The sequence below is a fragment of the Rhinolophus ferrumequinum genome, chromosome 7 (genome assembly GCF_004115265.2).
Source record: "Rhinolophus ferrumequinum isolate MPI-CBG mRhiFer1 chromosome 7, mRhiFer1_v1.p, whole genome shotgun sequence".
In the NCBI taxonomy this organism is placed as follows: domain Eukaryota; kingdom Metazoa; phylum Chordata; class Mammalia; order Chiroptera; family Rhinolophidae; genus Rhinolophus; species Rhinolophus ferrumequinum.
This window is the reverse complement of record NC_046290.1, coordinates 33,058,500-33,202,678: the sequence shown is the minus strand read 5'-3', so window position 1 is coordinate 33,202,678 and position 144,179 is coordinate 33,058,500. Positions and strand designations below refer to the sequence as shown.

Here is a 144,179-nt window from a genome sequence, read left to right as displayed (position 1 = left end):
TCATAAATTTTTGTTGATAACTAGATACTTTTAGTAATATATTATAGCATCTCTCAGTTGTTATTCTGTATCACCACTCAAGGCTTGTTGTTGCTGTTTTTTTGTATGTTTTTTCACTGACTTGATTTGATAAACTTTGTGAAGTCTGTCTCTGTAGTATGCAGTCTCTGATGTATGTTATTGCTCAGTTGTTTTCCTTCTTTATTTTCAGGATTCCTAGGCATTGTCGATATCCAAACTATGATCACAGTAAATTTATAAATAAACTTAAGGAAACTGACATCTTCATGATGTTGAGGTGTCCTATCAAAACAACAAAGGATGTCTTCTCATTTGTTCAAGTCTATTTTTATGTCTTTCAGGAATATTTTAAAATTGTCTTCATAGAGGTTTTGGACAGTTCTTATCACATTTATTCTTAAGTATTTTATCTTTTATATTCTTTATTTTTGCTATTATAAATGAAATTCTCTCATCTTTTTTAACATCTAACTGATTCTTATTTCTGTATATGAATGCTATTGCTGTATTTGGTAAAAATAAAAACAATTTGCCAAAAAACATTTTTAATTGCCTGGTTCAGTAGTGTTAAATACATTCACATTGTTGTGAAACAGAAACAGATCCAGTACTTTTTCATTTTACAAAATTAGAAGTCTATATCCATTAGACAATAACTTCCCACCCACTAGCAACCACCATTTTACTTACTGTATCTACGAGTTTGACTAGTCTAGATACTTCAAATAAGTGGAATCATGTAGTACTTGTCTTTTTTTGTGACTGGCTTATTTCACTAAGCATAATGTCCTCAAGGTTCATCGATGCTGTAGCATGTGACAAGATTTCCTTCCTTTTTAAAGTTGAGTAATATTCCACTGTAAGTCGTGTACCACATTTTGTTTATCAGTTTAACTGTCAATGTATACGTGGGTTGCTTCCATCTCTTGGCTACTGGGGATAGTGATACTATGAACATGGATATACAAATGTCTCTTCAAGACCCTGCTTTCAATTCTCTTGGAGGTATACTCAGAAGTGAAATTGCTAGATGATATGATAGCTCTGTTTTTAACTTTTGAGGAACTTCCATACTGTTTTTCATAGCAGAAGCACAATTTTACAGTCTCACCATCAATGTCCAAGGGTTTCAATTTCTTCATCTCCCCACCAACACTTGTTATTTTCTGGTGTTTTGACAGCAGGCATTCTAACGCATGTAAGGTAACATCTCACTGTAGTTTTGATTTGCATTTCTCTGATGATTAACAATGTTGAGCATCTTTGCATATGTTTTTTTGGCATTTTTTATATCATCTTTGTCATTTTTTTAATCACATTATTTGATCGAGTTGCTAAATTTTTTAATAAAACTGTTTAGTTGTTTCCCTAGAGTTTTCAATATGCATTTTTGCTAATCTAAGTCCAACTTCAACTAACACTATACTGTTTCACATGCAGGGCAGGTACCCTATAACAGAGTACAGTATTCACAATTTCGCCCTCCTGTTCATTATAACATTGCTATCATTCATTTTTTCATCCATATGCCATGATCACCCAGTACACTGTTGCCATTACCTTAAACAGTTATATTTTAGCTCAATTAAGAAAAGACAAATATTTTACTTTAATTTGTTCCTCCTCTAATGCTCTTCCTTTCTCTCTGTAGGTAAGAGTTTCTGATCAGTATTGTTTTCCTTTTCCGAGAAGAATTTCTTTTTACAGATGTGTTGGCAACAAATTCCCTCAGGTTTTCTTTGTGTGGGAAAGTTTTTATTTCTTCTTCACCCTTTAAAGGTAATTTCACTGGATACAGAATTTTAGTTTGCTGGGTTTTTTCACTGTCAATACTTTAAATAATTCCCTTCACTTTCTTCTTGCTTGCATGGTTTCACACAAGAAGTGTGCCATCAATTTTATCCTTTTTCATCTATAGGTAAGGTGCTTTTCTTCCCTCTGGCTTCCTTCAAAATTTTCTCTGTCTTTAGTTTTCTGCAGTTAGAATGATATACTTTGGTGTAGAGTTTTCTTGGTATTTATCCTGCTCAGTGTTCTGAGCTTCCTGGATCTGTAGTTTGGTGGCTAAAATTAATTTTGGACTATTTTTCAGCCATTATTACATCAAATACGTCTTCTGCTTCATTATTCTCCTTTGGTATTCCAAGTTCACATGTTACACATTTGAAATTGTCCCATAGATCTTGGATGTTTTGTTTTGGGGTTTTGTTTGTTTTGGCATTCAGTTTTTTGTTTGCGTTTCAGGTTGGGAAGTTTCTATTGACCTATCTTCATGCTTATTGCTTCGTTCATCAGCTGTGTCAAAATGATGAGTCCGTCAAAAGCATTTTTCATTTCTGTTTTTGGTTTCTGGTATTTCTTTTTGATTCTTTATTAGGGTTTCATCTATATCGACTTATATTATCCATCTGTTCTTGCATGTTGTATTTTTTCAGTAAGAGGCCTTCACATACTAATCATAGTTATTTTAAAAATTCTTTGTGATAATATAAACATATTATCTGAGTCTGGTTCTGATGCTTCATTTGTCTCTAGATTTTTGTTGTACCATTTGGCTGGCCTTGCAATGTTTTGTTGAAACCCAGACATGTTATGTCAGGTAATAGGAACTGAAAGGCATAAGTCTTTAGTGTGAGGCTTTATGTAAATCTAAGTAGAGGTTGGGCTTTGTATAACATTTGCTGTAGCTATCTGTACCAGAAACTCAAGTTCCCCTAGTGTCCTTGCTTTGCCTCTCATTATTTTGGGGCTTGTCTAAGAACCCTTCATAAGCTAGCGTCTACATCTTTTAGCTCTTTCGGGTGTAATCCACTGTAACTATACTGAAGCTGTGCTGGTGTGGTGGTAAAGAGTCAGGAAGGGTAATTATAATCTTATGATTAAACCTCAGTTTTTTAGTGGACCTGTGTCCCAATTCTGTCACTGTCACATGTGTTTCTTAGATTTTTTTTTTTTTTCTCCTTTGCCATAGAGAGATGGGAAGTCTGGAGGGGGCTAGCGTTAGAGAAATGCCCTTACCCCAGTTCGGATAAGGCTCGCTGGGCCTCTGTTAAGGATAACATTCTAAGTGTAATGCACAATGTTTACTCTTTCCGTCTCCCTGCCAGAGACACGAGGGACTCACTCTTGGCACTTCACCATAAGAGCTTTGTGGGATTCCTAGACATAAACCTATAAAACTGTGGTGGTCCCCCATAAAACTGTGGTGTTTAGGAAGTTCCAATTCTCAAGCTAGTCCACACTCAGTCTTCAGCTGAATTTTTGAAAATTACCATTTAAGTGTTCCTACCAGTTTATGACTCCAATAGCTTTTCCAGATGAGCTGATCTCAGCCATGACTCTTTAGATTATCCCTCTTTCCAGATTCTGGTGTGGATGTTTGTTCTGTGACCTCACTTCTCTGATGAGTAGGAGGACCTCAGTTCTCTGATGGGTCCAAGAATAGCTGTTGATTTTCAGTTTGTCGAATTTTCTCTTGTAAGGATGGGATTAATAACTTAACAAGCTCTTCACATGTTGGAACCAAAACCAGAAGTCACTCATAACTTTAAAAGTGTAAAGAGGACCTGAGACCTAAACATTAGAGAACCACTGTTTGAAGCCATCATTAAGCTCTATATTGTAAGATTTTTCTTTTAATAAATAAATTCTTGAGCTCTGTACAGCACGGCACTTATACTCAGTGATGTACCAAATACTTAAAGTTTGTTCAGAAGATAGATCTCATGTTAAGTGTTCATAACAAAATAGTTTTTTAATTTATAAAAAGAGGTAAGGAATAAAACACTTCAGAACTATTACAGCAGGAAGATTCCACGATGCTAAGGCATCATTTCACATTCTGTATTTCAGACAAAGTTTTTCTGGATCAGATATATCTCTGGTGAAAGGAAAGTCAAGCCACACTTCAGGCTTACTGAGATCTGATGATGTCCCATGTGTTTCTAATAGCTGCTCTAGGACCTGCCCCATTACTTGCCCTACTGTGTTTCCCTGAAAATAAGACCTAGCCAGACAATCAGCTCTAATGCGTCTTTTGGAGCAAAAATTAACATAAAACCCGGTCTTATTTTACTACAGTGTAAGACTGGGTCTTATATAACATAATATAAGACCCAGTCTTATTTTACTATAAGACCTGGTATATAATATAATGTAATATAATATAATACTGGATCTTATATTAATTTTTGCTCCAAAAGACGATTAGAGCTGATTGTCCAGCTAGGTCTTATTTTTGGGGAAACATGATAGTTGTCATTCAATTGATTAACAACTGAGGAAATATCCTTTTTGTGTCTGAGGACAAATCTCAAATTTTCAAGGGGTGTCAATTTAATTTATATTTTATTATTTTTTTAAATTGATGTATAATTTACAACATTAGTTTCTGATGTACAACAAAATGATTCAATATTTGTATATATTGCAAAATGATCACAATAAGACTAGTTAACCATACATAGTATGTTACATAGTTCACCATACATAGCAACAAATTCTTTTTTGTCTTGTGATGAGAACTTTGAAAATGTACTCTTAGCAACTTTCAAATATGGAATACAGTATTATTAACTATAGTCACCATGCTGTACATCACATCCTCATGACTTATTTATTTTATAACTGCAAGTTTGTACCTTTTGACTCTCTTCATCCATCTCACCCACCCCTATATGAGACTGGTAACCACCAATCTGTTCAATCTATGAACTCAGTTTTTTTGTTGTTTTGTTTTTCTTTAGAATTCCATCTAAGTGAGTTCATACAGTATTTGTATTTTCTATTTGACTTATTTCACTTAGCCAGTGCACTCAAAGTCCATCCATGTTGTTGCAAATTGCAAGATTTCCTTCCTTTTTATGGCTAAATAATATTTGTGAGTGTATGAGTGTGAGTGTGTGTGTGAGACGTTTTCTTTTCTTTTTTTTTTTTTTTTTTTCTTCATGTACAAGTCATTTATTAAGGAAGTGCTCCCTGGAGAAACCAGCGAGGGAGTGGGAAGGTGGATAGGGAAGAGGAAGACCCCAGTGAGGGTCCTGTTTTGGCTGAGGTCCCTGGGTCAGGCTGATCCCTGCTGAGCACCGAAATGAAAACTACACTTCAGTGTTTGTTTGTTCCATCTTGAGGCAAAGTTGTTGGGCTTCCATTCTCCCACACCGGGCCTGCTCTTAGTTGTTGACACCCAGCAGCGATCCTCTATGAGTCGCAGATGCCAGCATTAACAGCAAGGCATTAGAAAGCTGGGGGATGAGCTGACAAAGGATCCCAGGGGACTTAGGTGCAGTGGCAGCAGCAGTGTCTTTTACAGAAGGGAATTTGTAGAGAAGAAGGTGCTTCCTCTCCCCACCCCAGCACTTCAAGCCAAAAGGGGGGCCCTAAGGGAACCACTCATGGAGACTGGGGCTACCTGCATGCAGGGAGCTTGACTTCTCTCCCATCTGGTCATAGTTTAGTGGGATGATTGCCGTGTGACTTTGGCAAATTGCTGGACCTTTCTAGATTAAAATAGTATTTCTTCTATTGAATTGTTACAGTTGGTTGAGGTAAAGTACATAGCAGAGCGCCTAGCACAGAGTAAGTACTGAATAAATTAATATTGTGTTATTTCCCAGGGCCTGATTCTTGCTCTTCTTCCTGTCGCTTAGTCATTCATTCCTCAGTTTTGGTTTTCTGTTCATGTTGAGGAGTGGCAGGCTAGGGGTGGGGAGAAGGGGGAAAAGACCAAGGCAGCAAAGCCAGGCTAAGGAGGGCATGTCTCTGTGAGAGGGTCTAAGATAAAGAAAAGAGAGAGAGGAAAAGGAATTGGCAGTGATGGAAATGTTACTATGTATTGGTGCCTTGGGACTTCAAATATTTGTCATTTGACTTTCCTTTTGTGTTTTATTTTCTACATAGCATCATCAAGCCCTGAATTAGATTGCTGTTTTTTTTTTAATTAAAGTTTATTGGGGTGACAATTGTTAGTAAAGTTACATAGATTTCAGGTGTACAATTCTGTAAATACATTATCTATATCTCACATAGTGTGTTCACCACCCAGAGTCAGTTCTCTTTCCATCACCATATATTAGACCCCGTTTACCCTCTTCTAGAATCCCCCTCCCCCCTTACCCTCTGGTAACCCCCAAACTATTGTCTGTGTCTATGAGTTTTTGTTCCTTCATTTGTTTGTCTTGACCTTTTGTTGTTTTCAGTTTTATATACCACATATAAGTGAAATCATATGGTTCTCTACTTTTTCTGTCTGACTTATTTCGCTTAGCATTATACTCTCAAGATTCATCCACATTGTCACAAATGGTACTATTTCATCTTTTCTTACCGCCGAATAGTATTCTATTGTATATATATACCACCACTTCTTTATCCATTCATCTATCGAAGGACATTTTGGTTGTTTCCATGTCTTGGCGACTGTAAATCAAGCTGCAATGAAAATTGGAGCACACGTCTGTATGGATAAATGTTTTTAGATTTTTTGGGTAGATACACAGGAGAGGGATTGCTGGGTCACATGGTAATTCTATTCTTAATTTTTTGAGGAACCTCCACACTGCTTTCCATAGCAGCTGCACCAGTCTGCATTCCCACCAATAGTGTATGAGGGTTCCTTTTTCTCCACAGCCTCTCCAACACTAGTTACTATTTGTCATGTTGATGATAGCCATTCTAACTGGGGTGAGGTGATATCTCATTGTGGTTTTTATTTGCATTTCTCTGATGATTGAGTGATGTTGAGCATTTTTTTCATATGTCTATTTGCCATTTGCATGTCCTCTTTGGAGAAATGTCTCTTCAGGTCCTCTGCCCATTTTTCAATTGGGTTGTTTTTTTGTTGTTGAGTTGTATGAGTTCCTTGTATATTTTGGATATTAGCCCCTTATCGGAGGTGTTGTTTGCAAAAATCTTCCATTCAGTGGATTGCCTCTTTATTTTGTTGATGGTTTCTTTTGCTGTGCAGAAGCTTTTAAGTTTGATATAGGTCCATTCATTTATTTTAGCTTTTACTTCCCTTGCCTTTGGAGTCAAATACACAAAATGCTCTTTGAACCCAAGGTCCATAAGTTTAGTATCTATGTTTTCTTGTATGCAGTTTATTGTTTCAAGTCTTATGCTTAGGTCTTTGATCCATTTTGGATTAATTTTGGTACAAGATGACGGATAGCAGTCCAGTTTCATTCTTTTGCACATGGCTTTCCAATTCTCCTAACATCATTTATTGAAGAAGCTGTATTTTCTGCATTGTATGTTTTTGGCTTCTTTGTCAAAGATTATCTGTCCATATTTAGGAGGGTTTATTTCTGGGTTCTCAATTCTATTCCATGGGTCTGTGTGTCTGTTTTTTCTGCCAATACCATGCTGTTTTGATTATTGTTGCCCTGCAGTACAAGCTGAAGTCAAGGAATGTGATACCTCCAGCACTGTTCTTTTTTCTTAGGATTGCTTTGGCTATTCGGGGTCTTTTGTGGTTCCAAACAAATCTGATGATTTTTAATTTCTTTAAAAAATGCCATTGGGATTCTGATGGGGATTGCATTAATCTGTATATTGCTTTGGGTAATACAGCCGTTTTAACTATGTTGATTCTTCCAATCCATAAGCACAGAATGTCTATTTCTTTGTGTCTTCTTTCTTTCTTTTAAAAATGTCTTATACTTTTCAGCATATAGGTCTTTAACAACCTTGGCTGAGTTTATTCTTAGGTATTTTATTCTTATTGTTGCAATTGAAAAAGGAAGTGTTTTTTTTTTCATTTCTTTGTCTGAGATTTCATTGTTCGTGTATAGGAATGCAATGGACTTTTGTACGTTGATTTTGTAGCTGGCAACATTACTGTATTTGTTTATTGTTTCTAATAGCTGTTTGATGGAGTCTTTAGGTTTTCTATAGATGGCATCATGTCATCTGCAAGGGATGACAATTTAACTTCTTTATTCCCAATTTGGATGCCTTTTATTTCTTTGTCTTGCCTGATTGCTCTGGCGAGGACTTCCAACACTATGTTGAAAAGCAGAGCTGATAGGGGACAGCCCTGTTGTATTCCTGAATGTAGAGCAAAGGGCTTCAATTTTTCACTATTTATTATGAGATTAGCTGAGGGTTTGTCATATATGGCCTTTATTATGTTAAGGTATTTTCCTTCTATACCTATTTTATTAAGTGTTTTAATATAAATGGATGTTGTACCTTGTCAAATGCTTTTTCTGCATCAATTGACATAATCATATGATTTTTGTCCTTTGTCTATGTGAAGAATCACATTGATGGATTTGCATATGTTGAACCATCCTTGTGCCCCTGGGATGAACCCCACTTGGTCATGATGAATAATTTTTTTAATGCATTGTTGCATTCGATTTGCTAGAATTTTTTTTTAGGATTTTTGCATCTGTATTCATCAGAGATATTGGTCTGTAGTTTTCTTTTTTGTGTGTTATCCTTACCAGGTTTTGGTATCAGGGCAATGTTGGCCTCATAAAATGAGTTAGGGAGTATTGTCTCTTCTTCAATTTTTTGGAAGAGTTTGAGTAGGACAGTATTAGATCTTCTTTGAAGGTTTGGTAGAATTCACTAGTGAAGGCATCTGGTCCCGGACTTTTGCTTTTGGGAACATTTCGGATGACTGATTCAATTTCCTGACTGGTGATCGGTCTATTTAGATTTTCCAGTTCTTCGTGATTCAGCCTAGGAAGGCTATATGCTTCTAAGAACTTGTCCATTTCTTCTAGGTTATTGAATTTTGTGGCATATAGTCCCTTCATAGTATTATTGGATGATCCTTTGTATTTCTGTGGCATCTGTGATGACTTCCCCTCTTTCATTTCTGATTTTGTTTATTAGTGTCTTTTCTCTTTTTATCTTAGGGAGTCTAGCCAAGGGTTTGTCAATTGTATTAATCTTTTCAAAGACCCAGCTCTTTGTCACATAATTTTTTCTATTGTCTTTTTGTTCTCTATTTCATTTAGTTCTGCTCTGATTTTTATTATTTCCTTTTCTTCTGCTGACCTTGAGTTTCATTTGTTCTTCTTTTTCTAGTTCTTGAAGGTATAATGTGGGATTTTTCATGTTTCTTGAGCTAGGCCTGTAATGATATAAATTTCCTTCTTAAAACTGCTTTCGCTGTATCCCAAAAATTTTGGTAGGATGTACTTTCATTCTCATTTGTTTCTATGTATCTTTTGATCTCTCCTCTTATTTCTTCTTTGACCCGGTCATTCTTTAAAAGGATGTTGTTTTATCTCCACATATTTGTGATTTGTTCTGTTTTCTTTTTGCAGTTGATATCCAATTTCAAAGTCTTGTGATCAGAGAATATGCTTGGTATGATTTCAATCTTCTTAAATTTGCTGAAGCTAGTTTTATGTCCCAATATATGGTCTATCCTTGAGAATGTTCCATGTACACTAGAAAAAAATGTATAGTCTGATGTTCTGGGATGAAGTGCTCTATAAATGTCAATTATGTCCATTTCATCTAATGTGTCATTTAGGGCTCCTATTTCATTATTTTCTGTTTGGATGATCTATCCATAGCTGTCAATGATGTATTTAGTTCCCCTACTATAATTGTGCTTTGGTTAATTTCTCCCTTTAGTTCTGTTAGTAGTTGCTTGGTATATTTTAGTGCTCCCTACTTGAGGGCATAAATATTGATGACTGTTGTCTTCTTGTTGTATAGTACCCTTTATCATTATGAAGTGTCCATCTGTGTCTCTTGTTACCTTTTTTATCCTGATCTGTTTCATCTGCTATCAGTATGGATACACCTGATTTTCTCTGGGTACCATTCACTTGGAGTGTCAATTTCCACGCTTTCTCTTTGAGTCTATGTTTGTTCGTGTAGCTGAGATGTGTCTCTTGGAGGCAGCATATGGTTGGGTTTAGTTTTTGGATCCAATCTCCTACTCTGTGCCTTTTTATTGGTGAATTCAGTCCATTTACATTTAGGGTCATTATTGATATGTATTTCCTATCATTCTATCTTTGGTTTTCTGGTAAGACTGTGTCTCCATTGTTTCTTTGTCTTTTTGTTGTTGTCTGTTATTTCTGTGTGGTGGTATTCTATGATTTTTCCCTCTGTTTCTTCTTTTATTATGTTCTATAATTCAGTTCTGGATATTTTTTGAGTGATTACCATTAAGTTTATGTAAAAGAAAGTTTCATATTTAAAGTGTTCCATTTTCTTCAGCATGCTTACTTTCTCCAGTCCCATATTCTGGTTCAGGCCTTACTCTCCCCGCTTTTATGTTTTGGTTGGTGTGTGATGTTTTCTTTATCTATTCATTCATTGATGAACATGTAGATTGTTTCCATATCTTGGCTACTGTAAATAATGCTGTAATGAACTTGGAGGTGCACATACTTTTTGAGATAGTGTTTTTGTTTAATTTGAGTAAACACCCAGAAGTGCAATAAACACCCAGAAGTGGAATTCCTGGATCATAGAGAGTTCTATTTTTAATTTATTTATGAACGTCCATAGTGTTGTCCTTAGTGGCTTTACCAATTTACATTTCCACCAACAGTAAACAATGGTACCCTTTTTGCACATCCTCACCAGCATTTATTATCTCATCTTTTCTTATGCTAGACATTCTAACAGGTATGAAGTGATATGTCATTGTGGTTTTGATTAGCATTTTCCTGATGATTGGTGTTGTTGAGCATTTTTTATGTACCTGTTGGCCATCTGTATGTCTTCTTTAGACAAATGTCTATTCAGATCGACTGTCCATTTTTAATCAAATTGCGTTTTGCAATTGAGTTGTATGAGTTCTTATATTTTGTGGATATTAACCCCTTATTAGATATATGGTTTGCAAATCTTTTCTCTCATTCAGTAGGTAGCCTTTTCATTTTGTTGAGGATTTCTTTTGCTTACAGAAGCTTTTAATTTTGATGTAGTCCCACTTGTTTGTTTTTGCTTTTACTGCCTTTGCTTTTCATATGAAATCCAAAATAACCTTGAGACCAATGTCAAGGAGCTTACAATGTTTTCTTTTGAGAATTTTATGGTTTCAGGTCTTAGATTCAAGTATCTAATCCATTTTGAGTTAATTTTTGTGTAGAATATAATGGTTCAATTTCATTCATTTGCATTTTGCTGTCCAGTTTTCCCAACATTTATTGACGAGACTGTCCTTTTCCTACTTTGGGCTCATTTGTCATATATTAATTGACCATATATACATTTCTGGTTATTTCTGGGCTCTCCATGCTTTTCCATTAACATTTGTATCTGTTTTTATGCCAATACCACATTGTTTTGATTATGACATAATTATGACATAGTAATATAGTTTGAAATCGGGAGCATGATGTCTCCAGCTTTGTTCTTCCTTCTTAAGATTGCTTTGCCTATTGATGTTCTTTTGTGATCCCATACAAATTTTACGATTGTCTGTTCTATATCTGTGAAAAATGCCATTGGAATTCTGATAGGGATGCACTGTATCTGTAAATTGCTTTGGGTAGCATGAAATAACAATATTAATTCTTCCAGTTCATGAGCACAAAATATATTTTCACTTCTTGTGTCTTCTTCAATTTCTCTCATTAATGTCTTATAGTTTTCAATATGCAGGTGTTTTACATCCTTGGTTAAATTTATTCCCAGGTATTTTATTCTTTTTTGTGTGCACTTGCAAGTGGTATTGATTTATTTTTTATTTTTTATTGGGGAATATTGGGGAACAGTGTGTTTCTCCAGGGCCCATCAGCAACAAGTTGTTGTCCCTCAATCTAGTTGTGGAGGGTACAGCTCAGCTCCAAGTCCAGTCGCTGTTTTCAATCTTAGTTGTAGGGGGCACGGCCCACCATCCCATGTGGGAATTGAACTGGCAACCTTGTTGTTAAGAGCTCACACTCTAACCAACTGAGTCATCCGGCTGCCCCTCAGGCAGCTCAGCGGCAGTTCCTTGTCTTCAACCTAGTTGTGGAAGGCGCAGCTCACTAGCCTATGTGGGAATTGAACCAGCAACCCTGCCACTCAGAGCTCACTCTCTAACCAACTGAGCCATCCGGCCACCCTGGGGTTGATTCTTAATTTATATACTTAATAGTTTGTTTTATATATATATATATATATATATATATACACACACACACACACACACACACATATGTATATATATATATACATACATGTGTGTGTGTGTGTATATGCAACAATTTTTTTTTTTTTTTTTTTGCTCAGGAAGGGAACGCTGCACTTCCTCCTCGTGGTATGCAACAAATTTTTGTATATTGATTTTGCATCCTGCAACTTTACTGAATTAATCTATTGTAACAGTTTTTTGGTGGAGTGTTGAGGGTTTCTGTATATGTCATTGCAAATAGTGACAGTTTTACTTCTTCCTTTCCAAATCAGATGCCTTTTATTTCTTGTTCTTTCCTAATTGCTCTGGCTAGGACTTCCAATAGTATGTTTAATAAAAGTGGTGAGAGTGGGCATCCTTGTCTTGTTCCCCATCTTAAAGGAAACACTTTCAGCTTTTCATCATTGAGTATGATGTTAGTCATGGCCTTTATTATATTGAAATACGCTCCTTATATGTCCACTTTGTTGAGTTGTTTTTTAAAACCATAGATCAATGTTGAATTTTGTCAACTGTGTTTACTGCCTCTATTGAGATGATCATGTGATTTTTATCCTTAATTTTGTTAATGTGTATCACATTAAAGATTTGCAGTTGTTGAACCATATTTGCATCTCTGGAATATATCCCATTTGGTCAGGGTATATGATCCTTTTAATATATTGTAGAATTCGGTTTGCTAATACTTTGTTGAGGATTTTTGCATCTATGTTCATCAGTGATGTTGGCCTGTACTTTTCTTTCCTTGTGGTGAACTTGTCTGGTTTTTGTATCAGGGTAATACTGGCCTCGTAAAATGAGTGTGGAAGTGTTCCCACCTCTTTTATTTCTTTGGAAGAGTTTGAAAAGGATTGATATTAATTTTTCTTGAATGTTTGGTAGAATTCACAAGTGAAAATGTCTGGCCCTTGACTTGTTTGTTGGAAGATTTTTGATTACTGACTCAATCTCCTTATTAACAGTCCTTCTGTTTAGATTTTCCATTTCTTCATGATTAAGTCTTGGTAGGCTATGTTTCTAGGAATTGATCCATTTCTTCCAGGTTGTCGAATTAGTTGGCATATAATTGTTCATAGTAGTCTCATAATCCTTTCTGTTTCTGTGGTATCAGTTGTAATATCTCCTCTTTCATTTTTGTTTTACATATTTGAGTGCTTTCTTGGTTTTTTTCTTGGTGAGTCCAGTGAAATTTGTCAATTTTATCTTCTCAAAAGAAGCAGCTGTTAGTTTCATTGCTCTTTTCTATTGTCTTTTTAGTCTCAACTTCATTTATTTCTGCTTTGATCTTTGCTACTTACCTCCTTCTACTAACTTTGATCTTCATTTGTTCTTCTTTTTCTAGTTCCATGAGGTGTAAAGTTAGGTTATCTGAGAATTTTCTTGTTTCTTTATGTGGGCATTTATACCTATGAACTGTCATCTTAGAACTGCTTTGCTGCATCCCATAAGTTTTGGTATGTTGTATTTCCATTTTTATTTGTCTTAAGGTATTTTTTCATTTCTCGTTTGATTTCTTCTTTGCCCATTTGTTGTTCAATAACATGTTGTTTAATATCCACATATTTGTGAATTTTCCAGTTTTCTTCTTGTAATTCATTTCTAGTTTCATAACATTATTGTTGGAAAGGATGCTTAATATGATTTCAATCTTCTTAAATGTGTTAAGACTTATTTTGTGGCATAACATATGATCTATCCTGGAAACGTTCCATTTGCACTTGTGAAGAATATGTATCCTGTTATCTTTGGATAGACTGTTCTGTGTATATTTGTTAAATACATCTGGCCTAATGTGTACTTTAAGGCAAATGTTTCATTATCGATTTTCTGTCTGTATGATCTATCCATTTATGAAAGTGGGGTATTACTCTCCCAACTATTATTTTATTGCTATCTATTTCTCCATTTACTTTTGTTAATATTTTCTTTATATATTTAGGCGCTCCTATATTGGTTGTATATTTACAAAGGATGTATTCTATTGTTGTATTGACCTGATTTACCATTGTGTAATGCCCTTGTCCTCTTATTAGTCTTTGTTTTAAAGTCTACATTGATTATAAGTATAGCTACCCCAGATTTCTTTTGGTTTACATTTGTATAGAATATCTTTATCCATCCCTTAAATTAAATTTCAGTCTGTGTGTGTCCTTAACAGTCTATTTTAAGTTGTTAAGAACTTAAGTTTTAATGCATTCTAAAGCTATTTTTACTGTCCCCCAATATTTTATGTTTATGATATCACCTTTTACATCTTTTAATCTTGTGTATCCCTTAACTAATTATTGTAGCAATAGTAGTATTTACTACTTTTGTCTTTTAATCTTCATACTAATTTTATAAGTGATTAATCTGCCACCTCTACTATATATTACCTTTACTAGTGAGGTTTATACTTTCATGTTTTCCTGTAACTAATTAGCACCCTTTCTTTTTAGCTTAAAGAACTCCCTTTAAAATTTTTGTAAGGTGATTTAGTGGTGATAAATTCTTTCAGCTTTTGCCAGTCTGGAAAACTCTCTCTCTCCTTTAATAGTTTTTTAAATTGATTTTTCAATTATAGTTGACATAAAATATTGTATTAGTTTTAGGTGTACAACATAATGATTATACAGTTATATACCTTATCAAGTGATTACCCCAATAAGTCTAGTATGCATCTGGCACCATACAGTTATTACAATATTATTGACTATATTCCCTATGATATACTTTACAACCCCATGCCTTTTTTTATAACTAACAATTTGTACTGCTTAAGTGCCTTTTTACCTTTTTCACCCATTTGCCCCAACCACCTTCCCATCTGGCTATTATCGATTTCTTCTCTATCTTTGAGTTTGTTTCTGTTTTGTTTTATATTTTAGATTCCACATATAAGTGAAATCATATGATATTTCTCTTACTCTACCCTCTAAGTCCATCCATGTTGTCACAAATGGGAAGATTTCAGTCTTTTTTATGGCTGAATATTATTCCATTGTACGTATTTACTACTTCTTTGTCTATTCATCTATTAGTGGTCACCTGCATTGCTTCCATATCTTGGCTACTGTAATTAAAGCTACAATGAACATAAAGGTGCATAACCTTTCCAAATTACTATTTTGGATTTCTTTGGATAAATACCAACAAGTGGAATTGCTGAGTCATTTGGTAGTTCTATTTTTAATTTTTGAGGAAACTCCATACTGTTTTCCATAGTGGCTGTAACAATTTACAATCCTACCAACAGTGCAGATATCTTTTCTCCATATCCTTGTCAACACTTGTTCATTGATTTATTGATGATAACCATTCTGACAGGTGAGGTGATATCAATTTTCATTTCCATGATGATTAGTGATGTTGAGCATCTTTTCATATCTACATTGACAATACGTATGTCGTCTTTGAAGAAATGTTCATTAGGTCGTCTGCCCATTTTTTAAATTGGATTGTGGATTTTTTTGTTTGTTTTGGTGTTGCGTTGTATGAGAATGACTTCCTTATATATTTTGGATATTAACCCATTATCGAATATATCATTTGCGAATGTCTTCTTCCATTCAGTAGGTTGTCTTTTCGTTTTGCTATACAAAAATCTGTTTAGTTTGATGTAGTTCCATTTGTTTATTTTTTCTTGTTTCCTTTACTCAAGGAGATATATGCAAAGAAATATTGCTAAGAGCAGTATCGAAGAGGTTACTGTCTATGTTTCTTTCTCGGAGTTTTATGATTTCAGGTCTAACATTTAAGTCTTTCATTCATTTTAAGTTTATTTTGTAGATGACGTAAAAAAGTGATCTAAATACATTTTTTTTTGCATGTATCTGTCCAGTTTTCCCAACACCATTTATTGAAGAGACTGTGTTTACCCCATTGTGTATTCTTGCCTACTTTGTCATAGATTAATTGACCATATAGGTGTGGGTTTATTTCTCAGTTCTCTATTCTGTTCTATTGATCTATGTGTCTTTTTATGCCTGTACCATGCTGTTTTGATTGCTATAACCTTGTAGTATAGTTTGATAATCAGGTAGTGTGGTAACTCCACTTTGTTCTTTCTCAAGATTTCTTTGGCTATTCATGGTCTTTTGTGGTTCCATATAAATTTTAGGATTATTTGTTCTATTTCTGTGAAAAATGCCATTGGTATTTTGATAGGGATTGCATTGAATCTAGGGACTGCTTTGCGAAGTATAGAAATTTTAATGATGTTAACTCTTCCTATCCAAGAGAATGGTGTGGCCTTCCATTTATTTTAAATTTCTTCAATTTCTTTCTTCAGTGTCTTATAGTTTTCCAAGTACAGGTCTTTTATCTCCTTGGTTAAATTTATTCCTAGGTATTTCTTTTGCTGCAATTGTAATGGGATTGTTTTCTTAATTTCTCTGATAATTTGTTATTATTGGTGTATAAAAATGCAACTGATTTCTAAATGTTAATTTAGTATGCTGATACTTTCTTGAATTTATTTATTAGTTCTAATAGTTTTTTTGGTGGATTCTTTATGGTTCTTTTGGAGGGGCTCCTGTGCAGGCCAAGGTCAGCCATTGCTTGTGCCAGTCTTGGGGCTGCTTGATAGGATCTACAAAGTTATTTGGGGTTAGTTGTCCCTTTTGCTGGGTTTGGAAGTGCTTGGGAGAGGCTATGCTGTGAACCAAGGGCAGCTGCCATGTGTGCCCTGGGCATTGTGATGTGAGCTGATGCCAACCAGGCTTGTGACCACTTACTTGGAGCTATGTCACCAGACAAGACTGGCTGCCACTTTTTCCAGGCTTGGGGCCACATGATGGGAGTTACAACAAAGTTGAGGCCAGTCTTCAATATTGCTTTGCATGGGGCCACTTGGCAGGAGCTATAATGCATGCTATTATTTCTTCAAATAAGTTTTCTTCCCCTTTCTCGTTCTTCTCCTTCTGAATCCCCATAATGCAAATGTTGGTCCACTTGATGTTGTCCCAAGTCTATGCTATCTACACATTCTTTTTCATTCTTTTTCCTTTTTGCTGCTGTGATGGGGTGAGTTTCACTGCCTTGTCTTCAGGTTCACTGATCCTTACTTCTGCTCCAACTACTGTTGAAATCCTTTAGTGTATTTTTTCATTTGAGTAACTGTACTTTTAAGCTCTGTGACTTCTATTTGTTACTTTCTTATATTTTCTTTGTTGAAGTTCTCATTTTGTTCATCCATTGTCTTCCGAGTTCAGTAAGCATTTTTATAACCATCATTTTGATACCTTTATCTGGTAATTCATTTACGTCTGTTTCATTATGGATTTTTTTATTCCTGAGGTTCTCTTGTTCATTTGGAAAATATTTTTTTGTTTCTTCATTTTCCTTGACTCTCTGAGTTGGTTTCTATGCCTTAGATAAAAGAGCCACACCTCCAGTCTTGAAGGAGTGGTCTCAGAGATAATCCTGATTGTTTAACTCTGCCCTAGCACTTGGTTGTCTCTCAACCCCTTGTCATTATCCAAGTCGTCTATTTTATTTTTAATGGTTCCCACTAACTGAGGGTATGTCAAGACTTAATTTTTTTAATATGTTAATTACCTTTTGAAATGTGGCTGTTTTCTCATCTGGAATTCTCTCTGTAGCTCTTTGAGAGGTGTAACTTAGAACAATATGCAATGAGTACTTGAAATTTTAGCTGAAGTGATTCTTCACTTATTCCAAGTAATTCTTTGTTTGATGCAAGGTGAAAGTGTATTATCTGCTCCCCATGGCCCTTTCATACTGTTACAGATTTACTCAATTCATATTCATCTTATGGTCCTCTGTGATTTTTCATCTTCTCCTTGTGAGCCATTTTCTTCCTTCTTATGTAAAGTTCAATCATTCCGTCTTGAATTTGTAAAATTTGTATTTCCCAAGTGTACTGTACTGTGTGCCCTTATGTGAATTGCCATTTGTAAGAATGAGTAAAGCATGCTTTAATTATGCCCTTTATTACTTTAAACTCACATGTACCAGGTTTCCCCAAAAATAAGACATAGCCAAAAATCAACTCTAATGCGTCTTTGGGGCAAAAATTAGTGTAAGACCCGGTCTTATTTTACTGTAAGACTGGGTATATAATACCTGGTCTTAATTTTTGCTCCAAAAGACACATTAGAGCTGATTGTCTGGCTAGATCTTATTTTCAGGGAAACATGGTAAATCCCCCTTTCTAATAATCATTTGATAGTTTTACATTTTCAAAATGTTTCTCATTTAAGAATTGTAAACTGGTATCAAGAACAATTTTTTCATATTTATAGGGCTTATTTGCAATTGTATTAACACTTTTAGATTGGTTGGCTCATGTTTCTGTCAATTACTCATAATTAAATGAAAATAATCTATTTAAGAAATGAGTCCCTCCACAGGCCCAGAATGCATGGGCACAGGAAATAGGACTGCCTCCACCTCAATTTCACAGGGTGGTAACAATGTCCAGTGGAACTGTGGGGTTGGGGCTACCTGGCAGAGCCCTGAGACCTACCAGCCACCCCACTGAGAACTATAGCATGGGCTGACTGAGGTGAACCACAGTGTAGGCAGTGCCCTTCAGAGCTGTCAGGGTAATGTTGCCACCCCAGTGGGTGCAGAAGGTGGAATATCAAGCCAAAGAGGATTACTATTGAGCCTTAAAGTTTAATGCTGTTTCTCCTGTTTTGGACTTGCTTGGGACTTGTTTCCCCTTTTCTCTGTTCTATTTCTCCCTTGTGGAATGCAAATATCTGCCCTGTGCCTGTCCCACCAGTGTATTTTGGAAGCATATAACTTGTTTGGTTTCACAGGTTCACAGCTAGAGAGGAATTTGCTTTAGGATGAATCCTATCTTGAGCTTCACCCATATGATTTAGGTATTAGATGAAACTGGATTTTAGACTTGATGCTGGAACAATTTAAGACCTTTGGGGCTGTTGGAATGGTTAATGAATGCATTTTGCATATAAGGACATGAATTTTGGGGGGTGGGGTGGAATGTTAAGGACTGAATGTTTGTGTCCTTCCCCTGCCAAAAAAAAAAACACCGCACAACTCCTAAGTTGAAATCCTAACTCCCAATGTGATATATAAGTGGGCCTTTAGGAAGTGATTAGGGGATGGCTGGTTAGCTCAGTTGGATAGAGCGTGGTGCTAATAACACCAACATGGCCGGTTCAATCCCCTCATAAGCCTCTGTGAGCTGCACCCTCCTTAACATAAAAAAAAAAATACAACAAAAAAAACCTCCCCAAAACTACTACTACTAGAGGAAGTGATTAGGTAATGAGCTATCATGAATGGGATTAGTACACTTACAACAAAGCTCAGAGAACTCTATCATCCCTTCTGTCACATGGGAACACAGTGAAAAGATGGCTACCATGTTTCCCCGAAAATAAGACCTTGCCGGACAATCAGCTCTAATGCATCTTTTGGAGCAAAAATTAATATAAGACTGGTATATTATATTATTTATATTATATTGTTATATTAATTATATTATATTATATTACATTATACCCGGTTTTATATTGATATAAGACCGGGTCTTATATTAATTTTTGCTCCAAAAGACGCATTAGAGCTGACTGTCCGGCTAGGTCTTATTTTCAGGGAAACACGATATTTATGAACTAGGAGGTTGACTCTCACCAGAACCCAACCATGCTGACACCCTGATCTCAGACTTTCAGCCTCCAGAATTGTGAGAAATAAATATTGTTTATAAGCGATCTAGCTTGTAGTAGTTTGTTACTGCAGCCCAAACTAACAAAGACAGAAACGTATAACACAAACCACTGACATCAATTATGCACACTAAAATACAACCACTCATGAATTTTATCATTGTTAAGAAAACCAAACAATAATGTATATCCTAAAGATGTAACTAAGTTATAAAGATAAACTAAGTTCCATGTTGTGACCACCTTCTTTGATTTATGTAAATTTCCTTCACTGATACATACTTTTATCATTTTGAGAATTATAAAATCTTCATTCTTAAATTTTTAGGAGCTGAATTACTGATAACTGAAAAATATCAGCAGATACACACTGTAACCTATTGTTGGCAATTTTCTCTAGATATAAAGATTTCATTTAAAGATAAATTTTAGTTAGATATTAAAAACAAAATTAATTATGTCACTCTATACCCACACATTGTTTCCGCTGCTTACCCATAAACCATTAATTAATTCAAGTATTCACAACAGACCAGTTAAGTACTATTTATCCTAAATTATAAGCACAACTTTAAAAGTTAAACTGTTCATTATTTTACCTCAGTCCTTCTCATCTGTAGGCATCCTGCTTTATCTTAATATCTCACATACCGATAAAGGTTTAAAAATTTACTTAAATGAGAAAACCTAGCAGTCATGCAGAACTTGTAGCCTAATGCCTAGCCACAAATATTTAATAAATGATGTCCATTTTCATGAAGGAAAGTGTCCAAAATTTATGAAGTATCTACTAAGGACTAATTTATGGAAAGGCATTTGATAAGGACACTAAGGCACAGAGAAGTATCAGTGGCACATCTGACATTTGATCTAAGGGTTGTCTTATTTAGGAATACTGTAATTTTGGTTCTTCTCTAAATGGGATTAAATCTGATAAATTTACTAATTTTTTATGTACTTATTTTAAACTTTTCTTGGCTCAAGCAGGCCTAACTTCATCACAGTTAGGTCAAAATGGGCACGTGACGACTCTAGGGAACTATTCAAAAGGACAGACAGTATGAAGCCTGATGAAATAAAAAGATTGGTTTTGTGAACCTTGAATAAGCTCCTCCCTGCTCCACAACTAATTTAAATTAGATCTATTATCTTTGAAGGTATCCCTAAAATGTAATCAATATTTCACAAAAATACTGATAACTGTATACCATATCAAACAAAATTGGCAAATAGACTTAAGTTTAGAGTAAGGTGCTTCTGAAGCATTTTTCATGACTATTTTTCCATTATTTTGGATTATTTGAGTGAATTGTAAATGTAGTCACAAGTGTCTTTATAAGAGAGAGGCAGAGGGAAATTTGACCTGAGGGGAGGAAAGCAACCAGACCACAAAAGCAAGATGTTTTTGGCTTTGAAAATGGAGGAAAGGACCACCAGTCCTTGAAGTCAACAAATGCAGTCTAGAATCTGAAAAAAGCAAGGATATGGATTCTCCCCAGAACCACTAGAAGGAGGACCCTGCCAACACCTTGATTTTGGTCTAGCAAAAATGATTTTGGACTTCTAATCTCCAAAGTATAGAATGTTTTAGGCCACCAAGTTTGTGGTAATATGTTACAGCCACAAATAGAAACTAATATAAAAACTAAAGAGTCTCGTATATACTAGAAGAACCATATTTTCTTTGTGAAATTACATCCAGTTTTATTCAATTTCCATTTCTGATATTCTAGTAGTCTTGATCCTAAACACTTAGCAACCTAAAATGAGATACGTGACCTTTAAGCCTAAAGATAATCTTTTTCATTTAAAACATCCTTTATTGGCTCCTTCTGTTCCTTATTTACCACCTCTTCCTCTTCATTTACTAAAAATATTTTCCCCAAGGGATTTTCCTTGACCATTCCTTTCTCTTCTCCACTGTGTTGTACTTTTTACTGTATTCATTGCCATACCTTTAATTATTACCATACTGCCCAATGCTCTTGGCCTGTAGGCTAAGTTCCAGACCCACATTTCCAATGGTCTGATGTGAATCTTCAGCTGGGCAGCTTATTGGCATCTTGCATTCAGTATAACTAGAAATGAATTCATCTTCCCATGCATAGATTTATAAACAAAAAGCCAAGTAACACCAGAAAATGAATGGTTCATCAAATAAGGTATGTTAAGAATTTTGTTTTGTTTCGTTTTACACAATAATGGAAAACTAGAGACGTATCTTATTTTTTGGTTTTCACAGATGTCAATTTTGAGTAACATTTCTTTCAACATTTCTTACTTTGTCATGTTCCACATGGACCATCCTAGTCATGGTGCAAATAACTGCAGGAATGGAAAATCTGACTTTTAGACTATCCTGTATATGAATTGTAACAACACAATCTTCCAAACCAAGTACCAAAAACATTATAGTTATTTTTCTGTTTATCCATTATAAGCCATACCAAATGCTCATTAATCATGCACATCATAAAGTGCTGCTTTGACATCAGAGGTTTGCTTAATGTTTTAAATCAATTTCATTGACGTATAATTTCCAACATTAAAATGTACAAAAGTTTTTAAAAGTTTTAAAATTTTTCAATTACAGTTGATACAGTATCATACTAGTTTGAGGTGTACAACATAGTAATTAGGCATCTATATATATCTTATGAAGTGAATACCCAGATAAGCCTAGTACCCATCTAACGCCATATGTAGTTACACTATTATTGACTATATTTCTTATGCTGTACATTACATCCCTGTGACTGTTTTTATAACTGGCCATTTGTACCTCTTAATCCCTTCACCTTTTTAACCTATATCCCCAATTGCCCTCCTATCTGGCAATTATCAATTATTTTCTTGATAATTATGAGGGTGTTTCTAATTTTCAGATTTAACATATAAGTGAAATCTTTCTCTCTCTTACTTTGTCACTATGCAAAATACCTTCTGGGTCCATCCATATTGTCACAAATGGCAAGGTTTCATTCCTTTTTACGGCTAATAGTACATTTTCTGTGTGTGTGTGTGTGCGCGCACGTGCGAGTGTGCGTGCGTGTGCCATTTCTTTATTCATTTGTCTATCAATGAACATTTAGGTTGCTTCCATAACTTGGCTATTATAAATAATGCTACTATGAACATATGGGTGCATATAGCTTTTCCAGTTGGTATTCTGGGTTTCTTTGGATAAATACTCAGAACTGAAATCTCTGGGTCATATGGCAGTTCTATTTTCAATTGTTTGAAAAACCTCCATACTGTTTTCCATAGTGGCTGCACCAGTTTACAATCCCATCAAAAATGTACAAGGGTTCCCTTTTCTCCACATCTTCACCAACACTTGTTGTTTGTTGATAAATTGATAACCATTCTGACAGGAGTAAGGTGATATCTCATTGTGGTTTTAATTTGCATATCCATGATGATAAGTGATGTTAAGCATCTTCAAGAATGTCTATTGTCCATCTGTATGTCCTCTTTGGAGAAATGTCCACTCAGGTCCTCTGCTCATTTTTTTTAAATCTAAATGAATTGTTCTTCTTTTTTTTTTTTTGGTGTTAAGTTGTATGAGTTCCTTATATGTTTTGGATATTAACCCCTTATAGGGTGTATCATTGGCAAATACCTTCTCCCATTCAGTAGGTTGTCTTTCATTTTGTTGATGGTTTCCTTCACTGTGCAAAACTGTTTTAGTTTGATGTAGTCCCATTTAGTTTTGCTTTGTTTCCCTTACTGGAGGAGTCATATCCAAAAAAATAAATTACTAAGAGTGGTCTCAAAGAGTCTACGGACTATTTTCTTCTAGGAGTTTTATAGTTTTGGGTCTTACATTTAAATCTTTAATCCATCTTATTGGAGTATAAAAATGCAACCAATTTATGAATGGTAATTTGTATCCTGCTACTTCACTGGGTTTATTTTTTAGTTATAATAGTTTTTTGGTGAATTCTTTAAGGTTCTCTCTACATAGTATAAAGTCATCTGCAAGTAATAGCAGTTTTACTTCATGCTTTCCAATTCAGATACCTTTTCTTTTTCTTGTATGCTTGCTGTGGCTAGGACTTCCAACACTATGTTGAATAAAAGCGGTAAAGGTGGACATCCATGTCTTATTCCTGATCTTAGAGAAAAGGCTCTTAGCTTATCACAGTTGAGTATGACTTTAGCTATGGGTTTCTCATATATGGCCTTCATTATTGTTGAGGTATGTTCTCTGTATCCCCACTTTGCTGAGTTTTCATCATAAATGGATGTTGGACTTTGTAAAATGCTTTTTCTGCATTTATTGATATGGTCATGTAATTTTAATCCTTCATTTTGTTTATGTGGTGTATCATGTTAATTGATTTGCAGATATTGAACCAGCCTGTATCCTGGGAAATCCCACTTAATCATGCTGTATGACCTTTTAAATGTATTGCTGATTTAGGTTTGCTAATATTCTGTTGAGGATTTTTACATCTATGTTCATCAGGGATATTGTTCTATAATTTTCTTTTTTTGTACTATCTTTGTCTAGTTTTGGTTTCAGGGTAATGCAGGCCTTGTAAAATGAGTTCAGGAGTCTTCCCTCCTCTTCAGTTTTTTGGTACTGTTTTGAGAAAGATAGGTATTAATCCTTCTTTAAATGTTTGGCAAAATTCATCTGTGAAGCCATCTGATTTAGGGTTTTTGTTTGTTAGGAGTTTTTGATTACTGATTCAATTTCATTAGTAATTATTGGTTTGTGCAGACTTTGTTTCTTCTGATTCAGTTTTGGAAGACTGTAGGAATTTATCCATTTCTTTCAGGTTGTCCAATTTGTTGGCATACAATTGCTTATAGTATCTCTGGATAATTCTTTGTATTTCTGTGGAGCTGATTGTCTTTTTTCTTCTTTCATTTCTGATTTATTTGGGCTCTCTTTTTTCCTTAATGAGTTTGGCCAAAGGTTTATCAATTTTATTTATCTTTTCAAAGAATCCGCTCTTGGTTTCACTTATCTTTTCTGTGGTTCTCTTATACTCTATTTTGTTGATTTCCACACTGATCTGTGTCATTTCCTTCTTTCTAGTCAAGTTGGGCTTTGCTTGTTCTTGTTTTTCTAGTTCCTTTAAGAGTAAGGTTCGATTGTTTATATGAAATTTTTCTTGTGTCTTGAGGTAGGCCTATATTGCTACATATTTCCTTCTTAGAACTGTGTGGGCTGTGTCCCACAGATTTTGGGTCGTGTTTTCCTTTTCATTTTTCTCAAAGTATCTTTTGATTTCTTTCTTGATCTTCTTAACCCATTCATTGCTTACTCGCATGTCATTTAGCCTCCACATGTTTTTCAGTTTTCTTCTTGTAATTGACTTCTAGTTTCATACCATTGCGATTGGAGAAGATGCTGGATATTTCAGTCTTCTTACATTTATTGTGGATTGTTTTGTGGATTAACTTGTGGTCTCTATCTTGGAAAATGTTCCATGTGTCCTTGAAAAGAACGCAGACTCTGCTTTTGAATGAAATGTTCTAAAAATATCAACTAAGTCTATTTGGTCTAAGGTTTCATTTAAGACCACTGTTTCCTTGTTGACTGTCTGTCTGGAAAATCTATCCATTGATATCAATGGGGTGCTAAAGTCCCCATCTGTATTACTGTCAACCTCTCCCTTTATGTCTGTCAGTATTTGTTTATATATTTAAGTGCTCCTACATTGGGTGTGTTAATGTTTACAAGAGTTATATCCTCTTTTTGAACTGATCCCTTTATCATTATGAAATGCCCTACTTTTCTCTTGCTTTAAAGTACTTTATCTGATCTAAGTATTGCTACCCCAGCCTCTCTTCTGGTTTCCATTTGCACGAAATGTCTGTTTCCATCTCTTTACTTTTGGTCTGTATATGTCTTTTGATCTTAAATGAGTTTCTTGTAGAGAGCACATGTGTAGGTCTTTTCTAAATCTATGTCTTTTGATTGGAGCATTTAGTTCATTTACATTTATGGTAAATGATAGACATGTAGTTACTACCTTTTTAAAAATTATTTTCTGATTATTTTTGTAGTTCTTTGTTCCTTTCTTATTCTCTTGCTCTCTTCTCTTGTATGCTGATGACTTTCTTTAGTTTCATGTCTGGATTCCTTTCTATTTCTTGTCTCTCTCTTGTAGATTCAAAGAAGCTTAGGTAATATAAAGTTCTAATTAAAAACAAGAACTTCAATAATAAGATCTGGGTTTAAGTTTATCAGAATGCAATGGCATCATGAATTTCTCTACCCATAATAAAACAAACGAATTTCGAAGACAGCATTTTGATAATGATGGCTGGTTGTTTATAAATACCATTAATTTGAGAATAGCTATAAAAAGCAAGTGCAAAACTTCAATGTTGCAGCTGATTTCAAGCATTCTTTTTTAATAGATTTTAAGTACTGAAATTTCCTAGAAGTATAATTGCCTCATCTCCTCTCTATGTAAGAAATTGTAACATGTTCAATTTGAGACATGAAAAAACATAACAGACTCCACAAAATGTATCTGTAGTTTAAAGGTCATATTTATTAGGAGATTAAGAGATGTATTATACATGGACTATAAATACTGCACAGCTGACCTTATTCAGTCAAGTACAGAGATACAGTCAGTGCCAATCTATTTTGTAGATACTCTTGTTCTTTTATTCCAAGAAAAGTTAGCGCCATAAGACTTGGACTTGGGTTTTGGAACCTTCCTCTCTTCAACGTCATAGCTCCATCCTAGAAAACAAAACACAAACAAACCCACAGGAACAGAATTAAAGAATATATCTGAAGGACATAGTAAGCAGAGAATAATATTCATAAATTTAAAGTTCATTTATCATCAGGAGTACTTGTCCACACATCTGAAATATAAATACTTACTTAGTAATTTGTTCTCTGACAATCCTGCGTGACAAGAGGGCTCAACATATTGCCTGAAGATGATTTCCTATCTCGCGAATTAAAGATGGAACCCATAATTTGATTTCGCCTGCTTGATATTCGTTGTTCAATCACTGATGGTTATATAATATAGAAAATTTTCCATTCCTCTATGTGAATATGTGACTTCTTTAAAATTGCAATCAGGAGCACTGAACAATATAATCCACCTCACTGTTTTCTAAAAGCTAGTGCCTTTATAACAGTTTGGAGCTCACTCAAAGCAATACAGAGAAACATATACATATGTATCTGTACAAATCAGAGTTGGAGTAGACCACAAGAGATCACTTGGTTCAGCTCCCTGAACTTATACAGTCTGATTAAACTCAAAAGGTTTTTCAACATTTGTATCAAGGGCTATCTACATTAGAATCCCATAGAAGTACTTCATAATGCAAATTCTTAGGCTTAACCAAAGGACCATTGAATTAGAATCTCTGGTGGGGGCCTGGGATTCTGCACTTTACTGATCCCAGGAAATTTTTATGCATCGAAGTTTGAGAATCATGGGTCTCAACTGTTCTTGTCTGACAGTTTCTATCTTCTCTCCAAAGCCTTTCACAGTGTTTTATAATTTTGGTAACTAGATTTATTTATGTCTATGTCTTCTGCTTTAAGTTTAGTTCTTCAGTTCTCTTAAGGTACAGGAAACAACCAAATCAACATCTTCCTCCTTGAAAATATAATTCAGTTACCCTTCTAATGCCCTAGTCCAAGCAACCTCTATAACTTTCACTCTTCTTCATAAGATCCATTTTCCATCCCTATAATTGATCATTCTTCTCTCTCAGGACTTTCTTCAAATAGTTCATCTTGAAACATCTGATTCGTGACTGAACCATGTAATCTGAGTATTATATAATCTAAGTAAGCTTTTTTATCTTGCAAATTGTCATGAGTTCTAGTGCTTCTTGGTGAATCTAGTATTTGCTGCCACAAAACTTATGTTTCAATAGCCTCTTAGAATTCAATTTTGCCATAAAATTGAAGCCTATGAAACTCAAGTCATCAAAGTATACTGCTACTGTTGCCTATTTCAGTATCCAAAAAGAGGAAACAATTAATAATTCCACTTCTAGAACTCCTCTTCATTTGCTATAAGGAAATGGAGAATCAGGAAAGCAAATGAAACAAATGATTAAAAAATACAAATGAAACATCAGAATCCATGAGAGAAAATATTGATTCAATTCTTTCAGAGTAAATGTTTTGAGTACTTCCCTACCCATTAAAACAAAAAAACGAAATCACAAAGCTATATTTTATTTTAAAAGGACGTGAACTTATAAGTACATTAACAGGTGGTTATTTGTGTTTCAAAAAATTGACTAAAGGGCATAAGAATAGTACCTACTTCAGAGGTTGTCATGAGGACTAAACAAGCTAACTCATGTTAAGTGCTCAGAAAGCACCTGGCACTCGATTACTTTTTGAGTACTATGAGAAAGGTACTTTTTTCTAAGATCTTTATATGAATTAATAATTCCTTTATATACCTGAGGAAACAGGAGCAGAGTGGTTAGGTAACTAGCACAACGTCTCTCAACTGGAAAGGGGCAGAATCACGATATAAACACAGCCTGATTCTGGGGCCTGTGCCTTAACTGTACTGTCCCTTGTGATTTATAGATACACTAGGTAAATGATAAGCTATTATTTCTCCCTCAAATTTGATTTGTAACTTCCTAACAATACATCTTCTATGTGAAGTATTAGTGTAAATAAAATTTCCATCACATTGGAACCCATTAATTTTGAATTTGTGATGCTCTGCGTCTAGTTAGGTATAATTTGGCGTAGTTATTAACTATAGAAAGGGGTCTGGGTAAGCAAAATAATACTGTGAACTGAGCATAATAACTTTAACATTATAAACTTCTCAAGTACTTCCTTCAGTAATCAACAAATGATACCGGTAACTATAAAAAATAATTCATAAAGCACGTAAACAATAATAACATTTAATGAGCATTTGCTATTCATTTAATAAATAGTATTGATTGTCTACTCCATGTCAGGGACTGTTTAGACTCTAGAGGTAAAGTAGTGAATAAAGTAGTTCCCAAACTTCAAGTCAGTAGGGGAGGAGAAAATAAGTAAACAATATTAGGTGTTACAATAATACCTATGATTAAAAGTACGTATTATATGCTAATGAGTATTAAAGAGAAAACATGTTAGGATAGACAGGAAAGCCATCCCTCACTTAGAAGGTCATATGTCTGAAGGTCAGAGAGTGAGTCATGAATATGTGGTGAGGGGCAGGGGGGAAGAGCTTACAGGCAAAGAGAACAAGGACAAAGTCCTGGAGGCAGGAACGCCTGGTATTCTACAGCTTATGGTTTTGGTCCTGTGTTAAGTACTTTAAATGCATTTTTATTGAGTTTTAAAATTGAGTTCATAGGTTGCCTGGCTTATGAGGTAGGCATTATGTATACCTCAATTTTATATTTAATTATGAAGAAAAATAAAGCATAGACAAGATAAACAACAAGCAGCCTAAAGCCAACCTGGCTAATAAGTGGCAAAGCCAGGCTTTTAACCCAGGTTGACTTCAAAGCCATGCACCAAACCACCTCATAAATAGAAGTGCACTTCTTTAAAAATACCCTGTAATTGCAATTTTTACCTATTTCACCCATGTCCTTTCAAGCTGTGCGATTTCATAACTTTTTTCTTTCTATTTTTGTAAATGTGTTGAAAAGACTGTTTTAAGAATCCCTGGAAAGTAAGTCTACATCTCCCATGTGTTCCCCACCAGTTATGGAGAAAGGAAATGGCTGCTAGTGTAAATTCTATGTCTGGTTATAACAATGGTCACTTACCCAAGACCTTCATGATCTTTTCTTACTAAATGATGCTTGAGAGAACCTATCTATGTTCCCTCTCCACTTTGCCTCCCAACACATATTCTCCAGCCCAATAAAGATATTGTAAGAGGAACTGAAGAAATGAGACAGTACTTGGAAATATTTTGGAACTGGTATTGTATACAAACACATACCTGATAATCATGTTCTCATTTACATAGTTACTTAATCTGTCTTTCAACCACCAGAGAAAGAATTTTTTTTTACTGAATCAGAATGCAGACATAGCTCTATTATTTGGTCAGTTCATGGAGTCTCAATGCTGTCAGGGTCACTGCAATGTGAGAAGACTAGGGTTTTGTACACATAAAAAGAACAACTGGTTTGGGTTTTCTCCTGGTAACTAAGGAGTAAGCTGGCTCTTGAGAACTGTGAGCCAGATTATACTTGCTGTTGATGGTGATAACAACAATAAATAGAAGTATCATTCTAGGGATTGGAATGTGGATGAGCAAAGCACACTGTGAAGACAAACAGAAACACACGTGGAAGGAACCTGCATCTGCTAGTGGTAGCCATCTCTACAGTATTACTCTACCACAGCCACCCAGGACTGTTAGGATGAGTGGGGGAAAGTTTCTTTCTCTCACACTTTTTTTGTGGAAAACAACTTTGTTCCCAAAGCTGCACAAGCAACTCTGCTTCTCTGATTTAGTGAAAGCAAAGAAAGGTACAAGGAAGTCTAATGACAATTCACAATAGAGACTGAAACTCAAGTCACGGTCTACGTATACCCCCCTTTGGATTGTCCAACCATTCAGAAAACATTTTTGCTATGTAGGACTGATGTTACAATAAAAATTTGCTCTTTTCTGAAACTCAATTAAAAATCTAACCACATTTCCAAGCATCCCTTTCCAGTGTTTATCTCACTTATAGTGAGTGGCTGGATGAACAAATGTATTGGTCCCACTATACTTCACAGCACAATCTTTCTCAAATTATTTTTGTAATATTGTGGCAATATAAAGGCTTCCAGAGGAGCCAGAAACAAGCTTTAGACAAAAAAAAAAAAAAAAAGTAACAATAACACTTGAAAAAAGATACCAAACATTTGTACTTAATGGTAAGTTACATGAATTGTACTTATCTACTTCCCATTTGAAACAACTTCTTAAAAAGAAAGAACATAATATGACTTACAAGAAATAACATACAGAAATTTAAGAATGGAATCTTATTGTGAAATGTTCAAATTTCTAGAAGAATTTCTTTTCAACCCTAAAACAAGGGTGGTTTTTTTTTTAAAGGAAATAAGTCAAACTTCATTTTCTGAAGGAGATCACAGAGGTGAAAACACTTGCACTCCCTGAAGAATTCTATAAAATCAAGGTGTAGTCTACAACAGTGGTCCCATATGTTGTTCTATTAGGACACTGAAAACCAGCCCTTGCTCCTCCCAGCTGTGCAACAGAAGAAGATCAAAGCAACTGAGTCCAAGGCAGCTGCCCCAGGGATGGGGTAAAGCCCCTAAGCTGCCCTCACTTCCCACTGAGGAAAAGAGCCATATGGCATGGATTAACCACAAATCCAACCACCAGCACCTAAATGATGAGAAGCTGACTCCTTCGCTGTTTCACACACTGGAATGCTTTCACAAAAACATTCTGAACTTTAAGCCCTAGTATCAGAGAAGTACTTCTGGCAAATGCTTTAGTAAACTTAAAATGTGATCTGTAATATTCTATACTCAAGTTTTTTCCTCAGAAATATGCCCATTTATTTTGTTGATCTGCAGACTGGCGTTGGGATATTCTACTTCCTATGATATAAATGTTTGGTATAATCTTTTCAAATGCCACAAAAAAGAAAAGCCTCTGCACGAAACCAGACCACAACAATTAACTTGTGAATTCCATAAGTAACAGAAAAAGAAAATTAATTCTATTCATTTTTATTTACAGAACCATTTTATATTTGGTTCAGTAATGCAAAAATACAGAGAAACATTCATCAGTTCTCTTACTGCTTGCGAATTATGTTACCTCTAGTAACCTTGATTCAAGTCCTGCAAAAGGTCTGGCTCCTCTAATAACCTAATCTCAAACCATGACTTTAGTTTGGAAGTGAACAGTTAGTTTTAATGATTTTTCTACTGTTCATTTGTATACAAAGCAAGAACTACCACATAATTTGGCACAAACTAATATAACTGGCAGTCAGTGCTAACAGAGGCATAGGATCAGAATAGCAAAGGTTTTGGGAGGCCAGAGCGAGGTATGTTGGAACTTGGAAGGTTTCAAGATTCCTCACCAGGCTATGTATCCATATTATGCCTCGACAAAAGCGAAGCATAAACCTAAAATATGACTTAAAGGATAAGGGGGAGAAAAATAGCTTTTTAGTAATTTCACTTTAAAAGTCCCTCTACTTTGGAATTCCCAAGTATCTTATATTTGGCGGGAGGGGTTCAGAATAATTTAAAACTATCTTAGATCTTATTTTAGAAAATATTATGGAGGTGAAATAACAGTGTTTTGGATACATTGGCAAAGCAATTCGTATCACAAAAATTACATAAACTGATTTAAATAAGCAAATAAGGTGAAAATGTCAGGCACCTGAAATACTAGATTAGAAACATCTCACAGCTGCAACACTTCAAAACAAAGACCCCCATCTTTGATGTGATAGTCTACAGCCCCCTTAAATTTTATCTTTTTAAATAATATAGTTGCTATACAGTATTAATATTTCCAAAGCAGTAATTGGAACCACATTATTCAGAATTTGCCACAAAACAAAATTGTTTGTGTTCCAAAAGTATGTTTGAAAATCAGTCACTAGAAATTTAAAACACATTTCTCTAGAGAAAGAAACTATACAATTAGAGATGTCCAAAAATCACTCTGCGATTTTGATGTAATTGGTCTGTGCATAGGGATTTCCAAAATCCTATTTAACTCATAACATACTAGGGACCCCACTAAGCCACCAGGTAGAACACTATCTCTATGGGAAAAAAAGATTTCACACTTTCAACAGGGAATCTAAGGAATTCATCTCTCTTTGTCAGAGCCTTAGCAGTCAAGTTGGACCACAAGACCCAAGACAGCTAGTAAGTACCTGGGGCTGGGGATTAAGGAGAAAGAGGTATGTAGGAAAAAATGGAAAACTGTGCATTGTCTATAGCAGGCAGATCTTAGCCTTAGTTCTATCCATTGTTTCTGAGTTATTTTGCAACTCTTAAGCTGTAGGTATAAATAAACAATTCTTGTTATTTGCGGATTCTGCCTATTTGTGAATTCACCTACTCACCAAAATGTTTTTGCAACCCTCAAATCAATATTCATGATGCTTCCATGGTCCACTCACGACATGCAGAGAGCGGTGATTGATCAATTTGAGTCACCCAACACACATGCTCCCAACGAGGTCAAGCAAGGCAATGCTCCACCGCCTTGTTTCACCTCATACTGTAAACAAGGGCCCTTTTCATGCTCTACTTACAGCCACATTTTTTGCATTTTTGTGCTTCTTGTTGGTGATTTCGCTATTTAAAACAGTCTCCAAGTGTAGAGTATTATTAGTACTTTTTAGTGTTCCTAAGTGCAAGAAGGCTGGGATATCCCAGTGTGTGTCAGCTAAGCTTCGTTCAGGCAGAAGTTCTAGTGCTCTCAGCTGGGAGTTCAATGTTCATGAATCAACAATATACATTAAATGAGGTGTTTTTAAACAGAAATGCACATAAAAACAAGGTTACGTATTGACTGGTTGACAAAATTTTGTGACCAAGAGACTCACAGGAATCTAACCCTGTATTTTTCTAGAAGCAGTATTTCAGAATCTGCTAATTTAGTGTTTGTGGTGACTTTATAGAACATAACTACCGTGAATAACAAGAATCAACTCTAATTGATAGATACATAAATTGTCTGGTCACTCTCTCTCTCCACCAAAAACCAGTTTTGTCTCTGTTTGCAATTCATCATAACATTCCTTTACTTTATATAAATTTGAGCTGTACTAACTTTTCCTATGAACTGCTTATAATATCTGCTTCACTCTCTTCTTTCATGCTTATTTACAGCTATATTAGAGTCATGATTTTATCTTAACAATTCTGGCAGGTCCACCAAAATGCCTAATCACCAACCAAAGCTGGGCAAACTTCTTCACCAGAGGTGGTTCACCTTATTTTTAAGCCTAGGTACACCTTTTCTTGGCTCCAAGAGGTGAACATAGAACTTTGCTGATTCTCCGTTTTCCTGATTTTAATTTTGCTCTCTAGTACTCTTGGGAATTGGTTTTACAGTCTGATTATTTGACGATTTGATTTAAGTGGATTAATGGTTTTACAGATCTAGTCTCTGTTGGATAGAAAAGACAGAAAATCTGGTTTGTCTTTTCTGTCTATTTGAGCTCAAGTAAGTGAAGAATCTGTACTCACTGAGACAAGAACAGCTCTTTAGTATGGACCAGTGAACTTTCTAATTCTGTTTACTAATTAACCCATGGCTGAAATTTTAGAATTGAAGTTATAAGCTCTCTGGGTGACTATATGTCTGTCTGCAGGTCTGTCAATTAAAGGCCTTTACTTCTTATCATGTGTGTAGGTCATGTTTTTCTACCTCCAGATGGTGTTAATGAATTATGAAGTCTCTTTAAGGGGATCTGTTCTGAAGATTGTAGAGAAAAATAAGCACTTATATAAGTGACACAGTCCTAAAATTCTCAGAAAACAAGGAAACTGACCTTATTTGTAATGTGTTATATTTTTAAAATATTCTTATAGGACCTAAAAAACATTAAAGAATTCAAGTTCAGATAACATTAAATTTGTCTTGTTTGGCAAACAAGACAAATTTAAAAATTTTGGTTTAATAAAAATAGCTGTTTTCTCTAATTTACCAGTTTAAATATAACACAAGTATTGATTTTCTTTCTACTTGGATATGTTCTTTCTAAATTTATACAAATTTACTGATCAAATAAGCTGGCATTACTCCTGTTTAATGTTTACAGTCCTGAAAAATGTAAATTTGTGTTTATCCAAAATGATTCATTATTCTGACAATTTTACTTCAATAGTAATCATGTTTTGTAGTATGTCACCATGAAATGAATTTCCAAGATCTCTTTTGCTTTTTATTTTTACATGCTACAGAGTGGCTGTAGCTTTGGATTAGTTAGTGGATGCATTCATTTTTGCAACGTGGAGAAGTTGGACTATAAAGAATGCCTATAGTTATAAAAAGTTATGTGAATTTTTGAGTTTTGCTAGTCTACTAAAATGCCTGTGTGTAACAGTCTTCAATCATCTGTTTTCTTTATGAAATTGAGCAACTGTAATTAAAAGATATATATAGATATCTATATCTGTATGATACAGATATCTATATTATCTATATAGATAGATAATATCTATAAACACAGATATATCTATAGATATATAAACATAAATCTATATCTATAGATACATCTATAGATATAGATATATGTATACTAGAAATAGTGGCAAAGGTGTATAACACTTTGTTTACTAACGTAAAAATAGTAAGGTCATAAAGCAAATGAGAAAAAGACTGATGAAGGACAAAACCTGAATGGATATAGAAAGTTATGTAAGATTTGCAAAAAGGAAATTTTATTTGCCTTACAGTATGTCTAAAAGTCTGGAAAACTACAAATGTGTTAAAATCTTAGCAAAGTTGACTCAATTTTGATGGGCTTGTTTCATTAGTTTTTGTTTACTGTTTTTACCTACAAAATGAAGAATTATTCTTTTTGTCTAATCTGCCTAGATTGCAAAGGTTCTGTGGCTTATCAGAATAACCTTACTTGCTTTACGCTAACTTAAGACCATGAAGACTTATGTAAGAGCTCAAGTTCTTTACAATTATATTACCCTCTATGTTTATAAGTTTTATTGTCACTTTTAAATGAGCAACCAAATACTGTTTCTTGGACACCCACAATCCTACTCCTACCCTAAGTGTTCAAATCTACTGACAATTGTTGATTTTTGTGTCCCCCAAATCACACCCTAAATGTAAAATAAAACATTCAGAATATATTTGCACCTAAAACTATTTTTTTGAGATTCCCCAAAGGGCCTCTGGAAATATCACAAAGATGCATTCTTTCAAACTTATAAAAAGGAAGGTGACAGACATACTATGTTTCCCCGAAAATAAGCCCTAGCCGGACCATCAGCTCTAATGCGTCTTTTGGAGCAAAAATTAATATAAGGCCCGGTATTATATTATATTATACCCGGTAGTATATTATGTTATTTTATGTTATGTTATATTATACCCAGTCTTATATTATACCCGGTCTTATATAAGACTGGGTCTTAAATTAATTGTTGCTCCAAAAGACGCATTAGAGTTGATGGTCCAGCCAGGTCTTATTTTCGGGAAACACAGTAATTCGGTGTATGTGGCATGTTACTACTGATGAGCTGCATGGGAAGAGTTGTCAAGTAAGAAGAGATGCTTAACCATTCCGGGGTAAAATGTTATTAACACAAGTATTTCAGAAATTGTATACTGTATGCTAAATATAGAGATTCATCAATGCCCTTACTGTCCATGATATGTTTTATCAGAACCATGGTGCTGCTTTGCCTGATATTAGACAATAGTATAGGTTATCGGTCACAATTTCAGTTTTTTTAAAAACAATATCAACTTGGTTGCATCTTTACTTCTTTAGTTTGGATCTTGTTTGGATCTTGTATCTTTTAGGCCAGTATATGTCAACTGGGAATCCATATCACTTACCTATGGAGTTTTAATTTTTATTTTGTTATTTAAGTATAGTTAGTATACACTATTATATTAGTTTCAGGCGTACAATATAGTGATTTGACATTTTTATAACTTACAATATGATCACCCCACTAATTCTAGTAATAATCTGTCACTGTAAAAACTTATCACAATATTATTGACTATATTCCCTTTCACTTTTTTCACCCATCCTCCCATCCCCCTCTCCTTTGGCAACCATCTTTTTGGTCTCTCTGAGTCTGTTTTTGTTTTGTTGGTTCATTTGTTTTGTTTTGTTTTTACATTACACATATAAGTGAAATAGGTATTTGTCTTTCTCTGACTTCTTTGACTTAGCATAATACTCTAGGACCATCCTAAGACCATGTTGTCGCAAATGGCAAGATTTACTGCTGTGTAATATATTCCATTGTATATGTATACCATACTTTTTTATCCATTCCCTATCGATGTACATCAAGGTGGCTTCTATATTGAGGCTATTGTAAATAATGCTGCAATGAACCTAGGGGTGTATATATTTTTTTGAATTAGTGTTTTTGTTTTCTTCAGAAAAATACCCAGGAGTAGTTCTATTTTTAGTTTTGAGGAATCTCCATACTGTTTTCCATACTAGTACACCAATTTGCAGTCCTACCAACAGTGCACAAGGGTTCCCTTTTTTCCACATATTCACCAATATGATATTTGCTAACTTTCTGATAATAGCTGTCTGACTGTTGTGAGGTTATGGAGTTTTACTAATATACAAATGTTTAGGACCTCCCACACACTTACTGAATCTCTTTACTTGATATTCTTGATGTATTTTTGGATTCATACCATATGTTCAGTATATTCATGGTATATTATGTCTCAGGATTATTAGAGCAGATCTTAAGATTTTTTCTCTGTAAAGATTATGTTCATCCCTTTTTATAAATTAGATGAACATTTGCTGTCTTCTTTGAAAATAGGCTTAATGATTGTTTACAGATACATTTTTTAAAAAGATTCGTGAATAGTTTAGTTTTTAGAAGAGAGGTTTACTTTCTTTCAGCAATTTTTATTTTATTTTATTGGGGACTATTAGGGAACAGTTTGTGTTTCCAGGACCCATCAGCTCCAATTCAAATCACTGTTTTTCAATCTAGTTGTGGAGGGTGCAGCTCACTGGCCCACGTGGGAATCGAACCGGCGACATTGGTGTTATGAGCACTGTGCTCTAACCAAATGAGCCACCCGTCCACCCCTATAGACATTTTGTGTATATCATTTTTGGAATGACTTTAAGTTGCATTATTCTGGTTATGAACTCATCACATATTTCATTTTTGAAATTTATCATTAATGTTAATTACATTTACTGACAGATTTTGTTTGTTTTACTCTGGTGCTTTCCTGAAACTCGTATAGTCAGCTATAGGCTGGAGAGCTTGGTGTTCAACAAAGACAGACTGTCTCAGAGCTCCATGGAGAAGGACTTCTTTTGGTAATTTTCAGTGCAGGCTTCTGATGGCTTCACTTAAACAATTTTATGACCATACCAGTAGGCGGAGTCAGAATTTCCAGAACTCTAGTTGAGAAGCAGATAAAGATATGATCCAGTGAAACAAGAAATAATTACCTAGGGCTGGATGAATTGATGATGGATGACTGTAGTTTGTTTGGAATATTTTTAATATTGTTTTAATGTTCTATTCTGGACATATAAGGAAGTCCTTTATCTTTCCTCTGGAGGTATTTATATATAATTTATTACAATTTAGTAGACTTTGCTTTGTAAACTAAAATTTGTATTATTTGTAAATATCTTATTCTCCCTGCATGACCCCTACAGAATTCAGGAACTCTTGTCAAATATTCTCGTTTTCATGGTAAGTTATTTCTACATATTCAAAAAAAATGTCCAGCTTTGTATTAGAACATAATTGGAAGAAATGGTTATGCAATCAAAGCTTTAACTGGAATGACATATTTGAGAATAATGCTCATTTAATCAGATATGACCAGACACTTTTAAGGAACTAAATAAAGTTGACTTTATGGAGCCAATGCTTACAAAGTCCTTCCAGGAAAAGTGGCCGGCCACTGAGCTTATCAAGTTCCCTAAGGTAATAAGGAACCTTAGGATAGTTTGAGAACCTCAGTGAGATGGGGGGTAGAGGGAGCAGGGCCTCAAAGAAAACTATTAACCACCAGAGACAAAAAACTAGTAAATCAAGATGAGATAAGGAGACCAGCCAGAAATGGCCAAAACCAAGATGGTGACAAGTCACTTCCAAGTAACCTCCAGCCACATTATAGTCACTATAATACATTCCATGCTGAACGACACTCCCACCAGTGCCATGACACCTGTGGAGAGGACCATATAAGGACAAAAAAGGGGTATATTCCCAATTCCCAGAAAAAGCCACCCCTTCTGAGAACAAGTAAGAACATTCTTTTCCCTTATTCCCATACTAAAGAGCTTAACTGAGAAAACCCACAGCTGCTTGAAGGCAACGTATGCTCTGCCTATGGAGTAGATCTTTATTCTATAACCTACTTTCGCTTTATTTCCTAATTCCCGCTTGAATTCTTTCCTGTGTAAAACCAAGGACGGTCTTTCTTGAGACATCAGGATATTTGGGGGACTTGAGAAGGAAGGAATTTGCTGAAATTAATATGCACCGCAAAAGAAATCTGGTGGCAACTTATTGGCTTGACTTCCCAGTATCAAGAGGCTTTGAAAAGTCCAATTTGAGATTCCTTATGAAAATTTTCAGCAAAGAAAACTTATGTGGTAAAAGGGAGCAGAATATGCCCCTTTGGTATAAGGATTATCTTGGTCTGGTTATTTTTAAGACACAGGAAAACAGTAAACATGAAAATCTCTGAAAACAGAAGTTGCACTTTTGTGAGGGACATTTATAAGGGAAATCTCCATTTGTAAGTGTGTGTCCCACTCTGTACTGGAAAGAAGAGGATGATTAAAACTCTAGAAACTCTTATTAATGGAGAAGGCTTGGACTTAAATCTGCATAAAAACCGTACCCTGTTTATAGTGTCTGATAACATGCCATAACTCATTCTCCCTCCCCCACCATCTATTGTCATTAGCTGGAGACAAAGCATTTAAGGTGGTGGCTAAGTCTATTTTGAAGAGTTATTCAGATATTCTGGGTGTCTCTGATGTATACAGGAGATGTATGTATGTTATTAAATGTGTTTGTTTTGCCATGTTATTTTTATTACGGGGAGGGGGGTCTAAGCCAAAAACCTAGAAGGATACAGGGAGATTTATTTTTCCTCCCCTATAGTGCTGTAGGGGAGGAGAAAATGTCCCTTTTCCCCTCACAGTTCTTCTAACTGGTCTAAGAATTAAATTGACATGAGACACATTAACAGCAGAAAACAGCTGAAGCCACCACCTTAAATACCATCTTTAGCTGAAGACAAAAGATGATGTTGAGGGTGGTAGAATCAGTTATGAGAGGTTACCAGAAAACGCATAGTACCTGTTTCCCCTAGCCAGACCATCAGCTCTAATGCGTCTTTTGGAGCAAAAATTATTATGAGAGCTGGTCTTATGTTACATTACATTACATTATATTATATTATATCTGGTATTATACCTGGTATTATTTATATATGATATGATATTATACCCGGTCTTATACTTTATTAAAATAATACCGGGTCTTATATTAATTTTTGCTCCAAAAGATGCATTAGAGCTGATGGTCCAGCTAGGTCTTATTTTTGGGGAAACACAGTAAACAAGGGTATGGCTGTTATGCAGATTTAAGTCTGTGCATTCTGCTTTGATACTTTCTAGAGAAAAGGTTATCCCCCTCTTTGAGGTACAGTAAGGGACACACCTTTACAAATGGAGATTTCCCTTACAAATGTAAATATATTTTACAAAAAATAACTTCTACTTTGGTTTCCAGAGCTTCTCCCGTGTCTGATGTTTCTTAAAATTAACCAGCCAAAAATCATTTTTCTGCCAAAAGTCATATTTTGGGGTGACAAATTCTGTTTCCCTACACTGGCAAATTAACATTCTTGCTACAACTATGTAAACAATCAGGCCATATATTAGCCCAATTTTATTTTGTGACCTTGAAAAATCTTTGAGATATTTTTAAATCAAAAAACGGAGGAGCACAAAAACAAATTTTATTTCAATGGAAAACTGCATCATCTATAGCATGTCCTTCCCTTCCAGGTTATAGCGCAAAATGTCAGCTATTTTATATCTTTTTCAAGTTGTATACATAACTGATAGATATGCAAATTATGTCCTGTGTCCTACTGGTAGTGAATGACTCCCTCCACAACCCCAATTTCCATTCCTTTTTTCTACATCCCAGCATTCTTTTTTTCCACATAAATTTGTGCTGTTTTGACTTTTGCTTTGAACTGGTTATAATATCTACCTAGTTCCTTTATATCATGGGAGTAAAATAAATCCTTTAACACGTGTTATATCTGTATGAAAGTCATGACTATTACCTTTGTTCTAAAAGTTGTCTTTTAACAGATATATGGATGTGAGGTTGAGCCCCTTAGTACAAGGGTTAAATTAAGTGGAAGTGCAGACCTTGCTGTTCATTTCCGAGATAATTCCAAAATTCCTGCCTGCAACTCCAATTATCTCTGTTTCCCTAGATCAAGGACTCAACCTGTGTGCATCCTTCCCTCCTGTTACTTCAGAGGTGGGTTTTCCTTCCTAAATAGACCCACTAAGAACAGAGTGCAGTTTCACAGCTTACCCCTCTGTCAAAGAGTTTTTATAGTTTACAACAATGAGAAAAACACAGGGGGTGAAATGGCATACCAGAGAAAAGTCACAAAGTTTCAAATCAGATCAAACGGGGAAAAAGTCATTTCTGGCTTCATTAGCATGTAAATGATAGTAGATCCTAGCCTTCAACTACTGAAATTTTCTACAGCTATCTTCCAAAAGATGCAGCTTCCTTCTCCTCCCCAACGTTCTACTTCATCAGAAAACACAAGACAAAAGCCACAAGGGTGGGAAAGGTGGGTCTTTTCAGTACACAAAGAACTAAAGGAAGATTCATCTACATTTCAGAGGAAACGCCAGATAACCTTTCTTTGTAAAAAGAGAAAAAGAGTATGCTTGAAGAGTTTCTCAGGAATACATGGTGAGGTCAAAAGAAGACCTTTAGGATGAGGACCTGGGGTTAAAGCCAAAACACACAGGGGTATTTATACTTTCCTTACTTTGTTTGCAAGCTGGGAGAGGGAGAAGTAGGAAATGGTGCTGTGGGAGGTGGGGAGCAGGAGGAAAAAGAAGCCAAGCGAGGGCATTTACTCTTTTCTTTTTTCCCACTCCCCAGTTTCACAGAACTCGCCTTCCACAGAACGCGAGGTATGGCGAGAAGACAGACCTAAGCAAAAGAGAGACGCAGAGGGTAAGTTGGAGAAATTATCAACAGCAAGAAGAAGAGAACTTCTTTTAGTCTCAGAGATGAGGGCATTCTTATATAAAATGATGTACCTGCACCATACCTTCTGACTCGGTTAAGAAATTAAAAATAGGTGATTAACAGGGGATTTTGTGACAAGACAATAGGTCTCTTTTAGCTCTTTTATTTCATTATTATATGTAACTTAAGAGTTCCCACTTGATTCATACTGGTAAGAGTGCCCGAAAAATAGATCTATTTCTTTAGTATAAAATGTGGACTTTTCAAAGTTGGATAAGGTTTTCCTATTTCTTATATTCACCATAGAATATGTATGTAATGTATATCCTGTACATTGCTAAGTATTCTAGGTCAGTGTTGTCCAATAGAAACATAAATGAACTACACATACAATGTAAAATTTTCCAGTAACCACATTAAAAAAAAAGCCTAAAAAAGAAACGGGTAAAATTAATTTTAATATATTTTCCTAACCAAATCTACATCCAAAATATCATTTCATTATGTAATCAATAAAAAAAATTATTAGATATTTTATATGCTTTTTTAATACTAAGTCTTTGAAAACCTGTATATATATTACAATTACGGTACATCTCAATTTAAACTAGACACATTCCAACTGCTACATGGTCACAGGTGGCTACCATATTGGACAATACAGACCTAGATGATTAACTCTTAGGACCTACCAGCAGCAGAGTATTACTGAAAAAACACTAGACTTGGAATCTAGAAACTTGGGCCCTATCACTTAGGAGTTATGTGACTGATCTTGTTTTAACAGCTTAGTATCCTTAAAAAAGAGAACAAATAACATACAGCTTGGAAACAACTCTAAAGTTATAAAATGATCATCTTAAGTACACTGAGATATATATACTTCAGGGTGCTAACCCTATAATTTTCTCTCTTCAGATTTCTAATTAGAGGGAATTAACAGTTCTCCTAAAAGACAGCACAAGTAGTCAAATTAAAGTGACCTGTACAAAAGTTTAAAACATGATCTGGAGAATAATTTATAACATCACTAAATGTACTGTTCAAGTTCACCAATATTTACAGAGCAGATTAAAAGATGAAGAATCATCAGACTGGGTGCTTTTCCTGGTAGGTGCTTATAATCCAGTAGGCAGGATAAAATATTAGTCTGAGTACATGGACTTGCCTTATTTAACTACTGATCCCCAAAGCCTAACCACCAGTGCTGACATACAACAGTGTACTCAATATATGTCTCAGTGAATTCAGTAACAAAAAAGTAAAGTACAAAACCATACTATAAGAACAGAACAAATTACTATGGAAGTTAAAAGGAAGAGAGGGCACATCCGGTTGGGGGTGTGGAAAGGGAATAAGAAAAGGGATCAGGAAGGAGATAACATTTAAAATGTATTTTGAAGACTAAGTTGGAGTTCACAGGCAGGGATGAGGATGAGAAAGGAAACATGAGTAAGGTTATAGATGGAGGAAAGTATGTTTGAGGATAAGGGCAGAAAGGGGAGTGAGGGCATAGTAAGATAGAGCTAGGTTAGTGCTTTAGTGATGTTACTGCTTGTACTGAGAAGATCTTTGAATTATCAGTTGAGGAGTATATAATCATAGGCCCTTCAAGATGTTTGAATAAAAAGTATTTTTGGATTTATAAAAATGTCAGAGAAGAACAGGTCCTGGTATTGAGAAAGTATATATAAAATAATGGTTTAGACTGGGGGTCAGTAAATATTTTCTGTAAATAACCAAATAGAAAATATTTTAGATTTGGGGGACCATATGGTCTCCATTACAACTATTTCATCCTACTATTGTAGCTGAAAAGGGGTCACAGACTATACATAAATGAATAAATATGGCTGCATTCAAATAAAACTTGCTCACCCACTTATAGGTATGCGACCTTGTCAGTTTATGTTACTTAATGTCTCTAAAACCTCAGTTTCCTTAAACTATGAACATGGGGATAATAAACACATGGGGAGTTGTAGTGAGGATTAAATCGGAATGGAAAGTACTCAGCACAGTAACTAGCTCAACTTAGTGTTTATGAATGTTAGCTTTGTGATGATTCTCATTATCTGAGTCTGACATATAATAAGAACACATGAAAAATGTTTTCTACAGACCAACTGAATCTGAAAATCTTGTTCCTCATGATACGGATTTTTACAGTATAATCTTTCATGTCAAGGGAAAGGATGGTCATGACTTTTTTTTAAGCATATGAAGGTAAGGGAAACAAGGAAACTAAGAAGGCAATGAAAGGTAGGTTGCTTATTTTCAGACATGTTGTTTTTGAGTATACAAATTATCTTTTTTGTATATGGAAGTTTTACCCTAACCTCCTATTTCTAGACACTCTTGAAAGGCAAACACTTAATGCTCATAAATGGATAAACTTTGCCAAGTTTTACTATCAACACAGAATCATCTATAATGAGTAAGACACTGGGTTAGACAGTAAAGAAATAAAGATATATCTGAGCTGGTCCTTGGGCTTAACATAAAATCTATAGTTTTCGAGCATTACCTAATTCAACTTCTCATTTCAAAGTGAGCAACATGTTTATCGAAGGCTTAGTGAAACACAACTTGCTTAGACTCCCCTGTGAGGTAGACAATTATGCAATGAGAATCATATTAATTTGTAGCCTTGTAATCCAACAGTCTTCGTGTAGAGGTTATTAGTGCTTCTAAGCCGTTTCTTCTTAATGCCTAAACTTACCAGAACATTGGTTCACCAACCTTCACCAGTACTAGCTCACAACAAAATGATGTTAAGTGTGGAGGGAAGAGAGATCCATTTGTATGTCCCCCACAATTACCCACCTATCCAAGAGAGGCCAATCAGACTGGACAGGATGCTAGGCAACTTGGAAAAGATCCTCCACCCCATGATTCTGTACCATTCAATGGTGTTTGTTTAGACTTACTACCACAATAGCTAGAGAAAGAGAACTTATCTATTTAAAAATATATAATGCTAAATGTTAAATAAATGTGGCGGATCACAAGTACTATAGTGAATTCAAGGGTGAACTAATTGAAGACTGTCCCAAGAAATAAGAGTGGCTTCAAATTCTTGATAGAGAAATACATTTTAGAAAGTCAGTAATTTCACCAGATAGCGAGTGTCTACTATGTAGGTTTTGTGCTAAGTACCGGGAGCAAAGCAGTGACTAAGATAGCTACAATTCCTGCTACCTTGTATGTTAAAATTCCCGATCCACTTTTAGCCTACAGTTTTATAAGGTATTATACTATCCACTAAGCTTTTTCATGTTATACTGTCTATTGAATTTGATAATGTTCCTCAATTTTTCCTAGAGAGATAGAAATCAGATTGGAAAAGCACCCAATTTCAACACCTGCAATTCACACAGCAATAGCAGTCATGTGTCCTTATGACCACTTAGACACTAATTAACCAGAGATTTAACAGTTTAATTAGATTTCCTGTTATCAAACTCACATTACAGACCTCAAATGAATAATTTTCAAGGTGTCAAGACATAAAATATGATACGCTACAAATATGGAACATATTAATGAAGGGAAGTAAAATAGATGACCCCAAAAAATGCCCGTTTGTTATGTGGATCATTTTGAGCTGAAGGCAATCAATTCCCAGCAGATACAGAAAACCTTTTACTTCCCCCTAACTACCTCAAAGAATTTAGACAGGGGCCTGTCCCAGAAATAGAGCTATTACCAGAAATTACTATTATTTGAATGACCTACCTGTATGGCAAGACAAACACCTGCTCTTACAGTCCTGTGAATTACCCTCCTCCCCTTTAAAGCCCCAGGTCCTATCTCCTTCCTTAGCTCAGGATGGCGTATAAACCTCAACTGCACAATTTGTCCTTGGGTCTCATATTCTTATGGGGCCCCTGTACAATGTTTACTTTTTGCTTTTCTCCTGTTAATCTGTCTTATGTTAATTTGATTATTAGAACCTATAAGAATAGACAAAAAAATTTTCCTCCCCAACAAACTTCATTAAAAAGAGAGCAATGTTAATTTTAAATTTAAAAATATTTTAAAGACTATGACCACTTCGAGAACAATTATGCAATTAAGAAATTTGAAAACTGCCAAGAAAGTATTAATAAGGAATTATACTTATGAAAATTTTTTAAAGTTTTTAAAAGTCTATTACTAACAGGATTTATGGACTATTCTATAGGTACTTAACTATCTTCTAAGTGCTTTGTTCTAAGTGCTTTATTAACTCATTCAATCCCGACAGCAATTCCCATTGTATATAGAAGAAAACAGAAGTACACTGTCATACAAATAATAAGAGACCCAATCATGGATTCAAACCCAGGTAGTTTGCTTTCAGACTCTTGATCATAAGCTATACAACACTAACTTGGGGTGAAAAGCAAATATTTAGATATTAGTAATAATAATCTTGATAGTACTTTCACCTTTATATGTCAAATATGTTACATAACATTAATAATGTTTTACATTTATGTATTGTCTTATAGTAATACAGCACTTAGAGATTTCATTCATGTAGATAACTAAACTAGATTAAATAAACATCTTATTCAAAGATAACTAAACTAGATTCAAATTCAATTTGACCAACTAGAACAACAGAATGCATTAGGTCAAATAGAGGGAAGAAAGGGTCAGAACTAAGAGCTACCAAGTGACTGTTATGTATTAGGTACTGGACTAGGTACACCATGCAATAAGTGTCATTATGTCAACAATCAAAAAACATTAAGTTCATTATGAAAGGACTCCATAATCATGTAGCTTCAAAGTAGCAAAATTAGGATTAGAACTCAGACTGGTCTAACTCCAAAGCTTCTTTTCACTACTGTGTTGCATAGCTTAACAGCAGAAAATGAGAAAAAAAAGACATTTTGCATTTTTGTTGACAGCAAGATCAACATAAACTAATACAGTTATGCGCTGCTTAACCATGAGGGTACTTTCCGAGGAATTTGTCATTAACTGATTTCCTCGTGTGAGCAGCCTACTACACAGCCAGGTTATACAGTACAGCCAATTGCTCCTAAGCTACAGCCTGTACAGCATGGTACTGAATATTGTTGACAATTATAACACAATGATATTTGTGTATCTAAACATACCTAAACATAGAAAGATACAATATAAATACACTATAAAAGATAAAAAGTGGTACGCCTGTATAGGGCACTTACTTACCATGAATGGAGCTTGCAGGACTGGAAGTTATTCTGGGTGAGTCAGTAAGTGACTGAGAAAGCCTGGGACATTCCTGTACACTACTGTAGACTTCATAAATGTACTACACTTAAGCTACACTAAATTTATAAAACAACATGAGGTTAAATCAAGCACATGATAAAATGATGCAATTGAAAGGGAATTACACGTATGATAATGATAACTATTTTCAAATAACTGAAGAGCTATTAGGTGGAATAACAAACATGGGATTTTGGCTCAAAGTAAGAAAATAATAAAGTGAGGTATCAAAACTGAAAGGTTCAATTAGAGTTTAAAAACCAAATGTTAGTGATTTTGTAGAGGGATTCATAAATAAGGCAGGAGTCAGACAAGTAGTTTTATTCCTGCCTCTACTTCAAATTAAAGCAGTTTGGCTTTTACATGTTATATAGGCATTCCATTTTAGATGTTTTTTTGGGAGAAGGGAGTTTTCTAATGCTGTAAAAACTCAAAAAACCACTGGGTTAGATACACTGAAAAATTTCTTCAAATTCAAATTTTATATCCTTGACTTATTTTGATTAACATTAAGAACACACAATCATATCTTGATTTTATCTGTTAAAGCAAAACAAAAACAGACCAAACATACCATTTTTTTCTGCAAAGGCAACTGCATCTTCCTTAGTACTGAAGGTGAGAACCATGTTGGACAAGGGATCAGCCCTGTAAGAAACAATTTTTTTTCCAGAATTTAATAGTTTTGGCTGGAAAAACACAATATTTAAAATAAAGTAAAATGTTTAGAAAATAAACAGCTGCTATAATATCAAATAAGTATGTCACTTATGAAATACTTTATTTCGAATAAACTCTTTAAAATTGTTAACTGTTTGAATATCTTTTTCTGTGTTAAATTGGGGATATTTTCTGACATGTATTGTCAAATATAAAAATTTATAATTACAAAGACATCCAGCAACTTTCAGTCTTTAATAAAAACATTTATTCAACTCTTAAAAAGAAAAATTAGAGTTGAATTAAAAAACCCCGATCTCAAACTCACCTTTATAAATTCAATATCAAGAAAAATACTGAGTGCAAGTGTCAGTATCCTTCCAGAAAAATAGGTGACAATAACACCCACTTTTCTTAATAACCTTTCCAACATTGTGGACAATACTTTTTACATCATTATGACAATAGTCTTTTAAGCATATAACCACTTAAAATAAAGCTCCAAGATCTGATATCTAAGTTCTTCAATTTACAATAGTGGTGATGTTTATTGAACTACACAGACTCTTTACAAAATACCATAAACTTCAGAAATGTCACTTTTAGAAAAAGCTAGAGCATTGTTTGCTACAAATGTTTATTACGAATCTCCAAAAGGTGAATATAGCATTCTATGAAACATCATTTAGAAATGTAGAAATAGAAAATATAGAAAAGAGGGTTCTGGAAGTAATTCGGATACTGGAAAGATATGAGATATACACAGGAGAGAATACATGGGAAGTAACTTACATTGTAGTGATGATCTATAAACTATTGCTACTGAAGTTCTGGTCATACACTGTGGTTACTATTCAGGGACTCTGAGATCCCTATAATGATATGTCTTCTTAGCAGTACACCCTCCTGCACCCACCCTTGAAGCAAGAGCTTCACATTAGCTGGCTATATTAGTATAAACAACAAATGATAATTTTTATATTAGTTCCTCCTTTGCAAAGGATATACGATTTCTCAGTTGACAGTTAAATAAAACTACACTGAGAACATAAGTGTCAACATAAATATGATCCAGTAATTTTTTGAGTATTGATATAAACATTAGCTTAGGTGAGAATAAGAAAAAATACAGAAAAAACTGAAGGAAAAATTCAGGAGCCAGGAGCTCTACTGCCTGCAAAGAATTGTACAGCCTTCACCATTATCCGTACTTTATTTATGAAGAAGATACATCTATAGGTTAAATAGGTTGCATCAATAAAGCCACTATTCTATCTAACTAAAATATTTGAAAACATTTATCCGTAAAGATATACGTATCCCTATATTCACTGCAACATTATTCATGGTGGCCAAGACATGAAAACAACCAAAATGTCCTTCAATAGATGACTGGATAAAGACAATGGAATATAACTCTGCCATAAGATGAAATACTGCCATTTGCGACAACATGGATAGATTTTAAGAATATCATGCTAAGCAAAATAAGTCAGATGGAAAAAAGTTGAGAACCTTATGATTTCACTTATGTATGGGATATAAAACTGAAAGCAACAGATGAAGACGACAAACAAAAACTCACAGAAACAAACAACAGTTCAGTGATTACCAGATGGAAACGGGGGGAGGGAGATAGAAAAAAGTAAAGGGGGTCATATATATGGTGATGCAAGCGTATCTGACTTTGGGTGGTGAACACATAATGCAATATACAGATGATATAGAATTGTACACTTGAAATCTATATAATTTTGCTAACCAACGTAAACCCCAATTAATTTAATAAAATGAAGCTGCAGAATGGTTTAAATAAATAAATAAATAAATAAATAAATAAATAAATAAATAAACTAAGGCCACCATTCTTCTAGCCATTCAGTTTCTACCCTTCTTATTCTCCTTCATCTCCTATTATTTTGCAGTTCTTTTTCTAGGTATGTTGCCACCACCAGTTTACACCCCTTTCTATTCTTCCCCAAATTACTATGATACTTTCCTAACTAATCTTTCTGCCTCCTTTCTTGACTCCAATCCACCCCTCACCAAGTTGCCAGGTTAACCTTCTTAAAGTTCAACTCCCAAACTCACTGTCCAACTCAAAAACTTGAAATAGTTTCCACGGTTTACCAAATTAATTTCCATCTCCTACCCCAGCATTTTAGCACTTCTATGATATGATCAGAACCCACTTTCCAGTCTTTTCTTTAATTACTCCCCTTGAAAGTAACCAATTACTCAGAGTAGATTGCTAACTGTTCCTCTACATGTAGCCTGTATGTTCTGACCGGGACCAAAAAGTTTCGCCATCCCCAAAACCATGCCTTTTGGGATATTGATTTTAAGCAGGTTACTAAGGAACAAAATACTCAGAAAGAATCTCTGACCCTCCCCCATTCCTTCCTAAGAGATTCAGACAGAATGGCCTGTTCCAGGGAGAAAATCTTAGGATGTTTGCCTCAGCCTAATTTCAACTGAGTATGGTGGATGGGAGGAATAGGGGCAGGGACCTGGTAGCTAAATCAACCACACCTCCTGTGTCCCACTGCTTCTGGCTAACCTGGCAAGAATTTGCCTGCCATGTTTGTTCTGTTCTTCCTCAATTACTTGTAAAGCACCCATTTTCATTTTTGTAATCTTTTCTCCTTTGTCCAAAATGAGACACACACACACACACACACTTTTGCCTCACTGTCTTTGGAATTTTCATGCTATGTGAATTCGCCTTGTGCACATATTAAAATTTGATTTTCTCTTCTTAACCTGTCTCTGTTAACTTATTAGCCTAGCTAGAACAACTTAGAAGGTGGGAAGAAAAGTTGTTTTAGTTTTTTAACCCCTACAGTTCCCACCAGCTCAATCTGTTCCTTCCGCTTGGAATATACTGGGAGACCACTACCTCAGTGTACAGAAGTCCATCCCAACCATTTCTCATGGTTCAAAGGGTACCAATCTTTTCCCAGAAGTCTTTCGTACCCTACCCCTCTCCGACTGTACATAATCTCCTTTTACTAAATACAATTTGTGCCTATATTTTTAGACTTTATTTGCTAAATTCTCAATTACTGAGGCTCTAATTTGGGTAATGGCAGATTTGCCTGCCATTAAAATCAGATTTGCCTGCCTAACAATTATATAATAATTATAAACTCTGGACAAAATAGAAAAAAATAGCTGTTTGAAGGGACCAGAGAGTGACCAAAAAGCAGGAAAGAAATGAAAGGATTCAACCTTTGAAAGAAAGGAACTACACTGGAGTAGATCAAGTTTTGTACAGTTTTTCCTTTAAAGGTACCCTCTAGTCCAGAAGGCTGGGAGCACCAAGAACTCAAGAGAAAGCCCTCGTCTTATCAGCACCAGGACTCTGGAATTGGAGTCTAGGATCACCAGAGCAGCTGGAAATTTAGGGGTGAAAACAGAGAAAAGGAGGAATCTGCAGAACTGGGAACTTTCAAATTGCACATGAATAGGCAAGGTTCTAAAACAATAGCTGAGAAGGCTGAAAGAACTGAGCCGAGATTTCAGCAGCTTTCTACCTGCTACAGGGGAGGCTGAGTTTGGAGTCCCACAGAGTTAGGAGGACTTGGTAAACACCTTGAGCTTTCTATCAAAACCTCAGAAAGGCCACGCCTTTTTATTTTTTAACTCTATGTTCCAGAACTAACACCAGAGGTAAAACTGAAACAGACCTACCCTAACAAAGCATAAATATATACTCCACAAGTTCAAGGTGATCTACCGGTAATTTAACTGTCTGCTGGAACAAAACTCATCACATTGCCACAGCTATTAACTAGATAAGCATAAGGGGTAAAGAACTGATAGGGTGTTGATACCTCTTAATATACGTAGGTTTGACAATTAACTGATAACTAATGTTTCAGGGGTTTACTGGCATATTAACAAGAAGTCAGACATTCACCAAAACATACCCTGTTTCCCCGAAAATAAGTCCTAGTCGGATCATCAGCTCTACTGCGTCTTTTGGAGCAAAAATTAATATAAGACCCGGTATTATATTCTATTGCATTATATCATATCATATCATACCCGGTTTATATTATATTTATATTACGTTATATTACATTACATTAAAGACACAGTCTTTTTATATTATAGTAAAATAAGACCGGGTATTATATTAATTTTTGCTCCAAAAGACACATTAGAGTTGGTTGTCCGCCTAAGTCTTATTTTTGGGGAAACACGGTATGTACAAGAATCTTCCTTTTAGTATTATGCATAATAACTCCAACTGAAAACGAACCAAATGCCATCAATAAATAGTGCAATGGATGAATCTTGCGAAGAGATGAACACATTAAAATCTCAGGCAACTTAAAAAAGAGTAATCATAACATTTCAACCATTGGGTATGAAAAATTGTTTCTTATAAATTTCTTTAGTCTCTACAAACATGATTTACAACACTATATTTTACATGAAATATAAAATCTAAAGATACAAAACACTAAAAAATTGTGCCTATGTATCATTTTGCCAAATAAATTATCATTCTATTTAAATTGCAACATGGCAGATATCTTTAACAAAACTTCTCCCAGGTATATAGACAGGGGAAAATGTTAAATATCACACTTTTCTAAAGTGAGACAATTTAAACTGATAACTATCTTCAACTGGCGACTGCACACACATAATTTTCTAGAAACCTCAATAAGAATGAAAATTTTCTAGCTAATCTGGCTGTTTTCTCTAGTAGCAGCTTCTTCTATTCAACTAGAGGCAGTCGTGGGCCATATTCCACCAGAGATTTATGTCACTGTTTTACTGGTGCCACAGAATTCCTGAGCATTTTATTCCACTGCACTGTACATTTATTAATCACAAATCTCAGCAAGTTACAAGTTTCCGTCAAAATAGCTCATATCTAAACTCAACTAGTCTCCTCCCCTTACAAACAAAAAATACTTTATAAAGAAGTTTTAATTTTAAAATAAGTAAAAGTATTACTGATTATGATCACTACTTACATAGTAGATCTTAAATTAACGTACATAGCTTGGGGAACATGCTAACAGTGCTCACAGCATGAGCCATTTTTATCCAATAAACAGTACGCTGAAAATGACTGTTTCTAGGGTTTACTGTGCTGAGCCAGACTGATGTGAATATTAAATATATATGTAAATAAATGTAATATGTCTGTGTCATAGAACATGGTGATACTTACACAAATGATCTCAAAAAGTACTGTCATAAAGCATACTGTACATGAAAGTTTGAAAATCAGTATATTTAAAAGGAAAATCAACATAGAAAAAGACAGCTGAAAACAATATTCAAATGAAACTGAAGTACTCACGTTGATGCCCAACCCATCAAAGGATTTTCCCATCGCTCCCTGGTATCAAACTCCATCTTCCATTTCTTCGTGTTGTTTACTCCAGACTGCATATTATTGCGAGCAGGAACAAAGATCCTGACTTTTCTAGTTTTGATATGCTCTTCTGGAACGCCAGTTAAAGTAGTGATATCCTATAGAAAAACAAGCAAACAAATTTCTAACAGTCCATATACACTATACTGTACTTTGATGCTTTCTATATTCATGCAACTTTATTCAGATTTATTTGTAAATTGGGTTTTGTTAAAAGTTTTCTGGCTTATTTCACTATGCTGCTATTTTATCACATAAATTTCTATTTTGATATTTGGGAAAGTTCTATTGGAAGAGTGTTAGGGTGCAGTGGAAAGGGTTCATAAAAAAAAAAATTTAGGACCCTTTTGTCCAACAAAGTATTGGTAATTTCTAAAAAGTTTGCTGGTAGAAGAGCCTGTAGTCAACAGACTCTTACTTCATAAGCAGGTGTTAACCGGTAAGCACAGAAAGAATGTAAAAGTAAGGGAAAATAAAATGTCACTAAATTTCAAATTTAGCAAAAATCTATTACCAGTGGTTTCTGTGTCAAACAGATTACAAAAAAGCATTCCTTTTGGAAGAAGGCCTAAACCTTTTTGTAAACAATTAAACCTTTTGTAAAAAATTAAAATCAATTAACAACTTTAATTAGCATTTTTATTTATCTCCCTTTGGTGAAACCTACTAAAAAGAAAATGATACATCAAATCTATTCACAAAGGTTAAGCTGAAAAAGTTGTACCATTTTTGCAGAAATGTGAGATAAAAACAAAGGTAACTTTCTTGACTCACTCAATAATTCTATCCAGTTACAAATGCTCAACTGATTAATGCATACAATTTTTATGCCACTGATTAGATATATTTATAAAATTATAGTACCAGTCAGAACACAAAATAATAATTTGGAATTTAAGCCCCCGTTTAGTAATAGAAAATATTTTATTCTATCAAAGTAAGATCACAACCATATCATACTTATAAATGAAGCATTTTAAAATCGTGGTTTGCTTACTGAAGTAAATTTTAAATAATTGGTTAAGACTTCCAGTCAATATGGCACAGTATGTAAACACTGTGCTCATTTCCTCTCACAACCACATCAAAATTACAACTAAATTATAGAACCACCATCACTGAGCACCACCTGAGGACAGGCTGAACAGAAGTCCTATAACTAAGGAGAGAGAGACGAAGCCACGTCAGACTGGTAGGAGGGGTGTGGAAGGATATCTTGGCTGTGTAGTCATTCCTGCCCCCCACCTCCCAGGAACAAGGGGTCCCAGCCCCTCAGCAGGCTCCCTAGTCCATGGCTCCAGGGCCGGGAAGAGGAATCCCCGTAACATCTGGCTGTGAAAACAAGAGGGGATTGCATACTAGTGAGATGGAGGGCTGCTGGAGACCTAGGCGCTACAGGTCTTAAAGATCCCAAGCACAGACTCACTTCTCATAAACTTACTCGATTTGGGCTCCAGCACGAAGGCAGCAGATCAAAACACACCAGGGACATACAGAGAGGAAGGGACTTACTAGCTTCAGTATGATGGCAGGAGGAGCAAAGATGGGGACAGCTCTTCCAGGACTGAAGTGCTGGCAGGTGTAATTGTTCCTTTCTTTAGCCTTTCCCCAACCCAGCTGGCACAGCGCAGGTGTTGCCAAATTTGAGCTCTCCGTTAACATGGCTCACACCGTCTGCCCAGCTCTGATTACCTGAGACCCCAGCACACCCAACTCAAGGGCCCAGCCTAACCCCTTCCAGTGGCTCCTCCATACGAGCAGCCTCCCTTGGATCATGCTGCTGAATTTCCTAAAATCTCTCCAGTGTCCACAAACCCCAAACAAGCAGAAGGTGGCCTCAGAATACCCTGTACCTCTCTTGCTAAGCTACCATAAACCCAGCACAAGTGGCAACCAGTCTCAACTTGCATTGTAACACCCATAAGGAGGCCCCCAAACTGGCATAAGCTGCGGCCAGTGGTGTCCTGGAACACAGATTCAACTAAGCAGCCCAAAAAATGGCACAACAGGTGGCTGGCCTGAGCTCATATTGTGGTGTCCACCAACACACGAGGCTATAATAATCAAAGTGGCATGGTGCTAGCATAAAAACAGACACTGGACCAAAGGAACAGAATAGAGAGGCCAGCAATAAACCCATATGGCCTATATGATCAATTAGTCTATGACAAAGGAAGCAAGAATGTACAGTCGGGTAAAGGCAGTCTTTTCAATAAACGATGTTGGGAAAATTGGACAGATACATGCAAAGAAATGAAACTGGGTACTTTCTTACACTATATATGAAAATAAACTCGGGCAGCTGTATGGCTCAGTTGGTTAGAGTGCAGGCTCTGAACAACAAGGTTTCCAGTTCAATTCCCACATGGGCCAGTGAGCTGCGCCCTCCACAACTAGACTGAAAACGAGCTGCCATTGAGCTTCCGAAGGGGCATCCAGATGGCTCAGCTGGTTAGAGCACGAGCTCTCAACAACAAGGGTGCTGATTCAATCCCCGCAAAGGATGGTGGGCTGCACCCCCTATAACTAAAGATTGAAAATGGTGACTGGACTTGGGAGCTGAGCTGCACCCTCCACAACTAGATTGAAGAACAACTTGGAACTGATGGGCCCTGGAGAAACACACTGTCCTCCAATATTCCCCAATAAAATTTATTAAAAAAATAAATAAACTCAAAATGGATTAAAGATTTCAACGTAAGAACTGAAACCACAAGACTCCTAGAAGAAAACATAGGCAGTAAAAGCTGATAAGACAAGGGGGATTGTAATGGTGGCACTAAATCTTCTATTTTGAGATTGGACATCTGGTATAATTCAATTTAACAAGTGTAATTTAGCTTGGGACTTTTTGAAAGTTTTCTTTCTTTTCTTTGCCTTCCTCCCCTGCCAAACCTTAATGACTCTGTTTACTATACATGTACTATGCATACCAGTTTCAATGTTTCTGTTTATTTCGGCCAGTGATGGCCCTATGGCTTAGGAGAGGTTATGCATCTGTATGGGATCCATTCCTGGCTCCAACATAAATCCACATAACATATGCAAAGGTTGAGATTAGCAGTTTAAGCACACCTTCTCCCACCCCAAGGGGCAAAGCCAAACTCAACAGAAAATTCCACTACAGGCAGAAGCAATTTACATCCTGGTTAGAAAATGTAAAACTTCAGACAAAACAAAGACTCAAGGCAGTAGTTTCCAGCACTCTGCCCAGCCTACCCACCTCTTACTTTAATAAATCTTCCTTCTGTATTTCTACCTGCCTCATGAATTCTTTCACAACCTGCAAGCAAGCAGTCACAACAAACTGACATCAATCTTAGTAATATAGTTTTTTTGTGTGTCTCCTCAGGCAAAGGAAACAAAAAAATAAAGAAGTAGGATTACTTCAAATTAAAAAGGTTTTGCACAGTGAAGGAAACCATCAACAAAATGAAAAGACAACCTACTGAATGGGAGAAGATATTCACCAATGATACAACCTACAGGGGGTTAATATCCAAACTATATAAGGAACTCGTACAACTTAATACCAAAAACAAACAGATTTTTAAAATGGGCAGACGACCTGAACGGACATTTCTCCAAAGAGGACATACAGATGGACAACAGGTCAGAGAAAGACAAATGCAATATGATTTCACTTATATGTGGAATCTAAATTACAAACTAAATGAACAAACAAAATACAAACAAACTCATTAATAGAATAAATTGATGGTTGACAGGTGGGAGATTGGGGGTACAGGAGAAAATGGTGACGTAATTAAGAAGTACAAATTGGTAGTTATAAAGTTAGTCACAAGGATATAAAGTAGAGCATAAGGAATATGGTCAACAATACTTTAATAACTGTGTATAGTGTCAGATGGTTACTAGACGTAGTGGGGTGATGACTTCGTAAGATATGTAAATGTCTAATCGCTATATTGTATACATGAAACTAGGGTTTCCAGGCAGGAATTCCTGCCTGTTCTCAGGAATTTTTTTCGCTTTCCTGTTCCCGAATCCCGAGATATAAACTGTTTTCTGTTCTCCACGATGAATCGTTTCCACAAAGTGATAGCCAACACTACCAAAACCACCTGGGTTCAAGGAACAGATTTTCACAATTTCCTGACCAACTTTTCTCGTGATTTGGGAACGGAAAAACGAAAAAATTTCCTGAGAACGGGCGGGAATTCCTGCCTGGAAACCCTACCTGAAACTAATATATGTCAGCTGTAATTTAAAAAATTAAAAAATTATTTTAAAAAGATAAAGAAATTGGTAAACACATAGATCAACAAATGTTGCCTTATAAAATTATTAAAATAATGTCTAACTCATGGCGTTTTAAAACAATTAAGATGCTGAACAACAGTAACAACATAAATGAATGAATGATGGATGAATGAATGAATGGTTAGAAAGAACAAAGTTAATATGAAAATGATTATACCAAACTTGTAAAAACCAGAAAATTTAATCCATTTTGTGTTTTAATTTCGTTGTAACATATCCCCTAATTCTAAAGGCTAATCTTTATTTATAGTTCCATTCTAATCCATGTTGTGGACCAACGAATTAGTCAGCGCTGTAGTACGTACTGGGAAAACTGTAAGTGTATTTCTGACTCCACTAGTCTTTCTACGCACTGATTAAAAGCATAGTTTTTAAAGTTATTTTAGTTGGCAACCAATCCTCTGCTTAACCCAATACCTTTCCATCTATACCAATAATTAGATGTGTTTACTTTGTCAAAACTTGTCTGTTTGGAGAAACTATCAAAATGATCCATATAAATATTTACACAAATACGTACTTCTAGCATGTAATTACATTTTTTAAAAGTTTATTTTAATATAGGATAAAAGTGAGTACACTTGGTACGTACCTTTTAAAGATATGAATGTAAGTTTTAATTGGTAATTCCCCACCCCCCCAACTCCGATTCAAGCCACTGTTTTCAGTCTAGTTGTGGAGGACATAGCTCCCTGGCCCATGTTGGTACCGTGTTTCCCTGAAAATAAGACCGGGTCTTATATTAATTTTTGCTCCAAAAGATGCATTAGAGTGTATTCTCAGTGGATGTCTTAGTTTTTCATGTACAGCAATCTACATTTATTCAAATACAGTCGAGCCATCTTCTTCTGGAATATCGTCATAATGTACTAAATCCGTCTGTCTGGCTGACGATCTTAACTGGGGCTTATTTTCGGGGTAGGTCTTATTTTGGGGGAAACACGGTATCATGAGCCTTGTGCTCTGCAGTCGGTCACCACCGCCACCGCAGAAGGCAGCTCACTGCGCCCAGCTCCAGGTCGAGCCGTTGTTAACAGTCTTAGCTGTAGAGGGCGCAGCTCACTGGCCCATGTGGGAACCCAACTGGCGACCTCAGCATTAGGGGCAAGTGCTCCAATCACCTGAGCCACCCAACCGCCCTAATTGGTCATTTTTATTGTTAAGTTCAATATCAAAGAAAGGTGATTTCCAGTATTATTACATTCAATGACTTTCTAAAGCATATTCTTCTACTCAAGAGCTTGAAAAAAACCTAACTCCTGGGGAGTCCTCAATACTTATTTCCTCCTTTGAATTCACTATAGCATTTGTAATTTGTCATATTAACTTATTACTTAACATTATATATCTTTATGTTAATATGTACTATTTCCTCAGCTATAGTTCAAGCAGAGAATAGACAAACAATGTAAGTGTGTTACAAAATTATGGGGGTGGGGGGCATAATTTCTAAATTCCACAGCAACCCATCCATCTGAGCTTAGCTCAGAAAATCTAGAACTATATAAATTGGCTGCTCTTCAAATTAAGACCTATAGAAAAGGAAACATTTAACACCAGTTACCTCAGGAAGATGAGATCATAGGAAAAAGACTTTTTCTTTGTAAATTTCAATTAAATGTGATGTATATATGGCAAAGTAATTAAAAAACAAATAAAGCTTTAAAAATGGAAAATATAGTGATTTGTATTATCAAAGTAGGAAGGGATAGAATGATTTTTCAGGATGGAAAACCTCTTTAAAGTAAGTAGCTACAAAATGTTGCTAAGCTCTTTATATTCTGAACTCCTAACTACCAGCTTCCAAAAATTATGGCAATTATTTATTGACATCTTCCCCCAATTTAAAGCTGCATTCAAACAAATGAGTTTCTGAATTTTGAAGTCCACGTTGTTCTGACATAGAATCCCTGCATGTAAGGTACTGCAGCGGAACTGAGCTGCTGCCAAAGGCAGGGAATAAAAAGGTTTGGCATCTCTCACGTATTTGACACCTAAAGGGCACAGAAGCTCTAAAATTCCTAGTCCCTGTAGGCACACTCTTAGTCTAGACAAACTGATTTCTCACACTTTTAAACTTTTAAAATGCATTACGACACTCTATTGTTATCATTTCATCCACACAGCTTCAGCTAGTGACAGAAGAACCTGTCCTTTAAGCGACATTTCAATGGGCTAAAGTTCCCACTCCAAGATTCCATTAAAACAATGTAATACTTCAAAAGAACTATGAGGCACTATGTTGAACTCTTGTGTCGTTAATGCTTTGCTTTCCCTCAAAGTTCTCACTGAACTACCTGTGACTTAACTTTTGCAAAACAAAAATAAAACATCTGCAAATGCCTTAAACTGTATTGAACTAATGATATTCTCTGTAGATTTCTACTTTTGTATTGCTATTGGAATCATCTGTCATTTTTTAAAAATCTATTTATAAAAGACACAAATGCTTTGACTATGTCATTACTGCCTTTTACAGATTTTTCATTTATATTGGTAAGATAGATAACTTATAAATAATCATTCATAATTTTTTATGATTACAAAAAGTTAAATCAGGTAAGGTATGAGAAGCCTTCAGAAGCCTGAAGAACCTCAAAGACTCACCAGTTAATAATTATCTGTAAATTTTAACAAAGCAAGTTACTTTATAGATAATATACAGACTTACTGAATTTTAAAACTTCTAATTTTTAAGCAGTTGTGTCAAACAAGAAACCTATATTCCCATAATTAAAGAATGTCACTATCTTAAAGTTTCAGAAACACAATCTTATGTACAATATGCCATTTTAAAAAATAATTATGATTCACAGATTAAATGGCATTCAAAAATTTGCTACTGAAAAAATGCATATCATAATTCCAAAGTTCTACTCTTTCAGCAGAAAGCGTAGATAAATGGGAGAGAAATTCAAAAAATCATTAAGAAAGTTTATGTCAGTATATATAAATGAACGTTATTCTTTCCAATATCAATTTCCATTATAAAATATTAGTTTTCTGCATAAAAACTGTATGATTCGGTTATCAACTGTCCCTATTTATCTTGTGTGAATTCAACTTTTTTTTTTTTTTTAACAAAGGAAGCAGGGAACAAGTAATGGGAAGTTGGTGTCAAAATGCAGAAAAACCTCCCAGCAAGCTTCTTGCAACCACCCAGGATTTAGAGTCTTGCTGGCCGCTCTCTTTTCAATACCAGAATTTCACACATTTCAATGACTATTATGACTTCAAAGAATCAAATTTTCATCATTGTCCGTCATCTGCCGGTTGATTTGTATAAAGGAGTTCTTCTGCATGCACTCCAGACAAAAGCCTCCTTACTTTTGTGGCTATATATCAAGTTTAAAAGTTTTGTTTGTGACAGTTGTGTGTTTGGTAAATTAGGGTAACACTGAAGGAGTGCAGCTGCTCTGCAGGAACCTCCTTTTTGGCACCATTTCACTTAAATAAAAACTGAATAATTAGCTTCTGCCTTTATTAAACCACAAAAATGCCACTGGCCTTAGTAATTACTTCCGGTTGCCCCACCCACTTAACCTTAATAGTTTACACTTGTCATAAAGAGAAATAAACGAAAAAGGTTTTCGCCACATTAGGTAAGTTTTTGATAGATCTCTCAGTACACTCAGAAGAGCCAAAATTTGTACCAGGCTTTTTTGGTAATAAGTTCACTAAATTGCTTGTTATTATGGATCAATGTTGAAAAGTTTTAATAGCACATACTGAAACTCTAAGTACAAATATTGCTTATAGAAATTTGTTCTATTGGAGGCTCTTGCTTACCAATTATGTGTTTAAATTTATTTTAAGAGCTAAAGTGATCTAAATTTGATGATTACATGTATATTCTACATTAATCATGAAAGATGTTAAGAAAGGAAAATAATCTTAGATCTGTAATAAAAACTTCAAGTACACTAGATACCTAACACAAGAAACCCATTAAATGGTCTCATAAATAATGAAGAACATTTTATAAAATAAATTTTACAATTTGAAAAATATAAAGAGTTGGCAGATAGCATAACCATATGTATTATAATTACGTACCACATAAGAACTTTAAACACTTCTAAAAAGTTAGTGTCCACAGCGATTCAAACACTCAAAACGATGAAAATAAGAGGTGTGCCAGTAGAACCAATTTTTGTTTGTTAAAGCAACACACTAATGTGGGAGTCCAACCAGGTAATGAAACAAGTGTTGGAATGTAACTTTCATTATATTTTGCATATTGGGCAAAGCTATCATGGAACCAATAGTTAAATTTTAAATGGAACGTTGTTAAGATGAAATACAGCATACAAATTATACTGCTAATTATGTAACGAGTAAAAAACTAAATAATTACAGACACGTGTCTCAATCTCAAACTATTTTCATTACTCCTAGATCCTTCTGCACAGGATGTGGTGGAGCAATGGGTAAAAGCAAATGGCTGAGTCAAAACTGGGTTAGAATCCCAACTCACAATTTTGGGCAAATTAAGACGTTCTAATTCATCATCTATAAAATCAATTAAATACAGTATAATAAGGACTAAATAATGCTTGTCTAATGCAATAAAAAAATGTGCATCCTTCATTCAACACATTTTTCAGCACCTACCACAACTGTATAGATATGATCTCCGTTCTCATGAAAATTACACTTGAACTTTTTTTTAAAAAAGGACAGTGAACAAGTAAAGAAATATTGGTGTCAAGATGCATCAAACCTCCCATCTTCCTTGAAAAATATGATTTAGTAGTTAAACGACAACAAAGGATTTTGCAAATAGAACAAGGTGTTTCAAGTCTGGAGGAGAGAAAAACCTAGCTTTTCTTTTTAAATAAGAGCTGAATATTCCATTTCTTGTATATATGTCAAAAACACTGAGTACAATATATGTTAAATTTGTTTTATTAAATATACAACCACATATTGAAAAGCCTATGACACTAATGAAATTGAAGGAATAAGGTACAATTTACCTTTGTTCATTCCAATTCAAATTGTAAGATGCTACTATGCCAAGTTATCTACGCCAAGGGCTGCAGGGAGTGACTAAATAATTATATATGAAATACAGTACTGGCTAAGAACAAGGAATTTATGATTCAGATAAATCTGGAGGAACCAAACTCCACCATTTGCTACCTGTGCAGTATTGACAAGTTGCTTAAACCCTCTGTACGTCAGTGTCCTCCTTTAAAAAATGTACAAGAAAACCTATATTATGGCATTGTTTGGAAGGATCAAATCAGGATATGAAGTGAAATATGATAAATGCCATGGGGGTCATGGCACTTGGTTTTAAAGGTGAGAAAGTACCAGAAAATACCTGACCAAAGAGGAAGACAGAGATGATTTTTTCAGGATACTTATTATTTTAAAAAGAAACTATTAAAACATTATAACAACATTAAAGAGAAATTTTAAAAAATATATCCATATGCTTAACACCCTAGCAACTGTTTTCTTATCTATATTATCTACCATTAATTATCCATATTCACATCCATTTTATACAGATATATATTTGGCACTGATTATTTTCAAGTATCACATCATTAACTTTAATCCACGTAGTTAACCAATGTTTCCTGTTTTAATGGCCTTCTTAATAATCAATTAAGTTGATGTGCCACAATTTCTTAGTCCATTCCTTATTGAAAAATCAAATTGTTTTATTATTAATGCTTTTAAGTATAGATTACTGCAATAAAAATCAGTAACCTAATTCTTTTAAGATTAGTCATTAAGGATAGAATTAACTGAGTCAAAGCTTATAAGAAGAATTCCCATGGTCCCTGAGACGTTATCAAATTGCTTTCCAAATCGGTGGTAAAATTTTATACTGCCACCCACCACGTAACCCATTTCCCTTTATCCTCTCCTCTCAAGGCACAGAGAAGCAGGCATATACTAACTGTTTTTAATTTATTTAGTGTGTGTTCTTCCATACAAAACCAAAAAGGGGAGGATGAGTTTGATTTTTGACTTTTAAAAACATACAAAAAAATTAACAGATTTCCTCAAAATTGACCTAAATGATGTAATGTTACTTTGTTAAGAGCTGCTACCAGAAGACACAGGAATGAAAAATACCTAAAATCTAATTGCTCAAAATGTAATTCTGGAATATCATACGGATGTACAAACTCTGTAAATGATGTAGGAATAGCAAATATTTTCAGATTTTGCAGGATGTAGTTGTGGGGATCTAGAACTCACCACCTCAAGATGTGCCTCAGTGTATGCAGATTACTTTGAGCTAAAGGCAATTTTAGCTTCAGGCTCAAGAGAAACTTCTGCCCCCCCTTACACTATCTAGAAGAATTTGAATTAGAGGTCTTGCCCATAAGAGATTATCAGAGATAACTTCTTTTAACCTATCTATATATAGGGCAGGGCAAACCTCTAGTTACTAAAACTCTGCTCATCTTATCCTGCAATGACCTTTGGAAGCCGCCAAGGCACCTTACCTCATCCCTAAGTCAGAATGTCTTATATACTCATACCTCAATCCCCCATTCTATCTCTCAATCGCTCATGTATGCAGGGTGTCTGACTCTCTCATGAACGTCAGGTTCCCATGGCTCAATATTAAATTTGATTTTTTCTTGTCAATCTGCCTCCTGTTGATTTGATTATTCAGCCAGCCAAAAGATTTCCCCTTGCCCATATAGTTATGTTTTGTAGTACGGTTTGACATATGACATAGCCAAATCAAGTCTATTAAGCAGCTATTTTATAACAGTATGCTACAATTTTTAATAATGATACAGAAATAAACTTTATTTTCCCCAAATCAGGGAAATCTGTTGGAAGACTTCCTTCATCTTTTTAAGGAAATACTTGAAATACTCTTTGTTTTCTAACTTTAGAACAGCTGCAAGTTACTAAAAAAAAAAAAAAAAAATCATGCTTAAAAATGATCAAGACTGCCTCAATGAACACCTGCATGCTTCACTGAAGCACTCTGAAAGTTACTAAGCTAATAATTTGTTTAAACTTACGAGAAGACAGATGTACCATAATAACGATCAACGTTTTAATAGCTAAAGACTTTTTTTGCTTTTTAATCCAATGCTCCAGAATTTTTTGGATTTTTAAATCATTAAAGTGATGTTGCTATCTATATTAGGTCACATAGTAGCTTTTTCAGTAGATGAAATAAAACGAAAAAAAAATTTGGCCACATAGCACTTGGAACGTATGTAGCATATTACATTTTGAAAAGATCCAATCTATTATTTCTTAATCAAAAAGTCCACCTTATACCCTGATAATAAGTTAAAAGGCTGACATACACACCATATACATTAAGAATTATGAGAACAAAAGCCAGAGAAATAAATAGGAAATAATTGTTGAATAAATATCAGGGCAAAGGAACAGATGGCAAATGAACTTCCTAAAATCAAGTGATGGCTTAAGCAGTAAGTGAAATTAATTAAATCTGGAAAGAAAGCTGAAAATAAAAGAAAATAAGGTAACCAAAGCTCATGTTTCTGGTTTAATAAAGCAGTATCCAAGTTGCAATGCTGTGGAAGTCAAACTGGATTGCAGGGAGGCACACAAAAAGTATAAGTCAATACCTTGTTAATTTAAGAATAAAAGTTAAACTATGCAATAGAGGTTTCCTTTCTAACTTAAGAACTGATGTTGGTCAGTGAACTGAAAATACTAGTGAAAATGGGATCACTAAGTAAGGAAACACACACATGCAAGTGTGCATCCGTGTGCACACATATACACCACACTTTCAACATTTTATTATAACTAGAAAAGCATACATGTACATTCTTTTAATAATCTTCAGAGACAAGGCCAGTACCTTCTCTTTCAGTGTAGATCCAGTGATTAGAATTTCAAGTGTTGTTTCTTCCATAAACTACCAAGAAAATACACCATCTAGAATTTATAGTTTTTTTTAGATGTGGAATGAGAATATAAAGACATTTGTGAAGCAATCTGAGTATAAAATCTGTCTAGATTTTATGATTTCCTTTTATATTACAACCTTTTATAATTGTTTCACCTAATTTGACAAAAATTGTTTGTCAGAAATTCACCTTTATTGTCTTTTCAAAGTATTCAATAGAATTGTCATAGAAAGAATTCTGTCCCCATATAGCATTTCGATTCTAGTATTCATTTAAATTATGTAATTACAATGTCAAGTAAAATTGGCATAGAAAGGTGTGGGAAAAAAGCACAACTGAGTTTTGGTAAGCATGTGTCTCAACTACTGAGAGCTGAAGTCTGGTAGTACACTAAAATAAAACCTAAATTAAACCATAGTATGTAGTGTGTCCAAGTGTTGGTATGTTTTATAGAAAGAATTGAGAGCATCAATAACTGAGCAAATCATTAAAGGTTGGTTTAACAAAGAGAGATTCAATAACAAAGCCATTATTATAAAAGAGCTGTCACAATGTAATACGTGGCCTTTCACTGCCATCCATGATAGAGTAACAGGTACCAGACTTACTGTTCGACATATAAAACTATAAAACTGGAAGAGTTAGGTTAAGCAACTATTTTCAGATATTGGACAACTGGAAAACAAGCAGCATCACAATGTACTCCCTGACAAAAGGAAAACTCATGATGTAGTCCTACAATTGTCCCAGCTTTATGCTTAGAGGCACATTCCAGATGATGGTGGAGCCCAGGCAGAACACAGCAGTCTCACTGAACAGGGAAGGTAGGAGAAATCAGAGTTCAGAGCTGCTGAGGTAGACTAACATTTGTGAGGCAGAGTTCTGAAGAGGAACAATTAGGCAAGTAAAAGAAGTAAAAGGCATCCAAATTGGAAAGGAAGAAATAAAATTATCTCTGTTTGCAGATTTATAGGATTCCACACACACTCACAAAACCTGTTAGAGCTAATGAACAAGATCAGCAAAGTGACAGGATTAAAAAAAAAAAAAAAAGGAAACCCAACACAAAAATCAGTTGTGTTTCTACCTGTTAACGACGAATAATATGAAAAGGAAATTAAGGAAACAATTCCATTTACAACAGCATCAAAAATAATAATAATACTTAGGAGTAAACTTTAAGAAGGTGAAAGACTTACACAATAAAAACTACAAAACACTGCTTAAAGAAATGAAAGAAAACAAATAAATGGAAAAACATGATGTGTTCATAGATCGTAAGTCTTAATATTAAGATGACAATATTACCCAATTCAATCTACAGACTGAATGCAATTCCTATCAAAATCCCAATGATTTTTTTTTTTTTTGCAGAAACAAAAATTCATCACAAATTTAATATGGAAGCTTTGCTTCAAAACAATCTTGAAAAAGAACAAAGGTGGAGGACTCATACATCTTGATTTCGAAATTTACTATAAAACTACAGTATTTGAAACAGTGTGGTACTGGCATAAAAAGACAGATATATAAATCAATGAAAGAGAATAGAAGGTCCAGAAATAAACTCCTACATACACAGTCAACTGATTTTTAACAAAAGTGTCAAGACCCTTCAATGGGGAAAACACCATGCTGGGAAAACTGCATGTCCAAAGGCTAAAGAATAAAACAGAATCCCTACCTCATAACATATAGAAAAGTTAACTCAAAATGGACCAAAGAACTAAATGTTAAGAGCTCAAACTGAAAAACTCTTAGAAGAAAACATAGGGGGAAGTCTTGACATTTGGTGAGAATTTCTAAAATATGACAATAAAAGTACATGCAACAAAAGAAAAAACAATTTGGACTTCATCAAAATTAAAATTTTTGTGCATCAAAGGACATATACTTGATAAAGGATTAATATCCAGAATACACAAAGAACTCCTACAACTCAACAAAAAGCAAACAACCCAAATCAAAACTATAAAGTACCGTATTTTGCCATGTATAATGTGCACCCACGTTTTTGGCCCAAACTTTCAGGGGAAAAATCTTTCGTTTTAATTTATTTACTGAAATTTGTATTTGCTTACATTTAGGTACTTGTTTTGTGTATTATAAAATAATTTTAGCATTTATTTTTTAACATATTATGGTATAATAATTTTATGTAACAAATAATTCTAAAACTCAAGAACAGATAAAGTTACAAGAAATTTTATATACCGGTAACAAATTTTCAATATTTACTCATCACAGAAGGCCAAGAACTCTCGTGATTTCAAGTTCATTCCTAGTTCAACAAAACCGATTATCATATTCCACGGTATTATTTTGCATATGGATATCGTTATTGATTCCTCGAGTTACACTTTTAACTCATAAGCATAAGTAAAAGAATTATAAACATGTATATAGATACGGAATTAGTACTACACATTTATAATGGGCATCCTTAGTTTTCTTTCCCAAATTTGGGCAAAAAAGTGTGTATTATAAACGGCAAATACGGTACTTGAATAAACATTTCTCCAAAGAAGATATATAAATGGCCAATGAGCTATGAAAAGATGCTCAACATCAACAGCGGTAAGAAAATGAACATCAAAACCACAATGAGATACCACTTCACACCCATCAGGGTGGCTAGTGTATAAAACAAAGAGATTCAATGTGGGGGAGGATGTGGAGAAATTGGAACACTTGTGCGTTACTGGTGGGAATATGAACATGGTACAGCTGCTGTAGAAGACAGTATGGTAGTTCCTCAAAAAGTTATATACAGAATATAAATTAAACATATAATCCAGTAATTCCACTTCTGGGTATATACCCAAAGAACTGAAAGCAGGGACTGGGACAGGTATGTGTACATCCACGTTCACAGCAGCATTATTTACAACAGCCAAAAAGTACAAACAACCCATATGCCCACATGAATGGATAAGCAAAATGTGGCATTTACATATAATAGAATATTATATAACCTTAAAAAGGATTAAAATTCTGACACATGCTACGACATGGATGAACCTTGAAAATATGCTACGTGAATTAAGCCAGGCATAAAAAAGACAAAAATAGTATGATTCTGCTTATATGAGATACCTATAGTGGGCAAATTCATAGATAGAAAGTACAACAAAGGTTAGCAGGGATTGGGGGTAGAAGGACATAGGCAGTTATTGTTGGATGGGTTCACTTTCTGTTTAGGATCATGAAAAACTTCTGGAGATGGATAGTGAGGAAGGTTGTACAACATTGTGAATGTGCTTGATGCCACTGAATTATGCACTCAAAAATGTTTAAAATGGTGAATTTTGTGTTACGTACACTTACCACATTAAAAAAAGAAAATGTGATGATATCTTTAAAATGCTGAAATAAAAAATTTCAACCTAGAATTCTACATCCAATGAGAAGGTTGCTATGGACTAAATGTCCATAACATTGAGTGCCACCTCACCCACACCACCCCAAATTCATATATGGAAGACAACCACCAATCTAATGGTATTTGGACATACATCGTGATGGGATTAGTGCCTTTATAATACAAGACACCAGAGCACTTGTGCATTCACTCTCTGTCTCTTGCTCTCTCTCCTAGCCATTTGAAGACACGGTGATAGGGCAGGCAGAGAGGGCGAGGGAGCCAGGGAGCCAGTCCTAACCAAAACACCACCCATGCTGACATCTGGAGCTTGGACTTCTAGCCTCCAGACCATGAGAAAATAAATTTGTTAAGCCACTCAGTCTATGGCATTTTGTTATGGCAGCCTGAGCAAGTCAAGATCTTTCAAAAGCAGAGGCAAAACCAAGGCGTTTCCAGATAAACAGAAGCTGATTTTGTCCCAACAGGTCTGCACTACAAAATATGCTCAATTAAGATCTTCAGGCTGAAGGAAGAAGATACTAGATGGATATCTGTATCTATATGGAGGAATTAACAGCATCAAAAATGATAAATTTAGTGCAGCCAGTTGGCTCAGTGGTTGGAGCACGGTGCTCATGACACCAAGGTTGCCAGTTTGGTTCCCACATGGGCCAGTGAACTGCGCCCTCTACAACTAGATTGAGGACGACAACTTGACGTGAAGCTGAGCTGTGCCCCCTACAACTAGATTGAGGGCAACGACTTGACATGGAGCTGGTGGGTCCTGGAAGAACACACTGTTCCCCAATATTCCCCAATAAAAAAAATGGTAAATTTGTGGGAAAATATGAAAGATTTTTCTTCTACCTTCTCAATTTCTTTAACAGATAACACTGTTTAAAGCAATATTAATAATTACTGTGGGATTTATAACATGTGGAAGTAAAATGTATGTCAACATTAACACAAAGGACTACATGGATAGATAGGAGCATTGTTTTAAGGTTCTTATGTGACAGGTAAAGTGACATAGTATTAGTTCAGGGTAGGCTGTAAAAAATTAAGGATGTAAATTGTAATCCCTAACAGAACCACTAAGAAAAGAGGTACAGCTAAAATATCAACAGAGGGGATAAAATGGGTTTCTAAAAATGTACTCAATCCAAAATGAAGATGGGAACGGTGAGGGGAAGAGAAAGGGAGAAAAGAAATCAGATGGGAATTAAAAGGCAGAGATTATCAAACTGGATAAAATAAAAGCAAGAGCCAAATACATGTGCAAGGGACACATTTTAAATACAAACTCACGGATAGGTTAAAAGTAAAAGTGTGGAGTAAGATGTGCCCTGCAAAACTAAGAGCAAGAAAATGGGAGCAACTATATTACCGGCATCACAGTAGACTTCAGAACAAAGATTAGCACCAGGATAAAGAGGGATGTTACATAAGAATAAAAACATCAGTTCATCAAGTACACATATCAATCTTCAATGTTTATACACATAATAGCAGAGCTTCAAAAGTAATGAAGTAAAAAAGTGATGCCACTAATGGAAGAAACAAATTATAGTTTGAGATGTCAACACTCCTCTCTAACAGATAGAAGATGTAGACAAAAATATAAGGATAAAGAAAATTTGAACAATACCGTTAACCAACTTAAAGCTTAATGAAAATTTATAAAACACCAAGCCCCAAAACTGGAAAATGCATATTCTTTCTAAATGTACGTGGAACATTAATTAAGATAGACCATATTCTGGGCCATTAAAAAAGTCTCAAGAAATTTCAAAATTGAAATCATTAAGAGTGTGTTGTTGACTACAATGAAATTAAACTAGAAATCAATAACAACATAGTTCACCGAATAAATGATGAGAGTAATTACTGTAGATATTTTAGTGCATGATCACCTTGCGTTGCTCTGGAAAGGCTATGTAAGAATATAGACGGCCACATAAAACATAGTGTTTCCTAACTTCCTCAGATAAATTCTTTATATTACAAACCATTACAGTGCATTATAAAATAATAGTAATAACAGTAGTGGTACTAATTGTTATTCAATGGCCTAATATTTTATAAATATTTATGATAGAAATCCCATCGACCTACATATCCACAAACCGACAGTACAATGATAGCGAAGTTCATGATAATGCTACAGCATTGAATTAGAAAGTACTTCAAAGCTTAGTATTGTTGATCCTAAGGATATATAATACCAAGCTTTGAAGTTCTAATTCAATGCTGTATCATTTCAGTATTATGTGTTTCCATTGTTTTCTAATTCTTAGATGTACAGTATTTATCTACTAGATAGAATTTGTTACACCTATGTGTCAGAGTCTGAAAGGCACCCACAGAAGTGGACAACATATACTAGAAAAAAACACAAGCTATGAAGAGCCATATCTCTAAAGTTATATGGAGCTAATGAATAAAAAACCTTTCGAAAAGTGTAACTTATCAATTGCCTTTAGGGATCAAAAATATTTAAACTATTAATGTGAACCCACTGATTTAGTAATCCCACTTCAAAGAATCAATCCCAGAACAAAGATATTATCAAAGATTTGACTTAGGTATAAAGATGTTTATACTCACATTGTGTATAATTATGAAAAATTGTAAGCATTCTGCTGTAAAACAATAGATGTTATAGTATAGCCATACAATGGGAAATTATATATCCATGTACATTTTTCACTTTTGAATAATTTTAAAGACAAAAAGATATTCACAATATAATGCAAATAAAGTGAAAAACAGAATAGCAAACTATAAAGCATGATTTGTGTTACATATAAATATGTTGGATGTTGATGAGTTTAAATATTCATATTAAAAAGAAGTAAATTTACCAAGGCTATGAGATTAGAGGTGATTTTATTTTCTTTATACTTTAACATTTCCAAGTTAATGTTTCTACAATGTTCATGTTTTACTATTAAAATCTGTAAAAAAAAAATTTTTAATTACATAATTTAATGACCAAATCTAACGTATAATATGAACAAGGCCTTCAGAAACGTGTTTAAGTAATACAGTTTAAAAATTCCTACCATTAAAAATAGGTTATGAGTGATTAAAAAAATTTCCTATTGGAATGATAATTACATAGCAATACCTCTACACAACTGATTGTCAAAATCTATGTAAATAGAGTAAGATAGATGGTTCACATACACAAATGAACACACTTAATTTAACACTACTGTAATTAGGGCCAATATTTTGCTCCAAGATCCCCTAGAACTGTGCACCTGAATAACAAAGATGAGTCAAAACAGTAGTCTTCTCAATTAATTCTGATTCAATAATTTGTACAATTATAATGTACAAATCATGACATTTATTTTGCCAATTAGTAAACGTCTTCAAAAGTCCTGTATATTCCCGAGGGTTTATATAAGACCCTTAGGGTAAGGCTATCTCTATCCTTTCTAGATCTGATGTAGCTCTCTCATCATTTTGGGAGGAGAGGAAGAAAGAAGAAAGAAAAAGGACAAAAGGAACAGAAGAGTGGGAAAAAGGAGAGAAGGGGAGGAGAACAACAAGGGGATTCAAAGAGAGGAATGAAAAAAAAGAAAAGAATGACAATAACCAAAAAGAACTGCCAGAGTCAATAACCAGAGTCAACTGCCCGTCAGACAGGCAAAAGGGGCAGAGGAAGAGAAAGAGCTAGCCGCTAGAAGGGGGAGGCCTACAGGTGGTGGGTGGCAACACATGTAGCCAATGTAACCATCAGCTACATTGTCAGCAAGAGAACAGAGTCACAAAGTCAGAGAGACAAATTCCAAGCAACAGAGAGAAAGAGGGAAAGAGGAGTGGCAGGGAGAGTCAAAGTAGAATCAAAATTAGGATAAGGATGCAGCCATCACCACCAGTCCATGACACCACCTTAAGCAGCTGCAGAAGCTTAAATATATTTCTGGCTTTGTCAGCACCAATATGATGGACAGCAGCTCAGTCAATTTCTTGTCTTTCTTTACCTAGATGAAGAAACTCCACTACCTTTTCCCCCATTTTGGGGTATGGGGGTAGGAGTGGTGGTGGTGGTATGAGGGCCACGGAGAGAGGGAGATTAGAGGAAGGAAATGAATTCAGTATTCCAGATCCCAATATGACCTTTATCAAAAAGCAATTTCAAATTCAGAAGATTCTTTAATAGAATCAATGAACTGGTAAACTGTATATAAAATTTTAAATGCAAAGATGAAAACTGGAATCCTTTTTAAAAAGCAGTTGTTAAAAAATGTAATCATTTGTAGAAAACTTTGTAAAAATTATAAAAATTATTTCATGAACATCAAAAACAGGCACATGAGTAAAAATCTTACCTGATCCTGCCCCACCTACCACTCTGACCTCATTTTATATCACTCTCCCCCTTTCTCATTATGTCATAGCTTTCCTTCTTTTCTCTACTACCAGCTGTTTTGCACTTCGTAGCATTACTTTTTTCCTCTACCTAGTATGCTCTTACCTGGGATTCTCACATTACTAGCTTCTTCTCATCATTCAGAGCTTAGTTCATATATCATATCTTCTCCACATGGCTTTCCTTGATTGCCATATAAATAAACCCTATGATATCCAATCCCCACCAGCTACTCTCTATCCTATCGCTCTGCCTGATTTTCTTCCATAACATTCACAAATCTATGAAAGTATCTTAATGATTTACAAATAAAGTTGGCATATGTTTACACGTAAGAAATATGAGCTCTCAACAATGTTTTCCTTATTTACTGCTATATCCCCAGGGCCTAGAATATGGTACATAGCAGGTGCTCAACTAATTGAATCAGCAAATGAAAAAGTTTAGTAATATTCTATATTATAAGTAAGGGATGATTAAAACACACACACACAATTGCAGGATCTACACAAACTAGACTGTCATAGTTGAAAACTCATCGCACTGGAAGAGTTCTAATTTCTAAACACTCAAAGTATAGGCCACACCAGCCATACTTGAATGTTTAACACAGTATAATGCTAACTAAACCAGGAACCTTATTTTAATTTTTTGGGTGTCATATCTCAAACTACTCAATTAGGTTCAAAAATCTTTCTAATTGATAGATTTTAATTATAACAATGTAGACCCAGCAGTCATTCTACAGATGCAAATCAGTACACTAATCAGATCCTCTGTTCTTAAATTTAAAATAGCACTTTCAGCCCAACATTTTGGTATACCTGTGTCTTATATGTTGCTCAGAGAAAGCCAAAATCATCTTTTAATACCTATTTTATTTGGAGGCATTAAAAATTTTTTTAAAACCTTCATTAATTAATGTGCAATATACTCAAAACTGAAAGAAGTATTAAACATGAAACAGAAACTGAACAAAAAGTCTATTCACATATTTCTTGAAAAGTATGCCTTACAGGAAGTGGCCGGTTAGCTCAGCTGGTTAGAGCATGGTGCTAATAACATCAAGGTTGCCAGTTCGATCCCTGCATGGGCCACTGTGATCTGTGCCCTCCTTAAAAAAGTTAAGAAGTATGCCTTATGAAGAGGCAGAGTTTTGTGGAGACATAGGACATTGCATACAGTCAAGCTTCCATATCAGTGCCCTATTTTTTAAACTTCCTCATCTTGTTAAACAAATGAAACTTGTAAGCTTACAAGTGGTATTTTGAAGAGTAGAATCAGAGCACAGACTGAAGTCATGTAAAATTAGAGAGCCTAAAAACAGAAATAAAATTGAAGTTTGCTAGTCTCAAATTCTGAGATCTGAATTCTCCTTTCTTTTGCTTTAATTCTATTCCCAAAGATACATAATATAAAGAGAAAAAGTAATTGCCACCAGAATATGTTTCTCCTATTTTCTTCACTTCCTCTAACCCATGCCTTCACTTAGAACTTACTATAAGATGATGGACACGAGGCTTTAACAAGTTTAAGATGGGTATTTGGATGAACTCTTCAGCTGTGAAATTATCTGAAAAGCCAGCCAATTAAAAAAGCTATATAACTAAAAACAAAATTCTTTCTTTTTACTAACAAAGAAAGAAACAACATAAAAACCAACCTATATTCAAATACAGTATAAAATGAAACATCAGGTTATCTACATACTCTGATATAAAGTTTTATGATTAGTTTATAATTATATTCAGTCAAATGAATAAAATTAAGCAACCAATTTTCAAGGAGCTAATAATATACAGCTTACGTACATCGAATTAAAGAAAAATAATGTATTTCACATATAAATCGTATAATCGCTAAAATACGACAAAAACTTATTATAAATAAAATATTATCAAACCTACTTTATGAAGAGCCAAAGCCCCTACATAATAACATGCAAGAATTTTAAATCTTGAAAGCGAGTGTCAAGTATTATACACAATTTCCATACACAGCAGGTAGTAAAGCAAGAAAAGAACTGACACAGTTCCTCTCCTTAAGAGAGACATACAATGGAGAACTGTTACACAGCACTAGTAGACTACAGATCTATGCATTAAAGATGTTGTGGCTATTAACAGCTTAAACCTTTACTGTATTTTGCTAATTGGTACATAGAACTTTAAAGCTTTTGAAAGATAAAACATTCCAGTCAGTTCAATTCTCCAGCATTGTTCAAGTATTCCAAGTAGGAACAAAGAGGAAAATAAATCTGCTTTAATTGCTGAAGAATCACAGATAATAGAGATGGCTGAATACTGTAGAGGAAAAATCTTTTGTTCCTTAAACAATTTTAATATAGAAAGATCATTCTCTATTTTAAGTTTCAATGGTCCTGTCTGCATATAAAACCCATTATTACATTCATTTCCTCTATAAGTATTTAGTAAGTACAAGTTTTGTACAGCATGATAATATGTGAAAATAACTTATTTTAATTGGGAGTATACTTTAGAAAACAAAGTTCTGTATTTATCAATGTAATTTTATGTTAAATAATTGTATATAATAAATGATCTGACTAGTTTTAATCAATGTTAAATGCAAAAGTTATCTGAAGTTGTTTTAGTAATGACGTCATTAATGAGAGTAGAAATACTTCTATTTTAAATGATCAATGAATTCTATTTAAATTTTCAGTAATTTAAGAGCATGTTTACCTATAAACATAAAAACAAGCTATTTTAATATTAGTTCATATATTTAGGTATATATGTCATGTAATAGGAATGATACATACAATTTAATCTTCTAAACATATAAGCAGCCGCTTATACGAACTCTTAACATTTTTCATTGAGTTTTTGCTATTTTTCAAAATCAGTATCTCACCTCCTCTTCTACCTCCTATGCATTCTTGAAAAAGGCCAATAAAAGGCCATGTAACAATAAAATTTACACTTCCAAAATCATTAGTTACTACTTCTTCCTTAAAATTTTAAGCAATAGAATTGCTACAATCACAAAAGCTAGTCACCAATTTTTTTTTCTGGTAGCTTGGGGATAGTGTAAAACCAACAGAAGTACGTAAGTTTTTAAAAAACAAAACTGTATTTCAAACTAACATTTATATTTAGTCAATACTTTTTCTCTTTTTAACAGTCTCATATAAATGCAAGAATATAAATAAGCATTTGTAGACTGAAAAACACGAAGAAACATCATTCCATATTTAGTGAAAGTCTTAAAAGAACCCCACATGCTAAACTGCCACCATGGATGGTTCTCAAAGGCTACTTGCTATTCTTTGATGTAAAATGAAATACTACTTAGTGAATAAAACATAAAAAACTCCTGTCTACCCTTCAAAGAGACATATCCTCTGACCCAGTGCTCCAGACTAAAGCCTTGAAATTTTTGCACAAGAATGCTGCGTGTGGAAAGTCCAGACAAAACAGACACTTGAGATGTTAGAAGGCTGTATAACCCCAATCACAGACACTACTCTTTCCAATAATCTAGGAGAGATAGCGCTGCCATACACCAAAAGAAAGTAATCTCACCAAAAGAAAACTGACCCCTTTAAAAAAAAAAAAAAGCAAGCAGTCAAAGCAAATGTAAGCCTTTAACTTAGGTTTATCTTTTTGTGCAGGTCACCTCTTAATGACCGATTTTTAATTCAAGTTTGCAGACTTATAAAAAGTTTTCATCTATAAACTTTTAGTATGGTAGGAGGTAAAAACAACATAAAACCAATACTGTGTAGCAAATATATTTACTTTATTTTGGAAAGCTTGCAAAAATCATTCGTTTTTACAAATTTCTTAGAGCAAGTTCAAGCAATGAAAAAGTTTAAAAATTACCTATTAGAGTGACAAAAAAGTTTCTATGCAATAACTTGTTGCTGCTTGTATACAATCTAAAACAGCAATATTATCACCCAGTTGGCTGAGTGTGCTACTAATACCATGTGCTTAGCTTAATCAAATAGCAATTACTTATTGCAAGTATCAGCAACAAAGCTTTAACTGCTGTGTTACTGCTATCTGAAAGAAATTGTCAAGCAGTAAAACACAACAAACTGGCAACATTCAGAACACTGACTCTAATATTTTACATGCACACCTAATTTTTAAATAAAGATATTAATATTAAAATCCTAATAGGATTTTTAAATAGTGTGTACTATAAATTTTGCAAAAAAAAAGCTTTGAAATAATTGCCATCCTTCCCCACCCCACCTCACAGATTTGAGATTTACGGATTGCTAAATAAAGTTTTCTTTTTCATATGCATTTATGTTGAGGATGTACATATAACTACAGTAATTTAAAACAGGTGACACTTAATAGTTTTTAAACAAAATAACTGAGCACCTAAATGACAATAAACCACTGAAAGTGTCAATATAAACATTAAAGCATGTTGCCTGCCACACATTAGTGCTCAATAAGGATATATTGAATAAATAAATGAAGAAGGAAGGAAAAATGGCAGCCAACATAATTTTACAAAGGTAATATACAAATGTCCAAACTATTAAGGCTTATTTCACATTATTAAGTTGAAACAATTCTTATATTTTATGAGGGGATGTTTCTATCTTTTGTATTTAAATTTCTATAGCAGTAGATAGTTAATATAAGGTATTTGTGACAAACAGAAATTAGTATTTAAAAACGGTTAGAATCATTCCAAAAATATAGTTATGTAGGTCTAATTCACGCTTTGGCTGTTTTGTGGGGGAGTATCTACAAAAATTTTTAAAGAGTACTGAAAATTTAACTTCTCTATTTTGTAAAGTCCAAGTAAATATAAAAAGACAAAACGTTCATTGGACTTGAGTAGTCATTGAATGTACTGAAAGGAGATTGGGGTGGGGTGGCATAAAGGGAAAAAAGTTACTCTTAATAAAACACAAAGGCAAAGACATTCTTCACCCAACTTCCACAGCACAGCAACTCCTGCAACAAAAACCAAGGGCCAAGCAAACAATCATTTGTAAGCTTGCCTGATTATCTGTAGGATGTATCACATATTTGGAAATAATAATGGTGCAAAACCCACAAAACGTTGGCTATTTTTTTTAAGCGCTGTGCTTCTACATAAATTGACAAGATCATTTTAAAATACTGTCATCTATTCTTTTGATATTGAAAATTTTTATTAATTCCAAGAGTAAATGAAAAGGACAGCAGTTTATAGAGAACAGAGAAGAAAACTGGTTAGAAATTTACCACGTGCTCTGCTATAAAATTCATTTACAGTAATGCAGGAAATACTACAATTTTATTCTCTGGAGATCTGTTCTCTAACAATGTCAATACTGTATTTAGTTCTAAAATGAGAGAATAGATTCTTTACACTAAAAATGCCAGGCAGACTTTTCCCCTCTACGTTCTACGCCAAAAAAAGATAGGATACACGTCAGTACACAATCAATACACAAAACAAAACATCTTTTTCTTTGTACTTATAATGGTACTGCTATTCATGAAACACTATAAAAATTCCTTTAATTTCTTATGTTCCATATATTAAATTCTGCCGGTCAGATACAACATTAAAAAAATTATTCACTTGGTAACATGCCCTTTGAACTAATCTGAGCATAACAGTTAAAAATAATAAACAGCATGTAGTTAAGATGGAAGAAATGAAATGACTTGGTAACAGTACAAATAAAAAATGATCTGAGGTTTTAGCTCTCTCCATGAAATCGACATAAGGAAGAAGTATGAAAACCTAAATTTTAAGTTGCCTTACTAGAACTGCTGAGACTAGAAGGAATAGAGGTAATAATTGCCACCATACCCTGCACCGTACATCTAGAGTATCGCGAGAAATCCTGGGAACACCACTTTAAAAGGAATTCAGTCAAACTGCAATCAAGATGATGAATTAACTAGAATTCAGGTAAAATGATTCAAAGCTCTGGGGATGTTGAACCCCCAAAAAGAGAAGACTTAGGAGAATGATTTCAAACATTTTGGTCTCAGGACTCCTTTACACTCTTGAAAATTATTGGGACCCAAAATAGGTTTTGTTTATATGAAATATGTCTATAGACATTTGCCATACAAAAACTTAAAATGGAGAAAAATTTAAATAATAAACCAACTATATATTAACATAAAATAATTGGTTTAAAATAATAAACCGATTATATATTAACATAACATTATTATGAAAAATAAATGTTTTCAAAACTAAAAAGTTAAGTAAGAAGCGAGGCAATTACTTGCATTTTTAAAAATCTCTAATGTCTACCTTAACAGAAGATAGCTTAATTCTAACATCTGTTCTTGCATTCCAACTGTTGTGCTAAGTTGTCTTGGTTGTGATGTATGAAAAAAAGTCATCCTCACAGATATATAATTGGAAAAGGGAGCAATATTTTAATAGCTTTAGTATTTTCATACTCACATTAAATGCATTGTTCTCTCTTGCACTTTAAATGAAAGTTTTACCCATGCATGACTTTATAACATCATACATTGATCATATGAAAAATACTGGTTCACAGAGGTATGCAGATCTTCCAAAAGTTAACATAGCTCATTACGCAATATTGTAAATTACATTCATTAATATCACCACCAATACCATCAGAACAGTCTTTAAGTACTGGGAAGTTGTCGAGCTCAATGAGATCAGCAGCAGAATCGAGTTCTAAAAATTACCATTTTTACTTGAAAGCTTGAAGTTTACCACAGGCAACACCTCTCTTAAGTGAGAAGCTTATTTTCTAGAAAATGACTGCCATATACTGGAGACTAAATAACCATAGTTTGTCCATCACCTGTTATTGTTTTTTTCAATTAAAAAATGTTCCGTGAAAAAAGTGGCTAGGTTCACTGTGCAACAGCAACCAACACAAGCGCTTCTCCTTGCCACATCCGTGGTACTTTGGTATACAGCAGAAGTGCTTTATGCATACTTCTATTTTACTACACGGAACACAAAAAGATGGGCATGCAGGGCAGAGACTTTTAAAAATTAATAATTTTTGCTGCTTCATCAAGGACATGAAGAGAAACTGGCTTTTCTTTTTTTTAAAACCTTGAATGCAAGGATGTGAAGAATACAATGACTAGCAGCAGTTTGGGCCCACTGCCTTAATTTGTGTTTCGATGCTCCCAGTTTCACCATAATTGCTTTTTGTACCAGCAGTGTCAATGTCAATACAGTGAAAAGGGCAAATAACGTCTTTGTATAATTGTGAAAATAGTTTGACTCTGTTAGTTTCCTACAAGGGTCTTGGGCTCCCCCGGCCCAGGCAGCCGACTCTTTGAGAACCACTATCTTGAGAAAGGCTTACAGGTCTTCCCTCTGCTCCAACCCTCACCCTCCAGCAATTCAGCTTTTATCTAGTTTATTACTTTTGGGATTCCCACATAAGATTTCTCTTAAATATATCAATTTCTCACATTTTTACTGGAAGTCTTAAAAACTTTACAAAATCTGTGCTATTGTACAATATAAGCACAAATAAAAGTTGCATCTAAAGTAACACCACACATTAAAAATTTTATAAGTTATGGTTACCAAAATTCTATCTGCTACCGATTAACAGAAAAATATTATATATTTGTTGCTAGTTGTAACTTCTCAAGCATAATATAGAAATGAGATGTGTACATTTTTGTGTGTATACACACATATATTCAGTCACAAGAACAATAACTGATTCCAGAAAAACGCAATATACTTAATGTTAGAAAGTAATGGTATTTTACAACTTAATTAGAGTTAACTGAGAAAATAAAAAGGAATACATGCATTACAAAAATAAAAACGTTCTAATTGCTACTTATAAACACAAAAATGGAAGCCTTTCGTAATTTTAATTGCTTAATATTTGTATACAACTTAACATTTGTATGTAATGCTTAACACAAGTCATCTCTATCCTTTTGTGACAAACATTGCAAAAAATAAATTTTTTTAAATTTATGAACAATCTAGAAATTCAAATCACTTTCCTAGAAGAACCCAAAACACCCTTTTGAAAACCTACCGTACAAAAATAACCCTGAAGGTAGAAACCTTGCAGTGTATAAAAGAAAATTCTTACCAATTTTTCATCAACTGTTATGAGTTGCTTGTCTCGAGTTTGGTCCTGTGCCAATCTCCATGTGGAAGCGCTCAACGACCTGCATTGCAAGATTTTAAATTAAAAAATGATCCATGCAATGAGAAAAGAGAGGCAGACAATTCTTATATTGACAAGGTACTTTAACAACATCTGTCTTATAAAACAAAAAGAATAGAAAGAAAGAGGGACAAAAATCCTTTTTCCTCCCCAATTAGTTTTGTCTACTAAGTTTTTGTCAGATTCTCACTTGACAGTTCACCACAGGATGCACTTTATGTCAGTCTATAGGCTCTCTGTCACAGAAAGGCTGCCAGTGACAACTACTATACCGCTCTCTATGAGTGGACAGTGGCTAATTTGTCACTACCAGGAAGAAAAATGCAAAACTATATCAACCCTTCTGGAATGCTGATTCCTAAATGACATTCAGAATGAAAAAGAGAAATCTCAATCATATTCTTAATGGCCGAAAGTAAAAGTCATAGAACTATTTAATGTTAACAAATATAATTTCTTCACTCTAATTTCAAAACAAAAGCAGTTTAAATAGGAATCATTTGTATGATCATTTTAATAATTCTGTATTCCATTCACAGAATTGAAGTCTGAATAGTTAAAATGGAAATATTAAGTCAGAAATAAAAGGGGCACAGAATCTAGCTCCTTTCTATTACCATCGTCCCACACTCACCCCAAAGAAATTACTTAATTCTAACAGATTTTTTAATTTCATGTATATATTATACTCTATACTAATGAAAGTTATGGCTATCACTGATTGTGACAATTTCTATTTTAGAGTTTTCCAAAATATTAAGCCATCTTATGCAGATTTCTCTTTCGAAAATAAGTTAGTATATACAGTTATGACTCAAATTTCCAAACCAGTTAAATATGTAGTACTCAGTTTTTTAAAATTCCGTATAATCACCATCATTATTTTGATGCAACATAATCACTAATAATTGATGAAAACTTCTATGCCAAAGGTTCAGCTCTGAACAGCTACGGTGTACAGTAGTCCCCTCCTTATCCAGTCTCACTGTCTACGGTTTACCATGCAGTCAGCTGCAGTGAACTGTGGTCCAAAAATATTAAATGGAAAATTCCAGAAATAAACAATTCATAAGTGAAATATTGCACACCATTCTGAGTAGCGTGATAAAAATCTCATGCCGTCCAGCCCAAGACATGAATCATCCTTTTGTCCAGGATATCCACCTCACTTCATCTCATCACATAAGCCTTGTTATCATCTCATGTCATCACAAGGACAAGTCCAGCACAATAAGGTATTTTGAGAGCCCACATTCACATAACTTTTATTAGAGTATGCTGTTATCACTGTTCTATTTTATTATTAGTTATTCTTGTTAATTTCTTTCTGTGCCTAATTTATAAATTAAACTTTATTATAGGTCTGTATGAATAGGAAAAAAAACATAGGGTTTGGTACTATTTACAGTTTCAGGCATCTACTGGGAGGTCTCAGAATGTATCTCCCATGGATAAGGAGAGGACTACTATATACACCTTTACAGAAAGTCTAGTTACTAATAACATAACTTAAAGATAATTCATAATACAAACATAAGTTTTTTAAAAATCTGTCATTTCCCAAAATAAATATAATTCTTTATCACTGTCAATTCCCTGCTCAGAAATATATCTACACAAAATACTCCAAAATAAAACTTATTTTCAATTATTTACACAAACAGTTAAAATACAGGTTCTGGTTGTCATAAGATTTAAAAAGTATAATTAAGGACCTTTTAAAATCTATGTACTCTGGAAATCATTAAGAACAAAAATATAACAATTTTTATTCAAAAATAAAAGCATTTTGAATACTTTTAACCAAAACCATAGAGAGCAAGAAAAAACCTTAGGCAATGATAAGAAAACTAAGGGAAACTGCAATATTAGAAAATGTAGCTACTTTCAATAAAATGAGGCCACATAGCTCCTCTAATATAAAGAACTGTTAGATCAAAATAGTGCAAATTAATAGAACAAATTATTAGATCCATGAACTGTGCAATTTTGCAGTAACATCAGATTTAACTTAAACAATTTTCTCTTAATTATATAATAAACTTTCACTTTACATTAGTCATAACACAAAGTAAATCTTAAAAAATTTTAAAATGTATATTTTAAAGATACTTTTATAATTTTAGATTAATCTCCAATCATAAAATGAAGCTACTATATCATTTTCCATAAACAGATAACAATTATAAACAAATACTCAGACAAAATATTACCTCTTTTACTTTTATCAGGCTGTATTTAAAAGGTAATACAAACACAATAAAAGATAAAAGATATTAAGTAAAATAATCCTACATGAAAGAGTTAAAAATCACAATTAAAACTTTGTATAGGAAAAATCTTAAGATAGGCTAGCGTGCAAAGAGATCATAAACAGGAATTATTATTTGAAACAATATATTCATAATTTGTTTCAGAAAAAAACTGCCTAAGTAAAAAAGCACACATAATGTGTGTGTATGTATGTATTTATGTATAGATGTGTTTGTAAGTTATTTAGGACATGTGCTAAGTAACTACTCCCTACACGTGGAGATACAATTATTTTTAAAAGTCAAATCTCAATGTAGAAAAAAAATTCCCTCCAATTCTAAATAGTTATGGTGGCAACAAAAATCCAGTTAATTATAAACATAACATTTAATTTATTATACCTACAAAATATAATCTACGATTAATTTTAGATTAAATGAATTAAATAGCAAATATAAATTTGCTGATTAGCTTGTAAAAAATGTGGTATTAATGAAATGGTAGGAGTAAAGACAATTTTTTTTTTAATTTATTGGGGTGACAGTTTTTAGTCAAATTACATAGATTTCAGGTGTACAATTCTGTATTACATCATCTATAAATCCCATTATGTGTTCACCACCCGGAGTCATTTCTCCTTCCATCACCATATATTTGATCCCCCTTACCCTCATCTCCCATTTGTGACAACATGGATGGATCTTGAGAGTATAATGCTAAGCGAAATAAGTCAGACAGAAAAAGCAGAGAACCATATGAAGACAATATTTTTAATAATATTAGAGTATAAGAACACTATTAAACAAGATACAAAACCTAGAAAGTATAAAGGAAAACTTAATAGAAGGTATTACATAAAAATTTCTAAACCAAAGATATTTCAAATGAATAAAACAGATAAAAAGAAAATATTTACAAAATAAGACAGTAACAAATCAATATGTAAAATAGGTAAAAGAGCTCCTACAAGTCAATAAGTAGGTATGATTCTTAAGTTTCAAAAGAGGGAGTCAAACAACAACAAAAATCAACCAATTAAAAATGGGGAAAAGACTAGAACTGACATGTATCCAAAGATATACAAATAGCCAACAAGCATATGAAGACATGATCAACATAACTAATCATTAGGGAACTGCAAATCAAAACCACACTGAGATAACTACCCGTAAGGATGGCTATCAGACGCATAAGGAGGGCTATCAAAAAAACAAGTGTTGGTGGGATATGGAGAAATTGCAACCCTTGTGTGTTTCTGGTGGGAATATAAAATCATACAGTTGCTATGGAAAACAGTATGGCAGCTCCTAAAAAAGTAAGCATAATTACCATAAGATTCAGCAATTCCACTTCTGGGTATACACCCAAAGGATTGAAAGCAGAACTCAAACAGATATTTGTACACCAATGTTCCTACCAGCATTGATCACTACAGCCAAAGCAAAAATTGCCAACATATTAACGGTCATATTTTACTGGGCAATGTATCGTAACACTAGAAAGTTAAGTGTACATAATAGGGATGACTAATATGTAATCATTAGTAAATAAATGGTAATTTTACTTTGTTATTTAGTACACATTTTTGAGAAACTTAGAAATTTTATTTGCCTCCTGAGCTTACTTTTCTACCTACTTGTTTTATTTGCTGGCCTGTTCCCATTTCCAGGTTTCCTAAGAATCAACCTTAATTCTAAGACCAAAGAATAAATAAACTGAGGGCTGTGACTGTTATTATCAATTATCATTATTACAGTGTACTAGCCATTTACCATATTTACTTCTGTAAAGTTTCCCGTAAGAAAATGAGACATCCTAGAAATGGAATCAAGAGATCTTATTTCTAATTCTGGTTTTACTACTTACTAGTTGTGTCTATGAGCAAATCACTTAACCTTTTTGCATCTCAATTTCATTCTTTGTAAATTTGTAAAATGAGAACTTGTTGCTCTAAAATTTCATCTAGTGATGAGTCTGTGATTCTAATAAGAACTGAGTATGTGTATAGTTCTAGCTTAATAATCCCCTATGGATATTCTAATAATTTCCATAATAATTACTCAACTCATAATCTGTTTTTCTCTAAACATCAAAGGAGTTAAAACTTGCAAAAACATACACACACACACACACATACACACAAACACACACGTTTGTTTATCCATTCATTTGCTGATGGACGTTTGGGTTGTTTCTGCTAAAGACATTCATGTGCAGGTTTTTGTGAGGTCATAGGTTTGCAACTCATTTCAGTAAATCCCTATGAACACAATTGCTGGATTGTATGTTAAGACTTTGTTTAGCTTTGTTAAGAAACTGCCAAACTGTCTTCCAAAGTAGTTATACCATTTTTGCATTCCCACCAGAATAAGACTTATTGTTCTCCTCATTCTTGCCAGTGTTTGGTGGTGTCACTACTTGGGATTTTACTTTTTTTAATAGGTGTGTAGTGGCATCTAGTTTTCATTTTCAATTCCCTGATAATATGATGTTGAGCACCTTTTCATATACTTACTTTTCACCTACATATCTTCTTTGGTGGGGTGTCCGTTCAGATCTTCTGCCTATTCTTTAATAGTTTGTCTTCTTATTTTGAAGTGTAAAAGTTCTTTGTGTATTGTAGATACAAGTTCTTTACTGGTATGTGTTTTGCAAATACTGTCTCCCAATCTGTGTATATCTTTTCATTCTCTTAGTGTCTTTCACTGAGAAGCTTTTAATTTTATTAAAGTCTAATTCGTGTATTTTCTTTCATGGATAGTGTTTTTGATGTACTCCTATGTAAAAATTCAGCACCAAACCAAAATCACCTATATTTTCTCTTATGTTATATCTTCTAGAAGTTTGATAGTTTTGCTTCTTACATTTAGGTCTATGATCCATTTTGAGTTAATTTTTGTGAAAGGTATAGTCAGTATACAGATTCATTTTTTTTGCATGTGGATAATTTCTAGTTCCACTTCTTAAAAATATTATCTTTCTTCACTGGATTGCCTTTGCTTCTTTCTCACAGATCAGTTGATTATACTTAAGTGTCTATTTCTGGGCTACCAATTTTGTCCATTGATCTATTAGTTAGTCTATTCCTTTGATCATTCCACAGTCTTGATAACTGTGGCTGCGTACTAAATATTGAAGTTAGTGTCAGTCCTCTGACTTTGTTACTCTTCTTTAACATCATATTGAATATTTGGGTCTTTTGACTTTCTATATAAACTTAGAGTAAGTTTCTTGATATCCACAAAGCAGCTTGCTGAGGTTCTGACTGGGATTGTGTTGAACTGTAGATTAAGTTGGGAATAACTGACATCTTAACAATATGGAATCTTCCTATCCATATATTTATTAGGATCTTTCTAAAATTTCTTTCATCAGTTTTCTCGTTTTCCTCATATACACCTTGCAGACACTGTTTTTAATACTTCAGATATACTACTCTTCAAAAAGTCTTAATGGTGAAAAAATAAACTATTTGCACTGCAAAATAGTATCTGAATAAAAATAATAGTACTGCCTCAAAGTTCCAACACTATTCTCCCTTTGAAGAAAATGAACCTTATCAAACTAAGGATAGCAAAATTCTCATATCATTATAGCAATTGGAAACCATGGCTCTAAATTTCTGACACTTCTCCTTCCCATCAAGAGCTAGAAGTCTATGTTCCTTAATCGTAAAACCGGAGCCCTATTCATGCTTGATCAATATAATACAAAAGTGAGGCAATGAGTAGTTCCAGGCTCAGGACTTAAAAACGGGAAGTTTCCACTTCCTGTCTCTTACAGCACTGTTTCTTGGGATATTCACTCTTGTTAACCAGCCACCATGTTATGAGGATGTGCAAGGTGCCCCACAGAGAGATCCATGTGAAGAGAAATCAACAGCCAATACCACTTTGCCTGCTATGTGAGTAAGCCGTCGGAAATGGATCACTAGCCCAAGTGAAGCCATCCCAGCAGACACCACATGGAGCAGAGATAAACTTCCCTGCCAAACCCTGCCCAAACTGCCGTTTTGTGAGCAAAACAAATGATTGTTGTTGTTTTAAACAATTGAATATTGGGGTAATTTAAGTCCAACATGAGATAGCAAAATCATCCCTACAAATAATTGAATATGGTTTTATAAACATTAAAACTGAACCAGTAACTTCAAAGGACAAGATACAATCTGCTGGATTTCTAGACAAGTTAAAATTTCTAATCTTATAGGAATTATTAAGGAATCAATTAATTCTAAACCTTTTGATTAAAGTCAATTACGTTTGCTGTCAACTATTGCAGTCAACCCAAATTCACATTAAATCAGAAAGTGTTCAGTTCCATACTAACCACAGAAAATATTACTAAGAGTTCTAATTGAAATAACATAATTACATATATATAATGATATATAATATAGAGGACAGCCTCTATATCACGATAATTATCTCATACTTAAAATATGTTTGGGTCAATAACCTTCAAGTTAATGATCTTGAAGCTTTTCAAGGTATTGAAACAATAGAGAAAACTTCAACTGTCTTCCTCATACTGTACTCACTAGAAAGAAACAAGAAAGAACTAATTGTTAATGGAAAAAATAAACATGAGGGGTCAAGGGACCACCTAATATTCTTGAAAATATGTGGCGTAAAAAGAAAGGAAAAGATCCTACAAATGCTGGAGTGAAATAAGAGTGAAAATACTTTATATAATCTATTCACAAATAAGTTCTTTGATTCTAATTCAGATTTATCGCAATTATTTCTAATCTTTACCAACAGTACTTATCTTTAAATGTTCAACTGATCAAGTCAATAAAAATTAATAATCTCCTGCTCATAGATGTCCTTTTTCCCATTTTTCTGAGCCAGGTGGAACCTGCTGCAGGAACTAATAGCAGTTGTGCCTCTGGACACAACTCAAGCCAAAAACTTAAACTAATCCTTTGAAAGTCATCCAACAGACTAAGGAAAGATTTGTGCAAGAGGGATAAGGGTAATTATCTTCACGTACCAGACTTTGAAATGATATTGAGGAGTAATAAGAAGGAATATGTGAGCAAGGTTTCCGAAGGTAGTAACAAAGAAACTGGAGGGCATGATGGAAAATGTCAAGTAAAGGAAAAAGAAATACATCCAAGTTTATAGCAGCAGGTTATCAAAATAAATAGAAATGAGATAAAAATAAAGAGAATAAGAAACACAGATATCATGGTGATGATAGTATTATTACAAAACACAACAAATCCATGAAAAGTTCGTATTTAGGACGGTGAAGTTATTGAGCTGTATTGGTCATTAAAGAATAATTCTAGTGTTTGGAAAGCCTTCAAGGAAGGAATTCAGTTGCTTGTTCTCTGTCGTGTCTCGTAAATAACTGGAAGCAAGTTTACCACAAAGATGTCAATGATTAATCTACAAAATAATTATAATAAAAATTATAATAGAATTGTTATAAAATTAAATGACTGTCATAGGGAAGATAAAAATTCACAAAAATAACCAAGAAAATTTGAAAAACAACTATAAGGTAGGATTCGCCTTACAGCTAATATGCTACAGTAATTAAAATATGATATTAGCACAGGCACAGACACATATATCAAATAAATACTATAGGTCAGAATACAAAATCCGACTATGTAGATCTGTACGTTTATTATACAATAGAAGTACAATTTCAAATCACCGGTGAAAGGCTAGGCTTTCAATAAATGATACTGAGACAACTGGCAATCCTTTCATGGAAGAAAAATGTTTGACTCCTCATAAAATAGTTACTTCATACACCAAAGAATACTAGATGGATTAATATACATACAAATACATTGTGTTGTGCGTATAAAATACTGGAATATAAGAATTTTTTATAACTTTTACATAGAAAAGTTTTCTTAATACACAATACCCAACTGTAAAAGAAAAATAACTTCTGAACAACAAACAGCACTACAAACTAAATTTTAAAAAGGAATTACTAGAGATAACAGTGTAACACACATAGCAGATAAAAGACTAATATTGAGAATATATAAAGGACTCTTAGCAACCAAGACAAAAATCCCTCCAAAATGGAAGAAAAGCAGATACAAACATGGACTATCAATTACATGAATAATCACTTTAATCGAGACTAGTCTAAATACACCACTGAAGAATGTGTCAAAGATAAAAACAAAAACAAAACCTGGACCCAACTACAAGTTGCTTTAAAGAAACCCACTTTAAATATAAAGACACAGATAGATTAAAAGTAAAGAGACAGAGAAAGCTATACCATGCTAACAGTAATCAAATCTTACTGTAGTAGCTACATTAATCTCAGACAAAGCAGACTTCAAAATAAAGAAAATTATCAGGAATAAAGAGCAGTACTACGTCATGATAAAAGAGTCAATTTTTCAAGAAAACATTAATGATCCTTAAGGTATACACACCAAACAAGAGAATGTCAACATATGTGAGGCAAAAACTGAAAGAACTGCAAGGAGAAACAAACAAATCCATTATCGTAGTTGGAAATTGCAACACACTTCTAACAGTAACTGGCAGAACCAGCGGGCAGGGAGAACACAGTTGCACTGAACAGCCCCATCAATTAATTGGATTTCATTGACATTTACGGAATACTTCATCCAACAACAGAATACACATTCTTCTCAAGTTCACATGGAACATTCCCCAAGATAAGCCATAAAACATCTTGGGCCATAAAACACACCTTAACAATTTAAAAGATAGCAATTTAAAAAATAGAATTCACAAAATGCATGCCCCCTCTCAACAATGGAATTAAACTAGAAATCAATAACAGAGAATTGGAAGATTCCCAATTATTTAGAGATTAAACAACATACTTCTAAATAATATATGGGTCAAAGAAACCTCAAGAGAAATTTAAAAATATTTTGAACTAAGTGAAAATACAACTTTTCAAAATTGGTGAGATGCATCAAATGTAGCATTTAGAAATGTATAGCATTTAATACACATGTTAGAAAAGAAGTCTAAATTCAATAATCTAAATTTCCATCATGGGAAACTATAGAAAAGAAAGCAATAGAAACCTAAGGCAAGCAAGAAAAAATAAAAATTATAGCAGAAATGAAACTGTAAAAAGGAAATTGGTAAAGAAACATCAACAAAACCAAAAACTGTTCTTTGAGAAGACAGTAGAGTTGATAAATCCCTCACCAGACTAACCAAGTTACAAGTATCAAAAATGAAAGCAGTGTCAGCACTTCTGATGCCAGACATTAAAAGGTTAATAAAGAAATATTATGAACTAACTCTATGCCTACAAATGTGACAGATAACATGGATTAATTATTTGAAAAACAGAAACTACCAAAACGTATACAAGAAATCATCTGAATAGGTCTACAGTAAAGAAATCGAATAATAACCTTCCAAAAAAGAATCAGGTCCAAATGGTTTCATGATGAATTCTACCAACCTTTTAAGAAATAATACTAATTCTCTACAATCTGGATTGTAGAGATTCTCTACAATCGCTTCCAGACAACAGAAGCAACGGAATACATCCTAATTTATTTCATGACACCAGCATTATTTTAAACCAAAACCAGATTTAAAAATTAAAAAAAGGAAAACTACAAATCGATATTTCTTATGAACACAGATGCAAAAATCCTCAACAAAATTTTAGCACATCAAATCCAACAATATATAAAAGATGTATATACCATGACCAAATGGGATTTAATTCCAGGTATGCAAGGGTGGTTCAGTCTTCAAAAATCAATTAATGTAATCCAGTACATCAACAGGTGAAAAAAGAAAAATCACATGATCATATTGTCACATAAAAGGTATGTGACAAAATCCAACACCTATTCATGCTAAAAACTCACAGTAAACTAGGAATAGAGGGGAATTTCCATATCTGGATAAAGAATATATACATTAAATCTACAACTAACATACATAATGGTAACTAGATGCTACTCCTAAGACTATGAAAAAGGCAAGGATTCCCCTCTCACTACTCCTATTCAACATTTTACTAAAAGTCCTAGCTAATGCAGTAAGGCAAGAAAATGAGAAGTATGCATATCGGGAAGGAAGATATAAAACTGTCCTAGTTTGCAAATGACATCATTATATATAGAAAAATACCAAAGAATCAACAAAACCCCTCCTGGGACTAAAAAGTAGTTATAATAGCAATTTGCAGGGTTCAACTTTAAAACACAAAGGTCAGTTGTGAGGATGTAATGTATAGGACAGGGAAAATAGTTATTATTATAATAATTTTGGTGACAGATGGTTACTAGCCTTATTGTGGTGATCACATTGTAAGGAATATAAATGTGGAATCACTATGTTGTACACCTGAAACTAATATAATGCTCTATGTCAACTATACTTTAAAAATAAAGATAAACCTAAGGATATGCTTGTGAGCAAGCATGTGATTACCCACATTAATGTTATTATATACATATTTGCATGAATGTTAGTAAGCATAAATTTATGGAACCTGGAAAACAAAAAGGCAATGCTTTCCATATAACCATCAATGAATGACTGGAATTTGATATTAAAAATACAATACCAAAAAAAAAAATACAATACCATTTACATTAGCACCAAACCACCAAAAAATAAATAAATACTCAGGGGTAAAGCTAACAAAATACGTAAAAGATCCATATGAGGAAACCTAGAAAACTCTGAAAAATCACAAAACATCTACATGTTTATGGATAAGAAGACTCAATATAGTTAAGATGTCAGTACTCCCCAACTTGATCTATAAATCCAACAAAACAAAATTCCAGCAAGTTATTTTATAGATATCAGCATGTTGATTATAAATTCATATGAAAAGACAAAAGACCCCAAATTGTCAATAGTAAAAAAAAAATTACAAGGTGAGAGGTTTGTCACTAACAGATTTCACTCACGACACGTACCAGTAATCAAGAAAGTGTGGTACTGGTGATAGAAGAGACAAATATATCAATGAAACAGAATCAATAGACCAGAAATAGATACTTAAATATAGTCAACTGATCTTTGGGAAAGGAGCAAAGGCAATCCAAAGGAGAAAAGATAACCTAATGGAATTGGAACTTATCCACATGCAAAAAAATGAATCTACTGACCATACACCTTTCACAAAAATTAACTCAAAATGGATCATAGACCTACTTGTAAGAAGCAAAACCATCAAACTTCTAGAACGTAGAAGTCTAGGTGGTCTTGGTTTCATGCTGAGTTTTTAGATACACCACCAAAAGCACGATCCATGAAAAGAAAAAATACATGAACTGCACTTTATTAAAATTAAAAGCTTCTCCTCAGTGAAAGACCCTTTAAGAGAATGAAAAGACATGCGCAGACTGGGAGAAAATATTTGCAAATCACATACCTGATAAAGAACTTATATCCACAATATACAAGGAACGCTTAAAATTCAACAATAAGAAAACAACCTGAATAAAAAGTGGGCAAGAGATCTAATCACATTTTACCAAAGATGATATGTAGATGGTAAATAAGCACATAAAAAGGTGCTCAACATCATGTCATTAGGAAATTGAAAATTAAAAAAAAAAAACAATGACATGCCACTACACACGTACTAAGATGGCTAAAAAACAAAAACAAAAACGAAAACCTGACATTACCAAATACTGGTGAGCATGTGGAAGAACAAGAAGTCTCATTCATGCTGATGGAAATGCAAAATGGTACAGCCTCTTGGGAAGACAGTTTGGCAGTTTCTTGCAAAGCTAAACAGTTTCAAAATACAATCAATCCAGCAATTGTCTTACCAGGTATTCACCCAGTTGAACTGAAACCATGTGTTCACACAAAAATCTGCGCAAGAATGTTTATTACAGCTTTACAACTGCAGAAAACTGCAAGCTACCAAGATGTTCTTCAATAGCTGAATTGATAAACTGTGGTAGAGCCAAATAATGGAATAGAATTCATTAAGAAAAAAAATGGGCTGGAGAAAGTATTTGCACATTACATATGTGACAAGGAATTTATATCCAGAATACATACGTGTGCGTGTGTAAAATTACTAAAACTCAACAACAAAGCAACAAACACAAGTCAAAAATGAGCAAAGGCCTTGAATAGACATTTCTCCAAAGGAGATATACAAATGGCCAATAAGCACATGAAAAACTGGTCACCATTACTACCAGGGAAATGCAGACCAAAACCAAGAGATAACATATGATAGTCATCAGGAGGGAGGGAGGATGAGGAAAGCAAGCGCTTTCCAATGTGGAAAAATTGGAAACACTGGTGGGAATGTAAAATGGTGTAGGTGCCATGGAAAACAGTATGATGATTCCTCAAAAAATTAAAATAGGGGTGGCCCGTTGGCTCAGTTGGTTAGAGGCCAGAGCTCATAACACCAACGTCTCCGGTTCAGTTCCTACGTGAGCCAGTGAGCTGCGCCCTCCACAACTAGACTGAAAACAATGCCTTGACTTGGAGCTGATGGGTCCTGGAAAAATACACTGTTCCCCAATAAAAAATTTTTAAAAACCATTAAAAATAGAATTACCGTATGATCCAGCAAGGCTACTTCTGGATATATACCCAAAAGAATTAAAATCAGAGATTCAGCTGGATATTTGTTCACCAATGTTTACAGCAGCATTATTCACAGTAGCCAAAAGGTGGAAGAAACCCAAGTGTCCACAGGTGGATAAATGGATTAAAAGCAATGTGGTCTATACAGAAAATGAAATATTCAGCCTTAAAAAGGAGGAAATTCTGACACATGCTACAACAGGGATGAACCTTGAAGAAATACTAAATGAAACAAGCCAGCCGCAAAAGGACAGAGTATATGATTCCATACATATGAAGTACATACAGTAGTCAAATTTATAGAGATGGAAAGTAGAATGCTAGTTGCCAGGGGCTGGGTAGAGAGGAGAATGGAGAGTTATTGTCTTAACAGGTACAGAGGTTTCATTTAGGAAGATGAAAAAAAGTTCTGGAGATGGACGGTGGTGATGCTTGAATGAGATCAATGTACTTAATGTGACACGAAAAGGAAGCCCAGGTGAACCAGTCTACTCCTCTGGTCAAATAAGTAACTACTGGACATTTTCAGCATTAAGATGCGTAATTTAATCACAGGAGGATAACTTCAGAGATACTTAGTATCTTGTTTTAAAAAAATAATTCTGCTGATCACCCATGCATAATTCTCTATGTTCCTCATAAGGCTTGTGTGATTGTCATTATGGCTGTGCACCAATATTCCAGTGCTCCTACCGAGCATACGGTGAGGTCTCATGTCACTGCTATCGCTGAAGTTAGGTGTGGGCATGTGACTTACCACAGCCAACGAAATGTAAGAGGGAGGGACACTAATAGCAGAAGCTTTAAAATTCAGTGCATAATTGCCTATTTCTTTTCCTCTGTCAGAATAACCAACAGTGGTTACTCTGGGTCCCCGAGTGTCATGCGGGGTCTCTAGTCCCATTCCCCGCACAAGAACGCAGGATATGGTGAGGCCAAAAAGGAACACCAACGGAGCCATGGGTAGGGGGTTCATACCACTATATTCTCGCTGGCAGCTGGGTTGGAGATACAGGAAGCAGGAACCACATGATTCACAATACGCCGTCCACTTCTCTGCCAACCAACCAACCAACGTAGCCACGGCAGTTATATTAGTGGCCAATGGCTAACCGACAACAGCTGATGGCCACCCAGCCAAAGCAGATGGCCATCTGATTACAGCTGCTGGCCATTTAATAACCGAGCCAGCACCTTTCCACGTGAGGCCGAGAGCTTGGAAACTACTCTCTGGGACTCTGTCCCTACACCAAGTTAGGGCAAAGGGTGGGGAAGAGCTCCCAGCAAGGGACATGCAGCATGAACAAGAAATAAATTTTTGTTATTTTAAGCCACAGATATTTTGGGATTTATATCCTGATTGACACAGCCTGATAAGCAATTCTCTATCCATGTACTTCTCTAGGGAATGCCACATGAGAACTTAAGTTGTATGATGTCTGTTTCACATTGACCAGTTAAGGTTGGGAATATTACAGATTGAGAGTTTACTATTTTCAAGTGAATCAAGATGTCACTTTTTAAAAGCTCCATTTTTGGTCTTTAAGGGCAATAATTTATTTTCTTATGACTCCAAAGCTTAGAAGGTATCAAAAAGCCATTAGACAATTTACTTCACACCAGCTTTAATGCTACTGTTTCATCTTGGACAGCTCACCTAATTTAAAAGAAAAAAAAGAAAAAAACCTATGTTTTTTTCTTCACTTTAAAGTTCCCAACTTGTTGCTTATTTGCTTCAGTTTCAGAATCTTTTGGCTTGAAACTTCTAACTGACATAAAACCATGGGGATTATGCTTGTATCATAAATATATTTAAAATAAATTCGATCACAGAAAATATGTCGAATTTATAAGACAAGATAGTTGAACAGACTGGCATTCATCATCAAGCAATGTTACATCAAAGAGAAAGCTAGTTGGTATGTGTTGCTTACTCTTCACTTCAAAGATGAAGTATCTGTCCATTGGCAAATCTGGCACTCTTGGGCACACTATTTTTCAAAGGCTGATGATTACATGATTTTAAATAATTACCAATATATTTAGAAGAAAAAAATCACTAGCATTCATGTATATTTTTTTGACTTCATGAAACAATTTGGAAAACGGTCACATAGAGACTTCAGTTAGTCAGACCCATGTTAAAATTCCGGACCTGCCACTTAAGAGCAATGTGATCTTGAACAAATTACTTCACAACTCTGCACTTCAATTTCCTCATCTGCAAAAATAAGGATAATAATACCTCATAGAATGTCTGGCAGAATTAAATAACATGTTAAGTAATAGGCACAGAGTGCCTGATGTAAACAGAAATAAATATTCATTTCTTTCCCTCTAGTAAGGACCAGTTCATTTAGTGGTAAGAGAGGAAAGAAAACCGACAAAAAAGACTAACAAATACTTCTTTTCCAGATTTTCTCTAAAAAAATGTGAACAGCTAACTTTTCTTTATCTGTCCAATTATCCACAAAGTACTACCAAATCCACTGCTCTACTTTTGTCCTCCTTCCCTTTCACCTGGATTACTATAACAATCACTTAACTGGCCTCCCTGCCTCTAGTCTTATCTTCCATCTTCCACATCACCAAGTAATGACAACCAATCATGCCATTCCTTTGCTTAAAATCCTTTAGTGGCTGGTGGTACTTTACCTCAAAAAAATGGAAGTATTTAGGGATCAAGTACCATATTTATAATTTACTTTCAAATAACTCAGGTAAAAAAAGAATATATGTATATGTGCATTTTGCTCATATACGTATATGTGCATATAAATTCATATGTATGAATTTTGTTTATCTATATACATATAATACATAAATGCAAAATAAGAAAAACAGCAAAATATTAACAAGGTGTTGGGTTTATGGATTCATTGTACTCTTTTTTGCATGTGTAAAGATTTTAAAAAGAAGTTGTAAATTTGAAAGCAAAATGATAAATATTAGTATGCTTTACCTATGGAAAATGGAAAATCAGAATGTATTTGCTTGAATATGTATAGAAAAACTCCAAGCATAAAAAACTAATAACAATGATTTCTTAGGCACTGGGGAGAGGCGTGGTAAATGAGCAAATGGGGGCAAAGATGAAAGGAAGACTCTTACATATAACTTACTTATACACATAGAACTTTATTCACTACATTATCTATTCAAAATATTACACTGAAACGTAATGTTGACCATATTTTTACTTACTGCATATGGTTACTGTGAGGATTAAATGAAACAACATACATAAATAAGGCTTTAGTAAGTGTTTGGCACTTGGTCAAGTCTCAATAAATGTTAGCTAGTCCAGCTATTGAAGAAAAAAAAATCTTCAGTATTAATAGTACCATCTAATGTGTACAAGTTCATTTTAATCTATACCCTTGGGGTGGTTAGTCACACTCTCCAGAAGAGGCTACTTACGGACATGAATTTGAAATACCTCTGCCAAAATTTATATCCTAGGATTTTTTTGATTGGCATAATCAAGAATGAAATTGTTCTTCCTTGATAAAATGAGTGGTATTTAAAACATGTAATTGGCTAGAAAAACTGCATGGTCGCCACTGAACACATTTAACACCTGAGCAAGCTCAGCAGCCTAGACTCTCAGAACAGCACTCGAGGTCTAGAGCTCCACGTGGGCCTACAATCTCCCACTTCAAGACAGACACCGTTGCCTGACTTGACCAGACTACTGGTATTCTTTTCCCATTATAGGGCCTGTGAACCAGTTCTTAGAGGAGGCCCCTGCTATCTGAGTGAACGGAGACCACTCCTATCAGCGGCATTTATCATCTGCCTTTTTAGTTTACACCTCATATAGCTTCTGAGATTACAGGGATTTTCAATGATAAGCACTTAGCACTGTTCATGATGTACTCCAAGTAAAATTATTGGCAATCATTATTATTTTTAAGAAAGTAATGTTATTAAATTAACAATTAAATTCCATTTAGAAATTTTAAATTTTTATTAGCTTCACTCTGAAATTCATATCAATTCTAAGACATGAATTCAACTACAAAAAAATGTTCAGATTAAAAATAACTGAACAATAATTCATTTCCCTAAACACCTACAGTAGAGATTTGCTACCTATGACCTATTTTAGAGCATCATTTTTTGAAATAAGGCACAAATCAAGGAAAGATTTAGTAATAAGTTTATGTAACTAGAGAAGAGTTCTTAATAAAACAAAACTAAAAATATCCTGTACTAGTTAGCAAAGCAGTGGCACTCTGAAATACACTATATTTTTAAATAATGCAGGTCTGTCAACTTGAAAGACCTATTAATTTGTTTGAACAAATTCAAATAGAATTTTAAAAACACAAAAGTGTAAAACATAATCTAGACTTTATCTCTTCATAAATGTAACACGACGAAATATATATCCATGAGTACACAAAAAGCCACATAAAAATAAAGACACACACACTGAATTTCATGAAGAAAACAGCCTGCTTCTTATTCAACTAATAGTTTCACATGCCTTCATATCATTTAAGAAAAACTCAACAATAACCACAAGACTTATCCAAATACAGTCATAAAACTGCAGACTACTAGACCTGAACAGAGTAATTAAAACTCCAACTGACTTCCCTACTTAACTAACGTACTTAACTACTTAACTAAACTACTTAATAAACACCTAAGTCTATGACTTTTACATAGGAATTGTCAGAATTGTATATGCAATTTGATTTCAATCACAATACAAATATAACCAATAACAAAATGAGACATGAAACCAGTACTTTTTCCATTGACTGCCCGTAACATCTTTTAAAACTATTCACCTAAAGATTTTTTTTTTAATTGAAGTACAATTGACATATAACAGTATATTAGTTTTAGGTGTATAACATAATGATTCAACATTTGTATATATTGTGAAAAGATCACCACAGTAAGTCTAGTTACCATCTGTCACCACACATTGTTTCAAGTTTTTTTCTTGTGATAGGAACTCTTAAGATCCACTCTTAGCAACTTTTAAATATGCGGTAACAGTATTATTAACTATCATCACTATGCTGTACCTAAAGATGTTTTAACTTTAAGATATTTTTGGTTATCTTGATGAATATCCAGGCAATAAAATACTCTTTGAAGTTTGAAAGATCTGGCGAGAGTTAATACTTATCAACTACAAAATTGTGTATGTCCAAAAAGCCCAGCTGAACTCAGCTGACCATATATACTTAAGAATGTATCCAAGATTCTAATTCCTATTCTCAATTCATCAAACATCTATTGAAATATCTACTAATGTCTTCTGCACAGTGCTACACCCAGTAGCTGACTTTAAAGATGTGATCGGGGCAAGACAGACATACCAACAATAACTTCAATGTCACTGCTTTAAATGCTATTGGTCATTTCGATGATAAAGGTGTATACAAGGTGCTGCTCTATGCGTGGAGGAACCGTGCATGGGGGGTGGGGGGCGTGGTGGGATGGGGCAGACTGGCAGGAAACACTTCCTTAACAAAGCGGCCTGTGCTGTCCAGATACTTTGTTTTCATTGAACATCCAATGCTGCAGGGTTGAGAAGGGAATTAAAAAACATTTAGCATATTACTTCACATGTTTAGTGCCTATTAAGTGTGGTATAATCTTGACAAACATGTTCATAGTTTATTTTTAAATCAGGTATAATACCACAAAACAAGTAGTTCAAATTTTGGTTGAAAAGTCATGAATTCTTTATTTTCCAAAAATTGCTTATTTTTTCACCAATGCTTATTATTTTGCCTCCTTCCAACTTCCTTCCAATAAATTAAATGAAATGGTAACATTTAACAGTATCTACAATATTCCAAAATGCTTTATATCCTAATAGATTCCATTTTTTATTTGCTTTTATTTCTAAAATAAATAAAACTGAACAAATTTAAATAAAAGCATGTAGTTTGTTTAATGTGGACTACTAATAGCGAATATGTAATTCTCAATCTCAAATGTCAGGCTTTATTCTGTATACACAGCACTCTGTCATTCCAAAATCTGTAGTATAATAGCTACACAGCTATTACAGAAAAACATTTTTTACTTTGCTATTGGCAATTATATAAATTTGCAATACATATACATGTTTTCCATTATTTCTTTGATGGAAAACTTTGGAGTCTTAGTAAAAACCCAAATCATACAAAAAGCTGTGTGACAGAATTCCACTTACACATTTTAATAAATATTGTATTAAAATAAAGTGTGCAATATTATTTATTATTCAATATAAGAAAGAGGCAGGATGCATCATAAAACTATAAAAGTCATCATTTTCAATAATCTATAACATCATTGTCTATCACAGTTACATTTAAAACCCACACAGTTATGTCATAAGGAAAACAAACATCTAAAATGCTATCCTGCTTAAGATGCTGCTATGAAATATTTCTAAAATTTCTATACTACCATAATCAAATGAGCACACAGATGTTTACTGAGTATCCATTACACGCTAACCATTGTGTTGTGCTATGAAGACACAAAGGTGAAGAAAAAAAACAGTTGCTGCTCTCCAAGAACTTTAATGGGAAACACAAACAAGGAAATAGGAAATCGTAGTAAATACTAGAAAGAGGTAAGAGGTAAGGACAGGGAGTTCTAAGATCACAACCTAAGCTTGTGAATTCAAATAATGCTACTTAGAGAAAGTGAGGCTTAAAGTGCCACCGGAAGGATGAATAGAATTGAAATAGGCAAACGGAGTTGAGGCGATGTAGGGGGAAGGAAGACAGAGGGGAAAGCAGAAGAAAGTCTACGCAGACAGAACCTTAATTATGAAAAAGAAAGCAAGCATGCAAGCGCAAGAAGTCCAGGATTGCAAGTAGCTCAAGATCACTAAAATATAGTTTGTGAACGGCTGGAGATTGGGCTAGAAGGGAACTGACGAGAGGATGAATGCCAAGGATTGAATAGAAGACGTGAGCAGGGAATATGAAGGACTGACCACGTGGCATACTGAGAAGTCAGGACTCCAACCTACAGGCAATATGGAGAACAAACTAAGACTGAGGACATGGAGACCAGTTTGGAAGCAGGAGGACAGCAACTATAGTTGCAGTAAGGACAGAAATTGAATGGAAGGTAAGAAAATGAGTGCTACGATTCAATGGCTAATTGATAGAAGGCCGATGAGAAAGAAGAGATAAAAATGGTATGTACTCAGAGGTTTCTGGCTTAGGTAACTGGCTCGGCGTTGGTGACAGTTACTAACAGGGAAAATGAGTGAAGTGGAGGAGATGATCAGCATCAAGTTATTCCAGATATGCTGCGATTGAGACGCCTGTGAAAAATCCAAGTGGAGATGTCCTGGTTAGTTCGAAGGGTCTAAAATTCAAGAAAACGATGCAGTCATATCTGACCTGGAGTCTGTGTGTTAGGCAAAAGCTGTAAATAGTAAAATTATCCTTGGAAATCCTTTAGGAAGCTCCCCGATCCACCCATGGAGACCCACACACCATTTCTTAATAAGCCAGCCCTCTGGCACTGGAATAAACTATTATTTCTTTGCTTGAGTACTAAATGATCACTAAGTAGAATAATGAGAGAATTAACTTGAATTTTTAAAATATTATCTACTCTTTTTTAGTTGCCATATATGCATGTTGACTTTCTGGAGTGAAAAGTGTATGTGATGCAAATGAACGATATACAATTAGGCTTTCGTGTAAATAGATAGTACCTGAAGTCATGAGATGAAAAGAGAGTGTATTAGTTTCCTACTGCTGCTATAACAAATTACTAAAAAGTTGGTGGATTAAAACAACACAATTTGGGGTGGCCAGTTAGCTCAGTTGGTCAGAGCGTGGTGCTAATAACACCCAGGTTGCCGGTTTGATCCCCACATGGGCCACTGTGAGCTGTGCCCTCCTTAAAAAACAAACAAACAAAAAAACACAATTTATTCTCTTACAGTTCTTGAGGTCATAAATCCAAAATGAATCTCTCAGGGCTAATATGAATGTGTCAGCAAGGCTGGTTCCTTCTGGAGGCTCCAAGGGAGAATCTGTTCCTTGTCTTTCTCAACTTTTAGAGGCTTCTGGCATTCTTGCACATGTGGTCACATCACTCCAGTCTCTGCTCCCACGGTGACATTTCCTTTTTCTCTGACTCCTCCTGCGTCCTTCTTATAAGAACCATTGTGATTACATCGTTGGGGCCACCAGAATAATCTCCCATTTCAAGATCCTCAACTTACTCATATCTGCAAAGTCCCTTTGGCCATCGAAGGTAACAGTCACAGGTCCTGGGGATTAGGAGGAGCATATGGGGGGCGGGGGCAGAATTATTCAGCTTACCACAGACAGTATGCAAAGAATAAGGTATTGTTAATTCTCTAGTTCTTAAGTTCGATGGTGGGTCCACACAAATTCATTTTGCCATTATGCTTCCTAACATATACATTACATATATTCATGTATATATAAAATATTACATAATGTAAAACACTTTTTTAAAAAATAAAAAGCTACAACTCAAACTATGAGAAACACTGGTAGTTTAAGGAATGGATAAAAGATGATGGGCATTCAAAGGGAACTGAGAGGGAGGAAATACAAAATAGAAGTCGAAGAACCCTTCAAGAAAGAGAAAATCAGTTTTCTAGACAGCAATGGTCAGGTAAAGTAAGGTCTGAGAAGAGTCTATTCATTTAGCAACAGGGTTACTGCTGACCTTGATGAAAACTATTTCAGTGAAATGATGGATGCCAAAAACAGATCGCACTGAGCTGAGGAGGGCATGGGAGGTCACAAGCTGGAAAAAGGCAGGTGCAGATAATAATTTCATATACTCATGCATAAAATACTATGAATAAAAAGACAAAATCCAAGACGCTCTCATAATCCAGAAAGACGAACTAGAACCTAGGAAAGATTTATGAAAAGATTTAAAAAAATAAATAAAAATGGGGAAAGTAACAAAGAAACAAAAAGAAAAAAGGAAGCCATTAAAGAAAGAATAATGATGATGTTGTTACAATTTATTAGACACTTAGCATATGCCAGGCACTGCTCTAAGTACTTTATAGACTTTATGAAATAGAAAGTATGATGTCCATTTTATAGGACAGAAAAGACACAAAATAGACATAGAGCTAGGACTCAAATGCTGGTAGAGCTGACTTCAAAATGTGTGCCCCTAACCACGATGTGACACTGAAGTGATGGATCCAAAAGAGTAGCTCCAGCATGAGAAAGCCTGTGTCGCCTGGCCACATGGCTAACATCAGGAGATAACAGAAAATCTCTGGAAGGTAGTTTTTCCCAAAGCTCCAGTCACGGGCAATGGCAAGAGACGATGAAGGGAGCTGGGCACATCAACAGTCTGAACTCAAAGCCAAAAGATTCAATTTGGGACCCAAATTAAAACATGGGCTCTAATGAGGGTCCACTTACAAGCAGTAACTGAGACACACTTTAACGGTGAACTTCATCAGCAACAGATAACAGATTTAAGTCTCACCTAAGGGAAAAAGAAGCAAATTTGTGAAATAACCTCTAACGCATGTTGTAGTCCTCCCAGTGCTAACTATACAACAAAAGATATGCTGTAGCACATTAAGAAGATGGGAGACAAGACTACCACCACGTAATCAGTCAGTCGACAGTGGTGTAGAACCAAGAACCTAAAAGGCACCTGTAGGAAAAAAAAGTCTATTTTGAAGAATTTAGGCAACATCAGTGAAGAGAAAATACATGTTCACCCAAACAATGAGATCATCTAGGTTACTAGCCACTAGCCTTATCTATTATGTTCTCAAAGAAAACACTGTAGGCTGATCTTTGTTGGGATATTATACACAGTTTCTGGCCAACTACCTGGTACTCAGTACTGGAGTATTCTGCTATCATGAATTCTTTACTTCTCCCCCAGAGTACTATTATTACTTATAGTTAAGGGAGTTGTAAGACCTCAGTTTCCCAATCCTTTGTCATGGCCTTCAGAATATTGGTGAATAAAGCAAATTCCAATAAATGAGTTACTCACAACCCCAGAAATAGATTAACCTATAATTGTCAATAGACCATCTAAAATGAGATCATTCACTTTAATAAAATAATATATATAAAGTAAATACCTCAGTGCCCAAGTGCTCAGTAAATGATATATTAGAATTATTAATCAAATATATGGTGATGGAAGGAGAAATGACTCTGGGTGGTGAACACACAATGTGATATATAGATGATGTATTACAGAACTGTACACCTGAAACCTATGTAACTTGACTAATAATTGTCACCCCGATAAACTTTAAAAAAAAAAAGATGAGCACCACCCCAAAAAACAGGTTACAGAGACTGTTGACATGTATGGAAGCCTGTTAATTGACACCTTAGGTATTTATGTCACATCTTTTGGCTCATGCATCATGTCAGCCGTAGCTATAGGAGACTCAGGTTGTCCTCCAGTCTCCCACCTCAAGTGAACCTATTATGCCTGAGCATCTTCGGGACACAAGTATAGCTCAGCGTACAGAAGGAGTTAACACCTTCTGAACCAAAGGGGAGTGAGAACCAGTGGATAAACGTTCAAGCCTTCCAGCTTTCAAACCAACAATAACGAAAGGCACTCTGTATGTTTCGCAGGCAGTTCCAATGGAACTGAGCCTCTAATGGCTCACAGAAACAATCTGTTTCACATTTTTCTTTTCTTCCTTCCCTATCTCACGCCTGGGCTCCTCACTTCTAGTTCCTAGGTCAACTCTAAAATAAACCACCTACACCCATGTCCTTGTGTCAGACTCTGCTTTAGGAAATGCCGATCTAAGACAAAGCCCATCCACAAGACCCTAAGAACCCATCAGCTAGCCTTTCCTTGAATAGTTCTACCCTCCACATTCATATTCAAAGCAGATGTTCCAAGGACATACCTCCTAGTAAATTCTGTAGAAATGTAGTCTTTTGAGACTAAAAACTATAAACATTTGATGAATGACTGAACAAACTTTAACAAGCTAAGTCTTAGAGTTCATTAGGAAAAAAGAGGACAGCCTACACAACATATACGAATGTTATCTGTTCCCTAAAGGTATCTCAATATAAAATATTCCTGTTCTTAATATTTGCTCAGGGGAGTTCACCTGTTATTACACCTGACTTCCAGGGTCTCTATAATCTACATGCATAAGATAAAGCAGTATAATTAGCATTACAAGTAATGACTACATTATAGTCTCTTTCATCTGACTCAACTGAGTACTTCTCCGAGATTTTTTAAAACTTGGTACCAAAGAAAGATATTTTTTTGATTCCCTCCCTGGTGATTAAGCTATGAGATGTAAGCCTGAAAAAAACTTCCATCAGCTATGGTATCTGCCATATTGGGAAAAAACAATCCAAAGTAGTAGCTGTCATTCAGAATGTCAGAGACAAATTAGAAAGAGCCTGGTAGCTTTCTTGCTCTGGTCCCTGAGACCAGTTAGCTGTACCCTTGCCCTTTCCATTGGTTGGAAATATAAACCAATTCCCTCTTCTTGCCTAAGCCAGTCATTTGAGTTTCTAGGTTTCTGTCACTTGTAACCGAAACGTCTAACACAAGAGCTAGTATAAACAAAATGTAGAAGACCTAATGCTCTCAATGGAAGGGATCCATGAATCCCCTAGAAATGTAACTCTGCTTTTTTATATATGAGTGCACATATTTCTAGAGAGAAGTCACCAAACCTTCCATCAGTTACTCAAAATAAATCTGACTCCCACACCCTCTCAAAGTAGTTAAGATTTATTGGTTGATGGTCTAAACCAATTACTCAATGCATTTTTGTACCCACTTACATGTGCAACAAACTCCATCTTTAATTAAATGCCATGATTTTCAACTAAAGACACATGTATTTTGACATCCTTTCTCTGCCCCATTTCTAAGATTCTGGTATGTTAACTCCTCCCTTCCTCCCACCACAGTTGAGAATCAATGGTTTAGAATCTGATCATATGAAGAAATTTTCTGAGTCATCTTTAGATCTTTCAAATCTTGCTAAATGCAAGATATATTAGAATTTAGCTTTAAAAATAATTCAGCGTAGGATGGTTGGTCCTAATAAGATGTAGTAAGCAGACTCTACCCTGTCTCGCCCACTAAACACAACCATGGACTCCAAACAGGATGTATGGAACAGCTATTTGAAAACTATGAGAAGTAAATGGGCAGATCAGGGAAGATCACCAGAATTCAAAGTACCACTCAACCAGCAATTAGTTTTCCCTCCCCTACCCCTTGCCTGAACTTCATGCAGCGGGAAATCCATTTCTCCAGGAGAAGCACTCTGCCCCCAAGGAGCTAGAAAGGGAACTAGTAGAAATGGGCAAGTGTGAAAATCACCCTTTTCTCTTTCTGTGTTATCTCATGCACCATATATAAGCCAGAGGTAATCCCGTGGCCACATGGAAACCTGTTAGAGCCAAAACTCTGAGGGAAGGTAACCTTCCTCTCCATTCACTGCAGTTGTGATTCTAAAAAGGTAGGATCAACACTTACTGCATTTTGTTTTTTCCTCTCTCTGTCCTTCTGTCCCCTAGTCACTAATGCACGTGCAACTACAGGACTTCACTAACAGGAGCCCCAGGTTTCTGGACAGCGCCCCAGGAAACAGGATTTTCAGAACATAATGGAATTAAACCAGAAATCAGTAACAGAACGATAAGGAAATTTCCAAATACTTGGAAATCAAACAAAACATCTCTAAATAATCTATGCATCAAATAGAAAGTCTCAAGGGAAATAAAAAAATATTTTGAACCAAATGAAAATAAAATACAACATATCAAAATTTGGGAGATAAAACTAAAGCATTCAAGAGAAAACAGAAAATGAGGAAACACTTTTAAGCTCATTTTATGAATCCAGCATTACCCTGATACCAAGTCTAAACAAAAAGAGTACAAAAAAAGAAATACAAATCAATATCCTTCATAAACATAGACTAACAATCCTCAACAAAATGTCAGCAAATCAAATATGGTAATATATAAAAGGAATTAAACAACACAACCAAGTGGGTTTATCCTGAGAATGCAAGGCTGGTTCAATATTTGAAAAATCAATCAATATAATTAAACTATTAGCAAACTAGGAGTAGAAAAAAATTTCCTGCATCTGAAAAAAGGTACTTTAAAAAAAAAAAATCTTTAGGTACCATTTTAGTTAATGGTGAAAAACTGGATACTTTCCCCTGAAATTGGTACATGGCAAGAACGTCTAAAGTCATCACTCTTATAACATCGTTTTGGAAAACAAAAAGAAACAAAAGGCTTAAAGATTGGAACAGCAGAAATAAACTGTCCCTATTCACAGAATACATGATAACCTACTTAAAACTCCCAAAGAGGGTGGCTGGATGGCTCAGTTAGTTAGAGGGAGAGCTCTGAACAACAGGGTTGCCAGTTCAATTCCCACATGGGCCAGTGAGCTGCGCCCTCCACAACCAGATTGAAGACAATGAGCTGCCACTGAGTGGCCGGAGGGGCGGCTGGATGGCTCAGCTGGTTAGAGCGCGAGCTCTCAACAAGTCGGTTGCCTGTTCAATTCCCACATGGGATGGTGGGCTGCGCCCCCTGCAACTAAAGATTGAAAACGGCAACTGGACTTGGAGCTGGGCCGCGCCCTCCACAACTAGATTGAAGAACAACAACTTGGAGCTAATGGGCCCTGGAGTAACACACTGTTCCCCAATATTCCCCAATAAAAAAATTAAAAAAACAACAAAACTCCCAAAGAATCTACAAAATACTTATGGAACTAACCAGTGAGTTTAGCAAGGTTACAGGATACAAAGTCAACACAAAAAAAAAAAAAAAAAAAAAAAAAAAAAAAAAATCAATCCTATTTCTATACTCAGTACAATTAGAAACTAAAATTTTTAAACAATGCTATTTACCATAGCACCTCAGAATTTAGATATTCAGGCATAAATCTAACAAAACATATACAAGCTCTGTACATTTAAAACTATGAAACACTGATAAAAGAAATCAATAAATAATTGAAGAGACATACTATGTTTATGTACTGGAAGACGCAACCTAGTAAAAATGACCTCTCCTCAAATTAATCTATAGTTTTCAAGCAATACCAAAGTCCTAACTAGATTTTTCATAGAAATACATAAGCTGATTCTAAAATTTAAATAGATATAAAGGCACTAGATAGCTAGAAAGGAAGTAGAATAGCTAAAACAAAATTGAAAATGAAGGAAATTGTTAGAATCACAACTACTTAATTACAGTACACATTTCCTATAAAGCTACAGTAATCAAGACTGTGTGGTACTGGCAAAGGGATTTAGATCAACGGAACAGAATAGAGACTAAAAAACCAGACCCAGACAAATACAGACAACGGACTGTTGACAAAGGTGCAAAAGCAATTTAATGAAAAAAGGATAGTCTTTACAATTAATGGTGGTGGAACAAGTATACATCTATACGCAAAACAATTAACCTCAACTTAAATCTCGCACCTTACATAAAAATTCACTTGACATGGATCACAGATCGGAATGTAAAACATAATACATCAAAACTTCAAGAATATAGGGAAAAAATCTTCATGGTCCAAGGTTATGCAAAGAATTCTTAGATATGAAAACAAAACTACAATTCACAAAAGAAAAAAAAACTGGTAAACTGACTTTATCAAAATGAAAAACTTTTAATCTGTGAAAACACTGTTAAAAGAATGAAATGAAAAAACAGGTTGGGAGAATATATTTGCAAACCTCACATATGACAAAGGACTTGTATCCAGAATATTTTAAGAACTCTCAAAGCTCAACAATTAGAAAATAATATATAGTTCAAAGAAAGATACTAGAGAAATGGAATATATTCTAAGGTCTACCAAGAGGTAGTAAAGCATTAAGAAATATGGTCATTAATAAAGGGTAAACAAACTGGAAACGTTAAGCCTGGAGCACAGATTTGGAGGGAGAATGAGTGATGATAAATGTCTTCAATTGTCTAAAGGGTTGACATGTGCAGGGGCGGTTAGAATTTTTGTATAGAGTACTAAAAGGAAACATCATTTCCCAACTAGTCTAAAATTATAGAGGGTTTTCTGGGGCTACTAGAAATTCACCATATATGAAGGTTTGACAATTAAGTTCGTGAACTCATCCTACAAAAAGTGCTATGTACCTCATTGCTGAATATCACAACGGTCACCTACGAAGTACTCCCCTTTGGGAAGCTATGCCACCATCTAGTCCACCCTTCAAAGCAGTTTTGGAACTTTTTCTAGAATGGCCATCAGAGCTGTTGTCATATTACCCTTGATGTCCTGAATGTCATCAAAATGTCTTCCTTTCAATATTTCCTTTATCTTCGGGTAAAGAAAGAAGGCATTGGGGACCAGAGCAGATGAGTAGGGTGTTCCAATACAGTTATTTGTTTACTGGCTAAAAACTCCCTCATAGACAGTGCCATGCGAGTTGGTGCATTGTCAAGAGCCATGAATTGTTGGCGAAAAGTTCAGGTCTTTTTCATCTAACTTTTTCATGCAGGCTTTTCAGCATTTCCAAATAGTAAACTTGGTTAACTGTCCACTTACTATAAATTCATAATAAATAATCCCACTGATATCAAAAAAGGTTAGCAACATCATTCCAAGAAGTTCACAAACTTAATTGTCAGACCTTGTATTTCTCAACTACTAGACAATCAAGGAACAGGAAGGTTCTAGAGATTTTTATATTAAATAAAAGGTCAAACAGGATGATCCTAGAGTATTCTTCCAACTCAAACATTGTATGCATCTATGAACTACAACTTCTAGAATTAACCTACCAAAGTAGAAGGCACTGAATATCAAAAAAGGTATCCCTTCCTGCCAAAACATCACCTTTCATTGCACAAAACATTATAAAGCACTTTAAGTTCCAAATTTTTAAAAAAGACTAAATAAATAACATTTTAACAAAAGCCATAGAGACCTGTTTGAGTCTCTAAATCTCATTTGTACCAGGATATTAAAATTAAATTCAAATTACTAACGTCTAATTAAATCTAATTTCATTAGACTTAAAAGACAAAAGGTATAAATATACATTTCTACTAAGTATTTTGAAGAAATCTCTTGAAAAAGAAGTGCTCTTTCCACACAAAGAGTGGTAGTCCTCAAAAGAGCCAAAACATCTGTATTCACTTTAAAGCTCATCAAGACAGACTGACATTTTTAGGAGAAGCATATGGCTTGCTGAACAGTCATCTAGAACAGAATCTTTTGTCTAGTAAACCCTATTCAAGGTCTATTTACTTATGTATGGAGTGGCTGAATAAAGGAAAGAACATATTTTTGAGTCCTAGAAAACACAAAGAAATGAATTCTTCATCTAGCTTTGTTAAGGATATAGCAAATCATATTACAAAAGCAGCCAGATCTTTACTCTCAGAGACAGTTCTCTCAACACCTGAAATAGTCTAAGAAATCACTGAAACAAAAGAACTCTAGAAAAGCATGAAACTCTCTTAGAGAACTATATCCACCAAAGGCCACCTCCCTAAAAAAAAGGCATTTCCATTTTAAAGGATAAAACGCTTTCTTCTTAAAACTTTGAGGGGCAGAGTTCAACAGCTGCGCTATATTAAACCTGAGCCCTTCCAAAAGGAAGAACAAGAGTCTCCAGAGAGCGAGTAACATGGCCTGCTTTCTCCAAAATTATCAAAATGCCTGCTTTGCCTCAAAGGAAAGTTTCTCCAAGAAAAAGCCTCTATACAGTGCATGAGTGAATAACATAAAACTTAATTTAAATTAGGAAAATACACAAAAATTGAAGCACTTCTGTTTGTTTCTGGAAATCTCCATCCCTCCCTCAAGGAAAAATGCATTTTGAAGTCTTTCAAGATATAACATGGAAACTATTTTAAAAAAAAAAAACAACACAGTAGTTCTTCAGCCCCAGCTTCCCATCAGAATCACCATGAAGCTAAGTCTCAACCTAAACTTACTGAACCAATATTTATTGGGGCCACGGCATCTCAATTTTTTATGCACACAACAGGTGATTTTGATGCACAGCAAGGGTTTAAAAATCACTTAACTGAATGGAGCAGGATCCCATAAAGGAAAAATTAAGTCTAGTGAGTAAAGGCAAGAAGAAAAGGTCACATTTGAGCAACGAACTAATTCTAAAGAATCTAAGGTTGTATGTATTCACCTATCAAAATACTCAATAACAGACAGGAGAATTTGACATAGAAATTCTGAATTGCTCTTTTCATTACCTAGAGGACAGAAGGCTTGGAACAGTTTGCTAAAATACCCAAATATGTAGATAAAAGTCATTATGAAGAATGGGGCCACTGCATCATATTTCAGGTACAATAAGGTTCCATCAGAATCTTTGGACACTGAAAACTAAAAAAGAAAAGCTGCAAAAGAGCCCACGTATTATATGTAATTATCTGTCAAGTTTAAAAAAAGCCCAAGGCTTTAATCACAACAAAGTAAATTTCAGCCATCCTCAGAGCTTCATTAATCCTACTTTATTTTACACAAAATTCTAACAGATTTACTTGCTTGATATTCAAACCCATGATAAACGAAAAGGAGTAGTGAAACTGCTAAAGGGAAGCAGACCAGTCAAGGAAAGATACAAAAACACTATTAAATAGCAGACACCAGAACTCAGAAAGCGTAACAGACACTTGATAGTTTTTAAAGGCAACAGAATACAAGAACTGTTTTTCCTAATGATCAGTGGAGTAAGAAAACAGAAAAATATGCAGTATACCTTAATGCATACATTATATGTATTTTGTTTAAGAGGGTAAGAAAGTATAAAAACCAAGTCACCTGTATAAAGTCTCTCACACACACAAAAAAAATAACACAATTTAGGGAGAAAAAAACCCTTACTGAAAAACAAACAAAAACCCTAATTTCTCAATTGGAGATTCTCATTGTACAAAAGGAACAGTAGAGTGAAAGTAAAGAGCATTAGATAGTCTCTCAAGTAAAGAACGTACCTTACTAAAAGGAAAAGATAACAAGATACTGAGGTTTTAATTTACTATTATCAGACACAATATTTCCCACTGCGAAAGTCAACATACTCCTTTAGATTGCTAAATCTATTTGCTAGTAATGTACAGACAGGTATACCTCGGAGATATTGCACGTTCCGTTCCAGACCACCACAATAAAGCAAACTGTAATCTTTTTGCTGGTGGAGGAGGATCCTTCCTCCAATTTGTAAAAAACACATCTGTGAAGCACAATAAAGCCATGTGCAATAAAATGAGGTATACCTATATAACTGAAAACAATCTGTTTCCTAATCTGAAAAACGAAGAGACTAAGAATACCTGAGTTCACAGGATTACTACATGAGATAATGTAGGTAACGTCCTTGGCACAGGCTAATATATAGTAAGTGAGAAATAAATCTTAGCTGCTATTATTCATTTGTGCTCAGAATAACCATAAAAATTATTGTCTTACCGTGTGACCCAACAATCCCTCTCCTGGGTATCTACCCAAAAAATCTGAAAACATTTATTCATAAAGACACGTGTGCTCCAATGTTCATTGCAGCTTTGTTTACGGTGGCCAAGACATGGAAACAACCAAAATGTCCTTCGATAGATGAATGGATAAAGAAGTTGTGGTATATATACACAATGGAATACTATTCGGCGGTAAGAAAAGATGATATAGGAACATTTGTCACAACATGGATGGATCTTGAGAGTATATTGCTAAGCGAAGTAAGTCAGACAGAAAAAGCAGAGAACCATATGATTTCACTGATATTTGGTATATAAACGAAAAACAACAAAAGAACAAGAAACTCATAGACACAGAAACAAAAACTCATAGACACAGACAATAGTTTAGTGGTTACCAGAGAATAAGGGGGGGAGGGGGTGGTAGATGAGGGTAAAAGGGATCAAATATATGGTGACGGAAGGAGAACTGACTCTGGGTGGTGAACACACAATGGGATTTATAGATGATGTAATACAGGATTGTACACCTGAAAACCATGTAATTTTACTAACAATTGTCACCCCAATAAACTTTAATTAAAAAAAAAATTATTCTCAATGTTCACCAAGGGATATATTTTAGAAGTTTTTCCATTTGAAATTGTCTTACTTTGTATTCACCCCACACCAAAACAGAGACCTCTTCTAACATGGATTACACAGTGTCATGCGGGGTGTCATGCAGGGTCTCAGCTCCCCAACGCAGGACGTGGTAAGGCCAAGAAGGAACAGGAACACCCACGGAGCCACAGATAGGGGAGTCATACCACTATAGTCTGCTGGCGGCTGGGTTGGAGATACAGGAAGCAGGAGCCACACGATGAACAATCTGCCGTCCGCTTCTCTGCCAACCAACCAATCAACCCCACTTGCTAACCACAATCCGCACTTGCTAGCTCAGCCACGGCAGTTATATCAGTGGCTAATGGCTAACCGGTAACAGCTGATGGTCAACTACTCACAGCTGGTGGCCATCTAGTACCCGAGCCAGCACCTTTCCACATGAGGCCAAGAGCCTGGAAACTGCTCTCTAGGACTCTGTCCCCACACACAGGAACTAAGTTGCTCCATCTTTCTCCCTTAAACCCCATGCATTTAACTTTTAAAAATGTCATGGAAAGTAGCTTACAGAGAGCAAGTCTCATAATCACATTCAGTTACCACTATTACAAAAAAGCCCTCATGTTCCATGAGTACCCTTTCCCAAATAAATTCATTTTCACCTCTTTTAATTTGAACACAAAAGAGGAATCAGGACCGTTGCCAAGGAAATGCATGAGTACAAAAAACTAATTTATAAGAAAACTTCAATCCAGAAGTAAACAGTTTTAGGTGAATATCCTACACTCAGACCACTGCAAATAATTAGAAAAGCGTAAGTCTCGTAGATACTTATGTAGGTTAGTGTCTAATTGGCTTTCACTGTGACTATTAATAGAAATACCGCTTATGGCTTCCTGCTTTTCCTTACAATCACACAACACTAGGTGCCACGAACCATACAAAAATAAAGTTTGTTTTCTAACCCTCCAAAAGCATGTTACCTCACTATTGATACATCAGTCCATGTGCTAATACCTGCTCATTTATGTGCATGTGTGTGTGTGTAAAAGTCAGTATAGGTTGTTAGTAACCAACAATCCAAACATCTTTGTGATTTACAACAAAGGTTTACTGCTTAATCACTTTGTATGTTACGTAACCTACAAGATTCAGATTCTGCTTTGCGCCATGTTATCTTCATTCCAGGATCTGGCTAAAAGAAAAGACCCAACCCAGGATACATCCATCTCACAGCAGAGGGAAAAGGGACATGGCAAAACATGGGATAGCTCTTACAACTTTGGCTTAACAATGCATATCATTTCCAGTTAACACTTAATGTGCCAAAACAAGTCCCTTAACCAATGGGGCAGTAATGTACAATCCTGTCACAGGGAATGGAAGCGAATATTTTAAACAATAATTCCATCTATCAAATATCTATCACCAAGGTTAAAGAAAAATATTCAGGTTATTCAAACCAATAATAAAATGAACATTTAATAGGTAAGGTTTACTGTGTGTCAGACACCATTCCAATATTTATTAGTATTAAAATAATTCTCCTAAGAAGAATCCAACAAAAATGACTGCTACTGATGAAACACACCAACTAATTATGGGGCTTTTTAATGAGGAAAAAAAGTAGAAAATGAAAGAAGGCACTTTCAAAACAATTCAAGCTCACAAAATGTGGCTTTGATATGTTCCAAAGATAGTAAAAGTAGCTGCCCTTTAGAGAAGAATTTGTTTATGCAGCTTTTCTGAAGTAGAAGCCAACCTACTGGTTTTAAATGCCCTAAGTGTTTCTCAAATTTGGGCTGAGACAGCTTCTCAGTAAGGTATCATACACAGAATTCTTGTCAACCTTAGGACCTCTTACTCATTGGAGGTCCTAAGACTCATAATTTCATACTTATCTAATGCTGAAAAAGGAAATAAAAGCAACAGAATAGGGTCAGAGATTGGAGTGCAAAAACAGACCTCAAATAAAGGTCCCGCATACTCAGTCCCCACCACAGTTAACACCTGCTGCAGACCCTAAGGAGTTATGTTTGAGGTAAACACAAGATTCAATCCAAACTGACAAGTCATGAAACAGGAGTAGGTGAGATGTGTACACGAATAGGTTAAAGAAAACAAAAACCCTTGCATCAAATGTTTTGAGTCCTAAGTACTGCTATTTTGAAACAGAGTGCCATTTTATCTGGCTTTTATATTAATATCCTAAATAGTTAAACTAACCCTGGACAATCCCTTAGGAAAGTCAGAGAAAGTAAAGATAAATGTAGGCCATTTATCAGGTTTTCCCCCCCTTCTCTTCAGTCCAGGGAAATAAGAAGCACGTGGAAACTGAGACTCTAGGGCATGAGCTCAGTAACCAGATCAGCTGAATCATCTACTGTTTAAGTAATTTTTTTCTCTCTCTTGTGCATATATGTTGTTGGAGTTTTTGATTGGTGTTTTTTTGTTTGTTTTTTTACTGATCCATTAATGTAGCTGTTAACTGCTTCTTTCCTTCTGCTAGTTTCTTTTCTCCAATACTTATATTTTTCCACTACTCCCCTCCTTTCCAAGTACCTTACTGATTCCACCCTCCCTCATTTTACTCAAGCTATCTGAACCACTACATCATTTGCAAATGTTTTCTAAACAGTACAATAAAATGAATTTTAGATGTTAATTTCCCCATTAATTGATTCTTTTTCCACACTCAGTCTTTTTAGGTCCTCCTTACTCTGAAATCATAAGGGGAAAAGAGTGCTTAAGGATGAAGAGCAAATAATATGTAAGGGAGATGGACCACAAATTTCCCTTCAAGTGAGATGAATACCATAAGCTCTTTGGGTAAAAAAAGGTGGTACAGAAAGCAAATAAATGTGTCATTTGACTTGTGTTTAAAATTTGTTTTCCTTGTCTTTTAAGTTTTTCAAAGTGTGAAACAAAAGTCATATGCAGCAAGGCAGCCAGTCAGCTCAGTTGGTTAGAGTGCGGTGCTCTTAATAACAAGGTTGCAGGTTCGATCCCCACATGGGCCACTGTGAGCTGCGCCCTCCACAACTAGATTGAAACAACTACTTGACTTGGAGCTGATGGGTCTTGGAAAAACACACTTAAAATAAATAAAAGTTTGAAGAAAAAAAAGTCATACCCAGCACAGCGAGCTTTATTTGGAAAACAAGGAAATAAAGGCTTACTTCTCTTTTAAAAAGTCATCTTACATGATTTAAAATTTTATTTTCAAATCTCTCCTAACACTTTCACAAGCAGAAACTCTTTAAATTACTACTATTTCTAAGTAGTACTAATTATCATCAAAATTTCCAAAATGTAGTCTCTTAACTGTAACTTAACTGTAGCTGACAAAATGGCTGTGACTTAGACATACAGCCATGTTTTGATTAGTCATACACCAGTGGACCCTTCAAATTTGTTTTCAGTTCTAGGCAACTGTGAATACACTATTATTTGAGAATGCAAAATTAATCTCTATAATGTCTAGGAGAACAAGAACTAACCTGAGTCACCTCTATTCTAGCCCCAAGTCAACCAGTGGAATATTTTACCTTAGAGAAATACGTTCCATTCTTCAAATTCACCATATGAAGAAGCGTTAACTACAAAGTGATTTACCTTTCCCCAATCTTAGCATCCTTATTTTCCAATAACTCTGTATTATGTATATATCTCTCAACTACTGTCTTCAAGCCTTTTCGTAACCAACTGACCCTACCCAGGACCCCCTCTTCTTTCCCACTCAAAATTCACTTAAAACCTTAATAAAACTTATCTCCAAAAATCCTTTCTAATTAACTCTAGTTCTTTATATTTAATATAACACTTAACTAATTAGCATTTGACTAGACCCGCTTCAATTTTTAACCACTCCCACTCCTCCCGCCCACTTCACATCAGTCCAGCCCGTCTTTCCAGCCTTGTTCTAAGCATTTAGTGTGGTCTCAACAGAATGCATAAGACACTCACTATAAGGCCTGGTTTACATTTATACCAACAAGCTGTGAAAATAGCGATGAAACATAACAAGTATTCACAGATAAAAATGTATGTGTGTGCGTGCGCGCGCGCTGTCGTGTTGGTACTATAAAATCTGGGAAATTATGGAAAATAGGGAAATGGAGGATTAAGTAATGGAGTCGAACAAATACCACTATCACAAAAATGCTTCAAGGCAAAACAGTAACAACAAACAATAACAAAAGTTGCTGAATTACTGTGAGGTTTAATAGAATCCTGGATGGGAAGCCTCCCAGCATTACCACCAGCCTTTTATAAATTTTAACTTCCAATATCACACTAGCTGTGATATTTTTATTAACATTGAATTCCAACTAACTTTTCCTCCCAATCAGACTGATAAATAAAATTATCTTTATGCTCAGAAACCCGATCAGTACCACTTAAAGCAAAGAGGAATATAGCCCCCAAGTAAGCACTGAAGTGATTGGGCAAACAGGTGAAACATGGAGTGGTGCAGAAAAAGGGGCGAAAAATGGGGAGAAAAATCAGTGAGGCTCCTCCCATTCCCTGGGGACTAGACAGGACTCAGCTCGCAGCTCCGGAGACAACCCGACCCCACAGACCCTCTCTCACAGCAACAGGGCAAAAGTTTCCTAGAAATCGGAGGTCCTCCTCCCACCTCCCCGCATTCACGTTCGACTCGCCTGGCCAGCGCCCCTCGATCGCAGCTAGTCCCAAATCCGCCCGCCCTCTCCCGAGGAAAGGGTCAGCAGAGGACGCCTTCCCCGAGGCCTGCTCAGGGACCCAGCCAACACAGACCTCCGCAGAAGTGAGGAGACCCAAGAACCTTGAAGAAGAAGCCTAACGACCCTGTTACCTTGTCGGAACCCTGGAAACGGAAATGGCAGCTACAGCCGCTGCCCTTCTCCCCCACAACGCTTGTCTCAGCGCCACTGACATTGAGACCGCCGCCATCTTTCTGCAGGAAAACACCAGGACGGATCACCGCGAGGGACAAACTTCCTTCGTTTTCGAGACTGTGTAACTGCAGTGTAATAGAGGGGGGGGGGTTTTGTTTATTTTATTTTCATTTGGTCTTTTGTTAAATACTGGAGTTTAGAAAAGAGATGAAAAGTTTGATTGAAATAGATAAGAAGGCAAGTGGATGGGAGAAAAATGCAGAACTACATTAATTGTAAATATTATCCCCATAAAGTGTAATCCTTGTTTGTTGTTAGGACTGGTTATTCACTGGTTATTTACTGAAAAGACCAAAAGAAAATACTTGAAAATTTAAACACCTGCAACTCATAATTTTTTCAAAGGACTCAGAATATTTAGGGCTGAGCCCACTGGAAGAGCCAGAGGGCTCTTTTGGTTCTTGAGAACCTAAAGTAGTACTTTTCCAAAGTGTTGCCAGATTCAGTTCGCAAGCCCTCAGGAAAAGGCTGTATTCTGTTTGATGTTCTGTAGTTGTAATGATCATAGTTTCCAAACGAAAACTCTGGACACATGGCCTGGCAAAGGTTTGTTTTTTTGACGTGTGAATTTATATAAAAAACTAATGGAACATAATATTTGATACCAGTTTTCCCAGTAATTCCTGAATGTGTGATCATAATCCACAGACACCAAGAATATTATTAAAGCTCCATACATATAAAAGAAAAATTATCTTCTGAGACAAATGTTGGAAACATGTTTGTATTGTGGGCTACTACCTTAAGAACAATGATTAACTGTGGATTATTTAAAATAAAAAGTAGTTTAGTTTTGGGAGTTTGTTTTTAAAGAGATTTTTAAAAAGAGAACATTGCTGCTTTTAAAATTAAGCATGTGCAAACGTAAACTTTTATTAAAAGAATAGGATTAACAGGAGGATGGGAAATGACTTGGTTCTGCATTATGACCAATTAAAAGAAAACTTAAGGAAAAGGAGGAAGGAAAGAGATTCAGCACCATATCACCTAGCACCAAAGAGAAAAAGCCATATCCAGGGAAAGAAAATACACAGAAAGATGAAGGAAGGTGAGAGAGAGATGTCTCTGAAAATTTTCCTTAAAACTTTTTATTTTGAAATAATTATAGATTTCGTAGGAAGTTGCAAAAATAGTACCAAGTGGTGTCCTTTACCTGTCACCCAGTTTCTTCCATTGATTACATCTTTAATAACTCTAGTACAATATCAAAGCCAGGAACCTGACATTAAAATAAAGTGTTTGTATGCCTGATCACTGCACTATACACCTGAAGCTGAACAATAATGAATGCCAACTATAATTTTATATATACATACATATATACATATATATATGTATATATATACTTACAAGAAGCGGAGTACAGCATTAGGAATAGAGACAGTGGAAATGTAAGGGCTCTGTGCAATGTCAGAGGGATAGTGGATGGGGGGAGTGGGGTTCACACAGTGTGAGGGATATAAATGATAAACGTCTAAGTATTACTTTGTCTTGTGCACCTGAAAATAATTTTAAAAAATAATAAAAAATAATAAAGTGTTTGTATAGTCCTATGTCATTCTGTCACATGTCAATTCATGAAAGTACTACCACAATCAAGATATAGAATTATTCCATCACCACAAAGATCTCCCCCGTGCTACCCTTTCATAGTGATACAGGAGCGTTAGCATGTCCCTAGGTAGACAGGGAGGTCCCTGGTGGAATAAACAAAGACAGTCATATCCTAAAACTTCAGGTTTTGAAATCACTCCTTGGCTCCAGAACATAATGTAACAAGGCCTTGAGGTTAATTATAAAATTCATTTTGGCCTGACAAATGGAGCAGATCTGATAGATAAAGAGTGGGTTATTTTGCTAATTCCTTTAGGATGGGCAAGCAGAACAAACTTGGTAGACGAATTTCATTAGAAGGTGACAGTTCCCTTCTTCAAACAGCTCCCCTTCCCCTAGCAGGCAAGGGAAGGTATAAAAGTAACAGTTTTTGCCTCAGTCAAGGGGCACCCCCCATTCGGAACCCCCTCCCGCTCGGGAGCTGCAACCTCTTCTCCTGCCTCTAATAAACTATTCTCTTTTTAAAACTTTTTGCTTCTCCCTGGTTTGTGTTTCCATTCTTTGGCTTCACGAGACACGATCCCGGCCCGCACTCAGAAACTGCTAGCATATCCAACATCACCTACATCAATAGTAACACCCGCCCCCTAACCCTGGCCATCACTACTCTGTTTCCATTTTTATAATTTTGACATTTCAAGAATGTTTGTAACTGGACTTACGCAGTATAGGACTTTTTGAGATTCAATGTAATGTCCTTGAGATCCATCCAAGTTATTGCATGTATCAATAGTATGCATCAAAGGAATATTCATTCCTTTTTATTGCTGAGTAGCATTCCATGATATATTAATCAGGGTTTTCCAGAAAAACAGAACCAATGTATATGAATGTACCAGTTTGTTTAACCACTCAACTATTGCAGAACATTTGGGTTGGTTCCCATTTTTGGCTATTACAAATAAAACTGCTATGAACAATCATGTACAGGGTTTTGTGTGGACATAAATTTTCATTTCTCTGGGATAAATGCTCTAAAATTTCAAGCCCAAGCCAACACTTTCTATACATCTTCCCTGCTTTATTTTTCTACCTTAGAATTTTTGTAAATTTCAATACTTTATGAACTTTCTATAATATATGTGAATTATAACATAACGGAGGAAAATATCCTGTTAAATAAGGTCACTCTCTCCCCCAGCTATGGGCATAAACTTCTCCTTACCTTCACAGTAATGCCTCCAAGAAGAATTGTTCTAATTCTGAAATAAATAGAGATGAAATGAAGAAATTTTTACTTACAATAATTAGTAAACTATATACTTTTACTCCCACTTGTACCTGGAGATCTGCAATGGCTCTTACTGGGCCCTTACCACATTCATTCTGGCCTCCAATTTATATTCCACTCTGGAAATGAACACATGATCATGTCACCTGTATGAATCGCTCCAATGGCTTACCGTTGCCCTCAGGATAAAGACAAAGTCTCTTAATCTGATCTGACAGGCTCCACATGGTCTCTCTCTCACCTTCCTCTCTATCCATTGACTGTCTTTCTCTCCTGCCCTAGAGCCTTTCACACGTTGTTGCTTTCTAGAATGATCTACCTTGTGTCTTACCTAGTCATCCTCCTTGCCCTGCAGAGCACAGCTGAGAGTCACTCCTGATGGTAGAAACTGTAGGTATCTTACAGGCATTTCCCACCTCTCTCTTCCTTGCTGGCAGAGAGCCTGACTGACTCCTACCATAGGGGCTAAAAAAATGCATACTTGCTTTCCCAACAGCTCTTGCAGCTAGCACATGGACATGCCCAAGACCAAGGGGATCTGAAATCTCTTCTGAGAAAAAAGGCTCCTGAAAAAAAGGGTCATACAAAAAGAAATGCCTCTTTTCCTGCCTTTGGATGCAGTTGGATGAGGGCATAATGCCTAGAGCTGTGACATCTTCTCGGCATGAGGGGACAAGCCAAAGAACTTAGCCAACAAGAAAGCATGAGAGAGTAGAGAGAGGGAAGAGCCTAGGTCTTTGATGGCACCTTTGAGCTTCTGAATCAACCCTGATCAAAATACCTTCAGACTTTGTATATGAAATAATAAGTGGCTTAATTGTTTAACCCCTCCATTTGTTAGATATCATGCAGCAAAAACATCTTGGCCAACACTCTTACACAAGGAACGCTTCTCTGACTTCTCTGACCACATCAGCTCTTTTTGTAGACTCACCTAGCACCACATCTTCCTCCTTCAGAGCACGTCCCATGCTGCAGTTTTAATGCAATGTAATCATCTCTTTCTCCAGAATGTAAAGTAAGTTCTCTGAAGACAGGGATCATATCTGTTGTTGCTGATCATTTTCCCAGTACCTAGCCAAGTCTCTAACACGTAATAGCTCCAAAGAAGTTACAGAATGAATGAATGAATGAATGAATGAATGAATGAATGAATGTAACTGAAACTTTTAAAATGTCAAAAATAAGTTGGGTAAAGTGCCTTTTTGCTATTTTTGCTTAGAAGAAATTTGTACAAATTATTTAAAAAATTTTTTTTATTTTTCAATTACCGTTGACATTCAATATTATATTAGTTTCAGGTGTACAGCATTGTGGTTAGACATTTATATAATTTACGAAATGATACTCTTGATAAGTCTAGTACCCACCTGTCACTATACATAGTCATTACAATGTTATTGACTATATTCCCTAAGCTGTACTTTACATACCTATGACCATTTTGTAACTGCCAATTTGTTGTACAAATTAATTTTAATGTGATTGTTCTCTCAGGTCTACAGATAGTATTGGTTTCTAATATTTTGTCTTTGATCAAGTTCCATTTCCTGAAGACCTTGGTGGTATGTTGGGAATAGGGGCCCAGTGTTGCTGGCAAGAGACCCAACACCATGAATCTACCTTTTATTAGCTTACATTTTTAAAAAGTTAATAACCCCTTTCATTTCCTTATTTCTCACATTTCAAATACAGGATATATGCTTTTCAGGGACAGAAATAATTTGCTATGTGCATTTATTTTTTTTACTGGTTCACCCAAACCATAGATTCTACCACTAGGCTTACTAGATGCTTAGATCCAAATGCCGTTTTATTATTTCAAATAGGAGTATTAAAATGTAAATTGATTTTACTTTTTATTTTCATTTCAAGCATGGTGGCCAAAAGAAACATTTAGTTTAGTCTTTCTGATGGCATGTGACATTTACAGTGGATCTGAAGTTGTCTGGTTTTAATTTTTTCCCCTTGCACATGGGTCTTCAATAAAGCATCCAGAAGAAAATAAATTCAAACCAGACATTTCTATCAGAAGTTTCACATGCAATCGTTATAGACATAAAAATTTTCACTATTACTTATTGAATGCAAAGTAATATTTTAAATCACATCTATTTTAAACTGCTAAGTTAATTGAAAACCTTGAATTAATACATTATCATCTTATAAAATTATCATGACTTCTGGCAAGACTGCTGAGTCTTTGGCAACAAGTGAAATAATTTCTACCTCTAGCAAAAAACTGCCACTTGAAATTATTTTTGGAAAACAAATAGTACAAACAATCAAAATTTGTAAGAACTCAAGGAATTTTCTGATGTAAAGTTGATCACATGTCCCATCACAATCTGGAGTTCCAATCCCAAATTTTCAACTGCTAATAAATAGGTCAGTCTCAAACTTAACATGTGAAAAAACAAACTAATCATATTCCTTCCCTTTCTCTCACCCGAAGCCAATCTATTTCTCGCATCCAGTATTCTCTGTCTCGGCAAAATATTACCATCTTTCTTCCAATATAAGATGTCATCAACTATAAAATGCATCACTATTTTGTGTAGTATTAAGTACAAACAATGCAGTAATTAAACCATCACACACTACCAACTATATTACATATCCTGATTTCAGAGAGGTAAAATGTGGGGAACTGCACATTTTAGAAGCAAAAAAATATAGTAATTGCCTAACCCAATATATTTTCTTTCCTTTGTCCTTAGTAATAGAAGCCATTATTTATTGATCTCTGGAATAAAGACTTTATTTTTCAGCCTCTCTTTTGCTAGTAATAGTCATGTAACAAGTTCTGGCCAATTAAATATAAGAAAAAAGTATCATGTGACAACTCCTGGGAAACCTCCTTTAAACACAGAGAGTAGTTGCACCTCCTTCCCAGCATCTCCCTTTTATTTATTTCTTCTATCATCTGGCTACCTAGACATAAATGTGAAGACTCAGATCTTGAAGACAAGATGTCTATGAGGAGCAAATAATGAGGCAGAAGGAGACTGGGTACTCCAACCATCCTTTGATTCCATAGGAACTGCCAATCCATTGACCCTGCTATCATTTCCATGTTCTACACTCTCTTGACAAGGATTCTCTCCCCTTATCCAGATTAAATACCCAGGCCAATTATTATCATTTTTTTTTCTTACGCTCACAACTCCCTTGCCCCTGTCTCACTTTCTTGTACTCAGCAAAACTTTCCCCTAAGTCAAATCCAATTCTTTCTATCTTGCACCTGTACCCATGCAGCTGAACACAACTGAGGAAAAGCACCAACCCATACTGATTTGGCTCGCTTGACCATGAACCACAAATTGGTCCTCAATTCTACTTGGCAATCATATTAAACTTTATTATATTCTATATTCATATATTCTTATCCCATTCATTTTCTTACTTTATTAGATGACTCTTTCACACTTTCTTCTCTCTCCTCAAACCTCTGTTGCCTCTTCCCCTATCTTCACTTCTTGCTGCTGATTTTCTTACTTCACTGAGAAAATTGAACTACTTAAAGGAACATTTTTTTCAGACACACACCACAGCACTTACCAGAAATTGCACTTACATACTCTGCCTTCCCTTGGTTACTATATATGAACTATTCATGCCCCTATCTAAAGTGAATCTCTCCACTTGTATACGAGATCCCATCCCATCCTGAACCACCTACCTGAGAATGTTTTTCCTGTAATTCTGCCCCTTCTTTTCTACACCATAAATCTTTCACTATTTCCTGGGACATTTTCCTCAGTTCACAAGCATGTTGTCATTTCTCCCATTTAAAAAAATTAAACTTATCTAGACTCAATTGATCACACCAACTATTGCACCATCTCTTTGCAACAACTATACTCTAAAGAGTTGTTTATATACACTGTACCCAATTCTTCTCCCATTTTTTCTTCAACACACCCCCAGGCATGATTTCCCTCCCACCACTACACTGAAACTGCTCTTTCAAGGTCAGCAATGTCCTCACTGTTGCTAAAGCTAATCATCAATTCTCAGACTTCATGTTATTTGACCTATCATTTGACACAGTTGATTACTTAGTTCCCAATACACTTGTTTCACTTGGTTTCCAGGCCACCATACTGTCCTGGTTTTCCTCCCACTTCATTTATATGCTCCTTCTCAGACTCCACTGCTTGTTCCTCCTTCTCTCCCAAAATGTTAATGTTGAAGTGTCCCAGGACTCAGTCTTTGGTCCGCTTTTCTTCTTTCTTGACACTCTCACTCTGTCTTGGCTTTTAAATTTCATCTATTTACCAACAGCTCCCGAACTTTTATCTCCAACTCATTCTTTTCTCATGAATGAAATACTTGTATTTCCACTGGTTTACTAGATTTCCTCACTTGGATATTTACTAGATATCACAAACTTAACATGTCCAAAACGAAATTCCTGATGTCCTCAAAATCTGTTCAAATCACAGCCTTCCTCATCCTAACTAATGGCAACATTATCCTTTCAGTTGTTCAAGCTAGAAATTTTGGAGTTATCCTTGACTCCTCCCTCCTTGGTAAACTAGTTCTAAAACATGCTGGGGTGTTTCTGAAAAATTATTCCATAGTAGAGAGTAGCCACAAAGTCCCTATACAACAGTCTGTTGAGACTGTTGAGATTAAACAACAGTCAGTTAAAGACCTAAAAAGAGTTACCAGGAACTACTTTAATGACTTTCAACCATTAATATTGGAAGATATCCAGAAGGACATAAGGAAAAACAAATAAAATTTTTGCAGATATTAGAGGAAAACATGCAGGTAACTTCTTACTACCATGCTTAAAGATTTTTGGCCACTTTGCATATTCCTAGTTAGATATTCACAACACCACTGGAGTCCTCCTTAACTCCTTTCTTACCATGTTTACCCGAAAATAAGACCTAGCCAGATAATCAGCTCTAATGCATCTTTTGGAGCAAAAATTAATATAAGACCAGTCTTATTTTACTATAAGACCTAGTCTTATATAATGTAATATAAAATATAATATAATATAATATAATATAATATAATATAATATAATACCGGGTCTTATATTAATTTTTGCTCCAAAAGACGCATTAGACCTGATAGTCCGGCTAGGTCTTATTTTCAGGGAAACATGGTACCTCTCACCTCAATAAATTCCTTTGGCTCTACCTTCAAAGTGTAACTATCATACGAGCACTTCTCATTACCTCTATTGCTAGCTCACAAGTCCAAGCTATTAGTAAGCAATTGCGGGTTGAAGGTTAAAAATAAATGCAAAAACCGCGATTACATTTGCACCAACCTAATACCATCATCTCTAGCCTAGAATACTGTTAGAGTCTTCTAACGTTCCTTCCATCATCTTTACCACTACAGTATATTCTCAACACAGCTGTCACTATCATCCTTTTAAAATATAAAGCAATACATATCGTCCCCTTATTCAAAACCCTCCAATGGGTCCTCACATCAGAGATAATTTGGCTACAGTACCTCTCTTACCTCAGCCACTATTGTCTGTCTCCTTCCTCACTTTGTGGTATTTTTCAACACGCCAGGCATTTTCTCATCATGGGCCTTTGCGTTGATTGTCCCCTCTGCCTGGAATACACTTCCCCCCAGATATCACCATAGCTAACTCCCTTCTCTCTTAAGTCTTTGATCAAATGTCACCTTTTCAATGAGACTTTCCCTGACATCCATATCAATGTCCTACCAGGGAAACAGAAACCCCTTTAGATATTTCATACCAAGGAAATTTAATTCAGGGAATTGTTTACACAGGTGATGGAATTGCTGAGGAGCCAAACTAGGGAGATCAGGAGACAACTCAGATAACAGAATCAGCAGGAGCTGCTGTCACCCCCAGGACTAAGCACCACAGGGAATAAGTGGTGTTACCAGAGCTCCAGATCTCCGATCTTCCAGTGGTATCTGAAACCATAGCAAAGGATGCGGAGTGGGGGCTGGGGCCAGAAAGTGAGGGGCAAATAAGTAGACTAGAATCATTGAAAAAGTGCTGAAGACCACCTCCAACCTGGACAGGGAGAGCAGATAAATACCCCCCTAAGAGATATAGGTCTTATTTTTCTCCTGAACCCACAAAAAATAAAAATTTTCAAATATCTATTGACAATGAATACAATGGGGTTTACTGATCTCAAACAAGACTGACCCTATACTAATTTGTGAATCGGATCATGTTTCTCTCCGGTACATTTAATTTCCTTGTATTCGTTAAGGTAATGCTAACTGCTTTAATAAATAAACCCTAATTTTTCAGTGGCTCATAAAAATAAAAGTTTATTTCTCATATCAGTAAATTAAGAGTGTTCCCAGACAAGCCAAGGACGCAGGCTCCACCCTTCTCCAGGTCCTTGGAGATCTTTCATTCTGTAAGTGAATAAGAAAAGATAGCATACAGATGATAAGGAAAGTTTTTAAGGGATTATAATTGGAAGTGGCATACATCATTTCTATCCACATTCCATTGGCCATAATTCAGTCACATAGTCACACTTAACTGCAAGAGGAATTCTGGGAAAAGAAGCATATCTATGTGCTTTGGAGGAAAAGGAAATGGACTTTGGTTAACACATATAGGTCTCTGCCACAGTCTGCTCCTCTGATCACCAAATATCTTTTTTCTCTTTTCTCCTTATATATACCGTGTTTCCCCCAAAATAAGACCGGGTCTTATATCAATTTTTGCTCCAAAAGACACATTAGGGCTTATGTTCAGGGGATGTTATCCTGAAAAATCATGCTAGGGCTTATTTTCCGGTTAGGTCTTATTTTCGGGGAAACACAGTAGAAAACAGTCATTCCCTTCCCAAAGAAAACAAACCAAAGTTTCATGCAGACACTGCATCCAGATGAAGTCCATATTGATGTACCAACTTGTAGCTTACCAGCAAGAACTAAAAAGACAAGTTTTATTTCCCCCCACTGCTTTCAACATAAACACTCAAATTACAATATTGGAATAGGGGCAGGTAATTGTAATAAACACTCATATTAAGAAATGCGAAGAATTAGAGATACACAGCCATTGTTGGTCATCAGGATTTTGACATTTTGTTGAACAGGCATTATGAAGGCCTTTACCTGATTCTTCTCTCTAGTTGAAAGTCCCTTGTCCATTGTTCTCTATGGTTCCTAGACCCTACCCTCTGGGAGTACTTCCATGTTCAATATCCTCCACAGATACATCTGAAGTATCCGCTTCTTGGGAGCTGCCCAGTTTTTACTGCTTGCTCCTGATATTCAAGTTTGGACTTGTAATCATGTTGATAGGTCATATCCTTCAAAAATGTAGTAGATTTCTGATTTATGTGCTTTTCAGTCAGTTGTATGAATCAGAAACCTCACCTAAGGGTCCTTCTCTGACATAACTGTCAAGCCTCATTTATTTCTTTGCCTCCTTGCCTCTTATGATAGTGTGCCAGCTAAATGCAGCTACTGAGTGACAATTGATTTCTTGCAGACATCTCCACTAACCTATTTCTCAATTGCACAATAATGAGTGGATAAATGGTTGTGTTTTAAGCTACTAAGTTTTGGGTTGTTTGTACACAGCAATAGGTAACTATATTATGCTATGCCTTTTTCTCTTCTTCTAACTAGCTAGCTACCTTGAGGGCCCCTGGACCTTGGGTAGAAAGGCCATGACTGTAATCTGATTTTTGCCTCAGAATGAGTCATATCAATACTATTAATATTGAGGCAGAAGCAATAAGCGTAAACCATGACTCTTCTGGGCAAACTAGAATGTACAGTTACTCTGTGGCCCTTTATTGCTCAAAACCTTTTCTTTCTTTTTCTTTTTTTTTTTTCAGTCTACTTTCCATTCTGTGGGGTTTAAAAGCAGTTGACTTTGTCAGTCCTTCAAAGAACTACAATTTCGGAATCTCTTTATCCCCTTTCATTTCTGTTTGCAAACTGCGGTTCTTTTCTGAGCACATCAGTTTCTTGTGATAGCTTGCTGAAAGCAGTCACCCTTACTTTTTCTAGTCATTTCCACTAATGTTACAGGTTCAGAGGTTTTATGGTCTTCCTTTGAGCTATCATTGGAGACAGTTTTACCACGTGTTTTGCATCTACATACTGTGTTTCCCTGAAAATAAGACCTATCCCGAAAATAAGCCTCAGTTAAACATCATCAGCCAGATGGACACATTTAGTACGTTATGACGACGTTCCAGAAGAAGATGACCTGATTGTATTTGAGTAAATGTAGATTGTTGTACATGAAAAAATAAGACATCCCTTGAAAATATGCCCCAATGCATCTTTTGGAGCAAAAATTAATATAAGACCCGGTCTTATTTTGGGGGAAACACAGTATTATGATTCTCTATCTTTCCTGCCTCTGGTATCAGTTTCCTCCTTGCTTGATGATCAACCACTAAGCCAATGTCACAAAATTTGGCGTTATTATTTTCAGCATGACTCCACTTCCAAGAAGAAGTGTTCAATGGCTCAAAAATGATAGAAGTTTATTTCTTAATTACATGAAGTCTAAAATAAGTATTCCTGATTATTGGGCAGTTCTCCTCTAAGCAGTGTTTCTGGAATGGGGAAACTAGCTCTGTCTTGTGGCTCTGCCCTCTTCATCATCATAAGTTTGCAAAGTCACCATGTTCCTACTCAGGCTGGCAGGTGGAGAAATGGCATAGAAGATCATAGGCGGGAGACTTTTATGAGCTAGGCCCGGTAGTGAAGCATATTCTATTAGCTAAATACATCCTCAGTCACAGAATCACATCTAACTGCAAGGAAGGCAGGGGTATGTGGTCTAGCTATGTGAGCAGGGCAAAAAAATAAGAAACGAAGTTTTCTGAAAAGCTAGGCAGTCTCTGCTGTACTACGTCACAGAATGACATGATAGTCTTTGTTTTCAGTTTTTTGTCCATAAGGAATAAAGGCAAGTTTATGGATAATGTAAATGTTAATAATCTAAAAAACATTGTGCATTGAACTTTGGTAGGTATTTGCTCTCTGCATTTGAATATGTAGGTAGTGGATATTCTTGGAATACTCCTCTAACTAAATAACATGTGCTACGTTCCTGCGAGGCAGGGAAATTGATCAATTTTGTCATCTAGTCTCCCCTGGCCAGCTCTTCCTTTGGTACCATTGGCAGACAAATCTAAAGCCTACCAACTTTCAAATCTTCTCTGGAGCTAAATGTGCTATTGCAATACACGTCCTTATCAATTTACCGGCTAAATGTAGAATAAGACATGATAAATAAGTAACTGGTCAATATAGAATCAGAAATCATCTGGTTCACTTTCTACAATTTTCAGTTTTGTTTTGTGCTTATTCTACTGCACTATGGATTCCAGCAGTTAATAAAAATGTAAAGAATATTTTCAAGAAATGCAGAAGAAATACTGTGTTTCCCCGAAAATAAGACCTAGCCGGACAATCAACTCTAATGCGTCTTTTGGAGCAAAAATTAATGTAAGACCCTTTCTTATTTTACTATAATATGAGAACGGATCTTATATAATATAATATAACATAATATAATATAATATAATACCAGGTCTTACATTAATTTTTGCTCCAAAAGACGCATTAGAGCTGATTGTCTAGCTAGGTCTTATTTTTGGGGAAACACACTATCAGTGTGGGGCAATAAAAAGTTGACTGCATACACACACTGAAAGAGAATTACTATAAACATTTTTATAGTTAATTCAGTTTTGAAAAAAATTGCTGTCAAAGTCTGTCACCATTCTTTGTAGAATTTATTATAATGAAGAACACGATAAAAGCTGTCAACAGTTTTTCCAAAAAGATTTAGACTTGCCTTTTCAAATTCTTAAAACCTAATCATGAGAGAAACTAGCTGAGTCTTCTCTTTTCTCATCGCTCAGAAACTGTACCTCTTTTCAGGCATTGAAGAATTGAACAAGAGGAGTCAATAGATTATATTACCAGAAGGAATATTAATTTCTGGAAGACATCAAGATTCCAAAGCTTGCCTTGAAATCATCAGTTAGTCACGTGGTCCAATTGCAACAATTGAGGAAAGCAGGATGGAGCTATCCCATGCCACTAAAAGGCTTAGCATACTAATGGCCCTTTGACACTACCAGCCATTCAGAAATCAGACTTTGTCATGCTGAAGAATAGACCACTCACCCCCAACAGGAAGCATTGGGGAGGCAAACGTGACAGTAATTCCCTGTCAGATAAAACTGAGGTATTGTTTTGGATTCCATCATATGTGAAAAGAATTACCCAGTCATAAATTTAAAATATTCTTTGTTTACCTGTTAGTCTCTCCATGTTAGTGTCAAGTATTTGCAACAGGTTAAGGTTAACAATTTTGAGAGTCTAGGTGTTTCCAAACAGGTTATAGAAATTGGGATATAGCCACGTGCTATATTTTGATAATCTATATGTATCGCTGAAGATTACAAATATGCTATCAAAAAGAAAAACTAATTAAGATTCTAATATTTTCTACCTTTTCTTAGATAGTAGAAGACAGAAGGTAGTATGAGAAAATAAAGCAAAGCGGAAAATAATTTGCTTTAGAGTTATTTTTATCTGTATTTACATAGCTTTAAATGACCTTGTGTTAACAATCAACAAAACACTAGAAACAATTCAGTGAAAAGCCAGCACAAAAATCCAGTAATGGTCCATGGAAATTTGGGGAGGTAGGGAACTCACACATTAACACATCAAAACTAATTTGAAGAGGGTTTAATTGATCCATGGGCTGTCAAAGGAAGACTTCAGTTTATAAATTACAAGTGATTGCCTTTGCCTGTTCATTACCTTTTTTCTTTTGAAAAATAGTGGAGAGATATAATCTTACTGTTTTATCTGTTTATATTTATTTATTATTTTCCAACTTAACTATGTATTTGGTACCTTATTTTGCCCAATTATCTTTTGTTTGAATCATTTTTCAAAGGGGGAAATATTTATTTCAAGGAGATTATCTCTTGTTCCATGAAAGAGGAAGAAACAGGTTCAAATCAGGGAGACTTCATCAAAGACACTTGTAATCCCTATTGTATCTGTATATTCTTCCCATCAGTTTAGAAAATGTGATAAATATCTCTTTGAATCAAGCATTGGCATTTACTTTTTCAGGCTCCAACAATTTAAATGTGGTGCAAACTAGGATATTCAGAAACAGTAATTTACTACGTGGACTTGCTTTTTAAGGTAAAAACTAGTTGGAGTTCTTTTCAAAACACCCCTTTTTGCTAGAAGTTGATTAATTTTTTTTCTCTAATTTTTATTTTGTAACACTATGTTTTATGAGGAAAAGAAAAATTAAATAAGATAATTTTTTGTGACTCAACACGTTTCACTGAACCCAAGAAATGAATAATTGCAAATGAAAAATAATCCTTTCAAAGTTTCATTTAACACTGAAAACATTCTCCAGACTGTCAGCTCCACCTTCATTCTCTTGCAAAAAGATATTATTATTTTAGAGTTTTTGAACAGTTAAGTGGTTTGCAACAACATAGAATTTATTTTTCTTGATTGCTCAGTTACCAAAAAACTCAAAAAAGTTTAATTTTTAAATTGTAATTTGGTCGTCCTGATCCTCTTGCCAAGTTTCCACATGGTATTAATTTAATGTTCATCAATTGGTATCTTTATTATTCCATGCCTCCCTTTTATTGAGAAATACTGGGTAATTATATTTTTTATTTCTAAACAAAAAGAGTGATAAAAGTCATGAATAGGTTATTAAAAAGTTATTTTTCTAATTTCAAGGATTATGAGAACAGTTTTCTCAAGAGAGAAAAATTGCACGTTTTAAAGGATATCTGCAGGACAGATACATAGTATAAATTTTGTTTTGTCGTCCTGGAAGAGGAAGAAATAGCACCTTATTTTAAAATTAAATTTGATATTGTGGGTGATTTATGAACATCTGGGGCTTTTCACTTTCTAATAAGCATCTGTAAACATTTTATAAAGCATCTGTAGTAAAGGTGTAATATTGTCAGAATACCAGCAAGATTATAACACACACTGTTTTTTTGAAATAAAAATTATTTCAGCTTTATCCCTGATTTTTTGATGTGCCAAAATGAATACTTAGTAACTATGTTTTACTTACCATACCAGTCTATATTTTACTTTTTTAAATACTATTTTAATTTTTAGGATTTGAATGTTGAAGAGAACAGGTAAAATGAACAATATTTTTGAAAGTAACAGTAAGTATGATGGAATACATTCTACGACATTCTTATCATGTGTTTTCCTTCCCTGTTCTGTGATTTCCATTAGGTGCTGAGACACGCTGGCCAAAGTTGAAGCCTTATTCCACAAGAGCAATTGGTCTGTCAGTGATACTGATTTTACTGTGTTTTCGAAACTGACTTTTTTCTTTATTGAGATGAGTTACCCCACCCCCTCAGCCCACCAGACACTCAAACCACAAGAAATATGTGGCCAGCTTTTTCTTGGAGCATTAATTTTACTCTAGGATAAATAAATTAAAACCTCATTTTGCATTGAAATTACAGATATATTACAAAATAAAATGCAAAATTTTCATAATTTTTTAGATCAAACATAAGACTTTAAAGAAATTTTAAGATTGTGGAAGTCTTCCAGATTCCTCTTTCTTCAGTTAGAATGACCAAGTAGAGAAGCATGAAAAATGCTGAATTAACTTAAAAATGTGCAATCTATTTTTTTTCATTTCCTAACTTTATGGTCATATATATATATATATATATATATATATATATACATATCATTATCTTCAATGAGTTTTCCTCATCCAAATTCTTCTATCGCTGAAAAACCTGAGGTTCTGAAACCAGGGCTTTTGAATGAGACCAGACCTGGAACAGCAGAATGAACTCTATTGAAATTCAAATTGAGTGATGAATGGTATTTCTAGGATATTGCATTACTGAGTCACATGCAGGGAATTAATAATGTTATTTTTTTTTATCCTTTTTACAGAAAATGAAAATGTTTTCCTACTTTTAAATATATTTGTTTATTTGGAAAAAATAAAACAATATAGAAAAAGAAGAAGGACCTAAAATTCACTCCAGGTATTATTACCCTAAGATTAACTCTGTTCATTTAACAAAATATTATCTGATGTTGACGATATGACAGAGACCTCTTTCTACACACACAAACACTTGTACATAAAAAGAGACATACCATAATGCTTGTCTATTGCTTCCTTTGCTATAATAAAAAATGTCACAGACAACAAATATGTCTATATCATCATTTTGATAATGGTCTAGTGTTTATTTATGCAATGCTAGACTATTTACTTAACCATTGTTGTTAAGGCCTTTCTTAATTTCTTATACCCACACCAGTCTCTTAAGACAGAAATGTTCTCAAGTTTACTCCAGAAATGACTACTTCTGTCATATGACTTTTCCACTGAAGAAAGCAAAAGACAGTCCTTGTACATATTTATGAGTTTATATATCCATATATGTATGTGTGTTTGAAATGTGTGTGTATGCTTGACATCATGTATTTATTTTTGCCTCATTATTTAAAATTATTCCCGCCATAGGTTATGACAACAAAACACAAATATCTTTACCAACTCCATCAAATAATAGTTATTTGCAAACCAAGGCTACATAAATTCTGTTTATAACATAGCAACTTCTTTTGAAAGATGGCTTTCAGAACTGTAACCACTGTCTGAGGATGAATACACCTAACTGGATCTTAATTGTCAGTATAATAGCACAACTTCACTATGTCTTCCTTGTTTTTTTTTTTCTTGTCCCTTTCTTTGTGCTTCACCTTCTCGCGGAATTAGTCACCCAAACTGAACCTCCTCTCGGGAACTGTATGCACATTTTCTGCATAATCTCTTGAGGTTAAAGGCTTTGAGGATCTTTGTACATAATGGAAGAGGAGAGTTCTTTGACTACAATTGTCTTAATCCTTAAGAAGTTTTGTGTGCCATGAATGGGGAAGCCATCATTTCTTCTAAGGCTTCCTGAGACAGGATCTGCAAGATATTTGCTTCTCGGTGATTATTGAGTAAGGCGTTGAATAGATGAAGTTCATAATTACTAAATAAGCACATGCTAAATAAACTCTCTCTCTCTCTCTCTCTCTCTCTCGCTCTCTATATATATATATATATATATTTTTTTTTTTTTTTTTTTTTTTTTTTTTCTTACAGAGGGCACAGCTCACAGTGACCCATGTGTGGATCGAACTGGCAACTTTGGTGTTATTAACACCATGCTCTAACCAACTGAGCTAACCGACCACTCCTCCTTAATTATATTTTAAGGTATCCTTAGGTTATATCTGACCATATGTGACATCATTTCATAATAAAAAAAGCATTTGCCTTGTTGAACTAAATGATTTCTTCAGTTGATGATGTGGGTTGAACACATTACTCCTAGATGTATTTGGCACATTTAAAATTTTTCTTATTATAGGGGAATTTTTTTTCACAATATTTTACAAAGAGATAGCCTTTTGCTTAATAATTATTTTGCTACCTACATCTTGATTTTAAACTAGAATTCATACAGGAGTCTGTTATAAAATAATTTTATGCTGTATGCAGCTAGGTTTAACATAGAATCAAAGGAACAATTTCTTCTTTGTTTTTTTATTTGTTTCCAAAAGAAAACTCATAGACTCACATCTCTCCTCCAGTTACTTAACCTGCAGAACATTGTCAAATATAAATGGTATATTTAAGAATATAGAAACCCAATGGATATCTTGAATTTCTTTTTCTATAACACATTTTTTTTTTTTTTTTTAAAGAGACTTTTACATTTCTCTAGAGTGAAGCAGCTAACCTTTAGGAAAGAAAACGAACAAGGTGACTTCTTGGGTCCCCTTATCTTCATAACACGGTGATCTTAGCAAGCCATACCAACTGCACTTATCTTTCTCTTACTTTTAATTTTCTTCAGAGATAGATGAACTTTGGCACACTTGGGCGTTTAATCACAAATCCCAGAAGTTAGATTTCCAAAATCTATTATTTTATTCTGTCTTACTTTGACTCTGGAAATACAGCCAAATAAGATTTTAAATATTTTGGAAAGTTATTTGCAAATCTTCTCTCACTAGTCATTCATTCCTTCATTGTGAATCAAACTCCTATCCACATTTCATATGATTACACTTGAAAACAGACTTAAATGATTATTAAAGTAATGCATGCTCATCAAAAAATACTTAAAAACTATCAACAAGTATAAATGAGAATGTCCTTGTTTTATCAGAGATAACCATGATAAGCATTTTGATGCATTTTTTCCTAGTCTTTTCTCCACATGCATAGAAATTTTTATACATATAAATATGAATATTTTATTTGTCCATATTGAAATATATTTGTCTAAGTCAGATTTCTAGATGTGAGATTACTAGGTAAAAGTATGAATATTTTTAATGGTCTTAATTCATACTATCACATTGTTTTGAACAGAGTTGTACCAATTTACCGCCTCACCAGCTATGAATGTGTATGCACCCTGTTTTTTGACTCTCTTGTCTGCATTGAATATTTGTTCTATTTAAAGCTTTGCTAATTTGATAGGGGTAGTGGGCTGAATGGTGGCCTCTCTGAAGATAAATCTATATCCTAATATCCAGAGTCTATGACTATTACCTTACATGGCAAATATGTGATTAAGTTAAACATTTTGAGAGGAGGGTTTATCCTGGATGACCCAGGTAGGCCCTAAATGTAGTCACATGTATTTTTATAAGAGAGAGACAGAGGAAGTTTTGAGGCAGACAGACAGAGAAGGAGACAATGTGAAGAGGAGGCAGAGATTGAAGTGAGAGAGACACAAGCCCAGGGATGCCATGTCAGCAGTTCCCAAAAGATGGAAATTGTAAGAAACAGGTTTTCCCCAAAGCCTTCAGAGGAATTGTAGCCCTGCCAATATCTCGATTTCAAACTTTAAGCCTCCAGAATTGTAACAGAATAAATTTCTATTGCTTTAAGCTAGCAAGTTGTGATGATTTATTATAGCAGCCACAGGAAACAAATACAAGTAAAAATTTTATCTCAATGTTACTTTAATCTGCATTTCCCCCACCAGAAACATGGTTATTTTAAATTTTATTTATTTAATTAATAATAAGTTTGAGGGCTGATCCCGGTGGCTCAGGTGGTTTGAGTGCAGTGCTCCTAACTCCGAGTTTGCCGGTTCGATTCCCACATGGGCCAGTAAGCTGCGCCCTCTACAGCTAAGATTGTGAACAACAGCTCTCCCTGGAGCTGGGCTGCTGTGAGCAGCCGGAGGTTGGTGTGAGCTGCCATGGGCTGCCAGGTGCTGTCGTTGGCTACTGTGTGCTGCCATGAGCAGCCAGTGGCCAGCATGAGTGGCTGGCAGCTATTGTGAGTGGCCGGCAGCCAGCTAGAGCTGCCGTGAGTTGCTGTGAGTGGCCGACAAAAGACTATGACCGGCAACCCACTGCCTCAGCCAGGGGGAATGCAAGGCCCATAATACCAGCATGGGCCAGGGAGCTGTGTCCTACACAACCAGACTGAAAAACAATGGCTTGAACAGGAGTGGGAGGGGGAGGCCGAAGAAGGAGGGAAAAAAAATAATAAGTTTGAATGAAGATAAGACACAAAGCAAAAAGGTGAAAAATCAGTTTGGAGGCTGCTGCAATATTTTAGAAGAAAAAAATACTATGGGTTGAAATAAGACAGGGGAGTGAAAATGGGAAAAAAAAATTGGAGAGATGGCTGAAGTTTAAAAAGACAAAACTGACTGCCTGACTGCATAAGGCTGTGGAGAGGCGGGAGATGAGGATAATGCACAACTGGGTGGGTGACTGAGCCATTAATTAAGATAGAAAATACTAAAGGCGAAGAAGCAGATTTGGAGGGAAAATAAAGGATTCAGTTAGTATTGGTTAAGGTGTCTGTGAGACATGCAAGTGAAATGTCTAGAGGGCTGTTTGCTATATGGGTCTAGAGGTTAGGTCTGGGATCTTGGCTAGAGCCAGACATTGTAACTCATCAGCATTTTGAAGCTATCCACATGTATGAGACTTTTTTAGATCAAGTGTTCCAGGGACAAAATGTACAAGGCCTCGGACAGAACCCTGAGGAACAACACAAGAGAATCTTTCAAATGCGATCGTTATAGGGGAGAATCAGAGAATAATGGTTTTTAAGTACAGAGTGATCAACACCATTGAGCTGACAGAGTTCAGCTTTTAGCACTTTCAGAATCTGCCTCAGCTTTCAGACTGAGACCAAACTCTTCCCAAGCAGCCCACAGCCGACGAGGGACCACGACAATGGCATGGAGTAAGTAAGGATGCTCCTGCCCAGCACAGGGCTCCTTTAAGGAGCAATTTTTGCCCCAGAGTTTCCTTTTGGATTGACCAAGAATTTTTCATATTTGCATAACCATCCAAAGGCTTTTCATGCCCAAATCCTGCTTCCTCCTGTGGGGCAGGGGGAAATTTCCCCTTCTTCCTCTTAATTCCTCGAGCTGGTCTAACAATCAAATTGACATGAGACAGATTAACAGGAGAAAATAACCATATTTAATTACACATGTATCTATAGGGGTTCCATAAGAATATGGGGTCTTACAACAAATGGCCATCTTGAACTAAGGAGAAAGGGAGATAGTGGTTTGGGACTTCAAAGGGGAGGAAGCCAATTCATTCGGAAATAGAAAAGCAAATGTTTGGTAAATAAATGTTTGCTGGGCCATCTTTTAACAATGGGACACAGGACTTTGGTCAAACAGGCCTTGCTATGTTCCTCCCTATCAATGACACTAGTTTATATTAAACTATAGTTATCTATGATGATAGCTTCCTTCCTGGAGCAGATCCTCTATCTAAATTCTTTTAGGCAATTCCAGGGAAGATCAAAGGTTTTCCCCAAGTCTTTCATTTCTTAAAAATAACCAGCTTAAAATAATCAATATCACAAAGAGGTGTATTTTGAGGTGGCAAATTATGCTTCCATTCACTCCCACTTTCATATTTCACAGGTGCTATTTCCAAAAAAACTTTTGTACTCTTCACTCTGTCCACCTCTGACACAGTGATCTTGCAAGAGAAGTTTCCATGGCATTATAGGAATTAGAGGAAGTCGAAGAGTAAATGCACAATAAATTTCAAGACTTATAATAGCGAAGAAGAAAAGAGGATAGAAGCTGGAGGGGACTTGAGCCAATGCGGACTTCTCTTTAAGATGGGACATGCAAGAAATGTGTCAATGTGGTAACTTGGAGTGAGTAGAAAGAAAGAATGATAGCCCAAGAAAAGTCAGAAAAGGATGACTTTTCATCCTCAGAAAAGTCAGAAAAGTCAGAAAAGTCAAAGGATGGAATCCTGAACATAGCCAGTGGAAGTAAGCTGAGACAGAAGGAGAAATCACTCTTCTTTTATAAGCAAGAGAAGGAAGGAAGGATGTGCAGGTGAGTTCGCAGATGTAGTAGCAGATGTACCATGTTTCCCTGAAAATAAGACCTAGCCGGATAATCAGCTCTAATGCATCTTTTGGAGCAAAAATTAATATAATATTATATTATATAAGACCCAGTATTATATTGTATTGTATTGTATTATATATTATATTATATTATATTATACCTGGTATTATAGCATACCCGGTATTGTATTATATTATGTTATAGACCCAGTCTTATATTAAAATAATACTGGGTCTTATATTAATTTTTGCTCCAAAAGACGCATTAGAGCTGATGGTCCGGCTAGGTCTAATTTTTGGGGAAACCCGGTAATAACCTGGAATCAGTATCTGGAAAGATTCACAAAATTGTTAGCAGCAGTTATCATTAGGTGTTGGTATTTTGGGTGCTCTTTTCTTATTCGGCTTTTTCTGTCCTGTTTGAATTTTTAAAATGAATACGTTAAAAAACTAACATATTAGTTTTTTAGCATATTCATTTTAAAAATATATATATATTATATATAACATATATATAATATATATATTATATATATTAAAGGAAGGAATGAAATAGTTTATGTGAAAACTAGAAGTGATTGTTATGTAGAGAATTTTAGAATTTCAGAAAATCCTGACAGTCCAGGTAAAATTGGATATCATGCATTGATGTCACTGATGTTAGTGATGATATGGTATTCTCCAGTAGAACTCAGTGTCTCCATAGTCTGTCTTCCAAAAGCTCTCGTGAATATCCAGAGCCAATCTCACGAACTCAGATTATAGAGTTTTACCAGAACTCATAGTGTAAAGAGCATGTAGAACATGATGGATGGGAATTACCTATCAGACAGGAAGAGGAAAGAGAGTTTTATACGAGGGGGGAAAAAAGAGACAGATTAGGGAGGGTTGTATGTAATCAGAGAGAAGATAAGCAGAATTGAATTCCTGAATAGAAATTTGGTGAGCCATCATTCTGGGCCTTGGGCAAAGGAGAGTGTGCCAAGAGGATAGTAACTCCAGATAGCTTGAGGGGGAATCTGAGAACACCCAGACCTGTAGACTGACTGCCTCATTGCTGTGTCTGTCTGTCATAGTTCTGGAATGGTAAATCAGCAAGGGCAGTGAGAGAATTTTAGAGCAATGGGCCTGGGATGTTATCTTCAGCCTGTGACCTTCATATGCTACTTAGTGGTAAGAAGCAGAGATGCCACAAGGATTTATAAGACTTCTATACACAATTCCAACATGTTATGTGTAGGAAGTAGTGGTGGGAGTTCCCACATTACTAATCAACAATTGTCAGACAACTGGGTGTCAGCTGGGAGTCCCACAGTACAACTCAATTCTGACACTATTTACCCAGAGATAGTATCAGGTTAAAGGTTCAGTCCTGCAGACTGTTTCCCTTCCCCCCACACCCCTCCCCACTTTAGATTCCAATCAAAAGTCCAGGTTGTTACCTGGGCTTGTGATCAAATGGCTATACATCAAAGATTTCCATGAGCCCGCGCCTTGGGTTCGATTAATTTGCTAGAGTGGCTCACAGAACTCACAGAAACATTTTACTTACTAGATTACCAGTTTATTATAAAAGAATATAAGTGAGGAACAGCCAGATGGAAGAGCTGCATAGACCGTGGGGAAGAGTGGGGAGCTGCCATGCCCTCTCAAAGCATGCCACTCTCTCCAGTCTCCACGTGTTCACCAACCCAGAAGCTCTCTGAACCTCATCGTTTTGGGTTTTATGGAGGTTCCATTACATAGGCATAGGAGAGTCTTCCAGCAGCAACAAATATCTAGCAGTAAGATAAAGAGTTAAATTATGGATTGATTTAGAGACTTTACCTAGAAGCGACAGTTAATTTAAATTAGACACGTTTCTGTCAATCATCAGTGGCAGTGGAGAGTCAAGGACAAGATAAGATTATTTAAAATAAATATACGTATAACATTTTGCATATCTAAGTAATACTGGATACATTTCAACCTATATAACAAACGTTTGGAGAATCGGTTTTGCTGTGAGGGAACCTAGCAATTACGAAGCACAGTGATAAAGCAAGTCACTATTTATCTCACTGGGTTTTGGCATAATTCTATAGGAGTTGACGCAGTGTACTTGTAACCTCCAGCTACTTGTAACCTAAGGCTAAGACTATATGATACTAGTCATTACAAACAAGTCATGATTATTGGGAACGGGGTTTCTTGGGGGACAGGCGCTCGTAACTAAATTGGTTTTAAAAAGCAGGTCTGTAATAAGGCACTGCTTTAGAAAAGCTCTTCTCCACGCTTTTTTCATTACTGTGTTGTATCCACAAGGCTGGCTTTCACTCTTCTGCCTTCACTTTTGATGTTCCCCTATCTAAAATACTGTCATCCTCCTGTCTGACATCTGATTCTATCCATACTTCACAAACCAATGTAAATCTATCCTGGCCATGAACTCTGCTTGGACTTGTTCAATTTAAATTGAATTTGTTGTGTGGTTCACATTCAATGGCTTAGCTCCTAATTCTATGCTCTTTTGTATTATATTCCAGTTGTTTTCTCTGTGAGTTTCTTACCTCATCAGTGAACTTGCACTTTACTCGTGGGAGGAGATTATTTCTTTTATAAACTTGCTGCATTCAGCAAAGTGCTGGGCTTGAGATTCAGCCTCAAAATAATACTCTTCCTTGAATTGAATCAACTAAGTAGTTGGTGACGATTCAATTTGAAAATTAAAGTAGCCAAACATAGTCATTTTAATGTAGTCATACTCTGTTAGCACAGGGACGCATTTATAGAAATGGAGTTCTAACTGCAAACAGATAATTATATGGAATTACATCCTGGGCATTGTACTGACAATTCTGATTCTATCCTTTTTGAATATCCTGAGACGAAAAATGCTTTTGGCCATATATTCTTCCACTAGTTCATGAAACTGTTGGTCATGATGTGTCAGGTGCTGTGAGCACAAAGGATGACCACCATCTGTAAGTGGCTCTGCTATTTACCATTTATTTTTTCCACTAGTTCGTAGAATGTGCTCATCCTCCTCAGGCATTATAACATCCAAAATGATTCTCATGCTTGGCACTTTTGGAGCACCTTCAGTTCTACAGTGGTCACATCCTTTATCAATGACAATAGGCTGAAGCTATTCACCAAAACATGAAACAAAGGCTGACTCCCACTTCTTTGCCTTCACTTTTACCATGTTCAAGTAAAGAAACAGATTGGCCTCAAGTGGAGGCAAAGTCAGTACAGTGTGATGATGTATTACTAATTGACTCATCAGGAGAAAAATGCCTAACAAAGCAGTATCCCATGTGTTTTTTGCACGCACACACACACACACACACACACACACACAGTTTTAGTAATATGAAATACTTCAGAAACAACAACACTATAATATATCACTGCTATTCAAAGCAGTGCTCAGAAAGTATGCTTCTAGTACTCTGGGGAGTCATTTAGTCCTTCTGGCACATTGTAAGATGATAAAGATATCTAAATAAGGTTATAGCCTCAGTTTTGATTTTGGATGACTTTACCAAACCTTGAGCTTATCATTTGTTTTTAATCAGAGCCCTTTAACATTTGTCAGACACATGGCTTTTTCTCTTGTCTCTCTATCTTGAAAATTGTGATACTGATATGTTGTCATTTAAATCATCTGTATGCTCTTCATTGTGTGTGTGTGCTGAAATAAGAATTCTTTAACCAGAAAGGCTTCTATGCTTTTGTTGAAGAATTCAGTTCAAAGACTATTGGAATTGGACAAAGAAATAGACAGTTTAGTAATTGTGAATTCCATAGACCCACACATTTAACATAGGACTTCTCAGTGGCTTCAAGGAGTGATTTAAGCTGAGTAATTTCCTTATGTAGGTCCAATGATGGGGAATGTTGGTTAGTGGATTAGACAGGTATATGGAATTCTTAGGAGTGAAGAACTGGAGACAAAAATCTATGTAATGATGGGTTATGTTAAAACTGAATGCAGCTATTCATTCTGCAAATATATATTGAGGGTTTACTATGTGCCAAGTACTGTTTTAGGTGATGGGTGAGCTGTGATGCACAAGACAGATATTGTTCCCGAATTTGGGAGTTTAGAATCTAGCAGATACTAATATATTGATAATAGAAGGAGTGAGTTGAGTTTTTTATTCTTATTTCAGGTGAGTAGAAGTTTGCTTTTGCATGCAATGCTCCTTAGAGTAAGAACAAATAAAACATTGATTTAGTTTTCTTTTTCATATTCCATGTAAAGGGAAGTCAAGGTTTGGGTCAGGTATATTACAACCAGTAATATTTAGCTTCACAACAAAAGAAGCATAAAACCTCAAGTTCATGGCTGATTTAGATGTTTATAGTGTAGACTGCTGGTTTGAAGTTTTGCTTGGATTTTTTTTTTTTTTGGTCTAAATAATTTTTTATAATAGATGCTTCTTTTTTTTAAGCTGTCAAAATTAGGCTTGGGGAAAGTACATAGTCTTTTTTATATCTCATCCTTCACACATTTTGAGAAACATCAGATAAACTTTTAAGTATTGAGAAAATATGAGAGATATTTTTTTTAAAGTCTTGATTCTTCGATAACCTCAGAGAACTAATGAATTAAGACTAGGGTCAACTACAAGGTTGAAGGAGCGTGTTATGTCTATATAACAAACAGGTAACAAGTATCTGATAAAAGTGTTGCTAGTTTATAATCTTTTGTTACAGTCCAGGTAGAATTCAGTGGATATGATCTTCATTTGAATCTGAAGCATGGTGAAAGTCAGCACAGAGAAGAGAAACTCAAAATAATGTAAACATTTAGAATTTTTAAAATAAAAATTACTATGTTTACAAAAATCAGCCATTTGTTCAAAGTTTTTTTTAAATTATGCTCTATGTAGACTCAAATCTTCAAATACACCAAAAAGCCAAATGGAATGAACAGCAATAAGTGTATAACAAAAAGTAAAAAGAACATCAACTGTTTGTCTTTGCCAACGGCAAGGAAGAGA

At 35.1% G+C, this 144,179-nt stretch overlaps 1 protein-coding gene across 1 annotated transcript; it reads right to left on the bottom strand.

Moving 5' to 3' along the window:
• Positions 1-26,265: 26,265 nt before the first annotated feature.
• NDUFS4 (NADH:ubiquinone oxidoreductase subunit S4) lies at positions 26,266-117,945 on the bottom strand. The gene is made up of 5 exons (XM_033111231.1): positions 117,805-117,945; positions 81,005-81,083; positions 52,959-53,131; positions 47,547-47,620; positions 26,266-26,482 (listed from the first exon to the last, which is right to left on the bottom strand). Exons 1-5 carry the CDS (start codon positions 117,900-117,902, stop codon positions 26,379-26,381), a joined length of 528 nt encoding a protein of 175 aa, XP_032967122.1. The 5' UTR covers positions 117,903-117,945; the 3' UTR covers positions 26,266-26,378.
• Positions 117,946-144,179: the final 26,234 nt, after the last annotated feature.

What these genes read in the sequence shown, in the direction of transcription:
- NDUFS4 (XM_033111231.1), bottom strand. Translation starts at nt 117,902, where the DNA reads ATGGCGGCGGTCTCAATGTCAGTGGCGCTGAGACAAGCGTTGTGGGGG. An exon ending in TAACAGTTGATGAAAAATTG is followed by an intron (nt 53,132 to 81,004) that starts GTAAGAATTTTC and finishes GTTTTTCTATAG; the next exon opens with GATATCACTACTTTAACTGG. An exon ending in TGCCTTTGCAGAAAAAAATG is followed by an intron (nt 26,483 to 47,546) that starts GTATGTTTGGTC and finishes TTTGTTTTCTAG; the next exon opens with GATGGAGCTATGACGTTGAA.